Genomic DNA, 121,896 nt, shown 5'->3' on the forward strand with positions numbered 1-121,896 from the left:
TAAATCAGGATTTTTTTCTTTTTTTATATTAGTCATCAAGTTTAAATAAACTTGAATTTTTTTTTCTTTTTGAGAAATAAACTCCCAAATTTATTCTGCAATACAACTCGTCTTTAAAAACATTTTGCTTTGACAGTCAGAAATTAACTAGAATTGTAAATAATTTGGGGAAAAAAAAATATTTATATGGAATTTAAACAGTATAGCACCTTTTGAAACAACTCAGATTAAAGTTGTTTTACAAATAATTGTAAAGTTAAAAAAATGCTAAACTGAAAATGTTAAAAATAATCAGGATTATCCACAAGTTTTATCGTTTTCAAAAACAAAGATTATGAAAATGAGAAACTATCTAGAAAAGAAATTAGGGAAGAGGACCAGAGAAAAAATGATTTAAATTATACCTGAGATGCATAGAATAAGCAGAAAAGGAAACAACACAACAACTACACAACTGTCAAACTGAAAGTGCTGTGGGATTCTTCAGGGTAGTTGACTGAAATGCCCCCAATAATAAAAAATAAAATACAAATAAAAGCCCCAAGGCAATGAGAATGCCCCACATAGGAATATGCCCCAACGAGATGAAATGCCCCAAACCAATGCAATCAAAATGCCCCAAAATAAGGGGAAATGCCCCAAACAAAATTATCGTGAAATTAAAATCTTTAAGGCATCATTTAATGATTTCATTTAATGAAATGCCCCAATGCAATGAAAATGCCCCACACAAGGAAAATGCCCCTACATAAGGAAAATGCCCCAACGAGGTGAAATGCCGACCCAATGAAATGTTCCACACAAGTAAATGTTCAGGGCATCGTAATGCCCCAAATAGTCTAAGTGTGGCATATAAGTTTTCAAGCAAGGAAAATGCCCCGACCCAATGCAATCAAAATACACCAAAGCAATGAAAATGCCCCAACACAAGGGAATTGCCCCAACATGAGGGAAATGCCCCAACGCAATGCAATCAAAATGCCCCAACGCAATTAAAATGCCCCAACCCAATGCAATCAAAATGCCCCAACATAAGGGAATTGCCCCAACATGAGGAAAATGCCCCGACCCAATGCAATCAAAATACACCAAAGCAATGAAAATGCCCCAACATAAGGGAATTGCCCCAACATGAGGGAATTGCCCCAACCCAATGCAATCAAAATGCCCCAACGCAATGAAAATGCCCCAACATAAGGGAATTGCCCCAACATGAGGGAAATGCCCCAACCCAATGCAATCAAAATGCCCCAGCGCAATTAAAATGCCCCAACCCAATGCAATCAAAATGCCCCAACGCAATTAAAATGCCTCAACGAGATGAAATGCCCCAAACAAAATCGTGGCAATACAATTTTCAAGGCAATGAGTATGCCCCACACAAGGAAAAGTTCCAGGCAACAAAATGCCCCACACAAAATTATCGTGGCAATGAAAATGCTCCAACACAATCAAAATACCCCAACGCATGGGAAATGCCCTACACAAGGAAATGTTTAAGGCATTAAAATGCCCCAAACAATAAAGTTATCGTGGCAATAAAATCTTTAAGGCACTGAATGTGCCCCAAATGCAAGGAAATGTTTCTAGACAATGAAATGCCCCAATGCAATGAAAATGCCCCACACAGGGAAATGTTGAAGGCAATGAAATGCCCCCTAATAGTGAAATTATTGTGGCAAATAAGTTTTCAAGCAAGGAAAATGCCCCAACCCAATGCAATCAAAATACAAAGCAATGAAAATGCCCCAACACAAGGGAAATGCCCCAACGCAATTAAAATGCCTCAACGAGATGAAATGCCCGAAACAATAAAATCGTGGCAATACAATTTTCAAGGCAATTAGAATGCCCCACAAAAGTAGTGTTCCAGGCAATAAAATGCCCCTCACAAAATTATCGTTTCAATGAAATGCCCCAACGCAATGAAAATGGCCTACATAAGGAAATGTTCCAGGCATTATAATGCCAATGCAATGAAATGTTCCAGGCAATAAAATTATTGTGGCAATAAAAGGCAAGACGCCCCAACCCAATCCAAATGCCCCAACGCAAGAGAAATGCCTCAGTGAGATGAAATGCCCCTAACAATAAAATTATCGTGACAATACAATTTTCAAAGCAATGAGAATGCCCCACACAAGTGTTCTAGGCAATAAAATGCCACCAACGAAAAGAAACTGCCCACACAATGAAATGTTCAAGGAATTAAAATTCCCCAAATAGTGAAATTATTGTGGCAATAAAGTTTTCAAGCAAGGAAAATGCCCGATGCAATGACAATGTTCCAGGCAATGAAATGCCCCCATGCAATAGAAAAATGCCCCAACACAATCAAAATGCCCCTACATAAAGAAAATGCCCCAACGAGATTAAATGCCCCAAACAATAAAATTATCGTGGCAATATAATTTAAGGCAATGAGAATGCCCCACACAAAATTATCGTGGCAATGAAAATGCCCCAACGCAATGGAGTGTTCCAGACAAAATTATTGTAGCAAAAATTTTTTAAAGGCAATAAAAATGCCCCAACACAAAGAAACAGCCCACACAAGGAAATGTTTAAGGCATTAAAATGCCCCAAACAATAAAATTATCGTGGCAATAAAATCTTTAAGGCAATGAATATTGCCCAATGCACAGAAACGTTTCTAGGCAATGAAATGCCCCAACGTAATAAAAATGCCCCTACATAAGGGAAATGCCCCAACGAGATGAAATGCCCCGACAATCAAATTTTAAAAGGCAATTAAAATGCCCCAATGCAATAAATATGCCCCCACATAGGAAAATGTCTCAGGCAATGAAATGCCCCAACGCGACGAAATGTTCGATACAATAAAATGCCCCAGAAAATCAAAATTTCAATAAAAGAAAAATGCCAACGCTATTAAACGTGGGGGCATTTACAATGTTAGTTATTCCCACAACATTGTGTTTTGAATGAAATGTTCAAGATGGCAGAAAACCTCAAATGAGCAAAGGCATCAATCAACGTCTGAAGACTAAAATCTAAAGATTGTTGGCATGAATCCTGAAGTGAGACACTTTCTATTCCTGAACTGATTCTACTTAATTCAACAGTCGAGCTGTTTTTATTGAAGAACTCCATGAAAGGAGGTCAGAGAGGAAGACCACCTGCTGCATCCATCCTCCCTGTGACCAACACACTAGGCAGAGCGTTCCACTAAACACTAGATCAATCAAGACGCCTTCAAGGAAGCTCAGAAAAAAGAACGTTCGGCACGGCGGCCAGAGAAATGAGGGACTCACCGGTTGGAGATCTTCCTGAGAAGAAAAAGAAATTAAAGTTCTTTAGCTGTTGATTCTAAAGAGGGTTGTTGGAAGAACAGCCTCACTTGAGGCCTTTGGGGGCAAAAACTTGTCCTAAAAACCCCAAAACTCATTTGTCAGTGACAGAGATGAACCTCCAAAGCCTCCATCTTAACCGAACAGTGTTTTCATAGTTACCCCTTTGTTTCTTTGCTTTGTGGGCTTCAGGACCACTTCTCCTTTTCCTGGACAGCCACCATGTTTCCAGCAAGGAATTCTGGGAAAAAGCAAGAAGGAACCTCTAAAGTTCTCCCAACAGGAGAAAACTCCATAAAATGTCACATTTGGTTGAAAAGCAGAATCTTCAAACAAACCTGTAGAATGAGCAACAACTGACCTGAAGCTCCGCCTCCGCCACATCCTGAAGACCTCAACCAATCAAGAACACCTGGCTCCGATTGCCCTTTAACGCCCTCAGCCGCAGGTGTGGAGAGCATGTGACCAGCACGTCCAATCCCTGTGAAGAGCAGATGGTGACGCTTTAATGCAGCAGATTTGATCCAATAAAAAGGAAGGTCCTATATTTTTGAATTGGATTCTGCAAATGTTCAGTAAAAAACAGAAAAGAATGGAAGGTCAGGTTTTGTGAACTGTTTACTGTTTCAACAGTAATAATAATAATAATAATAATAATAACATGTGCATCAAGTCTGAGCTGCTCTGATGTTGAGCTGGAAAGAAATTAGATTTTATACCGAAAATATGGATGTTTGGAGTTTTAATTAATTATTCATTATTCATATTAATATTTTTCAGGTAATCCATGTGGCTGAAATGGAAGGAAAAGTCTTTGAAATTTCTGTTTAAAAAAATCATGAATTTAAATTTTTTAGGCAACAAAATCCCAGAAGTCATTTTCAAGTAAAACAAGAAAGTGTTTTTCAACCAGTGTGCCGTGGGAAATTGCCTTCATTAACTGATCTAAAATCATTTTCCATCTCCAGGATATCAGCTCTGTGTTCATCCAAACAGGCCCTGATAAAACACTGAGTAGTTAGGAATATAAAAGATCATAAAAGACTTTTTTCTTTGTGTTTATTTGATTCTATTAAAGATATTTTGATCAGAATGACGGTACCGCGATTTAGCCACAGCTTCAGCTCCGTTTTTGGAAAAGTCCCGCCCCTTTAACTGTCTCCACCAATCATTCTCGGAGCTTAATCACACGTCATCAGTCTGACCAATCAGAAGTGGTTAAAGTCTTCACTTCCTTGTTCTGATTCTGCTCATAAAGTCGCTCAGTTCCAACAGAAATACCAGCTAAAGCTCGTCTTTAGCTGGTATTAGCTGTAGCTTTCCACAGAATCTGGTGTCAGACCGTGGAACAAGTGAACAAAACAATGAGTCTGTCTGCCATCACTACATCTCCCATGATGCATTGGGTTAAAGTGACAGCGTCTCAGCGCACAATGAGTCTTCCTTGTTAAACGTCTTGAAACCACAGCTAACACACATCAAACAGTTTTGAAATCTTCTAACTTAACTTTTATTACATCTTTTAGAAAAAACAGCTGCAGCTTCCAGCTTTTTCTGCCACAATTATCCCAAAAATGCATGTGAGATTGTGGATCAATACAGACTATGAGTTTCTCCTTTTTTTTTGTTGAATTTTTGGATGCTGGTGTGCTGCGGGATTTCTGTCAGGGTTAAAGTGTGCCGTGGCTCAATAAAGGTTTAAAAGCTGATTTAGAGTCTCCAAACTTCCACAACTACTATCTTGCTTATGGACTACATTATATATTAAATTGGTATAGTAATTACTAAGCAGCCCACACATGGATGGTTGTAGAGCACTGATTATGTGAAGAGATTAAACTATCAGATATTCCATCTATTAGCAGCTCCATTAAATGGTATTTTTTCTTAAAATGTCTTTATAATTAAAGCTACATTAACAACCTGGTGGAGACTCCTCAAAACGAGTAATTCTTCCTTTACACCAAGTAAACTGACTCCCATTTGGAACAATCCTGACATCCTGATAAATAAGAAAATAGTTAACTTCTCAACCTGGCAGGCAGTGTTGGGTAAATTACTTCTAAAAAGTAAATACTTTACTTAGTTACTGGATCAAAGTTGTTAGTAAATTACCTTACTCATTAACTATTTGAAAAAGTAGTTAATGAGTAACCCAGTAACCCAGCCCGCCACCCAGGCCAAGGCCAGCAGGACTGCTGCGAGGCCCCCAGAGCCAGAGAGCAGGGAGGCGCGGAGGGAAAGGGAGCGCCGCCCCAACCCAACCAGGAGAGCAGCCCCCCCCCGCCGCGCCGGGAGAGCCCAACGCAGGGCCCCACCCGAGAAGGGCGCCCACAGCCCCAGACGAGCAGCCCATCACCCCCCAGGAGTTCCGGGCATCCCCCCGCCCCAACCCCAGGTACGAGCCAGGACCCCCCAAGGGAGACCCGCTCCGCACTCCAGGCAGCCACCCACCCGGCCCACGGTTGGTCCAGGGAGGAGCAAGGCAGGGGCCAGCCGCCCCCGCCCAGGAGGGGAATGCCCCGGGGAGAAAGGGGGCCCACCAGGGGTGTTGTAAACTTGGCCCGACCAGGCTCGGCCACAGTTGGAGATTTGGCGGGGCCCAGCACCCAGGGGCAAGGACCAGAACCCACCCCCCAGGGACACGGACACCCCCGGCTCAGGTGTTATGTGAACCCCCCCCGTGCGGAGAGAGCACCGCCGCGCCCAGGAAACCGGCACCCAGGGGACACGGCCGCCGTTGCCAAGGGCCCCGTACCCCCCACCAGGGAAGGGGTAGGGGACAGATGGTCCTAGGTCCCACCTTCCTTGCAAAACGTGTGTGCATGTATGTGTGTTTGAGAGGGTCTGTGTGTGCATGTGTGTGTATGTTGGAATGTATATTTTGAGGGAGGAGGGGTGTGTGTACTAAGGGGGTGCAGTTAAAATTGGCGGGTAGGGCACTGAGGGGACATTTCCTGATTACTCACAGTGATGTCCCCTCACCCTCCCCACCAAGGGGCCCTAAATGTCTAAGGTGCGGATCAGTGAGAATTTTGATACGCTGACGGTTTCCTAAGAAATATATTTTTTATTTTTTTAGTTCTTTATCTTTGCTAGCCCACCCTCATGTCCTTGAAGATCGACCGGTCGATCGCGATCGACGTAATGAGCTGTACTAACTGACTCTGCCTAGTGGTCGGTGTCAAGGAAGCACTTTACATAACTGCGCCATCTTTTCTCCCATGCTACGGAAGTTTTTGCTATTAGCAGTCGAAAGGAAACAAAACACAACGTTAGCAGAAACAAAACACAACGTTGACCAAGACAGCCTGGGATCGACAAAAGGAAACCAAGATATAGAAAGTGAGTGACGCCATGAAAAGTATGTAAACCACAGTATTGAATCGGCGGGAAAACACATTCTCTAGTTCCGGCAAACTCAGAACGGAGAAAGTAGCACAGTTCTGTTAAAAACAAATTTATCTGCATGCGACCAACAGCCAGATAATCATTTCTTCCTTGCTATCGCTATAACTTTAGTTCCTCCGTCACCCCCAACCTCCTTGGTTTTTATTTTTTTTATTGAATGGATGGTCTGACCGTCTGTTCACACAAATTCACGATTGTTTGTTCAGTTTCACCGGACTGTGGGCAGCAGCATTCATAGTTAAAGGAGATCCTTTGTGCATAATTTTATACTGTTGTTGTTAATAAATAATAAAAGCAACAAAATAACCCCAAGCTTTTTTAGTGAGTAGTTTCCCCTATTGTCACATTTTCTTTTACAGCCCAGTTTATTTATTTGTAAAACAAAAGACACACACACAACGGCTTTAATTTGTTTATTGATTTGCAAACTTTCCTTACCTGTCCTGGTGGCCAATGACCTTCTGGAAAACTGCCTTCTATGTAAAATAGGCAGCTCTGGTCACGCAAGATTGTGACAGCGAGCTAAGATAACAGAGCCCATTCTCTAAGAAAAGCCAGAATTCCCATCATTAGGATTTACTTCACAGAATTAATAATTACACACTGATCACATTTTGTAGAAATGTCTCATGTACACATTTTGTCACATTGGTAATGTATAAATTATATAGGAAAAAGCCTTCCTGAACGGTAGAATATCTGCAATTGTCTACAGATTTTGTATTTAAAAAGATTATCTGTCACACACCTAGGTGAGTGAAATTTGTTCTCTGCATTTGACCCCTCCCCTGGGGGAGTGGTGAGCTGCAGACACAGCCGCGCTCAGGAACCATTTGGTGGTTTAACCCCCCCAATCCAACCCCTTAATGCTGAGTGTCAAGCAGGGAGGCGTTGGGTTTTGGAGTTTTTGGGATGACACTCTCCCACAAGGCCACTGACTTATTTAAAAAGATTGAAATAACATTTATGATGTCTAAAAATGAACTTTTTAAATCAGAATGTAAGATGGTGTAGTATCATGTTAACAAGCAAATACCTTTATTTTAGTTATCATTGTAGTTTTTATGTAAGACTTTTTACAAACCAGTAAGTACCAGTAAATGATGTCAGTCAACCTAAATTTTCCTCTTTCATCAGCCCTGACCCAGTTAACAGAATGATGGAACTCCTCGTCATTGAGTTTTTCTGAAACTGTTTAAAGTTCTTCTCTTTTAACTGTAGTTTCCAATGTTGTAAAATCATCATTTAATTAATTGGAGTTTCATCCTCACTGTATTTTTATTTTTACAGATGTCTGACTTCAAACCCCAACTTGTTGGCTGTCAGTCCTTGGGGACAGGATCCAGCAGAGGCCAGAAGGTGAACATGACCACAGCTGTCTGTAAAAGATCAGATTATTTAGACAACATCCACAGAAGGTTCTGATGTTCTGGACACGTCTGTTGCATTGATGAAAGATTCATATTGATGAGAGAGTCTCTTTCAGAGTCTGATTTGCAAACATGCAAACCAAATGAATTAACCAAATCCTGGTTGTGTTTTGTCTCTCCAATATGAACTTCTTTTCATAAAAATGGTTCAGATTGAGCGGTGGAAGAATGTAAAATGTATAGCGATTCAAAAAAAACAAAAAGGTAGATGCTACAGTCAGACTCAAACATAGTTCAACCCAGATCTGACTCAACCCAGTTTGCTTGATTGCACCGTTGTGAGGCAGAGCTCAGTGCTGTTTCACCTCGGAGCCTGCACTGTAATAGAACAGGAAAAATGTAAAAAACAGAGATTTTGACTAAAAAATAATGATTGCAGTGATTAGAATTATACATCTGAAATGCATTTACAGAACAGATTGTTGGACACATATTTATATTATATTTTACTATATTATATTAATAGTACAGTATAGTACATACTATGATATAATATATTACCAATATACATCTTAATGTACATCTTTTGATGACACACAGTGTAAGGAATGAAGCTAAATGCTTCTCTGTCTCAATTTCTCTGTCTGTCAAAGGTTCCTCCTCCCGGTGTCTTCTTCTTTTTCTTCTTCATGGAGAACACAAAGACCATGAAGATTGAGGACCCTATAGAGAACGAAGTGCCAATGGAGCTCGACTGATGTGGGGGCCAGCACAAGATCACGTGTTCAATAAAACACCAATTACTGAAGCTCCAGTACAAGTCTTCTATAAGAAGAAAAAAAACAACTGTATGAGAGCTGAGGCTAAAGTTTTCACTTTCTTCACCTCAAATAAAAATCCTGGAGCACTTTCCTTTCACTGTGGTCTCAGTGTTTGTTTGGTGATGCTCCTTTGGTCCACTGCTTGTCTCTGTTCTCACTCTTGAAAAAAGATTTTTGTCTCATGTGTGTGTTACCTGGCACGATACTGCAGCTCCAGTCTGATCTGTCTTTGGTCTGCTCTGACTGCCTTTATCCAGAGTCCAACATCAGTTTCAGTCTTTGGAGAAGCTCTTCATCCATCCCACCTATGACCAGTCTATCATCTATCTTTTTCTTCTTCTTTTTCTCATCTGAGATGCACCACCTGCCAACACCAAGTCAAATTCCTCGTTCTGTAAAGTGCACTCCACTGAACCTGGCAATAAAGCTTTTTTTGATTCTGATCACAACAGTTTCCTTCTTTACCAGTGCCAAAGTCCCAATCATCTGCCCAAAATGCAGATTTCCGATGTACTCTTACCTTGTCTCAGCTTTGTGGGCGCCTAACTTGGAAGTTACTTTACCTGACAAATTTATCTGTAATTTACCTACAACAATTTGCCTTGGAAAGGTGTGCCTTTTCCTTACGTTAATGAGAGAGAGACACAGCCAAATGATCATTTCGTCCTTGTTAGCCCTATAACTTTCGTCACCCCCAACCTCCTCGGTTTTTTTTATTTTTTATTGAATGCATGGTCTGGCCGTCTGTTTACACAAATTCACGATTGTTTGTACAGTTTCACCGGACTGTGGGGAGCAGCATTCATAGAAAAAGGAGTTCCTTTGTGCATAATTTGATATTGTTGTTGTTAATAAATAATAAAAGCAACAAAATAACCCCAAGCTTTTTTAGTGAGTGTTACAAAGTAGTTTCCCCTATTGTCACCCTTTCTTTTACAGCTCAGGTTAGTTGTAAAACAAAAGACACACAACAGCTTTAATTTGTTTATTGATTTGCAAACTTTCCTTACCTCTCCAGGAAAACTGCCTTCTATGTGAAACAGGCAGCACTGGTATTTTAACATTGTGACTGTGAGCTAAGATAACAGCCCATTCTCTAAGACAAGCCAGAATTCCCATCATTAAGATTTACTTCACAAAATTAATTATTACACACTAATCACAGATTTTTTATAAATAGATTTCAATTTCATGTATGATGTCTAAATCAGAATGATCATGTAAGATGGTGTAGTACCAAGTTTACAAAAACTTAACTTAGTGGTTTGTTTCATTCTCTGATGAACTCCTTTTCCAAAAGCAAACACCTTGATTTTAGTTAGCATTGTTTTTTATGTAATGACTTTTTACAAACCAGTAAGTACCAGTAAATGATGTCAGTCAACCTGAATTTTCCGCCCTCATAAGCCCTGACCCAGTTAACAGAATGATGGAACTCCTCGTCATTGAGTTTTTCTGAAACTGTTGTTTAGGTTTAAAGTTCTTCTCTTTTATCCTAATCCTAAAATCCTAATTTACTGCGACAGACTGGCGACCTGCCCAGGGTGTCCCCCTGCCTTCGCCCATAAGTGGCCGGGATAGGTTCCGGCAGCCCCGTGACCCCGAAAGGGACAAACGGAATAGAATTTGAATGAATGAAAATCATAATTTACTGAATTAATTGGAGTTTCATCCTCAATGTATTTTCATTGTTACAGAGGTCTGACTTCAAACCCCAACTTGTTGGCTGTCAGTCCTTGGGCGCCAATGGAGCTCGACCGATGTGGGGGCCAGCACAAGATCATGTGTTCAATAAAACACCAATTACCGAAGCTTCAGTACAAGTCTTCTATAACCGAATGAGAGCTGAGGCTAAAGTTCTCACTTTCTTCACCTCAAATAAAAATCCTGGAGCACTTTCCTTTCACTGTGGTCTCAGTGTTTGTGTGGTGATGCTCCTTTGGTCCACTGCTCGTCTCTGTTCTCACTCTTGAAAAAATCTTTTTAACTCATGGAAAAAAGCTCTTCATCCGTCCCACCAATGACCAGTCTATCAGAAAAGTTTCCTTCTATACCAGTGCTAAAGTCCCAATCTTCTTTCTCTTTCGGCTTTTCCCATCAGGGGTCGCCACAGCGAATCATCCTTTTCCACCTCACTCTATCATGGACATCTTCTACCCTAACATTAGCCAACTTCATGTCCTCTCTTAAGACATCCATGTATCTCCTCTTTGGCCGTCCTCTTGCCCTCCGGCCAGGCAGCTCCATCTCCAACATCCTTCTACCAATATATCCACTATCCCTCCTCTGAACATGTCCAAACCATCTCAGTCTGGCTTCTCTGACTTTGTCGCTAACACAGGCAACATGAGCCGTCCCTCTGATGTACTCGTTCCTTATCCTGTCTAACCTGGTCACTCCTAAGGAGAACCTCAACATCTTCATCTCCGCTACCTCCATCTCAGCCTCTTGTCTCTGTCTCACTGCTACCGTCTCTAACCCATAGAGCAGAGCTGGTCTCACCACTGTCTTGTACACCTTTCCTTTGAGTCTTGCTGGCACTCTTCTGTCACACAACACTCCTGACACTTTCCTCCAACCGCTCCAACCTGCCTGCACTCGCCTCTTCACCTCTTTTCCACAATCCCCATCACACTGAACTGTTGACCCCAAGTACTTAAACTCCTGCACCTTCTTCACCTCAGTCCCCTGTAACCTAACGCTTCTACCTTGATCCCTCTCGTTCAGACACATGTATTCTGTCTTACTACGACTGACCTTCATACCTCTTCTTTCCAGAGCAAACCTCCACCTCTCTAGCTGTTCCTCCACCTGCTCTCTACTCTCACTGCAAATTACAATGTCATCCGCAAACATCATTGTCCAGGGAGATTCCTGTCTTACCTCGTCTGTCAGCCTGTCCATCAGCATAGCAAACAAAAAAGGACTCAAAGCTGATCCTTGGTGTAGTCCCACCTCCACCTTGAACTCCTCTGTCTGACCTACAGCACATCTCACCACCGTCATACTTCTCTCATACATGTCCTGAACTACTCTGACATACTTCTCTGCCACTCCAGACGACCTCATACAGTACCACAGCTCCTCCCTCGGCACCCTGTCATACGCCTTCTCTAAATCTACGAACACACAATGCAGCTCCTTCTGACCATCTCTGTACTTTTCCATCAACATTCTCAAAGCAAAAATGGCATCAGTGGTGCTCTTACGGGGCATGAAACCATACTGCTGCTCACAGATCCCCACCTTCTTCCTAAGCCTGGCTTCCACTACTCTTTCCCACAGCTTCATTGTGTGGCTCATCAACTTTATTCCTCTATAGTTGCTGCAGTTCTGCGTGTCACCTTTGTTCTTAAAGATCGGAACCAGAACGCTTCTCCTCCATTCCTCAGGCATCTTCTCACTCTCTAGAATCCTATTGAACAAACTCGTTAGAAATTCCACTGCTGTCTCTCCTAGGCACTTCCATACCTCCACAGGTACGTCATCAGGACCAACGGCCTTTCCGCTCTTCATCCTTTTCAGAGCCTTCCTAACCTCATCCTTTCCAATCTCTGCTACTTCCTGCTCCACAACAACCACATCTTCCTCCCTTCTTTCCCTGTCATTTTCCTCGTTCATCAGCTCCTCAAAATACTCCTTCCATCTTTTCTGTACACTCTCTTGGGTTGTTAGCACCTTTCCATCTCTGTCCTTAATCACCCTTATCTGTTGCACGTCCTTCCCATCTCTGTCTCTCTGTCTGGCTAGCCTGTACAAGTCCTTCTCTCCTTCCTTTGTGTCTAACCTGTCATATAGCTCATCGTAAGCTTTCTGTTTGGCCTTTGCCACCTCTCTCTTCACTCTACGCTGCGCTTCCTTGTACTCCTGTCTACCTTCCTCAGTCCTTTCTACATCCCACTTCCTTTTAGCCAACCTCTTCCTCTGGACGCATTCCTGTACTTCCTCATTCCACCACCAAGTCTCTTTACCGTCTTTCCTCTTTCCAGATGACACACCTAGCACCTTCCTACCTGTTTCCCTGATAATCTCTGCTGTAGTTTCCCAGTCCTCTGGAAGCTCATCCTGACCACCCAGGACCTGTCTCAACTTCTGCCTAAATTCCTCACAAGTTTCTTCATTCTGTAGCTTCCACCACTTGGTCTTCTTTTCTGTTTTCCCTCTCTTCTTCTTCCTGACCTCCAGAGTCATTTTACACACCACCATGCGGTGCTGTCTGGCTACACTCTCTCCTACCACCACTTTGCAGTCATTAACCTCTCTCAAATGACCTCGTCTACATAGGATGTAGTCCACCTGAGTACTCCTACCTCCACTTCTGTATGTCACTCTATGTTCCTCTCTCTTCTGGAAGTAAGTGTTGACTACAGCCATTTCCATCCTCTTCGCAAAGTCCACCACCATCTGTCCCTCCAGATTCCTTTCCTTCACACCAAACCTGCCCATCACCTCCTCATCACCTCTGTTGCCCTCACCAACATGCCCATTAAAGTCTGCTCCAATAACAACTCTCTCTCCTCTGGGGAAACTCTCTATGACCTCATCCAACTCACTCCAGAATCTCTCCTTCACTTCTAACTCACAGCCAACCTGTGGCGCATACCCACTGACTACATTCACCATCACCCCTTCAATTTCTAACTTTAGGCTCATCATCCTGTCTGAGACTCTTTTCACCTCTAGAACACTGTTTACAAACTCCCCCTTCAGAATCACTCCTACCCCATTTCTCTTCCTATCAACACCATGATAGAACAGTTTGTATCCTCCTCCAATACTACGTGCCTTGCTGCCCTTCCACCTTGTCTCCTGCACACACAGTACATCTACCTTCCTTCTCTCCATCATGTCTGCCAGCTCTCTGCCTTTCCCTGTCATTGTGCCAACGTTAAGAGTCCCTATTCTCAAACCTATGTTCCTGCCTTTTCCCTTCTCTCTCTGGCCACGGACCCCTCTGCCTCCCCTCTTTCTTCCACCAACAGTAGTCAAATTTCCACCGACACCCTGTAGGTTAACAGCATCGGTGGCGGTCGTTGTTAACCCGGGCCTCGACCGATCCGGTATGTCTAAAGTGTTGTGGATGATTCGCATGGTTACTTTGGCAATTTTTACGCCGGATGCCCTTCCTGACGCAACCCTCTCTATTTATCCGGGCTTGGGACCGGCACAGAAATTACTGGCTTGCAACCCCTGTGGCTAGATTCCCAATCATCTGCCCAAAATGCAGGTTTCAGATGTCCTCTTACCTTGTCTCTACATACTGTAGAAAATGTATGTTTTAATATCTTATTCTTCATTATGTTATAGCTTTATCTTTAGTGTGAAGTGAACTCATTTTGAACTCAACAGGACTTATTCTCCAGTGACCTTCACTTGTGCTTTGTAGTTGCAGCAGCAACTAGGACTTCTTTGTGCAAATCTAGGAGTTTCCAGAGACGCAATAAATATGTCATGGACTGCATTTCTACTATCTGGGTTGAACACCTTATCCTTGGGAAAGTGTTCAGGTTCGTGTTCTCATGTGGAGGATGAAGCTGACCTCTGATCTCGTGCCGGCGATGGAGTATTCGTTTGGCTGGTATGATTTACTTTGGACCAGAGGAGGACTCCTTTTGATCATGGATTGTGTGCGCCGGTGAATGGCCCCCACCCCTGGAAAGGCGGAGCGGATCTGGACTTTGCAACCTTCAGCTATTGGCCGGTGGAAGCAGGCGGGCTATCAGCTGACGAATCAGAGTGTTCCGGGGCGGAGGATCAGCGACCATGATCTTTCCGGAAGGCGGAGATTCAAACACATCTTAAAAAGACTGGTTTTAAAGTTTTCCATTGTTCTTAGGAAAATCTACGAGTAATTCGCATGTAACTTGTGCGTCAGTAGATCTTTACTTGAGAATCCAGATATATCTGCATTAATGTTTTAAACTGTGCTTTAGAACTATAGTCAGGGAAATAAACTCTGTGTATTTTTAAACCGGTTGAATCCTTGTTTGTTTTACCACTCTCGACTATCGAACACGCATGGATGGAAAGAACCCAAAAACGGACGATTCTCTTTCCTTCAATTTGGTGACCTCGAGACGTGAAGTCGGGGGTGAATAGGAAACGCGGACCAGACCGGTTGGACCACATCATAGTGGCTTATTACGAGATTTCTGAGACTTTCGACGTAAGGTCTGGGGATGCTTCCTGCCATGCGGTCGACTTCTTCAGAGGCCTCATTCATAATCATGGTGAGCAGAGCCTTTTGTAAAGTCTGCGTATTGATGATCTCAAATTAAAGGAGAAGTCGATTGTATGAGTGGCACAGTGTACCCTATACGAACGAACGGGCGAGCGCACCCCAGTAAATAAGTGTTGGGTTCACCCTCCCTAGAACAGCGAATTGAACGGTGGCAAAATATACACTTTGGGCGGCAGTAAAAGATTTTGAAAAATTGGACAATTATAATTATGCAGGTTTTTCGTCTGTTCGGCCTGTACAAAATTGAACGTTGGCAAATTGGGAGCTTGTGATATTTGGAAAGCAGCAAATTGACTAGGTTTGTGTCTGTTCAACCTGTTAAGAAATCCCTTACGAAAAACAGAGTTATTATAGGAACTAATTTTGCGCGTCTAGGATTTTCGGAAACACCAAGGAGGCTTCGGCCTCTACAAATTATTTTTTTATACGCGGAGAGAAACCAAAGAAGGATTCAAAATAAACATGAGCGCTGAATTTGACAGAAGATGAGGAAAATTGTGCATTTTGTCAGGACAAAAACGACAACATGACTTGACGACTGACTGATGACAATACAGACGTGATCGCTGATGAACGGACTGAATGTATGAGATTTTGGAGACGTGACTGCTTATGAATGAAATGTATGCATGAGATTTTGGAAAGTATGGGATGAAAAACTGTTTGAAAGTAGCGAATTTTGGCTTTATTTTCCATGTTTCTGTGTGAAATGTTTTCTCTATGGACGTGGCCATCTTGTTTCGAATTAGCCAATAACGGGACGTTTTAGTTTCTTTCGAATGCGTCGACAGCTCTGATTGGCTTTGTTTGTACCATGTGGTCGGCGTGACGGCGTCCATGGAGACCGAAATGTTCAACCTGCGCTAAACTTTCACGTAACAAAGCTTAAGAGTTTGCGAACTAATTTGTGGTAAAATAACAACTGACATTGTAGTTATTGAGCGTGGTCATGACCTCGGTTGTAAGACGTCGATAAAAACAAATTTCAGTGGTCTTAGTTCGACGAAAAAGATTTTTAAGTAGAAAGGAGTCTATGAGCAGCGCTTCCGATGGAAGTTTAAGCCACAACAGCAGCTTGACTGCAGCTGCAGCCTGCAGCAACGGTCTCTGTTCTGCCTCTGTCGAACGTAGCCTAACTTTCTCTGGAATTTGCCTAAAGTTGGGCAAATCTTTCTAAAACACAGTAAGGTAATATCGGTCCAATATATTTTGTGTAAAATGATTTTGCAATTATTTCGGTTTTCTTATTTTGAATAAATGTCTCTACTTTATTTTGTAATTCCTAATTACCATGATTTAGTTAAGTTTTGCTAAAAAGTAATGCTATTGACACTAATTGTAAGTATTTGTTGGTTTAGATCCGGACTCCCTTAAAAAGAATGTTTGCAATGTTTAATTTAGTTTATATGTTTATATGTTTTGATATTTCTCAGATTACTTAGTGTTGGTGTTAAAGGATTTATTGGTGTTTAAAGATAGTTTGCAGCAGATCCCATGTTTTGATGTAATTATAGTTTGAAGACAGTGTAAGTGGATGTTGTACAGAATGGGGAAAGGACAAAGCAGTGAATTAAAGTAGAAATGAACGGCATTGGAAGTGATAGAGGGTCTGTGGACACAGAAAGGTATGGTAAGGTAAGGAAAGGTGCTGGTTCTAGTAGAACAGAAGAAGGGAGAACATGAATGTTAATGCTAGTGATAAACGATTCATTTCAGTGAAATGGTTTATCTTGTTTATCTGTAAGGTGCCTAATTTGTTGTGTTATGTCTTTTGGTGTGGTTTTGAGAAAACGGTTAAAAGTTATTGTCTGCGTATTGATTGTCTGTGTTTTAACGAACCTGTTGTGGTTTAGAGTGTGAATTGTGTTTTTAGTTAAATAAGGAAAAGCTTAAATTGTGGAATTTTGTTGCTTTTAGCACTTCTCAGAATTCTTTTTGTAGGACAGCAAGTCCTTAATGGTAAGTCAAAACAAATTGTCTTTGTTTCTGGATTAAAAGTGAATGATTAGCTGCCAGTATGCATCTAAAACAATGTATTTTTCAAAGATTTTGCTCCACATCCGTCATATAGTTCAGAGAAAAGTTTAAGGTTTTTTTCCTTTGCTGATTTTCATCATTGATTAACCAACTTTAGCATCCATAGAGTTGGTGATGGTGAAAAGAAAGCATGACAGTAACAAATCTGCTTTAACAACATCTGCAGTAACAACATGTTTTTTCCAAGCAGCACATAGCTTTAATGTTGCAGGAAAGGCGCAGAGCCGTCCTGAGACCTCATAAATCTTTACACAGAAAACCCCCTCTGCTTCATTGGGTGAGTGACAAAAAGAGCATTTCTCAGTTCTTTGGCTTCACAGGAAGGAGCCGTGTTAGGGGGGTCTGACCCTCAGGTCAGCTCCGCTAATCAAATGAAGCCATGACTGCATGCATGGAGAATGCATCGGAGCGTCTGCGAGGTGATAAGAGTCGATTTAAAATACATCTGATTCATCACTGCAGAGCACATTTGAAGAAAAAGGACAAAGGGAGGAGTTGAACAACTGAAAAACAGTCATTTACACTGCAGGAACAATCCACTCTGGATAATGAAGGTGTTTAAAAAAAAAAAAGCACATAACATGATGAGTTTAAATACCCTCAGGACCTGTAGCAATGTTCAGGTATCGGAGGCCGGGACGGGAGGACGGGTATCCCCTCCTGGAAGGCGTGGGCCACCCAGGGACCCCCCAGCAGCAGCTGGAAATGGCATCTGTGGCGCTCAGGACATATGGCAACGACTGCCCACAACAAGGTACCCAACAGCAGAATGCACAGACCAGGAGCAGAGGACACGAACAGCACCCACGACCGCTCCAAGCTCCTCCACTGTGGCGAAGACCACAGGTGACAAGTCGGACAATACCACTTGGTGATGTAGGAGCCATGGTCCCTTTCAAGCTCAGAGGTAACTCCATGAATGGACACTGGTGCAATGTGTTCCTCTATAAACTGCCGGTTGCCTCCATCAGCTCTGACAAATGAACATATGACTCCTCAAACCCGGCAAAAGACCATCCAACTGACTTTTGACCAGATGGTGGAACATTCATTTGTGCATTCACCACACACGCCTGTGAATCTGTTGGGACGGAACGTTTTTGTCAAAACAGGAGCCAGCATTCTTTCAGACTGGATGCCATGCCACACCCCACAGCCAACCCCTGCTGCTGACACCTGCTGGATCCAGAGGGCCCTGAAACGCCAGGTGTGTCCATGTATTTCGGGTTTGGATGCCATGAGTCCTGTCCTAGAAGCAATATTTTTCCGCCTCCGATGACCTGAACTGCACATTCTATTATGACAGAGAGGATGATCAACTGTACCAAGAAGCATTTCATCAGGTAGACAGCCATACGTGGTATTTAAACTACACTGACATATATATTGGTCAAGAGGGTGTATAGTTTATTTTTTATTCACACACTCACATTTGCCATGATACCGGAAGTTAGTCACACCTGTATTGCACATAGAATTAGCACTCCCCTGGTCATGAAGTTCGGCAACTCAGACCCATGACTGAGAGGGATGTAAACAAACATCTGTCTAAACTGGGATTTTCAGGTGTTCACTTCTCTCCCTCAATAAATATGTACAGGATAACTTTGTCTTCAAGTACTACCTCCTCAGTTCTGGAGCATTTCTACATCGTCAGTCATCGCAGCAGATAGAAGACAGATCATGAAGATGCAGAGGTGATGTTAAAAACGCTCTCTGATGCTTCATGGTCAAGAGGTTCATTTGATGTTTGTTCATGCTCCACCGCTTCCCCGGTGGAGATTCAGGTAACTGTAGGAACAAATGTTTTTAGATCTCAGTGCAGCTGAGTGAAGGATGCAGATGAAGGAAACTCAGTTTGGTTTGTGGAACTCTGGTGTAATTGAGCATTCATATTTTTCACGGTTTACTCCTTTGAGACCGGTTTTACAAGCAGATAATAAAACTTATCGCATGGCACATGATTTAAGGGCTGTTAGTGAAGTCATCATTACTCCAGTCCTCCCTGTGCCTGATCCACATAGCATGCTGTCAACTTTAACCCCACAATGTGTGTGGTTTGTGCGTGGTTCACTGCTTATTGATTTAGCAAACGCCTTCTTTTGCATTCCATTACATGAGAACAGCAGACACCTCTTCGCATTACAGTATAAAGGTGTCCGCTTGCAGTACACACGCTTGCCACAAGGATTTAAAAATTCTCCTGGCATTTTCAATCACTTTTTGAAGTGTCTAACAGGAATTTGCAACGTTGCAGAAGGGAAGTCACATTTTTAGGTACAACTGTTTCCAGCGCAGGATCTTCGATGCCTATGGAGCATAGAAAGTCTGTTTTGCAGCATAAATGTCCAGAGACAGTAAGAGAAATTATGGTTTTCTTGAGTCTTTGTGGTTATGGAAGACATTTTCTTCTTTGTTTTGTGGAACCTACTGCTCCTTGAGGTCAATGCTAAACGACAAGGGTGACAGACCTCACGGCTGCAAGGCAACGACAATAAGTGGTTTCATTTCTTCACCTTGTGATCTTGCTTTTCACAGGACCATGGACAAGGATGCCTGTTAATCTGAACGGTGCACTGATCTGTCTGTTGTTCTCCTATTTTATGTTCAATTTCTATTTTTAATCAATTTATATTTTTCCTTTCAATTAATCTGGTTTTGTGTTTGTGCCTTATCTCTGTTTGACTCTGCAATGTTTCCACTCCAAGAGAGGGAGATGGACATTAGGGAGTCTTAAGGAAATTGTTTTATTATCATCGTCAAATTGTTTTATTATTATCATTTAAATGTATTTGTTTAGAAGGGATGTTTAAATGGTAACTCAGATTGACCTTTTTCACTTTTTCTACAGCTTTGTGTGTGTGTTCCTCTCGTTCACTCATCCTGGGCACGGATGAGGAAGTTTTACGACACTGTCCTGGGTTGATAAGGCAGTCATACGACTGTCTCTAATGAACTTTTCTTTTTGTCTTGAATTTGTTTCTTCCCCACTTGTGTTCATAATGACAGCACGAGGAGGAGCAGACCTTTCAGAAGAGAAACATTGATGGACTTTTTCAATCACATTTGCTGCTCTCCCCTGCGCAGGCGTAACATGATTCGTAGCTCATTGTGTCTTGTGTTTTGTTTTTCTGATATGGTTTTTGGTTATTGCTTTTTATTTTAGAGTTCCTGACCCTAACGCTAATCAATATTTAGATCCACAGCAGAATCATCTTGGAGGAAAGGTTCCTATGGGTGGACACCCCGAGCTCGTGAGTGGTCCAGAATAATTTCTAATTTTACTGTTTCAGATTCGTTTTTCACTTTCCGTGTTAACACCACTGGTCAGCCTTTCCCTGTTTCTACACAGGGTTACATCACTTTTTGCTCACGATTGCTCATTTGTGCATGGGCAAATGGAAAAGATCCGTGTTGGCAGATTATGTTTTGTCCAGACTTTAATGCTACCACCACCACTCTCTTACGGACAGGATTAGGCTTCAGTCCAGTCAAACAGGTAAAAATCATAGAAGGAACTCCTTCCACAGATAATTGGTTCCAGATTGTGACAGGTATCAGCGGGGAAGCCAACAACTGGTTGCTGATGGTCGAACAAGCAGCAAATGTAATAAAGGAAGACTGTGTTGTGTGTATGGGACCCCGTCCTTTGTTACGTGTGGTTCCCGCAGCAGTTCCAGCAGAATGTGTCGCTGACTTAATGACTAGCACAATTCCTTTTAGCCCGGACTGTCGGAAACTGGATCGCTTTTATCCTCTGGCCCCCAGTGATAAAAGTAAGCCTGTTTTTGACCGACGTGTGGCCCCTCAAAATTTCTCATGTTTCGTGTTACGTAATGGAAATGGTAGTCGATTTATAGGTAATGTTACTGACAATTGGTGTAATGACACACAAGTTCTGACTCATTTCCAGCCACTCTCACGAGCGGATATTTGGATATGGTGTGGCACAAATCAAATATTTGACAGATTACCCCTGAATGCCGCCGGACGGTGTGCATTGGTCACTTTGATCTTACCCGTTTTTATTCAACCCACAGCTTTGACAGGTGTCGCACCCCCGCTGACCCACCAGCCTACCTGGAGACGGTCCAAGCGTGACACGGGCTGGATGGGCCAGAATGATCCGACATACATTGACTCTCTTGGTGTCCCTAGAGGCGTTCCAGATGAGTATAAATTAGTGAATCAGGTGGCTTCTGGGTTTGAGAGTATTCTCTTATGGATTACCCCTAATAAAAACGTTGACAGAATTAACTACATCCATTATAATGTTCAGAAGTTAGGCAATTACACTGTTGCAGGTTTTGAAGCTGTGCATGAACAATTGAAGGCCACCTCCCTCATGGCATTCCAAAACAGAATTGCATTAGATATGTTATTGGCGGAGAAATCTGGTGTTTGTGGTATTTTTGGTGATCAGTGTTGTACTTTTATTCCCAATAATACGCAAGCTGGTGGTAAGTTGACAGTGGCTATTGACGGTATGCGCACATTAAATAAGAAAATGAAGGACCATTCAGGTGTTGACACATCCATGTGGGATGACTGGATGAAAGTGTTTGGTCCCTGGAAAAATTTGATCTCCTCTATTCTTGTTGCAGTTGCCGTCTTTACAGCTATTCTCACTCTGTGTGGTTGTTGCTGCATTCCCTGCATTAGGTCACTTCTGACACGCCTCATAGAGAAGGCGGTGGGCGACAAGGATCGTGAGCATGGGCAATATGCCATGTTGCCTGTCAGTGATCCTTTTCCCCCACCCCAGCTGTCAACTCAGTTTGTGTGATTTTGTTCTGCCTTAACATGTCTCGCTTTCCTCCCCCTTAATTCCAGGTGTTCTTTTGCTTCACAGGAACTGTTATCTTTTTTACTATTTGAATTTGAATTAGACTGAATTAGACTTTGAATTTGTTTTATTTACCTTATTTACTACTTTAGTTTTTGTACTGTGTAACTTTTATTAATGACATTGTGCCAAGGGGTTAGGTCGATCTTGTGAGCATGGGCATCCTTCGGGGTGGTTGTCGCAGGAGCACGGAACCGTCGCGAGACTTTTCCTGTCAGACTACACACTGAATGTTTAACTGATGCTCCAGACAGGTTTCGCTCGCACGTTCATGCATGGACGCCTAACTCCTTTGATATATTTTGTCACAGATTGTGCGGGCTTCAGACCACAGCTGTCAGGTTAGGTTAGGTTTGTAATGTTTTGTTGTTTTGAGTGTTGTAGTGTTAAATCTTTTAGGTGATCACACTTTGTGTGATCAAGAGAGGGAAATGTAGAAAATGTATGTTTTAATATCTTATTCTTCATTATGTTATAGCTTTATCTTTAGTGTGAAGTGAACTCATTTTGAACTCAACAGGACTTATTCTCCAGTGACCTTCACTTGTGCTTTGTAGTTGCAGCAGCAACTAGGACTTCTTTGTGCAAATCTAGGAGTTTCCAGAGACGCAATAAATATGTCATGGACTGCATTTCTACTATCTGGGTTGAACACCTTATCCTTGGGAAAGTGTTCAGGTTCGTGTTCTCATGTGGAGGATGAAGCTGACCTCTGATCTCGTGCCGGCGATGGAGTATTCGTTTGGCTGGTATGATTTACTTTGGACCAGAGGAGGACTCCTTTTGATCATGGATTGTGTGCGCCGGTGAATGGCCCCCACCCCTGGAAAGGCGGAGCGGATCTGGACTTTGCAACCTTCAGCTATTGGCCGGTGGAAGCAGGCGGGCTATCAGCTGACGAATCAGAGTGTTCCGGGGCGGAGGATCAGCGACCATGATCTTTCCGGAAGGCGGAGATTCAAACACATCTTAAAAAGACTGGTTTTAAAGTTTTCCATTGTTCTTAGGAAAATCTACGAGTAATTCGCATGTAACTTGTGCGTCAGTAGATCTTTACTTGAGAATCCAGATATATCTGCATTAATGTTTTAAACTGTGCTTTAGAACTATAGTCAGGGAAATAAACTCTGTGTATTTTTAAACCGGTTGAATCCTTGTTTGTTTTACCACTCTCGACTATCGAACACGCATGGATGGAAAGAACCCAAAAACGGACGATTCTCTTTCCTTCAATACGCTGATGAAACTTTGCTCTGTCATGGACCAAATTATCTTTCGTGATGATGAATTTATCTCGTCGGTTAAGCAGCAAATGACTCATGGTTTCCTGGTCCTCAGTGGGACAGAAATGCATTTTACTGATTCAGCTCAAACTAAATCCAGAAGTGAGATTTTCTGCTCTCTATTCTCCTTTTTATTTAGCTTTGTGGGCGCGTGTTGGGTACGAAAAGTTAATTTACCTGCATTACTCAGCATGCAAGGCTGGTGGTCACGTGTTAGGGGACTGCACGGAGCTAGCGAAGTTGATGGGTTTGCTTTTTTTTTGGGCCTCGACACTTCTTTATTTTTTCCCTTTTTCAGTCTTTTTTATTGGAAATCTCATTAAAAACAGATTTTTTTTTTAAATCTATGCAAACTGATTTTCTGCTGGTATATTGTTAAGCATATAAGGAGACAAACTGCAGTGAAAATATTGTAAAATCGGAGGAAAGTTAGCCATGCACCGTTATTACTATGAAAAAGACTGTTCACCAAAAAGTCTGATAGCACAGCTGTTGTGCCTCTTTTTGCATACTTGAAGATAAGCAATTTATACATATTCACTAAATAATATACAATAAAATAATATAGATTATAATATATATAATATCATATAATATAATATACACTAAAAGTCAAAGAAGATACATATTCATATATTTAGCTACGTACATACTGCATGTAAATGATGCCATTATAAGTACACTTAATCATAAACATATTTATACTATACAGTACAGTACTTACAGGGTATTTAAGTGGTATTTACATGTTACCTCTTAGGTACGTACTTACTTGGTACTTATATGGTATTTGTGTATTTATGTGGTACATTTTGGTTCATACCTATGTGATACCTACTAGATATTTATGCTGTGTACACTGGGCTTTTACCTGGTACCTACTGTGTATTTACGTGTTGTGTTAATTTGTCTTTTGTGGTACCACATGTATGAACAGGGTCAGTACATAAAAAGTACCTTGAATCTACAAGTTAACTCATTATATTTGGGATGGTATTATTTACCATGTGTAACAAGTTGGTAGTGTCAGGTAAGAGGGCTGGTGAGCATGAAGGACCCAAAATGCAGAGACGGGAGGCACACGCTTCCAGGGCAAGGGGTTTATTGACTAACACAAAGCGCTGCAGTGCAGGAAAACAAAACTCAACTTGAAACATGGCAGAAGACAGTCAGGGAAGAGACGGTGTGGACCAGCACAAGCGGAAGGCAGAGACAAGACTTATATAAAGACAGGACAGACAAGACACAGGTGAACATGATCAGGAGAGAATGGGACCAGGAAGTGAAAGTCAAAAGCACGACAAAATAGGAAACAGAACCCAAACATGACAGAAACACAAGGAAGCCGTGGTGCAGCGGAAGGGCGGTAGACCCATGATCGTAAGACTGTAGGTTCGATTCCCGCCCTTGCACGCCCATGAGTCGAAGTGTCCTTGGGCAAGACACTGGACCCCACCTTGCCTCTGGTGGTAGGCAGGCGCCTGTGTTTGGCAGTGGAGTGGCCACCACCAGTGTGTGAATGGGTGAATGGGTCGGTGACTGTAACAGCGCTTTGTCCTTGTAAGTAGAAAGGCGCATTTACCAAAACTGAGGCAAAGAAAGTGGCCGTTCTACACTAACTTACTCCCTGGGCGAGTAACCCCCCCCATACAAAATTTGATCACATCCTTCTGTGTTCCCTACCTTCTATTTAGCCATTTTACAAAAAAATGCAAGAATTTTATAAACTCGCATTGCAAGGGGGTCCAACTCAGTCACACAGGGGGCCGAGGTTTTGGGTTTTGGGCCGAAGAAGATAAACATTTACTGAACACACTAAAGCTAGACTTTAAAACCTTTAATACTGAACTTTTTGAACATAAATATGAATGAAAACCTTAAATAACGTAGAATATTTTGCTCCCCATAAAAATATATATTCTGTCAAAATTATACAAATATGAAGATGCTGCAGAACAAAACAAAGCCTGAAAATATTAATAATAAGAAATTACAAATCATGTCTTTCAGTTTTCTTTGCTCTTTTATCATTTTTTAGAGCTGGACTCCTGGATCTTTTTTAGCAATAATTTCTTGGTGTGTGACGTCCTGTGTGTGTCTTTGTGAAACATATCAGAGGGTTTGGATGGGGAGCCAGTTTAGCTTTAGTTTGGATCTGAAAAAAAACAAACAACTTAATGTGAATATCATTTTTAGGTCTCATAAAACATTGCAAACTAAATCATATAACTCATCAGTGGGATTTTTCCAAAAATATTTGACATTTCCCTAATTTTGGGCAACAGTAGAAATCCTCCAAAAAGCTTCAATCCATTCATAAAAAATGATCTATAGTTTATTTATGATGTCATAAAGTGCAGCTGTTTTCCTGCATTACCTGCTGTCTTTATGTCAAATACTGACACCAACTAAACCACAGAAAAGACACATAATAAAAATATCTACAATAGTTGGTAAATAATGACATCATTAACATGAACTGCTGAGTGATCCAACTGCATCTGATGATCCAGGTGTTGCCCCCCTCCCCCTCCCGTTCCTTCAGACTCGGCGCCGTCTCTATGGCGGGAGGCGCAGCTGCGGCCTAGAGTTTATTGTTAGAGTGAAAAAGATTCCCAATCACCTGTTAGTGTGATTCACCCAGCCACCGGTGAGTTGCGCCCCCCTGTCAATATTTTTAACTTGTTATGTTCCAAAGACTACCTCGAAGAGGTGTGGGCGCAAGTGTCTTGCAGCAGTGGGCGATGGTCACGTGCACGTTGTCTGCTGTGTCGGAGCGGGGAATTGTGGGAAATAATCCCCACTGCCCGCTCTGGTTGATTTTGGGTTGACTCGAACAATTAAGAAAATGAACAAAATGCTTCCGGTCCAGAGGGCTATAACTTACACATAAAAACAGTAGGAACTCTTTTTGGAGTTATCAAAAAAAAAGCTCAAACTACAAAACAACACATGTACTATAAAGTGTTTATCATACTTGAGAGAAGTTGATAACTTAACGGGGAAGTTGTTGTGGGCAAAGCGTTCCCCCTAAACAGCTGAAGTAAAATTAAATGACATAGCATTAACACTTCATGGATCACATGTCTGAACCACAGTGCACTGGAACCTAAGGAACTGCTGACATTTGGGGCCATAAATTTCCATCCAGCTATAAAGCCACTCATATATGTTAGCAATAAGAAAATGAATGACCTCAGACACTCACATTAGACTGTAACAGGCCAAAACAAACGTAGCATTATAACTTAAAATATTTCCTTCATGACGTTCTATAACTGTGAAATTTACTTTCTGTATCATTTACTGATCTAGGTCTGTGCCCACTTCTCCCACAGTCTGCCTGGTACTGGATTTTAAAGTTATGGCTCTCTTGGATTGTTGTTTTTGTTCTCATTACAGACTGCACACTGCAATACTGTCTCTTCATTGTATCGACATGTTTGGCCAATATAAAATGTTTTGACTCTTTCTTTGCTCTTGAGCATTGCCAAATATGATTCCTGAAATTTCCAAACATTTATTGTCTCAACTGTCATGGTACGATGAGCTTTGATCCCTCAAACATCATTCCAGATGTGTATCATCTCCTCCTTGTCTTTGTTAACTGAACTCTCTTTTGGATGTTGCAGCTCAAATGGTAAATGGCGTATACTTATATAGCGCTTTTCTACCTTCAAGGCTACAGTCACACACCCAGTCACACACACATTCACACACTGATGGCGGCTCCGCTGCCAAACACTGGCGCCAACCTCCCACCAGAGGCAAGGTGGGGTTCAGTGTCTTTCCTAAGGACACATCAACTCATGGGCGTGCAAGGCGGGAATCAAACCTGCAATATTACGATCATGGGTCGACCACCCTACCGCTGCACCACGGTCGCCCGAATTGAATCGGAACTCTGGGCCAAGTTGGTACTGGTAGTATATAAAAACACAGATTTCTGAGCTTGGTGGCCTGCGTGTATAAGAACGAATGAGCTAGTGCAGATGCTTTCTTATAGTTTTTCGTTTTTTTATTTTTTCCCAAGAAAACCTTACAACCTGCCTCTTAGATCCAATTCCCACTTCACTTTTTAAAGTATTTTATGGATACTTTGAGTCAGAGCTTTTAAATTTGTTAAACGTCTCTCTTCAGTTGGGTGTCTTCCCCTCTGTGTGTAAGACGGCGGTGGTGAGGCCCCATTATATGGACAATTACAGACCTGTATCCAATTTTTAGGAAAAGTTATTGAAAAACCTGCTTTTACACAATTACATGATTTCCTAAATGAACAAAATAATTTAGAAAAATATCAATCTGGTTTTAGGACGAATCACAGTACTGAGACGGCCCTTTTAAAATTTTTAAGTAATATCAGAGATAATTATGACTTTCTGTTCTGGTGCTGCTGAATTTTAGTGGATCTTTGATGCCGCAGATCACGAGATTTTCTTAGACAGGCTTAGGAGTCGGGTTGGCCTCTCAGGAACGGTTCTTAACTGGTTTCCCTCCTATCTCACAGACCAACACTTTTATGTAAGTATGGATACTCTGTCCTCAAGACTCCTCGAAATAAGTTGTGGGGTTCCCCAAGGGTCAATTCTGGGTCCAATACTTTTTAATTTGTATATGTTTCCTCTTGGGGATGTCATCAGGAGACACGGCGTTGACTTTCACGGCTACACTGATGAGACACAGCTTTCTTCGCCGTGTCTCCTATTGACCTTGAACCTATTAACACTCTTTCAACCAGGATAAAACTGAAGTTTCCATCATTGGTCCTGAAGACAAGAGAGAGATTTTACCCAAACTCTGGAATTTTAAACCTTCTCAGTGTGTGAGAACTTCCACTCTGACCAGAGTTTTATTCCTTACAGGATTTTACCATCTTAGAAACATTGCCAGAGTCTGCCTGTTCCTCTCTCTTGCCAGCATAGAGGTGCTGATGCATGCTTTTACTTTTAGTCTTTAGATTAATGTAATGCCCTGCTCCCTGGTTTACCCGAAAAGTCTCTTTCAAACTTCCCACTATTACAGAACTCAGCGGCACGAGTTCTGACGGCAACCAAAGGGCGCGAACACAGTAGACAGGTTTTAAAACTGCTGCATTGGTTCCCTGTGCGTTTCAGACTTTCTTTAAGCTGAAGTTTTTATGTTTTTTTTTCATTGTTATATTGGGGGAACTGGATGGGTGGAGGGAGGAATCTGGTGAGGGAGGGATGCCAGCTGTATGTGATTGTCCTGTGTTTTCTGTTTTAATTAATTTTCATATTTTATGACTATTTTATTTGTTTTTATGTTAAGCGCCTTGTGTTTTCAACTGGAATGAAAGGTGCTATAAAAAATAAATAAGTCTGAGTTTGAGTTAAGAATCACCCCAGACCAGCAGGTCATCTATAATTTTTAGATCATTTAGATCCTTAGTCATTTGTGCAACCGCTCTCTGGAACTCGTCAGTACCGATGGATGCTGTGAGGTTGCAGTAGAAACCTGTAACGTCCAATGGATGAAATGGTCAGAGCCTCAGGCTTTCCTCATCCAACTTGATCTACCAAAATTGCTGATTAGTATCTGACAGAGAGAAGTATTTGGCATTTGGCTCATGATACACAACCTCTTCAGATGAGAGCGATGGATGATGCCCTCGTTTTATTGCTGTGATCCAGTTGAATGGGTTTTTCTTGGGGGAAAATGTTCCTCCTCACAGCTCCAAACATTTCTGTCATGGAAGCTAAACTGTTGGAAAAAAACATTTTTTGTCTGACCCTAGATGACATCACACAGCCACCAGCTCTGTGACCCGTCTGTCTGAACACTGAGCATGAAGGGGGAGAGATCTGAATGTCTTCTGTCTGGAAATGGTTGCTTGTTGAGCTTCAGTTTCCTAAAAGCTTAGACCTAAAGGGTAAAAATGGACATGAACTTAATCAGTGTTCTTCTGCAGGAAAGCTTTTTATGCTTCAAGAAGTCATGTCTTGCAGAGCAGGAACCACCTTGTTGGAAGCTTCAGCTCCGATTTAGTGAGAACACGTCCAAACACTAGAGGAAAAGCCTCCATGGACATTTGTCTTCGAATATTTCAGAGCTTGGTTTTCCCGTCACTCTTTGAAGCTCCAGCCGCTCCATCGCCAGCCGCCATGTTGGAGGAGGAGTCTGCATCTTTGCGCTGGAAGTCCAGGAAAGTTGATGCTGTACCGTTTCCCTGTAGGCCGGGGGCCGTCGTCAAACAGGTGTCCGAGGTGCGCTCCACACTGAAACATACCAACAAGCACAGCAAAATTTTCATAAATGTCCTCCATCATAAGAAAATGCCACAAGAACATGTTGAAAACACCATCAGAGTCGGTCTTTAACGAAATAAAGGATCGCCCCGCCTCCCCCCTGGAAATGCTGACTGGAAATTAATTATGCAACACTTTTCGCACAGTGGATGTGAAAACTAAAATACAATCCCCTCTTTGCGTTTTCGCTTTAATTATGTCACAGAATGAATTGAAGTAGAAAATGAAAACGCATTGCGGAGGATTGAATTTTAATTTTATTTTTGAGTCAGTTGATGCAGTTACATTGTAAAAAATGAAAAAGCATTTCTGTTCATCCACTTTATTTGCCAAATTAGTTATTTCTAATTGAATTTTGCTACACATTTATTAATAAAGAACTTTTTGAAAATGAAATGTCAAAGATTTCCTTTAACATTTTAAATGAGCTGTGAAGAAGAAGAAGAAGAAGAAAAAGCTGTTTGGCGGATTGATTTTTCATTTTAATTTTGAGTCAACAATTGTAGTATAATTTTGAAAATGAAAAAGCATTTCTAGTATTGACTTTTATTTTTAATTAAGCAACAGAAATGCTTCCACAAGTTTGAGCCGTTTTAAAAATGCCTCTGCCTGCCGCTAGGGGGCAGTAAAAACATCCATTTCCTCACAGCTAACATGGCGGCTGGTAATAATGATTGTGTTGGTTCCGTGTTCCAGAATAATTATTAGAAATATACACTTATATTTGTAGTAGTCTTATAGCTCAGAACGAATAATATAAGAAGATTGTAATTTGTCGGGCCGGTCCATCAGTTCCCTGCCGTTCCCGGCGGTCCGCTGTGTTTGGGTCTCGATCCTGGTCGCCGCCTGGGTTCGGGTTCGTCTCCGGTAAGTGGGCGGTCGGTGTCCGCCACCGGGCAGGAAGTCAAACACAGCGGCTGTGAGGGCTTTTATTGCCGCCGGTAGCCGGTCAGAGCCTCGCTGGTTTGGAGAAAATGTTTTGCTGCACTTTCCTGTCTCTGGAGCTGCTTAGCTTAGCTTTGGCTGCTAGCTTAACAGCTAATAGGAGCAGATAATACTTCAAAGTTTATCTTCTTTTTAAACGATGTTCATAGTTCTTTCACTTTTTAGAAAATATGCCGAAATGATCAGCGACAATAAAAACTGAGAAGTGTTTGTTGTTTGTTTGCTTAGTTATTATTCATATGTGTAAACTGTAAACAGCTAGTAAACTGTCTTATTAATGAACAGAGTTCAGTCCAGAATGAAGCTGCAGGTTCATTCATGCTTTTATTGACAATATAAACACACCCAGCTGACAATTATATCTACATTTGACTCATTTTTATTCCTAGGTTTCATTTCTCCTGCTGTCTTGGGTGAAGATCACCTCATGAGAAAACTGTGACACCATGGAGGCAGCAGAGCCTGGAGATGATGGTTTGTTCAAACCTTCATTCATCTTCTAAACTCATTTGGGGTCACAGGGCTGCTGGAGCCTATCCTATAGGCAAAGGCAGGGGACAGAATTTAGAGTAACCAAAGCATGTTTTTGGACTGAAGCTGGAGAAAATCCGCACTACACGGTTAGAACACGCAAACTCCACACAGAAAGCTCCCCCAGCTGGGACTTGAACTGGGGGCCTTCTTGCTGTGAGGCGCGAGCGCTAACCACTGCACCACTGTGCATCCACTATAATTTATTTGTCAATTATATGATAATCATCAAGACTCATCATGTGGTCAATTTGAATTAACAATTTTCATGTCATGCAAAAAGTGAGGAATGACAAGAAAAATAGAATTTAAGATTCAAATCTTTAACAAAATCTATATTTCTTAAACTGGGATATGAAATCTTTTTTTTAATGTTGTATACTTTCTTCAAACAAAACACGGACGGTGGACGCTTTGGCTCTCAGTTGTTGTTGTTCGTGTCAAATCCGCACCAAATGACCAAAGTCCTGTGTCTGCAGGGCGGTCGGCGCCATCGGAGCTCTGCCTCGACTTACCTCCCAGCTCTAAGGGGCGGCGACGAACCAAGACCCCCAAATACCTGAGCGACTATGAAAGTGGTGACAAGAGCATTTGTAAAATGATCAGACAGGAAGCACAGAGAAAAAGCTGCAAGCTCAGCCAGTCCAACAGTCAGACAAATGATGATGATGATGATGATGATGATGATGATGATGATGATGATGATGATGATGAAGAGGAGGAGGAGGAGAGGAAAACAAACAAACCAACTCGGAAGTCTGGAGCAGAAAAGCCTAAACAAAGAGGAAGACCCAGGAAAACCCCTTTGAAAGAGGAAAACACTGCCGCCAACGGCATAGCGGCAGGAGGGGCGGGCGCAGCCGATGCCCCCGTGCAGCCAGAGAACGGGACGCCAAAGCCCAAGAGGAAGTACGTGAGGAAGCAGCAGAGAACCGCCGATCCGCCTCCTGATGAAGCTGCAGTGGAGCCTCCATCAGAAGCTGGGGAGGAGCCTGAACCAGGAGGCCGCCGCAGGAGGGGAGCGGCCAAAGCGTGAGTTTGAACCCGCCACCTTCTGCTAACATGTTAGAAGATAAAAACACTTTCAGGTTAGCTATGGGTCTTTGTTTGCATCTCAAGAATGTTTATTAACCATTAAAAGAGTTGATTGAAAAGTAAAAAAATTAGGAAGTAAAAACAAAATCTGCATATAAATAATACTGTTATAAATGCTCTGCATAGACAGATCTGCACCTGTTCTGTACGTGACACACTAAAATGATGATCTTCAAGTAGATTCATTGCTTGAAAAGCAGTGGGGGGAAACAATCCTATAGACCCCCCCACTGTGATTGACTTTTTTCCTCCTCCATATAGTTTCATCATCCGGTTTCAAACTTCTGGACTTTGCTGTTGAAGGTTAAACCTTAAGAATGTTCCCCTGAGGGGGGGGGGTCAAATGTGGAGAACGGTCACGCCTAGGTGTGTGTTACCTGTTAGATCGCCGGACGCCACGGTTACGGTTTTCCGTCAGTCAGATGATGTTTTCACGGACCGGTCTGTGCGAGGCTGATTTTTTATTTTAGCCTCCATTCTCCCTTAACTTTTGAGGGTGAACCTTCATCCACTACATTTTATGTAGGAATCATTAAAATGTGATCGACCTGTCAAAGTGGAAACTAAAGGTCCATGTGAGGAGGCGCGGCCCCCCCATTAGTGTTCTGGTTCAGGTCCCCCAGCCGGGACTTGAACCAGGGGTATTCCTGCAGTGAGGCAAGAGCGCTAACCGCTGCACCACCGTCAGAATCGGGTCAGAAAATGCAAAGAAATGTAGGTGGTGTTGTTTTTTCTGCAGCCGGTACCGGCCAACGGCCCGGCCCGGCCCGAGGGTTGGGACGGCTGTGTTAGCAGCAGACGGGACACTGGTCCACAGGAGCTGAAAGGTTAAAGTTTGAAACCATTTCTGTTGGAAATGATGAAGAGGAGCTGTTGTGAACCGTGGAGAGGGTTTTACAGGAGGGAAAAGTCGCTCCTCAGCAGACGTGCAGGTTCGGTTCTTGCTCTTTCTGCTCATGTGGTGGGACACTGCACCACAGTAGCACCTTACATCACTGCCATCGGTGCACACGTGTATGTGAAGTGATGCTGAGCTGTTTAGGTGCTAAAATAAGACGTAGGAACGCTCATCTACCATTAAACGATGACATATTCTGATGTTGAAGATGAAACATTTCTGTACCTTCCTGATGTTGCTGACTGACCGCTTTGGAGGCAAATTCTGACCAACATGGACATCTTGCAGGGCGTTGAAGTATCTGACTCTCCTGGCGAAAGAGGTGCTCTCCCACCCCAGCGACGATTCAGAATCCAAGTCCCATCCTGGGAAGGAAGACTCCAAATCAGAACGGCAAACTCCTAAAGCAGGAAAACGCAGAGGTACAGAGAAAAAACGTCTCCTTATTTCCTTTAGCTTCCTTTAAGTTACAAGCCCCGCCCCTTTATGCATGCTTGATCTCTGCACCAACCTGAGCATGAAAAGCACCTGCCTTTATGTGCTGCCACCTGCTGGCACATCTGAAAACTGCAGGGGCTCGCAGTTAAAAAGGCAAAACAAAACCCAGGAAGAAATGCTGGATATTTGTCCTCACATGACCCTTTATCATGCAGGTTAAGTGTTTTCTTTTTACTTTGTTTTGTCCTCTATTATTTACCATGTGAAGGTCGGAAGAAGAAGCGTGCAGACAGTGATTCTTCAGAAGATGAAGATTTTGTTCCAGATGTTGAAGAGGAGGTGGATCCGATGGAGGAGGAGGAGGAAGAAGAAGAAGACGATGAAGACTTTGAAACAGACTCTGACATGGGGGTTCATGAGAGGAGTCCAGCCGTTCAGCAGAGGAGCAGCGTTAGTCCCTCCCCTTTCCTCTCCCTCTGGGTTTATATTTAGCTGCAGAAGGATTTAGATCCAGTTTGTTTGGGGTTTTTTTGCATGAAGACGTCTGTCCCCACCCCACTGAAAGCATCATCATCATCATCATCATCATCATCCTCACTTAAAGACCAGAAAGCTTTCACCTCAAACGAGGATCTTCTGTCTTGCAGACGAGTGTGAGCGGGAAACAACACAACGGGCTGCCCTTCAGTATGATCAGAGGTATCTGGGACTCTGCTGGGGCCTACAGGAAGTTGTAAGTAGATTCACTTGTTGTTGTTCCAGGGAAGGCTGCAGTTAGAAGGTGCTGGTTCAAATCTGTGTGTAGTTCACATGTTCTGAATCAGTTTTCTGTAGATTCGGGGTCACGCTCGGGTGCAGACACACACACAGCTAACATTACACAGCCTGTTTCTGGACTGTGGAGGAGAAAATCCCCACAGGCAGAAATGAACCAGGACTTTCTCACTGTGAGGCAAGACGGCCGACCGCTACACCACCATGCAGCCCTCACCGGGGCTCCTGGAGTCAGGAAAAGTCCTGGAAAAGTGTTCTCAGAACTCTGTTCATTACTGAGTGTGTAGCTCCTGTAGTGTGTGTGTGTGCGTGTGTTGGTGTGTGTGTGTGTGTGTGTGTGCGTGTGTGTGTGTGTGTGTGCGTGTGTGCGTGTGTGTGTGCGTGTGTGTGTGCGTGTGTGTGTGCGTGCGTGTGTGTGTGCGTGTGTGTGTGCGTGTGTGTGTGTGTGCGTGTGTGTGCGTGTGTTGGTGTGTGTGTGTGTGTGTGTGTGTGTGCGTGTGTGCGTGTGTGCGTGTGTGCGTGTGTGTGCGTGTGTGTGTGTGTGTGTGTGTGCGTGTGTGTGTATGTGTGCGTGTGTGTGCGTGTGTGTGTGTGTGTGCGTGTGTGCGTGTGTGTGTGTGTGTGTGCGTGTGTGCGTGTGTGTGTGCGTGTGTGTGTGTGTGTGTTTGTGTGTGTGTGTGTGTGCGTGTGTGTGTGCGTGTGTGTGTGTGTGTGTGTGTGTGCGTGTGTGTGTGTGTGCGTGTGTTGGTGTGTGTGTGTGTGTGTGTGCGTGTGTGCGTGTGTGTGTGTGTGTGTGCGTGTGTGTGTGTGTGTTTGTGTGGCCCCTGCGAGTCCCAGATAGATAAAACCGTTTCTTTAGCTTTCGACCAAACGTCACATTTGACACTTCAGAGTTGGTTCCTTCTCTGACAGAACGCCGCTCCGTGTGCTTTCAGTCGGGAAGAGAACCACAGCAGCTGGGTGTTCCCTGAGTGGCTCCCCTCCACCCGGGACTGGAACGCCGTTCCACACAGGTAAGCCGTCAAAAGAGTTTGTGACGTCCTGCTGCTGCTGGAAGGAGGAACGAACGAAGCCTTTCTGCTCCAAAGACTCCACTTCTGTGGAAAATAGTTTCTTCATTTATTTAGCCAGAAAAGGTTTGATGTTTTCATTTCAGCTGGTCAGTTTGTCCAACAGATCTTTTTTTATTATTAATTTATTTTGTAAATAATTTATTTTGGTTTTTTTTATTTTTCATTTATTTTTTATTATTTAATTATTTTTATTTTTTATTTATTTTATTATCTGACCAAATTAAACCAGGAATAGTTTGGAGTTTGTCTCATTTACTGGATCTCCTGACCTTCAGGGTCCATTCAGAAACACAAAAGTTGTTTCCGTCTGCGATCTCTCTCTGGTCTCACGTTGCTCCTGCTGTTTTGGTGCAGCGATTCGGGTCGGTATGTTCCTCAGGAGCTGCAGTCAGCGGCCTTCAGCGTGTCCAGAGAAGGTCTCTCCAAGCAAGACTCCCCTCAGCTGAGGCTGGACAGGTGAGACGGGGAACGTCCTCTCCTCTGTCCGTCCCTCCAGGTTTAGGGGAAACGCTCCTCCTGGAATCAGAATTGTTGTAGAATCTCATTTCCTGAAGGTGTCCCTCTTCAGCTGCCATCCTGACCGTTTCCTGTTCTCGCTCCGTCAGGTTCTGCTCGCTGCCAGCTCACACGGAGTGCTGGGACATGGTTCTGTTCACTGGGGGCCCCGTCTGGGCCCTGGAGTGGTGCCCCACGCCCGACGGCGCCCCCTGCAGGCAGTACGTAGCTGTGGCGTCCCACGCGGGGATGGACGACCTGCACCCCGTGACCCGCACCTCCTCTGGACCTGGACTGGTTCAGCTGTGGGACTGTGGAGAGCTGGAGTACAACTGCAGGTGAGGAGGAGGAGGAGCAGGAGGAAGGATGGGGGGGGCTGGCGTCCTCCTTCTGTAGCTCAGGAACGATGGAAGTCTGGAAATAAAATCAGCATTTTTACAGACAAAGATCTCATTTCAGGATTATCCCAACGTTTTGTTTTAACGAATCGTTCCTTTTCCAGGCCGGACTCCCCTCCAGCTCTGGTTTATGGTCTGGCTCAGGATAAAGGCTTCATCTGGGGGTTAAAGTGGTGCCCTTCGGGGGCCTGGGAGCCCCCCTCCTCCAACAGAAAGGTATTGATCTCTCAGCGCCGGCGTCCAAACCTGACCTGCAAAAAACCCAAAGCGTTTGACGAGTCTCCCGCTTCAGGCTTCTGTTCTGCCCCGGCTGGGTCTGCTGGCGGTGGCGTCTTCCAGTGGAGTGGTCAGCATCTACAGCCTCCCCCACCCTGACGCTTTGCTCGCCAGCAACCGTCTGACCTCCAGCGGTGAGACGTTGCACTAACTCTGAGGTTCAAACCCCATCAGGAATGCTTGCAGGCTTATATTGAAGGCTTTTATTCTGGAAAACAACGACCACTGCGTCTGTCAGGAAGGAAATGAGGCGTGATGGTGAAGCGGCGCTGCAGAACCGCTTGTGTCCTACATGCAGTCTGCCACCAGGGGGCAGTGCTGGTTCTGACCTGCAGCAGGTCCAGGTTCTGGCTGCATTTGATTTGATTTTTTTATTGACAAAATTCAAAATTACACCACATTTATTCCATTTGGAACATTCAAATTAAAAAATATAAGGCAGTGTAGGATTTTACAAATAAAAACTAGAACAAAGTGTAAACAGCAGATGAAAACAAGATTATAAAATAGAGTAATAAGTAATCAATTAAACATACATATATAAAACCAAACTATAAGTAGCAATAAAAAACAATTATTAAAATGAAATAAAATAAAAAGAAATAAAGCCATTAATCCAGATAAACTGATAAACAGTTCAAGAGTTTTATAGTTCTCTTATTCAGTATTTTTTAAGGGATTTATAAAAAAAAACCACGACATTCATGAAAAAAATTAACCTAAAATAACAAAATTATTAAAGATAAACTAAATATTCGTTTCTTTGTGAGTACAGCCAAATTAAATGTTGAAGTAAAGAAATGTAGGAATTGACTCATTGCCCCCTCCAGTGGTCGAATGAGGAACTGCAGCATCTGGACCGGACGGTTGGAGTTTGAACACCAAAAAACAGAAAAATGAACTTTCATTCAGTGTAAAACATTAGATATGGGAACATTTTATTGCTTCCTTTCATATATAATATTTAAAAAAATCACATTTTTTAATTGAATTGTTCTGAATCATGGACTTGTGAATGTAAATCTCATAGATTTAAAGATTTTACTTTTAGTTTCTACTCTGAATGTGGGAAATATAATTTAACTTTAAGATTGACAAGCCTGCCAATAAAGGATCACAATCAATTTTTTTAAATGTATCAAAGAATTTTACAAATTATAGGCTTCTAACTCCTTAAATTACAGCCTGATTTTCAAATTTCAGTTTTTATTGCAAAAAACTTCTAAAATAAATGATATTTTATTTATATTTTTGTCTAAATGGTGTTAAATGCATAGTTCTAGTATCAAACCCTTGGAATAAATCATTCGTTTTATTCTTTTGCTTCAAGCTTAACCCGATAACTTGAAAACTGCGTTTAAAGTCAGTCGCATAAGAAGTAATTCCTCATTTTCAGGCATGGATTTCATGTCTGGAGCAGATTTAATGCCTGATCGGCTCAGGAGCTCCAGTCTGCAGATGAATGAATGGGTCCAGGAGCCTGAAGGTTCATGAAGGCATGAAGGCTCCATGTTCATGTGATGGATGATGGAGCCTGTGGTCCAACGTTTCCCATCAGCAGTCGGAGTTTCAGGGGAAACTAGGTTTTTCTTTTCTTTTAATTTTCTGGAGTGAGACCGTGTTCTGTTGCATGGAGGTTCTCCAGACAGGTTTAACCTTCGCATAATGAAGCTGAGCTCCTCCGGTGCTCAGAAGAGTCCTGCATCCCAACCCCGCCTGCACAAACACAGGCGGGGGCAGGCGGAGTCGGGATCTTCTCCTCTGCGGTTCTTTGGACGGTGGAAAACGGGACGTCAAAGGAAAATCTCTTCTCACTTTTTCCCACAAACATGATAAACGTGGCTCCTGGGCGTGTGTGGTTATTTCAGTGTCAGCTGGGGGGGGTTAAAGGTTAAATCGGTGAAATCAGATCCCGCGTCCGCCCTCGGCTGTTTGCCGCAGATAAATCTAAATGTCTTTTGTCCATCCAGTCATCAGAGGGGGCTGGGGGTGGGTGGGGGGATATGTAGAGAAAAAGAGACAATGGTAAGAATGCGAGGCCTGAGCTGTGAATTCCCATAATTCACAGCGGCGCTCTCCATCAGACGCCGAGCTGTAATTGAAATGACAAAGAAGATGAATCACCTGATGGGTGGGAAACGCGCTGGAAGCCATGAATTCCGCCCTCGCCGCCGACGCATCCGTCGCCCCCCCCCACCCCACCCCCACCCCCGGGCCGTGCCAGTCATGTCGGGGCGGGGGCAGCATGCGGAGATGAATGGGCTCCAAACACAAGCAGAGCTCATGGTTTCTCAGTCCTGACTCATCATTTCAGCGGCTGCAGCTGCAAAAGCAGATTTCTCCTTTGAGAAATTTACGAAGACTTGAGCCTAAAAACGGAAAGAAGCTGAAACAAAAACCATTTGTGGAGGGGACGGTGGGCTGCACCGCGGTGCAGCGGTCAGCACTGTCACCTCTCCGTGAGGAGGTTCCTGGTTCAAATCCGTGTGACGTTTGCGTGTTCTCCCGGCTTCCTCTCTACAGTCCAGAAACGTGCGTCATGGGTCGATGGATGACCCTGCGTGAGGAGGGGGGGCAGAAACATTCAGAGTTAAACACTGAAGCATCCATGTCTAGGAGTCCAACGCTGAAGACTCAAACCTTTATGAACGATAGAGGGAAAAACTCCACAGCTGCTGGCAGAGCGGGGCGCTGAGTGCAGCTGAACACGCATGAACACTGACGGAGGATGTTTGTTTCTGCATGTCCACCAAAGGAGCTACCGTACGGCGGGTTTGACGCCGCTCCAGCTGCGTTTTCATGATATTCGTTTGTTTGATGGCGTGCCATCGACCCACACCTCCCTCCTCCAGCAGGATCCACATATTGGGCCCCGCTGCCCCCCGCATCCTCCTTCTGGTACACAATTGTGTGACTGTGTGGCCCTGTGATGGAAGGTGAATCCCATCTTCACCCAACATTAGCGGGGATAGGCTCCAGCAACCCCGTAACCCAAAAAGCTGGATTCCAACTCCTTCATGGCGTCTGTCCCTTATTCACCAGATAGAATTTACCCAAAGACTGCTGAGGATTAGAAGACGGATGTCTTGACCTTTTCCTCCGTTCCCGCTCTTTATCGAAAGCCTTTGGGATTGATCCGTGTTTTTAACGTCTTATTGGGACATTTTTCTGACAATGTAAATTTAAGTTTTTTTCTTTATTCAAATGAGTCGAGAGCAGACGAACAAAAGACGTTCAAAAAGATCGTATTTGTGACGCCCAAACTAAAGTGGGCGGGGCCACAGGCTGGCTGCTCCGCCCCCTTCTGATGCAGACGTCTTTGGGAGGTTTTCAGGGAGGCGCTCCTCTGATCTGGACTTTTTCATGGATCTGTCCATTTCAGAAGGTTTTCTAATCGGGAACAAACGTTTCCTCCTCGTCTTCACCGCTTAGAGACTTGAAATGATTTCTTGATTTGCTCTCATGTGGAGGTGTTTGTCCCTGATGATGAACCTGAGCAGGTGTGGAGTCACTCCTGGAGGAAATGTTCTGACCTGCTGAACCACTTCTAGAAACATGTCAGGCTTTTTACATACGTGTTTGTGCGTTTGATCCCTGATGATTGACGCGTCTTCTGGTTGACTCTGTCCACAGAAAACAACAGGCCTCCAATATTCAAGGTGAGTCATGTCTCTGCTGCAATGACAGTCTTGATTGGCTCAGTACCTGCATGGTGACCCCTCCCTCCTTCGTCGCAGGCGGATGCAGTGGTCACCCTGAAGCTGGGCGCCATCAAAGCTCCTCGCCACGAGAGTGGATTGGTCCTGTCTTTGGATTGGCTGCCTCAGAAGCCGCATGACGTGATGGCTGTTGGCTTTTATGACGGTACATCAGCTGGAGGACGCAGACACAGAGTCATGGTTCCGTCTTTCTGGGTCTCCTAAACCGGTTCTGCCGTCCAGGTGTGGTGGGTCTGTGGGATCTGACCACGAAGGCCGCCTTGCTGCGGGTGCGGGAGGCGGACAGGTCTCTGAGTCTGCTGCCGCATCGCTGCTTCCTGGCTCACGATCACGCCGTCCGGGCTTTGGCCTTCTGCCCCGCCTCCAGGTGAGCCCACCTGCTGTAGGCGAGGACGGCGCCTTTTGGGGACAGACGTTCCTGCCCTCACTCATCGCTGCGCAGGTCTTCCTGCTCCGTTGATCACCTGATGCATGTGCCGCTGTAGAGCAGTGACGGGCCCCCCACCCCCACCACAAAAACGGAGATTTATCCAACCGGGCAAAATAAGAACCTCAGAAACTGCTGCTACACAGTCATAAGTCCCGTTTTCCTCAGATGAGATCCGTCTTTGAGGTCTCATGGAGCTGGCGGTGCGTTCAGGTGTTTCCTCCTGGCTCCTGCAGATCATCACTTGCTCTAGAGGAGCTTTTTCCCTCCTCCCTAACGTGCCTCAGCGTTTTTTAAACCGTTTGTGATCGTCCCTCGTCCTCCAGCCCTCATTTGACCCCCGGAGACGTGGATTGATGTCTCCAGAGTGAACAGGCGTAATGGGGGGGGGGGCTGCACTGATGTGTCCGCCTGTCCGGTAACCGCTCCGTCCTCTGCAGACACCTGCTGGCCACGGCGGGGGAGGATCGCCACCTGAAGATGTGGGACCTGAGGAGGCTCTGCGACCCCCTCATGGTGCAGAAACGCTTCCTGACCAATGAAATGTGTTGGCCGCTGACGTCTCCAGGCCTGCTGATCGCTCAAGATTGTGCTTTTGTGGCGTAAGGACCCCCTCCCACCCCCACCGTTTAATCATCCCCTCCCCTTTCCTCCTGTCGCCTCAGCGTTCCCGTATTTTCCTTTCAGGAAAGGCAACCAAGGACTTCATTTCCTCGGCCTGAGCACGCCGTCCTATTACGCTATTCCGAGGAATACGTCTGTGTGGGTGAGAGACATTCTGATGGGAGGGGCAGCTTCTCCGGGTGGGGAGAGTCTTTGGTAGAGCGTGGATCAGCATCTCCATCTCAGAACGCGACACAATTGGCATTAGCAATGTTTTTTAGATGATAAAAACAAGAACGAACAAGTGACCCGACTTGAGAGTCAAGGGATAAAACCGGGTCTGGAGTGACCCCGAGGTTCCTGACAGACGGCTTGATAGAGGAAGCAAGTGGACCGAACCACTTGACTATCTGGGGGAGGCAACTGTCAGGAGCACAGACTAGAACCTCAGTTTTAGCTTCATTTAGTTGGAGAAATTTAGTTTTTCAGCCTGTCCAAGAGGACGTACTGGTCATCAGGGTCAAAGGTCAGGTCCAGTAACCGTAGCACAGAGGTTTCTGGATTTCAAAGCTCAGACTGTATTAGAAACTTTCTTTTCTGTGAGATCATCTTCTCGTTCTTGGTGTCCCTGCAGTCCATGTCCTACTCCGAGTGGTTAAACTGCGTGGTGTCGGCAGACGTCGTGGGCGAGCTGATCCTCTCCATCCTCCCTCAGCTGGACCACTCTGGCCCCCTCGTCAAACGGAACATCTTAAGACGCTTCGTACGTTTCTGCCCATCTGTCCTCCTCCGGCGGGGGCTACAGCATCGTCTCTAGAGAATCTTTCATTTAGAAATGTTTACCAGTTTCCACCACAGACGCTTTACCTTCTCCCCGTCTTTGCTCCTCTCAGCCCATCTGCTTCACCTCCATGGTTCCTCGGGAAGAGAAGGAGGTGAAGGAGGAAGGAGGAGCAGGTGTTGAGCAGGAGAAGGAGCAGTCGAGGAAGCCGGATGAGGACGAGGAGGTTCAGAGGAAGAAAGGTCTTCATCTGCGGCTGGACACGTACAAGGAGGGAGTGCAGAGATCCAGCCTGCACTACGCAGACAGCAACGTGGTGGGTGGACGAGCTGCAGCCCAACGGTTCTGCCACAGCGCCACAAACAGACAAAACGTCCCCCGCCATGGCGGCATTGGACGTCCTTTAAAAACACTTCAGTTTCTGTCCCTTGGCTGAGGATTTAGTAAATGACTGCTGCAGTGATTTAAGCCTCAGACGCTGAAGAATCCCAGCGTTAGACCTGAAGAAAACTAACAGACTTCATGATGCAGTGAAAGTGAACATTTTCTGCTGTTGATGCTCACACATCAGTTCATATTCAGCGGTGAAACTCCTGCTTCTGGTTAAATCTCTGACCGTCTGGGAGGTTTTTCTGTCTCTTCTGTGGGAATCTGCTCTACGGTTGTTTATTTTGGACAGGAAGCTGCAGCTTTCTCTGTTTTATTATTTATCAGAGGTTAAACTCGCCGAAAAACGTGTCTGTGATTCCAGAAAAACCTGGGGAATTTAGAGAAACGATCGCCATGGAAACGCATGAAAAACACGGAGAGCACAGCCAAGGTCAACATGGACGAGAACACACTGGCCGCGCTGCACAAGGTACACACAGACACACATTTACACACACACCAAAACACACATTTAAACACACGCATTTATACACGCACACCAAAACACACATTTACACACAGACACACATTTACACACACACACACACACATTTACACACAAACAAAAACACCCATTTACACACATGCACATATTTATACACACACAAAAACACACATTCACACACGCACAAACACACGCCCACAGACACACATTTACACACACACAAACACATTTATACACACAGACACACATTTATTTACACACACACCTATTAAGGATACAAACATGCACACAGACGCACACAGGTGGATGCGCTCCTCCTCTTCCTCCCCTGCTTTGTGATGCGCAGCTGTAAAGTCAGGGTGGACTCAATGATGTGTAAAATGTTGGCCTCAGTGTGTGTGTGTGGGTGGGGTGGGGGGGGGGGGGTATTGGATGAGTCTGATTTCCAGAGCTGAAGGAGTCTCTGTGGCCTCTGGGCTGAAATGATCTACGGGACAAAACGCCTCCAAAATTGTGCTGCAGCTTCTTGTCCAGGTGGAGTTATGGGATGAAGATGGAGGGGAAAGGAAACAAACATCCCTGAGATTTATAGTGATGACGAGCAGAATGGATCTTCCTCTCACCAAAAAAGATGGAGCCGTACCGATTTTTAGAGCGGAGCAGCTGAGACGTTCAAAGAGGACGACGCTGCTCGTCAATTCTCTGCTTCATACGGAGCAATAAAAGAAATCCTCCAGAGGACTTGAAACCGCAGAGGCCGACTGATTCATGTGGACTCCCTCGGGGATCAATACCAGAGTCACCAACAGTCTGACCAGACCCTGAACGCACCACCACGATGACACTGCACTTTACAAACTTCTAAAAGGAAAGATGATGACATTAGGCTGCTGGTAATGCTGATGTTTGAAGTTACCGTCACGACTCCCGCGGCCTGCGGGAGGAGTTTATGTAAGTAAAATCCTAAAATCAAAGACTGAGAAGCAAAGGATTTTCAGTTTTTGGGCTCAAATTCACAACAATCAAACCAAGAAAAGCTGAGATTATTGGACACGTTCTGATTGACTGAACCACTGGAGCCTCAGCTACACAACCATGAGAACAAGCGGTTTCACACATCTGAGGCAAGCAGATCAGAGCTGAAGGCCTCGTGTGTCTGACAGATTTTACTGTTTGCACTAGAGGTTTATGGACCTTCAGACAAACGGAGTATATTTGTATAAACCCCCTTTGTATTTGAAGCTAAACTTTATTTATGATGATTATATTTGTATGCACTCCTTGTTGGACCGGATAGAAGAAAAGGAGAGAGAGAGGGAGAGGGATGTTAGAGAGAGGGGATAAGAGGTTAGAAGGGGGGGGGGGGTAGTCGATTGTCCTCAGTAAATCACATGACTTAGTTTCCACATCAACAAATAGTCACAACTGCTGAAGTATATTCATACATTCATGATGGAAGTTTATCTCACAGACTTCTGCACACAGACAGATGCACACTAGGTTCATATAACCAATATTTTTGGAGAGGGGGGAACACCCGTCTAACCTGCCCGCCAGCCCTACCGAGGACCAAATGAGGGAGGCGGCAGAAACCGACTGCCCGTCTGGGAAGGCGGACAGCAGCGACCAGCAGAGGCCCCAGACAGGGCCAGGGGACGGCGAGCCTGAGGGCCGGGCTCTAGCTGCTGCGAGCAACGATGGAAACACCGGGGGCCCCACCCGCTTCCCGGGGGATACAATCCCCCCCCGCTCAGATGTTGTAGACTCCCGCTCTGCGGGGAAAAGAGACGCAAGGTCAGAGAAGCAGGAACCCCCACGAAGCCACCAACACCCCGGCAGCAGACGCCGGCCCATCCCATCCAGTCTGGGGAGACACCGTGACCCTCCGCCTCTGTGTGTGTGTGTGTGTTGAAAGAGCTGCTTTCTGGCTACACATGTTGTGTTTAAGGCGGCTGGACGTTCTGGTGGTTCGGATGAGTGGCACAGATTCAGCTGCTTGTTCCTCAAACAGCAGGACAGTGATGCTCAGGCAGAGCTTTGAAGCTGTTCCTCCGTCTCCCCCAGGTCCGCTTCAGCCCCAACATGAGCAGCCATGTGTGGCTGGTGTCCGGAGGACAGGCGGGTCTGCTGAGGCTGCACTGTTTGAGGTCCCTGATCAGCCCCAACGCCAGGAAGATGATTCAAGAAAGCCGCTCGCACTTCTCTGCTCTGCACTCAACGCAGCATCACACAGAGAGGCCGACACAGGAGCAGCAGCAGCAGGAGCGTCAGCAGAATCCCCGTTGAGACGAGGAAATGCTTTTCCCTCCACCAACATCCTCCTCACTACTTCCAGTTTGTTCATCTGAACAAACATGCAGACTCTTAAAGCGTTGAGCAAACAGGTGTTGCGTTTACTGTCCCCTTGTACCTCACAGTTTCTTCTAATCAGCTCCCAGACCAGACGAGCCGGCTCTGTGGAGCAGCAGATGAAGGAAACCAAAGTTTACCGTGTTTCTGCAGGAAAACCTTCACTTAGTTAAAGGTTAGTTAAGTTTAACCTGTGGGTCAGTTAACCAGCAGGAATGTTTACATGTTAACGCTGTCGCCCGCTGTCTTCCATGTTTTTTGGTTCGATTTTTAGTATTTAGATTAGTAGAAATTTTACTTTTGCCTCAAATGATTTTAACTAAAATCTTTTTGCAGAGAAACCCGTTTTTCTTGAATCTTTGGAGCCGCAAAACGAGTTTCAGTTTTCAAAAAGGGTCCTTTAAATTCCTGTTTTTAAAACCGTTCAGGCACCAACGGGTTGGCCTGAAGCTCAAATCTGCAGAAAAAAACCTGCATTTCCGTGGAAAAGTCCACTGAAACAAAGGGGGAGGAGTCAAGTGTGTGGGGTAGAATCCGTGAAATGCAGCAGAAAGGACGTTTCCTCTGTGAGGAACAGAGTTCTGTTTATCCTGCTGGCCTGTCAGGCAAACATCTTATTAAATTCTACAACTAGGAATTATTTTTAGGATTTAAAATGTAGAAAAAAATAGGACGATACTTTTTAAAAACCTTTTAAGAACATAAAGGTCTTTGCCTACATTTTAATTTGCTCCTTAATCTGATTTGATGCACCTGAACGCATCATAGAAGCTCTTAAACTGATCATAAATCCGAAGAAATCTTTGTTTTTCCATTCAGTCAACGTTTCTGTTCTGAACTCAGGCCAAACTTTGGGGAAAAACTTGAATTTTCTAATTATTTGCTTAAAATCTCAGCTTGTTTTTTTTATTTCTGACATAAAAACACAAATGTAAAAGGACTTTTTCTTGTTTTTATTTTTCTAAATGGAGTTTTTATTGTGTGCAGAAGCCTCAGAATGTCATTTAAATTAATATATTTTTAGATGGAAGCATTCAGACACAAAGAACATTATTTTTGAATATTTGCTTGTAATAAAGGTTTTTGTAACAAAAGCATTTTGGGTTTTTTTTGTAAAAAGCGCTCGGGAACCCGGCTCCAAACGTCTTTTATTTCACCGTACAAAAGCTTCGGCCACATAAAAATGAATTATATCAAACTTTGCACAAGTGGTTTTACGTCTTTCACCAACACTTTGACACGTTCATGAAGAACACTTTTACAAGGAAAATCAAAGTCTTTACACAGAAAAACATCAAGTTATTGACTGGAAAAGCCTTTTTTCTGGCGTATTTGCATCAGGCACACAGTGTAGAATTGTCACAAACAGGAACGGCACAGGAGAAGCATTCTCAGACGTGAAGAGACAAACACCAAACACATTCACTGGATTGAACTGTTCCTTTGGGGTTCTTTTTTAAAAAAAGCAAATGTATATAAATTAACACCATATGGTTTAAAAAATTGGTTCAAATATAGTATTTTAGGGAAGATTTTGAATCATCCTCTGCATGTTTTGACTCGTTCTGATTGGCAGTTGAACATGAAATTACAAGATTTTCTGACGGATGAACGACGAACAACCATGCAAGCGGCTGCATCTGCGAGGATGTGGCCACGCCCACGATGCGCAGCTGTCCTCCTGCGACACCGGCTCCTCAGCATCTCACTGTCGGCTTCTTAAGATGGCTTTCATTAGCTGGTCATCACCTGTGGTCCCGCTAAAATGTGCCTCGATACCTTTAAAAAGTCGGTGCAGTTTTCACTCTTGGTTTTAACTCTACTACCTAACTTCATCTACAAGAAAAAGGCCAACCTCCTCTTGATTCTTGGACTGTTTTTTATCCATTTGTGCTTGTTTCAGAGCAGATGTTGGGTTTCTGTTTGGGTTCAGACGTCCGGACTGCAGCTTCGTGACGGCTGGAGGGAGGTGGAGGGGTGGGAGGAGCTGGGAGGAGCGTCCTGAACGGCTGCAGACTTTCTGCAGAGAAAGTTGGAGCAAAATCTTCCTCTTTTGGGCATTTATGGAAGCTGCGTCTGATTTACCATAAGACGGAGCCGCTTCCGTCTTATGGGATCAAACATGACTCTGCAGAGCGGCAGAAGTGAAGGAGCAGTAAAAAGAAAGGTTTTTTATTTCAAAGAGTTACTTCAGTGTTTTTTTTTCTTGTTTTTGTCCGAATCTTTGATGTTCTGCTGGTTTATCAGGAATTTCTGCTGCAGATTTCCAGAATCAGGTGTTTCCAGCAGGACAGCTGCTAAATGCACCATATCTAAATGTTTTGATTATTTCTATGCTTTTTTTTTAACAATTTTAGACTCTTTGTTTATTGTAAATGCTTTCAAATGAATCAGTTATAATTGATTGTTTTAAATGACCAAATGATGGACTTTTTATTTAAGTATTGTACTTCAAAGTTAGCAGTGAGAAAGTATTTTTGACCCAAATCCACATTTCAAAGGTTTAAATTTGCTTTATTTTCAATGGAATTGGATCCTTTTAGTCCGGATTCTCTGATCCGGTGTCTGATTGGTTCATTGCAGTGTCTGAGAAAAGCTGAGGTGTTTTGGTGGAAGATTTAAAAAGCTGTGGGATGACGATGAGAAACGGAGGAGGCGAGTGAAACTGACTGTCCGGCTGCAGACGTCCATCCGTTCTGGCCCTGAGCGGCGGACGCCCTCCATCCTGTTTCTGTCCTCGCTGCTGCAAACTCACAGCCTGTCGTTCCACAACCATGTTCTCTCATTTTGCTGCTCTGTTCCCACAGTTTTGCATTTTCAGTTTCAGAAACATTTAGAAGCTGCTGTGGTTCCGTCCAAAATCCAGCATTTACTGTTTAGAAAGATTTATCTTTTATTTTCAATAAAACTACCATCAAAGATCCTATTTGTTGTTGTTTTTAATTTATGGTATTCATGGTGCCGCAGAAAAGGATGACTTTTAGGGCCAATTTACAAACCTTTTTTTTTTTAAATTACAAATTTTAAATCGTAAATTTACGAGAAAAAAGTCATAACTGTTAAATTACAAGAGTTTAAGACGTACATTTCTGAGAAACCATCTTGTAAATTTATGTGGGTTTTTTGTCGTACATTTACGTCTATAAATCTTGTAATTTTACTTTTTTGTGTGTTTTGGTGGCCCTAAAACTCAGTCATAGGAAAGTTTTTGCCCACATCCTGATTTTGTTGTCACGTCTGGAGAAGTTTTGTTTCTCTTCTTTGTTTTTAGGTTTCGTGTCGGTTTATGTCAGAAAACTGCATCTTAGTCAAGTTTAACTAAACACTTTTCAGTTTTTCTACGTTTTCTTTTTCATCCAGAACCAAAGTGCTCTTGAGGCTGAGCTTATAAACGGATGGAAGATCCATCAGGAGTTTCTGATAAGATTCAACAGAAGTTTTGTATTCAGGACGTACAGCAAGTCAACGAGTTCATCGGCCCCCATCATGACACTGCCGCCACCATGCGTCTCTTTTAGTGGATCATCCAGATGTTTCTCTGTGTTCCCAGCAGCAGCTTGAACTTTCCGATGAATGCAAACTTTTTACCCAGAATTCTGTTTTTGGCCGCTGGATCCTGACCTCTGACCTCTGACCTGCTTTCCAGCGTCTTCTGCCTGGTTGTGACCTCCTCAGCAGCTTTTTCTCTCATTCTGTGATCCAAAAAGGATTGACTCTGATTATCTTTGCAAACAAAAGTACATTCTCACACCGCTGCACGGCCCTCAGTCTAAATCTTCAGTGAGTTTTCATGGTTGTGGTTTTCTTTTATGAGAAACGTTTGAACTGGAGTGGAGAAGGTCAGCGAGGGTTCCTGCTCGCTCAGGATTTCTGACCTTCGGTGCAACTGAAGGTTTTCTGAAGATCAGGAATCCCGCGGGGAAGCTGAGATGAGCTAGAGAACACCAACATTACGCTTTACACTTTGCCATGGAAAACAGAGGAATTCCTTCATGTGGAAACGGACGGAGTCGGGTTTAGGCTAATGCACCTCCCTCAGGTAATGGAGGAGCTCGGAGTGTGTTCCTCTCCTGCAAACAGCCAAAGCATCAAATGAGGATGAACGCAGGATGAACGCAGCTCACCGCTGGTTCCGTTCTTTTGCTGGTCCTCTGCCAGCAGCTGCAGCTTTTCCGTTATTATCTGAAGGGCAGCATTTTTCTAAAATCTCCCCTTTGAGTCACAGTTTTCCGGTTTCTACACCTCCAATCCCCCCTTTGGTCCCGCTGCTCCTCTCTCCTGAAAGCTGAGCGCAGAAACTGAGTTGTGCTTCAGAGGAAGCCGGTCTTCCTGAAGACGAGTCTAAACCAGAGTAATCTACAGAGATGATTGTAATCTGGTTACTTGATTACATCTAAATGCACGTACTTCTGTCTAAGTAAACACAAAAACTGTTTGTGTGGGAAGAGAAAATGCTGCACCAACAGGTTCTGGAAAAGCTTCAGCCATTCCTCCAAACAGCACCATGAGCACATGGATGATTGGGATGACAGCTTCTCGCCACGGCGTGCAAACACAAGAACACGTGAAAAACCCTTTTCGGCTCCTTCAGAAAGCTGCAGTGAGGAAGGCCGTCAACGCTGGCGCCGAGAGGCCGGTCTGGTCAGGTGGTGTCAGTCGCTGGGGTCCTGGCAGTGGGAGCAGTGGCTCATGTCTTCGCTGTAGAGCTCCACCTGGATGGTGATGCTGTGGAAACCGAACTTGGCGATCAGCAGATCCGTGGCCTCCTGCAGGATGGCCTGAGGGTCCGCCTCTTCCTCTGAGACCAAACAAAGGAGAACATCTTAGCGCTTGAAGTTCAACTGAACGAATGATCCAGAAAACAGTGGGAGTGCAGGTGTTACCTATGGCCAGGTGTACGGAGACGAGCGATTGGCCCAGAGTCAGAGCCCAGAGGTGCAGACAGTGCATAGACTTCACAGCCTTCACAGACAGCAGCACCTCCTTCACCGAACTGAACTCGATGCCCTTTGGAGACCCTGAAGCGGGACAGCAACGGCACGAGGGTCAACGTGTTTGAATATTCCCTATTGCCACAACATAAACAGACAGCACTGCAGTTGGGAACGGTGCCCCCCCCCCCCCCCCTTTGGGGCATTGGCTGGATCACTAGAACCTGAACTACAGGACTCCAGTTGGAGAGCTGCTGGATCCGGGTCACAAATGTCATTTTGCATCTCTGTCTGTTGTAGAAGTTATGTCTGAACATTTATTTGAGTATGTGTTTGTGGATCAGTTTGGTACATTTTTGCCTCTTGCTTTTGGCAGGTGTCGTGTTTTTTGGGGAAGGTCTTGTTGTTCTTTTCACTCCTTGTCTTTGTCTTTTCTACCATATGTTCACTTAAACTATAAAATAAAATATTAAAAAACAAAACCCTGTTAGGATCGGCCCTTCTCTGCTGAAGACAAACATTTTCTCCCTGAACGGGTTTCAGACTAACGTGACCATCTGTGCTTCTGGCGCCACAGAAGTTCAACCAGACGCAGCAGAGGAGCCGTCCTTCAATCGTCCGTCGGCGCCCTCAGGATCTCTGAGAACAGCCCATAGTTTTAGAAAGGCGACTCTTTTCCCTGATGGGAATTATTTGTGAAACGTCTCGTTTTCTTCATAGCTTTCAGTTGAAACTTGACGAACATTTATTTTTGTGGCGCTTTTCCTGCTACAGAGGATCTCAAAGTGCTTCCATAATAAAACAGATATTAGCTAAATAAAAAAATAGTAGTTAAAATTATTTTTTAACTTAATCGCCCATTGAAACCTGCTGTTGTGTTTTTGGGGCTTTATAAATGAAATTGAATAAAATTTTAAACATAGTAAAAATAATAGTGATATTAATAATAATAAATAACTAAAACACATAAAAAACAACACACACACATCCCACAAGTACAATCAAAATAAATTGAATTGTTAATCAAATTTATCAAATCAAAGAAAGCATGTCGACAAGTAACAACTATGTAAAAGCTTCACTAAAAAGATGTTTTTCTTGAAAACCTCCACAGTGGATGAAGGCCTCACATCCTCAGATGAGGCCTCGCTGTGGGTTTTAGTTCTGACCTTCTGACCACCAGCAGACCTGGGGGCTCTGGGAGGGTCACACACTTAAAGTACATCTGATAACAATGAGGGGCCAGTTCCATTTGAACGTTTCTAAACTAATAAAAGAACCTTAAAATGGATCCTAAAGCTGACTGGGAGCCAGTGCAAAGATTTCTAAATCAGAGTCGTGTGCTCCGTCTTTCTGGTTCTGGTTTAAAGGCGTTCAGCCGAGTTTTGAACAAGCTGCATCCTTATGTGGAGCTCAAACGGCGCCTAACCTGCTCACCTAAGGGGAAACATCTCAGCACTCTCACAGGATGATGCAAAGGTTGGGTACCTTCCATGAGGATCCGGAAGACGTCCCTGAGGATGGTGACGGTGGTGCAGAGCACAAAGAGGGAGAACAGGAAGGTGCAGATGGGATCTGCCACTTTGTATTCTGGCTGAGGAGGAGAAAAGACGGGATTGGGTGAGAGTGAAGCAGCGTCAGATGCTGTTTTCTGCAGTCTGGAGATAAGAAACCGCTGACGGCTGTAAAACTGAAGCTGCCTCCCCCCACGCTGACAGGAGGAACAAACTCCAACCACCTTTGAAAGACTCACTGACTGATCTTGTTATCAGATTATGACTTTATTTCAGTTTGGATGCATGGACAGAGTCTGACCCGAACGTAGATGATGATGGCGGCCACCATGACGCCAATGCTCTGCAGAAGATCCCCGATCACGTGGATGAAAGCCGCCCGGACGCTGGTGTTGCTATGGCCACCAAGCAGCATGTGGGCGTGGCCGTGATTGACGGGGCTCCGGCCGTCTTCGTCGATCTGGTGGTAGCCGCTCCCGTGGGGGTGGAGTGTGGTGGAGTGATGGAGGATGTAGGCCATGCTGTGGGAGGGGGGGGGGCAGAGGGAGTTAGGTTCTGCCCACCTTTGACCACCAGAGGAGCTACTCACCCAACCAGACCACTACAATGCCAAAACCACGTCAGTCTTGTGGTTCTGATTCCAGAACATCAGCAGAACTCACATGATGTTCACGATGACGGCACAGCCGGAGGTGGCCAGCATCACGTGACCCTCGATCTCGTAGTCGTTCTGGACGATCCTCTCGATGGCTAAATACACCAGAGCCCCGGTGACCACCCAGATGGACATGACGGAGACGAAGGCTCCCAGGATCTCTGCAGAGACGGGCGAGGAGCAGGGTTCTCCTGAGTGCAGCCAACATGGACCCTAACCCGTCGTGGACCTTCATGGTTCCTAAAATAACTCTGCATTTTATGGGAAAAGCACCAAACCTGGCATGGATGTACTTTAGGATCTCCTCTTTCAGAAAAAGATCTTCGCCATGAGAAAATCAAAGATTTTGAAATATATATACATAATATGATATTATTCTGTAGGTACCCCTCAAGTTAACATAATGCCCTAATAGCCCCAATTGTTGCAAAACAGAAATCAAATGTTTAGGTAAAAACAGCAGATTATGTCGTCACCATTTAGGATTTCCTCGTGTCAAATGTGCTTTTCTGAACAAAGAGATGCTAAGGTACATATCTGTGACATATTTGGTGCTTTTACCATAAAATGCATGTTTTGTCTGAAATATCAGCCTAACCGGCTCCACAATCAGGCTTAGATTTCCTCAGATTAAACTGGGATTCATTTATGGAGCCACAGATGATCCGTTTTATAAAGAGATTCAACAAAAGGCAGATGTTTTATGATTTATCATTAGCAGGAAAAATGCTAAAGATGAAATAAATGCAATTTTATTTTAATTTTAGGCATTTAAGGAAAGTGATTTATTAAAGGAAAAAGGAAAGGAAAGTTAGGCTTAAAGCAAAGTGAGGTTGAGGGGGCCCCGTGTTTGTTTTTTGCCCCTGGGCCCCAAGAATCTGTAAATTCACTTCTGCATGAAGAAGAAAAGTCATGTTAGCATTTAGTTTTTTCTGGATTTGAATTTTTAAACCGATTCCAGCTGCAAATAAATGAGGAAATGTTTGGCATCTGTTTAGCAGAAGAAGCTGGACGGCAGCTGGGTCACATGATCCTCACGCTGTAAAACACACTTGGGTTCATGGACCCACCAACGCTACAGGTTGTCCCTACTGGACATCCTGCTGACGCATCCATGCACAGCGGAAGCTCGTGTCCTGACCTGATCTGTGCCAACCAAAGTTCATGGTTTTGGTGGGCGGTCTGGACGAGATCCACAGGGAGAAGAGGCTCACCATCATGCTGCCAAAGTCTGTCAGGAGGTGAGCGGCGTCGGTCATGATAGCCAAACTGTGAGCCAGGTATCCTCCTGCAGACAGCAGACAAAACTCTTCAAAAAGCATCATGGACCCATTCTGCTCACCTGTCAGGTTCCTCTGAGAACATCAGGGAAACGTTTCATTATTCAACAAAATCAACAACTAAAGCAAGAAACACCAACAAACTTTGACTAAGATAAGGTGAATAACTACAACTTTACAGTTTCATTTAAAAAAAACTGTAAACCACCTTTAAAAGGTTCATTGTTTTTATTTTTCAGATTTGATTCCAACCAATTTTAAACATTTTCTTTGTATTTTGATTTCTAAAGAACCAAATTTAGAACCAAAGGGCATCAAAGAAAATGAGTCTATTAGAGACAAAAATAGATCAGCAGTTCTGGATGAAAAAAACTGGAAAAGAAATGTATTTTTGAAGACAAATTAAGAAATCCTATTTATCTTCTCTCTGCAAACTCTCATATTTATAACTGTTCATCGTTATTCTTGAACTTTCACCTATGACCTCTCCGATCATAAAGATGAGGCAGACTCCTGAGGCGATGAAGAGCTTCCTCTTGGCCAGCACCTTGTCCCCGCTCTGCTCGCCGTGCGGGGGTTTGGATCTGTGGCAGTGGGCGCTGACGCGCTGCTTCAGCTCCATGGCGCCGGACATGCTCCCGTTTGGGAGCGGCAGGTCCGCGTACTGCTCTTTGGTTTCGGGGAATGAGCTGCAGAGAGAGAAAGGAGCTCCATCAAGGACACAGATGTTCACTGTTTAGTCAGGTTGATTTGGAAAATCTTTGGCTGTAGAACCTGAGATGTTCTGCAAATGTAGGACTTGAATAGATCCAGACCCCTCTGGGGTTCTGGTGTTAACTGGAATTTTCCAGATCCCGATTTCCCTTTAAGGATTCTAATTTTACAGCAGGGATTTTTTTAATGGACCAGTTGTAACATTGAAATGGAACAAATCAGTGATTTTATGAGTTGAATCTAGTCTGTGAGCTCTACGTGAGAGCACTGCATCCCATGTGAAGAAGCAGCTGATCTGCAGCATCTTTCAGTTTGCTGCACAGTGAACGGAGACACTTTCCTCTGCAAAGTCCAACCCAGTGTCCTAAAATCAATGTTCACCGAGTTGAAAACCTGATGGAATCGACGGATGCTGGCAGTGAGGAAGAGGAAACTGTTGCTTCCTCCAAACGAACCATCCCTTCCAAATGTTTATCCCTGTGATCAGGTCCACTGAGGCAGGGATTTAAAGGTTGGAACATTTAATTCTATAAAATGAATAATGCATCTGCAGAAGCAGTGAATGCTCATCGTTTGTGTACTTTAGGGTCAGAAATGACCCTGCCTTTTGCAGGCAAACGCCGCCGTTTCAGTTCTGGAGTCGCCCTGACCGATGCATGAACAAACGGAAAGCAGGTTAGTGACGCACATGCGAACGTTTACACGTCTGTCGCCACAGCAGCCGTGAGCCTCTTCAGCATCACAGAAAAACTGAACTGAATCCAACAGTTTCTGGGAGAGAAATATAACTATTTAAAAATGTAGAAAAACATTTTTAAAAACGTAACACTTTTTCCTAAATTGTCATTTCAATTAGTCATATTTTTCCCAAATATGTAGACGAGTCGTCAGCCGCTGCTCTTGCTTGTTTCGATGCTGGAAGAACAACCTGTGACCTCTGACCTCTGCATGATGTGACTAATGAGGCGGGAAAAACTCATTTGGTCTCAGTGGGAGCGACTGCACGCACACACCTTTGATCACACGGGAGATGCTTGCATTGCACGATTAGCTGTTATCTCACAGACACATGCACGCACGCACACACGTGCACGTGCGCACACAACCTGGTCTCAGGGGACTTCCTGTCTCCGGCCGAGCAGAAAATGACTTCTGTTCAATTAAAACCCAGAAAGAGAGCTGAGGCCGATCAGCTGAGAGATCAGCTGCTTCATCACCACCAACAAATGTTCACCTTCAGCGTCAACCATCGCTTTCTGACAGATCTAAAATGTTTTCTTTCCCTGCAGCTCCGTTTTTAAAGATCATGTGGGGCGGAGAGAGGAGAAGATGTGGAAACATGGGAGCATCATCAGCAGCAGCTTTACTGCACAATGGAAGAGACACACGTGATAAATGAGTGACAGCTGCCTGTTAAAGATGACGTCAGACCAAAAGGAGAACCCGGTGAAAGAAAAGCCTCATCCTGGGATCAGCTGAGTGACAGCTCCTCACTGATGAGAGGTGAGGGTTCAGCAGTGCAGCTCCTCCGTTTCTGCCTCACAAACTCACGAGGCAGGAGTTTATCAGCATCAGAGTTGTGGGGCTCCTGCCTGCTGCTCTGCAGAAATCACATCCTAGAAAACGACACCAAGTGTTTCGATTTCTGCGAAAAACGACATCATCCTAATGAAAGGACCACTGGAAACGCTTTGGAAGTAGATCAGAGGATGCTCAGAGGGGGACTTTCTGGAGAATTTGATGAAGATGAGGGGTCTGACGGTTCTGTCAGAACGTTTCTGTGTTTTTGTCTGCTGGTCCTGCATGGAGTCCGGTTAAAGAGGTTCCTCTGGGAGTTTGAGATCATGATTTTGTCCTGTGGAGGTTTTTCAGGTTTGGCTTTAATTCTTTGGTTTTCTGGTCACATGAAGGAAGTTTCTGTCCTCTGGTCTCCAGTCCTTCACCAACAGCATCTCATCCCCGGGGGGTCTGAGGATCGCTAGAACACATGGAGGTTTTCTGGTGTGCTTAAAGCTGTCGTTAGGACAGGCAGGTCTTCATTCAAATTAAACAGAACTTCAGAGATCATCATCATCGCTCTTCATCCTCAGCTCCAGCAGAAAGTCTAAGAATTCTGAGCAAAAACAGCAGCAAATGAGTTATGACCGTGAGCCCAACGTAAACTACCTGAGCTCAGGTGTGCAAGCAAAGAAGAGAACAAAGGGGCTCCAACAGATGTGACTGCATTTTATTTACAGCCTAAAAAACAACATAAAGCGCAGAAAAGGGTTTCAGAGGAGGGGATTTGGTAAAAGAGGAGCGTCTTCTGTGCAGCCATCGGGGTTTATGCGGAGTCTGTGAGGGTTTTCTCTCTGATGTTTCAGTGTTTGGATCACCTCTAAAGGGTTTGTGTTTTTGCAGGCGTCACCTTTTCAAATAATACTGCATTCAGGAAGTTCTTCTATCGAGTTTTCTGATTGGACAGAGCTGTAAGGGAAACATATTCTGGTTCTGTTCAGCTGTTTCCTGTTAGAGCAGAATATGATGTTCTGTAGCTCCCTGCCTGCATGGTTTCATTTTTTTATTTATTAATTTGCCTTTTTTTCTCCAGGTGACTTTAAAAAGAATGTGTTATTTGGAGCTGGTGAAGGTCCGCCTGCCTCTGTGCTCAGAGAAGTCTCCGTCACTCGAGCAAACCTCTGGAATGAATGCAAACATTTTGTTGTTGCTCCCAGTTTAAACTGTATTTCCTTGTACTGTTTGTCTCCAATAAATGGATTCTTCAAAGTAAATATTTTCCCGCTCTCGCATCATCTGTGATGATAAATCTTTGGATTTTGAACTGCAGGAAGCTGCAGCCGATCCGTTTTTCAGCACTTTCACAAACATGCGGCTTTTATAGATGACAAAAAGAAAATGATAAACGAACACGGATGTTCTGCATTCACAGACTTGAATTTACAAAGTTATTGATCTTTTTGGATAAATCCTGTTTAAGTGCTTCAGGGATGACAGGAATGTTTGGAGGTTTTGGTTTAAAAGGTTCTGGCTCCTCAACACCATCCAGAACAGAATTACTCGTCCATCAGGACATTTTGATAGATTATGGGTGAAATTTAGATTTTAAATGATATAAATGTAAAGCAGATCAGTTCACAGCCAAGCATCTGTCCTGAATTCCTGAATATAAAAAAATCACGTTTTACAGGCAAAGAATCAAAATAAAAATTATGTTTCATTCATAATTTTATTGATCATGTTTTAACGGTGATGTTTTTCTTCACAGTGTGAGGGGGGGGGAAGCAGTGTTTTTTTCTCCAAACAGGGACTCACGCACGCGCATGACATCGGCGCAAATGGTGCGTGAAATGGTGCAAATACGAGGCCATGCGCACACTGCGTGTCCGTGCGCGCATGCACTGAGCTCTGCTGAAGCAGTTTGGATCTCATGTTTGTGTCGACTGCGGGAAGATTTCGTTTTTGTAGATTTACTGCTTTAATTTTTCACCTTCGTTGATTTCATTTCTGCAATTAAAGTGTTTAAATCTGAAAAATTGACTGGATGTGAGAAATGATTCATTTTGAAGCGTAAAATTGACGTTTATTAAGAGAAATTGAAACACATTGATTAAAATGAATAAAATTTAAAGTGGTTAAGGCCATGAAAAATTTAAGATTGGATTTATTTGACAGATTTATCTGGATATAAATTATTCACTAAATGTTTGATACATTTTATTAATAATTTTGGTCAAAGATCAGGCCTAAAAAAGAAAACAAATAAGAAAATGTTGGAAAAGGTGCCCCCCCCCCTTTATGTCATCTGTTGGTGACATTTTTTTCATTCTGCGTTTATTTTACTTTCCAAAAAATGCAGGACATTTTAAAGAAATTTATATTTACAAGTCTATAAAATGGTGGCCTGTTTAAGCCGTTAAAATAGCATTTATAAATATATTTGGTATCAAGATAAAACCTTTTATGGAAAACACTTGGATTAAAAAAGTGAGAAAAGTCATTTTTACAGCAAATTTGTAATTAAATTACTCCATCCGTTCCCGCCCTGACGCGCGTGTTCCGGTGTCACCTGCACCTGTCCCGTGTTTGTCCCGGTTCATCCAAATGTCGGTCATGTCAGCCCCGCGTCTGTGCGTCGGAGCGCGCACGGGTGAGCCCTTTAATGACAGATGATGACTTTTTAGCGCTGCGCCGCGCGCGCGCGCCCCGGGGCCATTTGTCACAGGCTGTCCAGAAACAAGCCACGCGTGGAAATGAATTTGTTCATTCACATAAAACAGCCCGCGAGAGGCTGCTTAACGCGCGCCGCAGTGACAACTGCTCCCACTGCGCCGCGGCGGCGCGCGCAGCCCTGCTGCAACGGTCGGATCAACTTTTTCCCGCAAAGATCTCCAACATCCACACAAAGCCTTCCCACGCGCCACGCTTGTCATTCATTTGCACATGTTCGAAATCAAACTTGGCAGAATTTCCTACCTTTTCAGTTTCAAAGAATACATCTTTGAATTCTTCTCATGGATCAGATGAGATTTCTCCGAATTTCCTTCATTCTTTTCCATTTTTACGCGCAGCTGCTCCGAGTCTGGATAGAAAAAAATGCTGAAGTAATCCCCTTCTGAGAAGGATGCAGGTGAGAGGACAAGTCCGGGTTCTCTGAGAATGCGGGTCAAAGTGGGCCGACCCTCAGAACCAGCAGGTCCCGGGATGGAGGAGGACCTCTGTTTGTCTGCGGAGCTTTAGCGGCTGAATGGGCTCTGCGCGCTCCCACACACTGCAGCTGCTGCTGCCTCACTGTGCAGAAGCTGAGTGGTCATGCAGGACCCCCCCCCCCCCCCCCCCCGGACTTCATCAGGAGGACACCTCCAGGAAAATCAATCTTTACAACGAAACCAGCACGACGCCAAATGTTACTCAGTTTAACTTCAATTGTTTCAATTCTGACTGAAATAAAAGATGACTCAAGAAACGAGAGGGGGAAAAAACACATTGTATTCATGAGTTTGGTGTTTTAAATATAAATGTGGGTTTTATTTGTCTTAATTTGGTTTAATAAAGGAATTGATTTGCTGTTATGTTTTTATTTTATTAAATGACCACTAAATGTTTAAATAAGACCTAAAATAATCCATTTTTATTTGATTTGATCTATATTGCGTGTTTTGACAGCCAATGTAACCGATTAGTATCATTCAAAAATAATATTTTTCTGTAGTTTTCATCAATTATAAATGCATTATTTTACATATAAATATTTGTCAAAATGTAAACACTTCAGTTTTATATTGAAAAATTACAGAAATATATAAATAAATAAGCTGAATTATGAGTTTCGTCTGCAAGAACGGAGGATCACGCATGAAAGGAAAGCGCATAAAAGGCCAGACACGCTGCAGTTTAGCGTCATCAGCGCTGCATTCAATGAAAGTGGGAAAAAGCAAAGCTCTCCGATCTTTCAAGCTTCTGTCAAACGTTTGTCAGCAAAACAATCGCTGTTGGAATTTCACTTTTACTGGGCTGATACAAACAGACTGTCCGGTTAATTCACCAAATGATTGAGGGGTGACTGCAGCTCAACGCTCCTCAGTGGGGTTACCACGCAAGAAACCCAAGGAAAAAACAAGCTAAGTGACCCTCAACCCTCAGAAAAAATATTACCATAATGAAAAGTGTGTGTATAACTATATTCTCTCTTCTTTTTTTTTACTTGTTGGGTATGAATCTAGCTCGCTTTACAATAATTTCAGAAATCAGATTTTCTATGGGGACCTTGAACGCATCAAGCACACGTCCTGACGTCACGACGCTCTCGATGTTTGGTTTGAGCGCGGTGCCATGTCATGTCATGCCATGTTAGCGGAAAGCGGCGACGGAAAGCCGGAGGACGTGCCGGAGGACGGGCGGACGCACGCGGACAGGTCTGTGTCCAGCCCCAGCAGGTAAAACCCTGGAGGGAGGGGGGTATGAGGCGGGAAGGAAGAAAGGGGGCCGCCGCGAGGCTTCCAGCGAGCGTGCTAGCGCGGCTAGCGTTGCTAATGCGGGAACAAAAGCCGCGGAAACAAAGAAAAAAGTGAACGCTGGCGTTTTTGGAGGGATCACGTGACAATGCGACAAGACATGTTTGTTTATGATCACGCAGATTGATTGACGGAATCGCGTAGGGGGAGGGCTGATGTTCATTCACGCAGATGCTGCGGGGTCACCGCACACTTTCTCCTCATCATCATCATGGGATTAATAAATCCAGATGGCCTTAAATCACCAACAATCTGGTTTCTTCAAGCATCAGATTATTCCAGTGATCATCATCATATGATAATCTGTGTCAGACTAGGAGGCATCGTCGGATTATCGCATAGATTTCTGTCCATAATCTAATTATTCCTGCAGATATTCAGGTTCACTTCCTCCTCAGAACCTGTTAAAAATGTAGAAAATCATCACATAGATATAACAGTCATGGTGGAAAACAGAAGATCAGAGTCAGACATGTGAAGTCTCCCCATCATGAAGGTTACCTGAAGACGAGCAGATCAATCTGAGCAGATTACACCTAGATTAGCCTAAAGTCTGATTAGGATTTAGATCGTAAAGAATTCATTAAACACAGTTTCTGATTAGTGAAAATGTGAAAAAGGAGGATTTTATCGCTTTTTATGCTCTGAGTCCACGTTAGATCAGGTCCTGTTGAAAAACTGCTCACACCTGGATTCCTAATCTAATCCAGGTGGGAACAGCCCAGGTCCTGGTTTTCAACAGGACCCGGTCCTGCAGTGGACTGGTCCTTTAGTGCCCTCCCCAATCGGAAGCCGTGAACAGGAAACCGACTTCAGCGCCGTTTTTCTCGACCATCTTTACGGCGTGATCTGGGACTTCGTGGCTGCTCCAGCACGTCTCTAGCTAACCCGCCGTCACGGAACCTGGAAAACCGCAAGTCCGGTGTCTGTCAGCAGACGCGATGTCAGACTGGTGTGAAGCCGTAAACCGGCTTCTTTAGCTCCTCCTGCTCGTTTAAGGAGATGGACTGTCAGCGTGGCGATCAGGAACCGCCGCCGCGTGATGAAGGCCTTACTCATGTGAAGGGCTCCCCTGCTGCGCCCTGGACGACGGTGTGATTTCCTGGGGTGGTCGGCGAGTTCCCCTTCCTCCCCCTCAGCCACACCCACATCAGAGAGCTGCAGAGAAGGTGGTCCAGCGGAGGACCTCTGGAGTTAGATGTTCCTCTCTTCCTTCTCTGCAGAACAGCACCTGCAGTCAGAGGCCTCAGGGTTCTGAGAGCACGGCGTCGGTTCTGTCTGGGCTCCGTTTCTGGCCAAAAGCAGCGGAACCGTCGTCTGTTTTTGGTCAGGAAAGGTGGTCCGGGTGGAGCCTCTGCTGCAGGTGGAGATAAAAGGTCCAGGGGCGGCGGGGCGGCGTCTGTGAGCTAACGGGCATGTCTGACGGCGTTGGGTTCAGACGCGTCTCCAGCCTTCCTCTCCAGACGATCAGAGTGACGGAGCTGCTTCCTCTGTCTCCAGCCGGGACGACGCCCTGGACGCCCTTCTGAGCCACGTCCCCCGCTGCCCTCTGACGCCTTCGCTGTCTCCTCGAAAGCGAACCACGAGCCAGTCCAAGACGGAGCCCCCCCTGCTGAGGACCAACAAGAGGACCATCTACACGGCGGGCCGGCCCCCCTGGTACAACGTCACTGGGACCACCTTCAAAGAGGCCTTTGTGATCGGTGAGGGCAGACGCCGTCTTCCTCTGATGAAGGTGGAAACCCTCACCGTGTGTCTGCAGGCTGTGTGCATGTGGGCGGGGCCTCTTTGCAGGAGAGCGTCTGACTCCTAGCTCATCTGCAAACGGTTCGATTTTTCAGAAAATGTCAGACTTCTAAAGAAACGCTGTGAAGACCATGAAACCAGAACCGGTTCTGATGTTTAATGTCATTTATTGGAGAGATAAAAACGCAGCGGTGAACAGGTGATGCAGATTAAGACACATTATTGTCCTGCTAGCAAAGCCTTGTGGGTAATGAAGTTTTTAAACATTTGAGCAACTCCTACATCCCTTCCCTGTAACAGCTATGATTATTTTTACATTTCAAATAAAAAAAAACACAAATGATGTCAGAAAATGACAGAAACAAATGAATTTGATCAAAGTTCTGTTTCTAACAAAGGGAGCTGGATCGCCGCCATAGTGCTCGCCAACGTTAGCTTGGAAGTGTGAGGGACCGTAAGCTAGCAGGAGAGAGTGTAAACAGAGAGCTCTCAGTGGAGGTGGAGGGTTATTTCTGATGAACTCCTGCTGCTCTGCAGAAATATGTCAGAATTTTTAGATTTTGGCTAAAAAGGTCTAATCATAATTTTAAAAACCCACTGAGAACTCTTTGAAACCAGATCAGAGGATTATGGGAGTGGGCTTTAATGAAGCAGAATCAGCGGGTCAGGTTTGTGTCTTCGGGTCAGTCGTCTGCTTTGGCTGAAGGCGTCTCCGCAGACCAGAGCGCTCCTCCTCAGCAGCAGGCCGCAGTGAAGCGGAGCAAACGGAGTCTCCTTCCCAGGAACGGCTCCTCCGCCTGTGTGCAGGCAGACGGGGACGCTGTCTTTGCTCTGCAGTCTGCTGCTGCCCGCAGGAACCGCCAGCATTTCACACTCGGCCGCCTTTAAAAGACCCAGAGGGTGTGTTTGTGTGTGGAGGCAAAGCTGGGAAAACGGAAAGCTGAGATTTTCAGGGAAAGGTCAGCGATGAAGACCTGAACCAGCACAGAGTCCGGTCTGCTGGTTCAGGTCTTTGCTGTTGAAGTTACAGGTCCGAACAGGAGGTTCTGGACATGAGCAGTGAGTGATGTTCTTCCCCCGTCATCAGATTGGACTCGTTCTAATCAGAGAACGCTCAATGCTGTTCTGGCCCGGTTCCTCTGGTCTGTGGTACCAGGCGGGATCAAACCTCTCTGAAGTGCTGAAGCTGCAGTCTGAGCTTCTGACCGGAAACTTCTCTTCCAGGTTTGTGTGGCGGAAGCGCGTCTGGGAAAACCACCGTGGCCAATAAGATCATCGAGGCTTTGGACGTTCCCTGGGTGGTTCTGCTGTCCATGGACTCCTTCTACAGGGTGAGGAAAACGCAAAGCGGAGCTGTGGTTTGGAGGAACGTTGGACGTTGACGGGATAACGGATCCATCAGAGCTTCAGCTGCAGATGGAGCTCCTCATGGCCTCATCCAGCAGATTCCTGTGAGCTGAAACGTTCCAGCTTCTCTTCTGTCCTGGAGCTTCTGCTGATGCGAAGCTTCAAGGAAAGGAGGCCAAACTTCCTTCTGCTTCTGTGTCTTTGGTGGACCTGTGTTTGTAGTTCAAGCACAGAGTAGGTCTCCATGGTAACCAGATACATTTAGCCTGGAAAATCCTGGAAAATTGCATTGATTTTGTGCAGCAGCTTGATTTGGAGAAAAAAAGTCATCTTTCCTTAAGCTGAGGTCCTCCTGCCCCTCCTCCTCCTCCTCCTCCAGGTGCTGAACAAGGAGGAGCAGGAGCTGGCTGCCAAGAACGAGTACAACTTCGATCATCCCGACGCCTTCGACTTCGAGCTTCTCATCTCCGTTCTGCGGAAGCTGAAGAAAGGGAAGAGCGTCAAAGTGCCGGTGTACGACTTCACTTCCCACTGCAGACGCAAAGAATGGGTAAGAGCTCAGAAGCCCCGCCCCCTGCTTTGATGTTTGGATCCCAGCTGTGATCCAGAAGGAACCGTGTTCTGCATATCATCAAGTTGTCTTCCAACTGTTGAACTGGAAGAATGTTTCTGGGTTTTCAAAAACGGGTCTTTCTCTAGAGTTTCTGGTGCAGCAGAAACTGCAATGTTTTTATTTTCTGCCACAGAAATGTCACTGTTTTTGTGCTTTTAGTGTTGCAGAAACTGCCCTTTTTGATTCAGAGTATTTTGTGTACCAGAGATGATTTCTGTGCCTTCTCACATTTCAAACATCCTAACAGAGTAAAAGCTGCTCAGCACATCCTTCATCTCCAGCTGTGTGTGGGAACAACCAGTCTTTTAGTTGAGATCTCCTGACGGCTCCTCGCTGTTCTTTCACAATGTCATTTCACGGCTGAGAGGATCAGCAGCTCCTGGGAATCCAGGCTGTAAAATCATTTCATGGACCTTCATCCACTTTCATGAAGCCCCCAGTGTGGGACGTTTGCTCCTCCAGGAGGGGCTGTGCCGTTCTGGTCCCGTCTTTCACAATAAACCTTAATCGTATTCCTAAAAAGCTTCAGCCTGTGCCGGCAGTTTGATCCTCAGGAGATGCAGCTCCACATCTGACACAGCTGGACTGTCGCTGTCTGTGTCTCCATGGCAACAGATGATGGTTTATGGAGCTGCAAAGGTGACTTTTCAGGAGTAAAAATTGCTGCTTTGGCCTTTAGTTGTGAGTAGAAACTCCACATTTCTGAATCTACTCAAACTCTCAGTCAGGAATTGATTTATTTGTCCTTTTCTTTCAAATTTGCAGTCCAAGGTTGAAAAAGTTTCCAGGTATTTGAACCGAACAAAGCTGGAATTTCTGTTTAAAAAATACTCATGGAAACAGTTTGAGGGATGCAGAAAATCCCTGAAAGAATAGAAACCTCCTGATGTGAGCGGATGCTGTTTCTCTGGAGGACGTGCGTCTGCTGCTGGTGGAGTAACGTCTGCTGGATGTTTCCACAGAAAACCGTCTACGGCGCCAACGTGGTCATCTTTGAGGGCATCCTGGCCTTTGCCAACAAGGAGCTGTTGAAGGTACGACCACAGCAGGAGGCCGACGGAAAGCCGCCATTCGGACGTTTGCCTTTAGATTGAAGAGCAGCGTGATCCTGTCGTGTCATAAAAGTAAATGCTCAGATGATGAACGCCGTGACTCTGTCTTTCAGCTTCTGGACATGAAGGTGTTTGTGGACACGGACTCGGACATCCGCCTCATACGGAGGCTGAAGAGGGACATTTCCCAGCGTGGACGGGACGTCAGCGGCATCATCAAACAGTACAATAAATTCGTAAAGCCGGCGTTTGAGCAGTACATCGAGCCCACGGTGCAGGTGGCGGACATCGTGGTTCCCAGAGGTCAGTAGAGGTGGAAGCAGGAAGTGACCTGGACCGGACGTCGGTGACGCCTGTGCCGCTTTGTGGTTGTGCAGGTGGAGAGAACTTTGTGGCTCTGGACCTGATCGTCCAGCACGTCCACAGCCAGCTGGAGAAGGTGAGGGGTCGCTGCGTTTCTGCCGACGGAGACGGGGCTAACTTCCTGTCACGTGCAGCGAACGGCGGGCGGATGGCTTCCTGCAGACGGTTTCTGCACAGAGCGCTAGACGTTAGCGGAGCCGGGCTGCAGATCTGCCTGCAGGGGCTTCATGTTCTGCTTTCTACGTTTACCCAACATCCCACGTTTGAGCTTCACGTGGAGGAAAGGCTGATCTGGGGTTAAGCTTCCTGCATGAAGGTCTCTGTGTCCTCCATGTTTTACCGCCCCCCCCCATGACCCAAAAGCCACGTGGCTCGCCCACGCCTGCCGGTCTGCAGCAGAACGCCGTTTGTCCTGGAACTTCAGGTTTTTATCTGCGTTTGTAAATGAAACGGATTCGACCCAAACGGTCCGTCTGAAAGACGCAGAAGGTCCAGACGGGATCCTTGTCTGCTTCTGTTGACCTTTGGTCCTGACGGAGGAGGGGGGGTCACAAAACCGCATCCTGGTCTAACCGATCAGATCAATGCAGATGATTGGAAAGTAAGAGAGACGTTGAAATCCTGTGTGTTCAGTAAAAAACCTTTAGAACTTTTCACCTCTGGAGAACTTCCGTGTGGGGGGGGGGGGGGGGGGCAGACGGCGTTTATGGCGTTGACTGAAACAAATTCAGGAAACGAGGAACTCGTTCAGACTCAAACATTTGATTTTTGATCTTTTGTTTTTCTTGTGTGTGTGTGCGTCCGTGCACGTGTGCTCATCTCCTCGTGTGCACGACTCCTGCTTGCCGGGCTGAATGCTGTGTTCCCATTCCAGCGTGAGATCACAGTGAGGTACGACTGCCGGCCCTTTTTAACCTTCATTTGCTGCTTTTTCATTCTCTCCTAAACAAAGAAAATAACACGGATGTTTATTTATGTCATGCTTTTTCATTCCCACAACTTATTTCTTTCAAATAAATGTTTCCGTGAGTCAATGACGCTGAACCAAAGACAAATGTTCGGTTAGAAATGATTATCTTTCCCCTTCGGTGGGTTTATTCGTTTATTTATGAACGTCGGGGTTTAGATCATAATAAATCTGTGAAATGAATCAGTTTTCTTCATTTCTGGAATAAGAACATTTATTTTAAAGGTTTTCACACATGAAATGTAATTTTAGGTTCATAAAATCCAGAGATTGATCCACTTTTCACGTAAACTGTTGGCATTAACAGCTTCACTAAGGCTAATGTCAAAATACTAATTATGTGAATGAAATGTAATTAACTATAAAAAAAATAAGATATTTGATTAAATTAGACTGGAAGTTTTAAACCTGTTTTATTGAGAACAAATTTGTGTTGACGTCCTAGTGGTGACTTCTGGAACTGCATGCTTTTTTTCCTCCATGATATTCAGTCCGGAAGTTCACCCGTCTCCTTTTGTCGCCTCGCAGGAAATTTGATCCACGAATAATTCCTAAAACCGCGAGAAAAGGCAAGATTTCTCATGGTTTTGTCTTCATTTTAAGTGACCTTTAGTGTCTTGAGAGTAAAACTCTGAGCGGGCTCTGGGCTGGCGGTTAAAGGGTTAAAAGCTGAAGGTTAGCGTCTGAGGAGGACGTCCGGGTTTCTCTGGAACCAGAAACGTTCCTTTTCTGAATCCAATATTTAAATATTTGGATTTTTCTTTCTTTCTTTGAATCCAAAATAAAAAAATAAAGCTAAATGAAAGATGTTGACAAAAATGTTGGATTTTATCTGAAAACACAAAAACCAATGGATAGAACGGGAAGCTGTCCTCAGAGCGGCGTCTCCTCCAGCGTGTGGGCCTCCTCCTTCAGGAAGGAGGTGCTGATGTGGTCTTGTTCTGTGTGTGATTCTCCTTCTCCTGTTTCAAACTGCTCCCATGAACGTCTCCTTCAGAGGAAGCTGCGCTGGGACATGTGAGCCTCCGTTCATCTCTGTTCTAGTGCAGTCCGTTCTGGCATGGCATGTTCATTGAGGCAACACAACCCCCACCCACCCCGCTTTGCTCATGAGCACTCATTCAGTGACTCCTCCAGCTGTGCTCCTCCTCTGAGACGGAGACATTTCCTCTGCCTGCTTGCATTTCTTTGGAGGCTGCACAGCCGTAAAGCCCCAATGACTGCTCTCCCGCCTCCGTCCCGGACAGTTTCTGCTGATGCGGCGCTGTCTGAACGTGTTGTGGTGCAGTTTGGTGAACGACGACACGTTTAGTTTTGTAAATCTTGAGCTAAATGTGTCCCGGCGGTCTGTTGAGCAGACAATAAGTATTGAGTCACTGAACTGTGTTCAGTTTTTGCCTAAACACCCCCAGACCTTCTGAAACATCTGAATGGTGTCGTAACAATGTGGCCTCACTTTGAGTTAGTCTAACATCTGAATGCTTTTATTTTGAAAGTTCTAAATAAGGTGAGCTTCCCTACTAAGCGACATCGTCTGAACGTGTTTTTATTTATTTTTTTAACCGCAGATCAGCTCTGGCTTCAGCTCACCAGGGCCAGCCGTTACCCAGAACCCTCAGCGTGTTGGAGGCCAGCCCCCAGGTCCGCGGCATGCACACCATCATCAGGTCAGGACCATCATCATCAGACAGCTTTGTGAGGATGCTGGAGACGATGGGATCTTCTGCTCCGTAGGAACAAAGAGACCAACCGGGACGAGTTCATCTTCTACTCCAAGAGGTTAATGCGGCTCCTGATCGAACACGCACTCTCCTTCCTGCCTCTGGAGGTGAGCTTCTGCTCCAAACCGCTCACACTTCATGGAAAACAGGGAAGCTTCACCCATTCCTCTCCATCCTCCTCCAGCCCGTATCCGTGGAGACGCCTCAGGGCGGAGTCTATGAGGGGAAGAGGCTGAGCGGGAAGAGGGTACGTTTCAGCTTTTTCTGACCTTCGGCCGCTGCAGAGGTCAGAGCGACGCGGTCCAAAGGCCGATCTAGATTGTAGAAGTGTGACTCCAGAACGTTCTCCGGTTTAGATAACGGGCGTTTCCATCCTGAGGGCAGGGGAGACCATGGAGCAGGCCCTCATGGCCGTCTGCAAGGACATCCGCCTGGGGAAGATCCTCATCCAGACCAACCACGACACGGGAGAGCCGGAGGTGTGTGCGCTTCAAAGACCGTCCGTCCTCCAAGCGCTCCTCAGCTCAACGTCTCTTCCTCCTCTTCCTCCAGCTGCACTACCTGCGTCTGCCCAAAGACATCAGCGAGGACTACGTCATCCTTGTGGACAGCACCGTCTCCACCGGAGCGGCCGCTCTCATGGCCGTGAGAGTCCTGCTGGTGGGTTCACGGTCCGCGCGTTCCACTCGTGCCCGCTCGTCTGCAGCCATGCCTCTCCTTTCAGGACCACGACGTGCCGGAGGACAAAATCTTCCTGCTGTCGCTGCTGATGGCGGAGATGGGCGTTCACTCGGTGGCCTACGCCTTCCCGAAGGTCCGCATCATCACCACCGCCGTGGACAAGGAGGTCAACGACCAGTTTCACATCATCCCCGGCATCGGTGAGCAGCTCGGGGTCCGCCCAGAACCTCCTCACTCAAACAAAAGCCGGAGCTCTGAATTCCTACGGTCATGAACATCTCACTGGGACAGAAATCCCGAATTTAAGTCCAGAAGAGTTTCCGATGGATGTCAGGAAGGTCACGGTGTTGTGGTTTGGACCGAAAACGGGTCTTGGTGGTTAAAAAAGTCTGAGGCTGGACTGCAGGTAAGCTGATCACCTGGGGGGCTCCTCCCTCCTGTGGGTGAAGGTGTGTCAGGCGGGTTGGGGGGTCTGGGCAGCTTCAGCTTTCAGTAGGTCTTCCATGAAGACGGACGTCAACTCAGAGGATTGAACTTTGACCTTAAACGCCTTTGTTGTTTCTTGTTTTTTTCTCCTTTAGGGAATTTTGGGGATCGTTTCTTCGGCACCGATGCGCCGTCAGACTGGTGTGAAAGCGATGACGGCTTGAGCTTCTGAGGAGGAGGAGGAGGAGGAGGAGGAGGAGGAGGAGGTGTTACCAAAACCTTAAAGAATATCACGAATGCTTCCTGCACAGCTTTGCTCTGCTCCTGACCTCTGACCCTCAGAGACCTGGAAGGGCGGGGCTGTCCGCTGACCTGCTCTGCTGGAGGCCCCGCCTCCTCACATCTTCATCCCAGAAGATGAAAAGTTCCACTCTCAAATGTTCTTTTGGCTGCAAGAAGAGGCGTATTGTCAGGTTTGGGCAGAAATGTGGTAGAAAATTGAATACATTTCAAAATAAATGATTGATCCCTAAAGAGGAACAAAAGGGGATTTGATTTTTGCACAGAAATGTTGCACAAACAGAAAACGTATCGTTTGAGGCGAGTTACAACTGTTTTTGGTCAAACCCAGAAATCCATTAATATAGTTGTTTTTTTGGGGGTGTTTAAAAAAAAAGGTGCAGTTTTTTGTTCTGTAAACTCATTTTCTCAGGACACTTCCACTAAAAGGGACACAAAACTTGAAAGAAAGAAGAAACCAACTGAAAACTCAACATTTCCTACACATTTTTATTGTTTTCTTTCTGCAAACGGTTCCCTGTGCCGTTACCTGTTGTTGTTTTCAGGTGGTGTTAAACTCTGTGAGGCTTCGTAGCATGAGTTTTTACGCCAAGCCTTCCGATCGAGGACACCTTTAAGTGACGCCCCATTTACTATTTCATGTCTGAACCATTTGAAAACTGAAACATATGGCTGCTGTTGAACTGTATTTAATTGTTCTAATTTATTGTTGTTGAAACGTCTTCCTGTTGAACAGACTCCTCAAAAAATGACTTGAATATTAAAACATTCATTCTTGTTTCCATAATCTGTATTTGATGTTTTTGTTTCTACATGATTAAATCAATTTATAATTTGCTTCAAGCAAAAGTTACGAAAACGGTCTCCACCTGTGTTTTTTTTACTGTGAAAACTTGTTGCAGTTACTAAACTTTTTTTTAGTCCTTGTATTTTAATAAATAACTCAGAATAGGCTCCGATTAAATAGTCATCTGTAATTTCTGTTTGTATATCTGCTCATTTAGATGTAAATGTTATTAATTTCAACAACCAAAAGCTGGATGTTTTATGTTGGTTGCATACCGGCTTCATCCGCTAGAGGGCGACAGAGATCTCAGTTCATATAATTTTCTGGCGGAACTGACGTAAGAGCACAGTTGGTGATATCTTCGTGGACACTACGAAATGTCTAACTCAAAATAAAAACCGAGCTGTTTTTGCAATTTAAAGATACTTTAGTCCTGTTCAATCCTGTATCTCAAACAATAATATTTAAATTACTCGATCGTCGCATTGCACAGATAGACCGCGTTTAAAATATTAGATTTTGATAAGAGTAGTTGGAATTAACGTGACGCTGTGAACGCATCTCCAGCTCCTTTCTAGTTGGAGCCGGACTTCAAATCAGGTTCGCTGGTTTCTCCTTTATAAATCTATTTTTTCTGCCTTTGACGCGGTTCCGAGTAAAACTATGAGTTTAAAGCCGTCCGTCCCCCCCTGGTTCGAGGATTTCTTTAGTCTGAAACAAACGACGACAAACACGAGTCTCTGTAAATTAGATTATAACTCACGAGTGTAACTTGTTGGGGGGGAAACGTTACCGTTTGGCTGAAACTGATAAAAGGAACGGAGTAACCGGCGCGTGCGCGTGAACCGTGTGTGTGCTCCTGCAGGGGGCGCGATGGCCGGCCTGTGGAAATCCTACCAGACTATGATGTCAAAGTATCCCTGGACGGTGCAGATCATGACCGCAGGTAGGAACGAATCTTTGCTGTATGACGTCACTGCGGCCTTCAATGTATGGAACAGTGTATGTGTCACGTGTCATGTTACGCGGCTTTTTTGTTTGTTTTTAAATGAAACGTTAACTACCCAGCCTCAGGCTTTACACCATAGCTGTAACCCAGAGTGAAGCGTCACTGGTTCTGGACAGCAAGACATGAGATCAAAGGAATATAAGACGGATCAAAGTACTGTCACGTGACCCCTGGACTCGCTGAGTGAAACATTTTTCAAAATAAAAGCTGTTTTAACGTTTCTGGAGCTTTTACTCTGAAAATTTCGACCTAAAAAAAGTTAAAAATGCAAACGTGGATGAACAGTATCGAGAACAATATTACTAAAATGATTAGTTATGCTTTATAATGGAGCAAAAAGTAATCTATTACTGCAATACTGAAACACTGGAAACAGTTTGATTGACATTTGCTGAAAGAAGCTCCTCTCCATCATGGCATGACACAGACACGGTTTTTAATTATCTTGATTGACAAAAATATTAAAGATTCTTCTTATGTTAGAACACAAATAAAATATAAATATGGGCAGAACAGGGATTAGGACATTATTTTAAAACCTTCAATAAATTATTTAGACAAAGGTTTGAGTTTAACATAAAGACCAAGACTCAGTAAGATTTATTCTTAAGCTTCCTAAATCTTTTTTAAGAATAAAAGTGACTTATTGTGCAAACATCAAAGGTGTTCTCCTGCCCCCTCCTCTTTGCTCTCTGATCGTTTGACGACCTTTGAACTTTGAGCGGACATCTCCACCAGCAAACAAACGCCTGAAAGTTCAAATGGTGTCCGAAAGAGACGACGTCCCGGTTCTGATCGGTGCAGTAATGGAAATGGTCGGTCAGGAGGTGGAGGAGTCATGGTTTGGGCTTGCTTGGATCTGAGAGCTTGGATCATCATCATAGTCAGATGTCTAACAGGAACCAGCTGATAAATATAAAAATAAAAGCCCAAGTTTCTGTGCTGGAAGTGCAGTTCTGCCAAATCGCGAGTTTTAGAGTAAAACTTTATTAAGCCCATGACTCAAACGTAACGTTTTTTTGAAGCCTTGTTCCGTTTGAACAGAGCCGCCCTGCGGTTCTGGACCTGCACCCATCCTGCAGAGGAATATCCACTGGGATCCAGGATCTTCTCCTTCCTTCATGATCCAGAGGTCAAAGGTGACGGTGGGAGATCCAGATCTGTGTCTTTCCGCTCGACTTCTCGTCTACATCAGACCGATGCGGCTGCTACATTTCTCCTTCATCCTCTGTCGTCCCTGACCTGTGCAGAGCAACATAAGCTTCTCCCCCCACCTTACCAGGACCATGACCTCTGACCTGGAGGAGCTGGTTCTCATTCCAGCCGCTTCAGTGGAGCAGCTTCCTGACGTCCTTATTTGGGGATTTTGTTCATTTTTGTCCCGTTAAAATCAAAATCTGCTCAAACATAAGAGGAAAAACTAAAAGCACTGTTATCATTTATGCTGCACCAGTTTCTTCCTCTGCATTCAGAGTTTCAGGGACGTTTGGTTCAACCTTCTGTCCTGCAGAAGCTCCTGCAGGCTGGCGGAGCGGGTTCTCCTGCTGCTCCTTTTCTGCGTCACAGTGAGCGCTCTTTCGCCCGCAGGATCTCTGGTGGGCGTCGGGGACGTCATCTCGCAGCAGCTGATCGAGAGGAGAGGATTACGCCGCCACAGCGTGCGGCGGACGGCTCGGATGATGAGCATCGGATTCTTCTTTGTGGTAACTCTTCCGTCATGGCCCTCCTCCTCCTCCTCCTCTGAACTCCTGAGGATGAATGATGTGGTCTCCGGCCTGGAGGCCAACCGGATCTCAGATGATCGGGAACCGAGTCTGTTCTGTGGTTCTGGTGCAGAAGATGCTCCAGGATGTCTTTGTGCTCACAGCTTCATGCAGATGTTCACCTCTGTCAGGCGTCCTCCTCTAGAGGTTCGTTTCAGGTGTTGGAGGTTAGAAACCTGACCCCGCCCCCTCTGCTCCATCAGGGCCCGGTGATCGGCAGCTGGTATAAAGTTCTGGACCGGATTGTGGTTGGAGGAGGAAAAAGTGCCGCCATGAAGAAAATGCTGGTGGATCAGGTGAGAAGCTCCTGGGAGACGCTGTTTTTGGGGGCGTGTCTTCTCTCCTCTGGGAAGCTGGGTTTTCTCCTCCTCTCAGCTGTTTTCTCCTCCTTCCAGCTGTTTTCTCCGCTCAGCTGTTTTCTCGTCTTCACAGCTGTTTTCTCCTCCTTCCAGCTGTGTTTTCTCCTCCTCTCAGCTGTTTTCTCCTCCTCTCAGATGTTTTCTCCTCCTCTCAGCTGTTTTCTCCTCCTCTCAGCTGTTTTCTCCTCACAGCTGTTTTCTCCTCCTTCCAGCTGTTTTCTCCTCCTTCCAGCTGTTTTCTCCTCCTTCCAGCTGTTTTCTCCTCCTCACAGCTGTTTTCTCCTCCTCACAGCTGTTTTCTCCTCCTTCCAGCTGTTTTCTCCTCTCAGCTGTTTTCTCCTCCTCACAGCTGTTTTCTCCTCCTCTCAGCTGTTTTCTCCTCCTTCCAGCTGTTTTCTCCTCCTCACAGCTGTTTTCTCCTCCTCTCAGCTGTTTTCTCCTCCTCACAGCTGTTTTCTCCTCCTTCCAGCTGTTTTCTCCTCCTCTCAGCTGTTTTCTCCTCACAGCTGTTTTCTCCTCCTCACAGCTGTTTTCTCCTCCTTCCAGCTGTTTTCTCCTCCTTCCAGCTGTTTTCTCCTCCTCTCAGCTGTGTTTTCTCCTCCTCTCAGCTGTTTTCTCCTCCTCTCAGCTGTTTTCTCCTCCTTCCAGCTGTTTTCTCCGCTCAGCTGTTTTCTCGTCTTCACAGCTGTTTTCTCCTCCTTCCAGCTGTTTTCTCCTCCTCTCAGCTGTTTTCTCCTCACAGCTGTTTTCTCCTCCTCTCAGCTGTGTTTTCTCCTCCTCTCAGCTGTTTTCTCCTCCTCTCAGCTGTTTTCTCCTCCTTCCAGCTGTTTTCTCCGCTCAGCTGTTTTCTCGTCTTCACAGCTGTTTTCTCCTCCTTCCAGCTGTTTTCTCCTCCTCTCAGCTGTTTTCTCCTCACAGCTGTTTTCTCCTCCTCTCAGCTGTTTTCTCCTCCTTCCAGCTGTTTTCTCCGCTCAGCTGTTTTCTCGTCTTCACAGCTGTTTTCTCCTCCTCTCAGATGTTTTCTCCTCCTTCCAGATGTTTTCTCCTCCTCTCAGCTGTTTTCTCCTCACAGCTGTTTTCTCCTCCTCACAGCTGTTTTCTCCTCCTCACAGCTGTTTTCTCCTCCTCTCAGCTGTTTTCTCCTCCTCTCAGCTGTTTTCTCCTCACAGCTGTTTTCTCCTCCTCACAGCTGTTTTCTCCTCCTCACAGCTGTTTTCTCCTCCTTCCAGCTGTTTTCTCCTCCTTCCAGCTGTTTTCTCCTCCTTCCAGCTGTTTTCTCCTCCTCCCAGCTGTTTTCTCCTCCTCTCAGCTGTTTTCTCCTCCTCTCAGCTGTTTTCTCCTCACAGCTGTTTTCTCCTCCTCACAGCTGTTTTCTCCTCCTCACAGCTGTTTTCTCCTCCTTCCAGCTGTTTTCTCCTCCTTCCAGCTGTTTTCTCCTCCTCCCAGCTGTTTTCTCCTCCTCTCAGCTGTTTTCTCCTCCTCTCAGCTGTTTTCTCCTCACAGCTGTTTTCTCCTCCTCACAGCTGTTTTCTCCTCCTCACAGCTGTTTTCTCCTCCTTCCAGCTGTTTTCTCCTCCTCACAGCTGTTTTCTCCTCCTCTCAGCTGTTTTCTCCTCCTTCCAGCTGTTTTCTCCTCCTTCCAGCTGTTTTCTCCTCCTCCCAGCTGTTTTCTCCTCCTCTCAGCTGTTTTCTCCTCCTCTCAGCTGTTTTCTCCTCACAGCTGTTTTCTCCTCCTCACAGCTGTTTTCTCCTCCTCACAGCTGTTTTCTCCTCCTTCCAGCTGTTTTCTCCTCCTTCCAGCTGTTTTCTCCTCCTCCCAGCTGTTTTCTCCTCCTCTCAGCTGTTTTCTCCTCCTCTCAGCTGTTTTCTCCTCACAGCTGTTTTCTCCTCCTCACAGCTGTTTTCTCCTCCTCACAGCTGTTTTCTCCTCCTTCCAGCTGTTTTCTCCTCCTCACAGCTGTTTTCTCCTCCTCTCAGCTGTTTTCTCCTCCTCACAGCTGTTTTCTCCTCCTCTCAGCTGTTTTCTCCTCCTTCCAGCTGTTTTCTCCTCCTTCCAGCTGTTTTCTCCTCCTTCCAGCTGTTTTCTCCTCCTCACAGCTGTTTTCTCCTCCTCTCAGCTGTGTTTTCTCGTCCTCTCAGCTGTGTTTTCTCCTCCTTCCAGCTGTGCTTCGCTCCGTGCTTCCTGGGAGCGTTCCTTTCCATCTGCGGAGCTCTGAACGGCCTGTCGGTGGAGGAGAACGTCGCCAAACTGAAGGGGGTGAGTCCTCCTCCTTTTCCTACTGCGTTTCTTTTTTTTTCTTTCTAAAAATGAAGCTGAGCCTCCTGAAGCTCCGGAGAAGCATCTTTCAGGTGAAACGTTGAAGTGAAGAAAACCTAGCCTTCTTGTTGTTTTTCTGTGTGAGACCAAAAACCCAAACAAACACCTCCAGAACCTTCAGGAGGTTCTGAGGCTCAACCTCCTCAGAGTGGAGGAGGAACACTTGAGCTCTGGATCTTCATCACCTCCCTTCTCCTCCCCATCATCAGGAGGAGAAGGTCAGGAAGTCTGACCTGAAACGCTCGCCCGCCGTTATTCTTAGAAACTATTTCCTGTGCTGGGGGGGGGGGGGGGGGGGCAGAGTGTGAGTCATGCTCCTCGTCTGCGTTTGTTTACCCGCTTAGGACGGGTTATGCGCCGCTAAATGTCACAGAGTAAACAACAAACAGCGTCTGACTGAACCCCCCCCCACACACACACACACACACACACACACATCGTCCTGTCTGCTTTTTTGGGGGGGGGGGGGGGGGGGGGTCTTTAGTTTGACTTGAACCGATTTCCTGCAACAAAAGTTGAGTTTTTGTTTTTCTTGCATACAGAAATGATCAGGAAACACTCAGATAGGCTCCAATGAAGGGAGGAGGTGACGCTCCTGTCAGACCTGCGTTCAAAAGCTACAGATTCAGGGAACGTTCTGGAGATTTTCCTGCTCCTCCTGTTGGTTTCACCTCGGGGGGGGGGGGACGTCAGAGTGTTTCTCAACACGCAGACGTCCTCAGGTGACCTTCAGGACGCTGACGAGGACTTTACTTTGATGGAGGGGTGGCTCCTCCCCTTTTTCAAATTAAAAGCAGGTGAAAAAGGTGCTTGAGGGGCTGAACTCTCTGAGAGAACCCAGTCTGGTTCTGATCCGGTGTTTGATGGACGAAGGCGTTTCTGCTGCGGTTGCTGGTCTGCAGCGGTCAGATGTTCATCCACCGACGTGAAGAGAGCAGGAGGTGGTTCCATCCTCAGAAGCTCTCTCTGTTCTGACGCCTCCTCTTCTCTCCTTGACAGGATTACACGGATGCTCTCATCTGCAATTACTATGTGAGTTCTTCGCTCCTCAGCTTCTATGTCCTGTATGTTGAGGGACTCATGACCTCCTTCCGTGTCTTTTTAGCTTTGGCCTCCGGTCCAAATCGCCAACTTCTACTTCGTTCCTCTGAACCACAGGTGAGCCGTCTGAAGTTCTGGGTTTTCCCTCAAACAGATGAGGTCACAGCCACAGAGACGGGATCGAACCAAAATGTTTTCACAGACAGAGGAAACATCCAATCCTGTCAAAATAAAAGCCTGTTTCCAGCTTACCGGTAGCTAATCAAAAGAGAATGTGGTCAGAGAAAGCTCTGCCGGGCCTGTGGCAGAGCGGTCCACACTCTGAGAGCAGCAGAAGCTCAGAGACCCGGCATGAAGCCTACAGAGTGAAAAGGATTTCTAAAAGGAGCAGAGAAACTGCAGCTGCTTCTTCAAGCTCCTTTAGAGAAGCGTTTCAATCATCCAGATCAGGAATTGAGTCGTGACCAGAGAGCTGCTCTTGGAGACGTTCCTCGGCTGGAATCGGCTTCTGTTAGCTGGGTGACATTTCAGAGGGAACCCGCGGGACGGGACGTCTGATCAGTCTGCTGCTTTGTGCTGACGCCCTAACCACTTCTATGATGTCATTCCCTCTTCCCTCCCGCTGCAGGCTGGCCGTGGTGCAGCTGGTCGCCGTCGTCTGGAACTCCTACCTGACCTGGAAGGCCAACAAAATGTGAAGAAGATCCCGAGTTTGTCCTGCGGCTGCTGCTGGCGAGGAGTCACACTCATTTGTTCTGTCGCTGCGTTTGTGAGAAAGCTCCGCCTCCAGCCGCCACTGAATCACCCGTAAAGGTCAGCGGGGAGCCGGTCCAATCCCAGTGACAAATTCACACTGGAAAGTCAGAGCAGCAGAAAGCTCTGTGAAGAAGCAGCTCAATAATGAAGCACACCTCCTCCTCCTCCTCACCTCCTCCTGGACGTTCTCTGAACATTTCATCCCTCAGGAGAGACGTCTGGGATTGAATGATTTTCATATTTACCCTCACTTCCTGATCTGAGTTTGATGTTGGATTGTCTTCTGCTCTTCACCTACTTTGTCTAAAACCATCATGTTGTTCATCTATGGAAGTAAGAAAATGTTCTGTCATGTGGATTTTGGAAGAATTGTTTTCAAATTTTTCTCAGCAGAAACACAAACTTTCATATTTTTGCTGCTAAATCTTAAGAAATGATCACAAAAAGACTTGTTTTTTCAAAATAAAAGCCTCCTTTTCTCCTTAAACTCCTGAAGTTTCACTGAGTTGACCTTCGTCTGACCTCAGATCAGGACGCTGGACAGCTCCTCCTTCAATATTAGAATTTGCTTTTTTTTCTTGAAAAATAATTGAATTTACCGTCAAAATTCACGTCATGACGTCATTGAAACCACTCGGCCGGGTGGGGCCCCTCTCTTGGGCTACCGGGACACCCCAATCTTCTCCATCGTTGCTCACAGCAGCTAGAGCCCGGTCCTCGGGCTCACCGTCCCCTGGTCCTGTCTGGGGCCTCCGCTGGTCGCCTGCGTCCGCCTTCCCACTCGGGCGGTCGGGTTCTGCCGCTTCCCCCCTCCTCGGTGGGGATGGCAAGCACGTTGCACGGGTGTGCAGTGAGGGCTGACCATGGCCTGTGCCGGCCTGCCTCTGGGGTTGGGGGCGGGTGGGGGGCCTCTTGTCTGCGTAGGGGGCATTGGGTTCAGGCCCGGTGCGCCTTGGGGTGGGGCGGGTCCCTGCCGGGGCTCCGGCTCTGCGTGTTCTCTGTTCCTCCTACTCCTCGGCGGGGGGCTGCTGGGTCCTGACCTCCGTCTCCGTTTCTGTGGTGGGGGTCCGGTACACGGGAGGGTGTTGCTCCTGGGTCTTTGTCTGACGGGGGGCCTCTTGGAGGCCTGGATCGGCCGGGTTGCTGCGCTGTCTGCCCCCAGCTCTGGGGTGTGGGGGGCCGGGCCCCCTGCCTCTGTTGGAGCGTTCAGTGTGATCAATGTTCACTCTAAGAGGCACACATTCACTGAACCCACCTGCTTATTCACCTTTGCACAAATACGGGCACGGGTATTGTCCCCCCCCCCTTCATGAATATCGGTAATAGGAATATTGTGTTTATAGAAATCCTGGGAGGTAAATCTTTAATCATTGATGTATGATTATACTTCTAACCTGTAGTTGTGTGCAGACTATTTTGTTTATTTTTGTTTGTTTTGTTGCTGTGTGAACTAAATTATTTAATTTAATTAACTTACGACACTTTTATGTTTTTACTTTGTGATACCCCCCCCCCACTCTAACCCCCATCTCTGACATCCCACTCTGTTTCTTTCTCTCCTCTTTTGTTTCTTTTTTCCCTCCATTCTAACAAGGAATGCACACAAATATCATTTTCATAAATAAAGCTTAGCCTCAAATACAAAAGGGGTTTATACAAATATACTCTCAGTCTGTCTGAAGATCCATAAACCCGACTTGTATCAATAAAATCTGTCAAATACAAGAGGCACTCAGCTCTGATCTGCTTCCTCAGCTGTTGGACAAGTTAATACAAAAACAATGAAGAAGCACTGCGGTGAAGTTAGTTTTACGTTGGATATTCGACAGACATTCAGCGCGGATCTCCACTGAGGACTCTTAGGGACCGTCAACAAATTCACCAGTGCATGAGCTGGAGAAGATTGTAACTTGCAAAAATGAATAAATTATCATTAAAAAATGTTCATTTTCTATCTTCTGTCTTTATAAATTTTTTTCTTATTTTTGCAGTTTGTGTCTTAATAATTTAGTTCCTTTGCAAATATTACATTACTTTTTGTATTAAAATTACAGCTGTTCACATAAAATGTAATTGTTTCTTCAATAGCTCCCAAAACGCCTCACCCTCTACAAAACAAAGAGGTGTGTCTGATGTTGGGATGTCAGTACAAACATACGGCATAGGTTATATATCTTTGGGTGAGGCGTTTTGGGAGCTATTGAAGAAACAATTACATTTTATGTGAACAGCTGTAATTTTAATACAAAAAGTAATGTAATATTTGCAAAGGAACTAAATTATTAAGACACAAACTGCAAAAATAAGAAAAAAATTTATAAAGACAGAAGATAGAAAATGAACATTTTTTAATGATAATTTATTCATTTTTGCAAGTTACAATCTTCTCCAGCTCATGCACTGGTGAATTTGTTGACGGTCCCTAAGAGTCCTCAGTGGAGATCCGCGCTGAATGTCTGTCGAATATCCAACGTAAAACTAACTTCACCGCAGTTGAAGAAGCAGCTTTCAACATCCGTTTCATTTCTGGATCTTCAAACTCCAAACGTCTCCAGGTTTCTGATCTTCTTCTGGACTCGAACCCCCGGACCGTCTGACATTCACCTCCTCCCGGCTGCACCTCCCTGGACGCCCCGCCCCGTGTCTCCGCAGTTGTCCCGGTTCCAAACCGGACTTCGGTAGTCGCTCTGACGTCACAGACGTCGGTATAAAACCCGCTCTCACCCGCCGCTGTCACAACTTTTCAGGTTCGGAGCCCGCGCGTGCTGCCCCGCCCCCTCCCTCAGCGACGCGCAGCTGCAGTCTGTCCAGGTGAGGTTCCTCCTTCAGACTCACCTGCCTGTACTTCAATGTAACGGAGTCTGAAGGAGAAAATGAAGGAGAGGCGGGAAACCGGTGGAGCTGTTGTCTGTGGCTAACGAAATCTTTCCTTTCAGAACATGAAGCCGCTCCTGCTCCTCCTGCTCCTCTCCTCCGTCCTCCTCTCCTCTCATCCCCGCCCCGCCGCGGGCAGACCGCTCCGCTTCCCCGCCTGGCTGGAGGAGGCGCTTCTGGGAGCAGCTCCGAACGGCAGCGCGTTGGATGAAGCGGAGGACGCGGTGCAGAAGTTCCTCCTGCAGAGGAACCCGTACCTCCTCCACCTGCTCCCTCCAGCGGAGGACAGTGGGGAGGACGCACGGAGGACTGCTACGCGTCTCCTGAAACGCAGCGAAGAGCCGCCGCTGTCCATAGACCTGACCTTCCACCTGCTGAGGAATATGATCCAGGTGGCCAAGATGGAGAGGCTGCGTGCGCGCGCGCAGCTCAACCGCAAACTGCTGGACGAGGTAGGGAGGTGAACCTCCGTCCAGAAGATCCTCCTTAAAGGAGCTCGGCCGCAGCAGCAGAAGGTCCTCCAGACCCTTGGTACTGTTTCTGTTCGTGCGCCAACGTCTCCAAATCATTTTACGCACATGGTGCCATTTTACGCATCACAACAACCCCCAGAAAAATGTCAGTTTTGTGTTAAATAAGCACTAAAACGAGGGAAATTGTGAATTCGGAGACGATGGACACCCCCTCCTTACCCCACCACCACACACACACACACACACACACACACACACAAACACACACACACTCTGGACCTCACCACTGAAAGACTTGTGTATACATGTAACTGTGGTGGACCTGGATTTGTGTAATGTGTAAATGTTGCTGGAGAAGTTCTGATGAAGTTTAGCTCATAAACCACAGTGGAATCCGAACCCTCAGACTTCTTCTGTCCAACTCTCAGATTCACAGATGCATTGTGGGAGAAAGTTAGAAAATCCATCTGCAGGGGAACAAACGTTTCAGTTTCTGACCAAACAATGGAGGCATCAGGCAAATCCTACAGTTTTAACTCTACATCTGATGAATTCAAACAGAAAAACTGTCTTTGATTTTTCATAAATTTGAACTGAAGTTCTGTATTTTTAGAAGAATAAAGGATTTTCTGTTCTGGGCAGGTGCACGTTCACCTGTGCTGCACTGATTGTAGCGTGTCGACGCACAAAAACCCACTCTGACTGTAAACCTTCATGTCTCACACAGTGGAAGCAAAAGATCAAAGAAAGCTTTTGTCATTTTTACTGTGTAATAAAATGTACACTGCTGTGCTGATCTCTATCATTGTGCTGAATGTGTTTCTCTGGATTATTTAACTTCAAACCTGATTTTTATTCTCAGCAAAGAAAATAAACTTCCAGAAAGTTCCTGCATTTGTTCTTCCTGCTACAGAGAACATTTGGACTCCGATCCCCATTTTAAGACCCAATTCTTCTCATCCATGATCAGGTCAGAAAATCTGTTCTGACGGAAGAAGTTGAGAAAAAGGTTTTAAAACCTAAACTGTGAAGATGCTGATACTTCCAGGACGGTTTTAAAAAGTTCGTGTGGACAGTCAAAGACGTAGTTTTCCTTTGTTGTTCCTGTTAAACTTCTTTTTTCCTGCAGGTAAGACACAGCAGACCAAAGGTGTTCATGTTGAAGCAGCACAGAAAGACTTATGGTGCTAAAATGAAACAGTCATGAAGCTTCGACATTCCCAGAGTTTGTTGACTGGATAGAAGTCGGAACAGAGCCACAGCGTTCACCATGAGCCTGATTTGGGTCTGGAAGCTGCTCAGAGGCGCTGAAGTGACGCGAGCGGCAGCTGCTGATGAGGAAAAGAAACGGAGAAGAAGCTGAAGAGCCCTCAGGCTCCTGAGATGCTGTGAGTCAGTCCTGTGGGCGTGATGCTGAGTCTTCTCAGCGCCGTCTGTTCCTGTTTGTTCCTCGCTGTGCTTCGGTCTCTGTCCATCCAAACAGAAACAGCGTCGATGACTTTAGTCTGACGGTTTGTCGGATTTACAGCGACAAACGTCACAAACAAGAATGGAAGAACTTATGGTTACAAAGAGAAAAAACCCACAATATTCAGCAAAAAACCAACATGACGGCAGAATAAACTAAATTCCATGATTTCTGTTGAACTTCATCGGCTCTGGTTAAGATCAGAGATGCTTCAGAACAAATAAAAAGAGGACATTTCCGGATGGATCTGCGTTCTGCCGTCAGAAACATGTTCATAAATGTTCCAGAGATGCTCGGTTTCCTCCTGACTAAGACATTTATGAAAGTCTCTAAATGTTTCCAGACTTAAGTCATTTGAACCTCTTTAAGCTGCTATTGTATGCTGCCCCCCACCCCCTCCCCACAAGAATAGGTGGGGGGGGGGGCATCTGGAAGAAACATCAAAACTCAGAAATCTGCAATCAAACAGAATAAAAAACATGATTTTTCAGAAGTGATTCAAACAAAAATCCCTGCAGGTTTTTAATTTGCACAACATCTCAAATGAGGAGCAGATCTCCTCCTTCCTCCCACTGAGCGGCTAAATCCACTCATTTCCTCTCCGGTGTTTTGATCAGGACGAAGCAGACGGATTTATTTCAAAGATTGGGCTTTGTCTTTGTTTCTGATCCTCTTTCTGAATTCTTCTGAATGAGGCTGCAGGGCTTTACAACTCTCACTTTTCCTCCTGCACCCAATGGCAGCACGATTTAGATCAGGACTAAGAACAGGTCCTTTTCCTCCTGTAGCTCTTTCTCTGTGGTTCTCCCTCCCCTCCTTTGATCAGGAACTTTGTGCACGCTCACCACACATCCCATAATTCTGTCAAAGGCAGCAGTTTTTCCTGAAACTTCATTCCCCAGGAAGATTCTTGGTTCAGGTTCTTCATGAAGACTTGTACCTTCACAGCTTCTGTGCTTCACTCTGTCCATCAGCAGAGAGATGATGGACAGCAGAGGCTCCGCCCCTTTACGGCATTTAAAACCACCGGAAAAAAACACCTCAACAAAAACTCACTAAATGTTTCCTGCAGGTTTGAACCTGAGGAATACCGACTTCTGCTGCTGCTGTGCCGGTTTTCAGGGATTCAAACCTTTTCTCTCACCCGTTTAAGAGTCTCTCAGTGGGGAACGTTTGGAAAGAGTTTTCCAACATTCTGCATGTTTGCTGTGGAAAGGATGTGAATCCTGGTTTGGCAGCTCGTCACGCCGCCGTTCTGGTTTCCGTCCAAAGCGGCTGAACTTTCGCTGTGGGCTGCAGGATCACAGCTCCACTCATCTCCATTTCAGATGAGAGTGAATCACACGCAGACCAACCGGGGGACGGAGAAACCGCCACCAGAAGGCCAACCACGCCAACCGCACAGCCAAACGCAGCCCGCCGTGTGACCTTTGGAGGGAGCGGCGGGCGCCCACTCCTGGCTTCCACTGAAAGGATTTCTCTGTGTTTGGTCTGAAGATCTTCTCTTCTGTTCTGCAAAAACACCAGAAGGTGAGAACGGAGGAGCAGATAAACATCACTCCAGAATCCAGAGACTGAAGCTCCGCCTCTGCTTGACCTATGACCTCTAACCCTAACAGGGAAGAAGAAACTCTGGTTCATCATCAGGATGAAGGTGACTAAAGGAAATGAGATCAGTTTCAGTGAAAACAAACAAAAGTTGGTGCTGCTTTCACTGTCACTCAGAAATTAAAAAGACTCAATGTGTGGTCAGGTGGTTTTTTGTGTTGCTGCCTTCAGGAATCATATGTTTGGTGGGAAATCCCAGTTCCTTCTGTTTTCTGCACAGAAATGTGATGAAGGTGAAGAAACGATGGAATTGAAATGGAAAGACAACTTAATTTAGTTATTTTAATTCAGTAATAAAAGCTTCATCTCATGCATTTCTCTACTCCACCAGAAGCAGATTTTTGCACAAAGGTGTCTTTGATTTTTACAAGTTTGATACTGAATGGATCGTGTGAGAAATGAAGTTATCTGAGAGAGAACTGGTGTGATGCCAGAGTTGGCCTATAGAGCAGAGCAAAAGGCACTGGGATGGTTTGGACATGTTGAAAGAATGGATGGGGAGCGATTGTTGAAAAGGGTATATGAATCTGATGTGAGTGGAGTGAGAATGAGAGGAAGACCACGAATGGGATGGACAGAAGGTGTAAAAAGAACACTGAATGCAAGAGGGATGACTGTGGTGCAGGGGAGAGAGGCTGCTCAGGACAGGGAGGGGTGGAGAGAGTTTGTGTATGGATGAATGGATGGGTGTGGTAGAGGTCTGGTCTTGGGATGAAGCGGCAAGGGGAAACCAGCTTTGGCTGAGGCCCTGCTGTGGAGGTGCCCACACTGGAATGTGCAGCTGACCCTGGTGCAGTGTGGTGTGGCTTAGACCAGGCCTTAGACCAGTCACACACACACACACGCACGCACGCACACACACACCCACACACACACACACACTGAATGAGGAGGGTTTGGGGAAGAGAAGGAGGGAGGGAAGAATGAGTGCCCTGTCAAGGCTACCACACTTTGGTGGGACACAGGCTGAATACATAGATAGATAGATATAGAAGATGGATGGATGGAAAACAGCGAATATGTTGAAACGCAAAAAAATATAACAAACTCATTGTGCAGCTTCCACTGCGTGTGTTTATATTAAATATTGAAACATCAAAGTTTTTACGTCTGCGCTGTTCAGTTTTTTAGTTATTCACTAAATACCGACGACAGCCACTAGAGGGCAGCAGTGAAAATGTCTTGTTTTTTTAATAGGAACTGACGTCACTGCTCATGATGCCTTTATGGAAAGTAGAACATATTTAATTTTTTGCCCTGACCAATAACAAACGTACGACGAAGTACTAAAGCCAGTTTACAAACAAAACAAAAAATGTAATTACGACTGTAAAGCATTAAATTAACGAGAAAAAGTCATAACTGTTAAATAGAGCATAAAGTCGTATGTTTATGACTTTAAAGAGTCATAGAATTACAGTCCGACTAGAATTTATATATCTACATGTTTAAATGTACGACTAATAGTTGTACATTTGTGAGATTTAAAGTAGTAAATTTATGACTTTAAATCTAATAATATTACTGCTTTGGTGGCCCCAATAGTCCGTTGTAACTGTATAATTTTTACTTTAAAATATTTAGATTTCCAGCTGCTAATGTGAATTATAACCATCTACTCTACACTTTATAATTTTTATTTATTTATTTGCTTTTACTTTCATTCAGAACGTTTCTTGGTCAATACTTAAGCTAAATACAATATCGGGTCCGTTTATCCAGTTTATACGCAGTAGTCTATAAAACAAATGTTAAAAATTTAATTTTACTAAGTGACCATTTTTACTGAGCTCCCTTTAATTTGAAAATCGTTCCCGGAAGTGCAACGCGTGAATGCGTCATCTGTTCGGGTTTGAACCGCGAGCCGACTTCCACGCTGCTCGCGGCGCGTGGAACACTGCTTACGCCCCCCGACCGACACGTTGAACAAAGAAATCAATTTAAACTCCTTTTTTCCACCCTTTTGACTTCCGGTGACATCCCAGAACCCCTTGATCCGCCTCCGGGAGCCGTTTTAGGGGCGACTTTTCCCACATTTTAGGCTTTTGCGTCTCACGTGGAGCCCGAGCTGCAACGCCACCACCGCCACCTTCCTTCCCGGGACTCCTGCTAGCATCATTAGCCGAAGAAAAGATGGCAAAGACGGCGACCTTGATTTTGGAGGACGGGACGGCGTTTAGTGGTCGCCTTTTTGGCGCGAACGTGTCGGTGTCTGGAGAAGTTGGTGAGTTTTGGTGAACTTTCAGACTTCAGAGGTCCATGATGATGTCGCAGCCCGCACGCGCGTTTTCTTCTGTCTTCAGTCCTCGCAGTCGGGCGCGAGGCTGGCTGACATCATGAATGCATTTTCGTGTTGACTAAAGAAAGATGAACGTCATGAATGAGACAGGAACGTTTTTTTCTGACGGTACCAGCACCAGTGTGTCATCAACACAGACCTTAATGATGATCATGATGATGATGATGATGATGGACTCCTTCTGCAGACGGAGGTCTCTTCAGCTCCTTCCTCTGTCTGTCGTGTTACATTCACGTGATGTCAGGAAATGTCGTGTGGATGTTTGGTGCCTGCATGTGTCTGTAACGTCTCCGTGTTCTGGTGTGCAGTCTTCCAGACCGGCATGGTGGGCTATCCAGAAGCCCTCACCGACCCGTCCTACCGCTGCCAGCTGCTCACGCTGACCTACCCCCTGGTTGGCAACTACGGCGTTCCCAAGGACGAAGCAGGAGAGTTCGGACTCAGCCGGGTGAGCGTTCGCTCCAGTTCATGAGGGGGGTCTAGTTTTGAGGCGGGGCGTGACGTCATGCGTCCACATGTGGCGTTTCTTCCTTCCTGTCCCGCTCAGTGGTTCGAGTCGAGGAAGATCCAGGCAGCCGCTCTGGTCATTGGCGAACTGTCGGAGAACCCCAGTCACTGGAGCTCCGTCAAGTCTCTGGACGAGTGGCTCAAAGAGCACGGCGTTCCTGGACTCCAAGGTCAGGTGACCGTCTTCTGATTGGAGCGGAGCGGCTGCAGGGCTTGACGTTTGGGTCTTCAGGGGTTTCCTTGGCTCTGCAGGGGTGGACACTCGCCGGCTGACCAAGAAGATCAGAGAGAAGGGCACCATGCTGGGGAAGCTGGTTGTGGACGGCACACCTGAAGACGGCGTTCCTCTTGACAACCCGGACCAGAGGAACCTGGTCCAGGAGGTGTCTATGAAGGTGGGCCAATAGACATGAAATACAGTTTGACTCAGCTTTTGCTTTCTAGTGTGCAAAGTTCTGCACAAATGTCTCTTTTAAACTAATCAACTGTTTAAACGTCAACAATAAAGCCGTGATACGATGACCGGTCTGGAAACCAGAACCCCGGGTTCAAACAGATGACATGACAGCTCTTTAAAGCCTGTCTGGTTCTTCTTCAGACGGGCTTTTCTCCAGTTTTCTGTTTCCTTCCCGGTTTTTCCTCCAGGAGCCAAAGGTTTTCAACCCTGACGGGAGTTTACGGATCACCGCGGTGGACTGCGGCATCAAGTACAACCAGATCCGCTGTTTGGCTCGCAGAGGAGCCCGCGTCACCGTCGTTCCCTGGGACCACCCGCTGGACGTGGACGGTCAGTGACTCCGCCCCTTTAACCAGACTCCGCCTTAGGAAGACGGCGGGCGTTTCTACCTCAGAGTGGTGGTTGCAGCTGCAACACTACAACCAAAATGTTCCTGGTTTCTGTCTCCTAAACAAACACGGTTTAGTCTGGGTGTTCCTGAGGAGCGTCACACCATCTCTCCTCGGTTCTGCTCCTCAGATTTTGACGGCTTGTTCATCAGTAACGGACCCGGAGACCCGCGGTTCTGCCAGGCCACCATCAGCAACATCAGGAAGGTGGTCTGTGTGGATCGGCCAAAGCCGGTGTTTGGAATCTGCCTCGGCCATCAGCTGCTGTCTCTGGTCATCGGAGCGAGGACCTACAAGATGAAGTGAGTGTGCCTCCTCCTCCTCCTCCTCCTCCTCCTCCTCCTCCTCCTCCTCCTCCTCCTCCTCCTCCTCCTCCTCCTCCTCCTCCTCCTCTTCCTCCTCCTAAACTGTGAGCTGAGGAACTGAAAAACCGGATCCTCAGAGATCCGCTTCAGGAGAAACCTCTAAAACTCTCAGGTTAAAGTTGATTTGTGACATTTGTTCTCCGCATCTGACCCCTCCCCTGGGGGAGCGGTGGGCCACACTCGGGATCCATTTAGTGGTTCAACCCCCCCAATCACACCCCCTTAATGCTGAGTGTCAAGCAGGGAGTCATTGGGTCCCATTTTTAGTGTCTGTTATGCCCCGTCCCGGATTCGAACTCACGACCTTCCAGTCACAGGGCGGACACTCTACCACCAAGGTGGGGGGTGGACCAGGTTGACCCCCTTTAGGAATGCAGAGAAAATCCTCTTCCTGCTGAGCTCAGCAGTTCTCCGTCTGTGGTTGAGCTGTTATGGGAAGAGCTGAACAAACAGACTGAGGCGGCCTGCTCCTCGCTCCTCCTCCTCGCTCCTCGTCCTCGCCGCTCCTGCTCCTGTGGAAGACGGCAGCTTTATCAGCGACATGGGGGGGCGGGAGGGCAGAATGTGATCTGCCCCCCCTGAAAAACCTTCAGGTGGTTTACCATCTGGAGTCAGGCTGACACTTCAAATGTGCATTTCTGACTGTTTCTCTATTCAAATGAATCTGGAGCAGACGGAGAAAATGGCGTTGGACAAAGATCGTAGTTGTGACTTGGGGAAAATCTGCTGGGCGGGGCCACAAGCTCCCTGCTCCGCCCCATTCCGACAGCGACAAACGGATCCACCAACGTCTCTGTCTTCCTCGTCTGAGCTGGAATCTGGATCTAAACTCCGATATGGTGTGAGGGCCTCTAAGCTAGCAGGAGAGGGTGTAAACAGAGAACTCTCAGCCCCCGCCCACCTTTTTTTAGAGACGAATATCTAATGAACTCCTGCAGAAACTACGTCTGAGGAAACGACTTTTTTACATACCTGACATGTTTTGACGGGGGTCTTCAAAGACGACTTCTGTCTGGTGACAGAAGAAGCTAAAATATCGTGGAAACCCCTAAAAAATGTTTTTTTCTGCTGAATTTGGTCCGCAGGTACGGGAACCGAGGTCACAACCAGCCCTGCGTCCACACCGGGACGGGACGCTGCTTCATCACCAGTCAGAACCACGGGTTCGCCGTCGACCCCGACACCTTACCGAAGGACTGGGACGTGCTGTTCACCAACGCCAACGACCACACCAACGAGGGCATCGTGCACCGGACCAAACCCATCTTCAGGTGAGATTGTGGGGCTCAGAGACGCCGGACTGTCGCCACGCGTGACCTCTGACCCGCTCCCTCCCTCCCTCCCTCCTCCAGCGTCCAGTTCCACCCCGAGCACTCGGCCGGACCCACAGACCTGGTCAGCTTGTTTGACGTGTTCCTCCAAACTGTGAAAGACCACAAAGACGGGAACACCCAGAAATCCGGTGAGCATTTTGGATCTTTTGGCTCTAAAATCCCAGAACCTTTTTAAACGAGACATGAAAGAGAATCCACCGTCTCTGAACTTGAGGTTGACTTAAATTCAAGCTGAAGAACTTCTAGGAAGTAAACGTTCAAATATTCTTGGTTCTTCTACAAATCACATCAATTATTACAAGGATGGCATAAACAGTCCTGAACGTTTTCAGCACTTGAACGCTCCAGATATAATAAATGTAGTTTAGATGTTTAATATGAATCCATCTTTTAGACCCCCTTGTTGTTTGGGTCCCCAGTGAAGCAGCGTCTGATGGACCACCTCACCTACCCTGGTTCCCTGAAGCCCGAGGATGTGATCAGACCCAAGAAAGTTCTCATCCTGGGTTCTGGAGGTCTGTCCATCGGTCAGGCGGGCGAGTTCGACTACTCTGGATCCCAGGTTTGCGTTTGGAGAAGAAAGTTCTCTGAGAAACTGGGAAGTATTGGGGTTTTTTTTGCTGTTAAACTGCTTTTTCCTTGTAGGCCATTAAAGCCCTGAAGGAGGAGAACATCCAGACGGTGCTGATCAACCCCAACATCGCCACGGTGCAGACCTCCAAGGGTCTGGCCGATAAAGTCTACTTCCTTCCGATCACGGCGGAGTACGTGACTCAGGTCTGCCCGCTGCGCTTTTATTTTGAAGGGTTGGGATCTGCGGGTTCTTGGGGGCGATGCTGAAGCGGCTCCTTCTGTCCCACCAGGTGATCAAGAACGAGCGCCCTGATGGCGTCCTGCTCACCTTCGGGGGTCAGACTGCCTTGAACTGTGGCGTGGATCTGACCAAACTGGGCGTGTTGGAGAAATACAATGTCCGGGTTCTGGGGACCCCTGTGGCCTCCATCGAGATGACGGAGGACCGGAAGGTCTTTGTGGAGAAGATGGAGGAGATCAACGAGCACGTGGCTCCCAGCGAAGCCGCTCTGTCCGTGGAGCAGGTGATGACGGCGAACGGACTTTCCCTTTTTGGGTGTTTCCCGTCTTCATCCTGGTTTCCGTCGTAGGCCGTGGCGGCTGCCGAGCGTTTGGGTTACCCCGTCCTGGTCCGTTCTGCGTTCGCTCTCGGAGGTCTGGGTTCAGGTTTCGCCAACACCCGAGAGGAGCTGACCTCCCTGGTGACGTCGGCCTTCGCCCACACCTCCCAGGTCCTGGTGGACAAGTCCCTGAAAGGCTGGAAGGAGATCGAGTACGAGGTGGTCCGGGACGCCTACGACAACTGTGTGACCGTGAGTGCGAGGGCCGGGCCGCAGAACCGCTCTGCTTCCGGGGTTCCTCTGAGCGCTGTGGTTCTGCGTAGGTGTGCAACATGGAGAACATCGACCCGCTGGGCATCCACACCGGGGAGTCCATCGTGGTCGCTCCCAGCCAGACGCTCAACGACCACGAGTACAACATGCTGAGGAACACGGCCATCAAAGTGATCCGGCACCTCGGCATCGTGGGAGAGTGTAACATCCAGTACGCTCTGAACCCCGAATCGGACCAGGTACTGTGGTTTCACCTCCTTTATGTTCCAGAGATCCGATCTGCGTTAATCGGACCCCCAGAGGGATTATGGAACCTAAAAAGTAGAAACATCCTTGTTTGTGGACGGCCCTCTGGCAGCTGTCTCCCCGTTTCATTCTCACTAAACAGAATAAAAAATACATTTTTTTCCCTTTGAAATGTCTTTGAGGTCGTTTGAATTGAGACAAAACCAAAGGTGACGGCTTAAATGTTTATTTAAAAATGTTATTGAGCCCGGAAGTCTGAGTCGGTGAACGTCTCGCTAACTTTACCCAACTGTGTTTGTGCGTCTCCGGCTCAAATGTCGGGATCCGTTCATGATGTGCGTCCTAATAATGAGAGTAACATAAACACCCGATCGGGCCCCATTTCTGGTCATGTGACCGGACCAGGACAGCCCTGATGTGACCTGTGCTCCTGTCCTGCAGTACTACATCATCGAGGTGAACGCCCGTCTGTCCCGTAGCTCCGCCTTGGCCAGTAAAGCCACCGGTTACCCTCTGGCCTACGTGGCGGCTAAACTGGGTCTGGGGATCCCGCTGCCGCAGCTCAAGTACCGTCACATGTTTCATCCATGAGTAGCTTTTCCCCCAAAGGGCAGGGTTGCTTATTTGGAATTCATCTTGTGCAGGAACTCTGTCACCAACTCAACGACGGCCAACTTTGAGCCCAGTCTGGATTACTGCGTGGTGAAGGTTCCTCGCTGGGATCTCAGCAAGTTCCTCCGGGTTTCCACCAAGATAGGGAGCTCCATGAAGAGCGTCGGTGAGAAGGAGAGCCGAGAGGAAGCGGGTGCTGTGAGGCGTCCGCCGCTCTGAACCGGGGCTCTGCTTGTGTCCACCAGGGGAGGTGATGGCCATCGGCCGCTGCTTTGAGGAGGCCTTCCAGAAAGCTCTGAGGATGGTGGATGAGAACTGCGTGGGCTTTGATCACACCATCAAGCCTGTTTCTGACAACGTCAGTATCTCCTGGCGGACCCTACCTTCTTCTTAAAACGCACCGATGGTTTGGTTCTAACGTTTGTCGTATCTGTTTAGTTTTTTGTTGTTGAATAAAACCTTTAGTTTTTTTCCTGAAACGGTTGTTGGGCTTGGTTCTCCTGGTTTGGTTCTGGTCCGGCCGGGTGGTTTTCAGTTGAGTCTCGTCTGCTCTGTTCTCCAGGAGCTGCAGACGCCCACAGACAAACGCATCTTCGTGCTGGCGGCGGCGCTCAAAGCCGGCTACACGGTGGACCAGCTGTACCAGCTCACCAAGATCGACCGCTGGTTCCTGCATAAGATGAAGAACATCTCCGACCACGAGCGACTTCTGGAGACCTACAACCAGGTAGAGCTCTTGATTTTCTTTTTTGTTTATTGACAGAATTCCAAATAAAACAGCATTTTTTCCATTTGGAACATTCATAAACATAAGGCAGTGTAGGATTTTACAAATAGAAATCTGGAACAAAGTCTAAACGGCAGATAAATAAATAATATAATAAATTAGAGGAATAAAACATAGACATATAAAACCAAACTGAATGAAGCAATAGACAAACATTATTAAAATAAAATAAAGAGGAACAAAGACATTAATCCAGATAAACAGTTTCATAGTTTTCTTATTATGGACTTTTTGAAGGGATTTATAGTAAAGATCGTTTTTGAACTACCAAAATTTGCCAACTCTTTCATCAAACGACATTTATGAATAAAAAATGTGGCTACAGCTCTTGTTGTTGTGGCTCCGCTGCAGAAGGAGCTGATTTTCTCAGCGAGACGTTTTTGTGACCTTATCTGTCCAGGATGAGAGCACCATGCCTCCTGCGGTGATGCTGAAGGCCAAGCAGCTGGGCTTCTCCGACAAGCAGATAGCGCAGGCCGTGCAGAGGTGGGAAAGCCGCTCCATGGGGTTCAAACCGCTCCTGTCTCGTGACGCCCGCCGCTAATCAGAAACGCGTTTGCTCGTCTCGCAGCACCGAGCTGGCGGTCAGAAAGATGCGCCGGGACTGGTCCATACTGCCCGTGGTCAAGCAGATCGACACGGTGGCGGCAGAGTGGCCCGCCTACACCAACTACCTGTACCTGACCTACCACGGTACGGAAAACGACCTGAGCTTTCAGGAGCCGCACGTCATGGTGATCGGCTCGGGCGTTTACCGCATCGGCAGCAGCGTGGAGTTCGACTGGTGTGCGGTCGGATGCATCACAAAGCTCAGGAAGGTGAGGGTGTCCGACGGTTCAAACCCTCCCAAAACACAAAAACATGTCCCAGCTACAGGAAGACGCCAGCGGTTCAAACGACAACTGAGGTCATAAATCCAGACTAAAAGGACTTTTTCAGCTAGATTTTAGGACCAGATCTGGAAAATGTTGCACAAAAAATAGAGGTGGGATGATGTTTTCTTTTATGTTGAGGATTCTTTTTTCTGGTTTTAGCAATAGTAACATTAATTAATGGTGTATCCTGGTTGATTTAATAACCATGAGTCGTGTTTCTGTGCAGATGGGTTTTAAGACCATCATGGTCAACTACAACCCAGAGACGGTCAGCACGGACTACGACATGTGTGACCGCCTCTACTTCGACGAGATCTCTTTTGAGGTGAGCCTTTCAAAAGCGGACGCGCCTTTTCCAAAACAAGAAAAGATCCCGTCTGCCGTCCCGGAGAGCAGCGACCGAACCGTCACAGAGGCGGCGGTTGGAAGTGTTTCTTCTGCTGACCCTGTCCCGGTCTTAGGTGGTGATGGACATCTATGAGAGGGAGAACCCAGAAGGGGTCATCTTGTCCATGGGGGGCCAGCTGCCCAACAACATTGCCATGGCTCTTCATCGGCAGCAGTGTCGGATCTTGGGAACGTCGCCGGAGTGCATCGACGGCGCCGAGAACAGGTTCAAGTTCTCCAGGATGCTGGACACCATCGGCATCAGCCAGCCTCAGTGGAAGGAGCTGTCTGACACAGAGGTACCGTCACATCCTGTTGGTACGATCCGTCCATTAGTTTGTGAAGATGTTTCACTCTGAGCCTTCACTCGGGGAAAATGCTGTTTTCTCGTCCTGGAGTCGGCAGTAAAGTTCTGCGAGATGGTCGGGTACCCCTGCCTGGTTCGGCCCTCCTACGTTCTTAGCGGAGCTGCCATGAACGTGGCGTACAGCGACCGCGACCTGGAGAAATACCTGAGCAGCGCTGTGGCCGTGTCCAAAGAACACCCCGTCGTCATTTCCAAATTCATCCAGGAGGCCAAGGTGAGGAGGCGCTCCTTCCCGTTCCCGCCAGCAAAGCTGAGATCCAGAAGTTCCATGTGGTCCCGCCGTTTGTTTTACAGGAGATTGACGTAGATGCGATAGCCTGTGACGGCGTAGTGATGGCCATAGCCATTTCTGAGCATGTGGAGAACGCCGGCGTGCACTCGGGTGACGCCACCCTGGTGACGCCAGCACAGGACCTCAATCAGAAGACCATCGAGAGGATCATGGTGATCGTGCATGCCATCGGGCTGGAGCTGCAGGTCACCGGACCCTTCAACCTGCAGCTCATCGCCAAGGTACCGCCTGAGGGTGGAACCAGGAACCAGTTTCTGCTGGTTGAATCTCTGTACGCTTGGGTCACGGGGGGCTTCATGTTGTGGTTTCTGAACGTGATTGTCCTCCCAGGATGACCAGCTGAAGGTGATCGAATGTAACGTCAGAGTTTCTCGCTCCTTCCCATTCGTATCCAAGACACTGGGGGTAGACCTGGTTGCCCTGGCAACCCAAACCATCATGGGGGAGGAGGTGGAGCCAGTGGGCCTAATGAAAGGGAAAGGGATCGTGGGAGTAAAGGTAGGAGGTAGAACTGTAACTGTCATTCGTTAAGTCCAGGCTGTGACAGTCCTCCTGTCCTCCAGGTTCCCCAGTTCTCCTTCTCTCGGCTGGCCGGGGCAGACGTTGTGCTCGGCGTGGAGATGACCAGCACCGGAGAGGTGGCGTGTTTTGGGGAGAACAGGTACGAAGCTTACCTCAAGGCCATGCTCTCGACCGGCTTCAAAATCCCCAAGAAGAACATCCTGCTGTCCATCGGCAGCTATAAGGTACAGCCGGACCCCTTACTCCGGGTTTGGTCTTCATCAGTTCATGGATCTAACATAAGAAGATGTTGGAGTTTCGTATTTCCATCTCTGTGAGCGGACTGATCTGAATTTTTGTACTGCAGAACAAGAACGAGCTCCTGTCCACGGTGCAGACTCTGGAGGCGCTGGGATACGACCTGTACGCCAGCCTGGGAACGGCAGACTTCTACACCGAACACGGAGTCAAGGTCGTTCTCACAGGAACTTCTTTAGAGGAGTCCAACCTTCAAACCAGAACCTGGAACTGGCCCGAGGACGGTTATGATACCAGAGATTGATCTGCTTCCACCCCTCAGATAACCGCAGTGGACTGGCCGTTTGAGGAGGACGAGGTTGACGAGTGTCCCACCAAAGAGAAGCAGCGCAGCATCATGAACTACCTGGAGGAGAACCACTTCGACCTGGTCATCAACCTGTCGATGAGGAACAGTGGAGGCCGACGGCTCTCCTCCTTCGTCACCAAAGGCTACAGGACCAGACGCATGGCGGTGGACTTCTCTGTGCCCCTCATCATCGACATCAAATGCACCAAGCTCTTCGTCCAGGTACGCCGCCATGGTTGAAGTCCTGAACGGACGGAGAAACGTCCTGCGGGCTGTAACCGCCATGGGTTTCCCCGCAGGCTCTGCGTCAGATCGGACGCGCTCCTCCGGTGAAAACGCACATCGACAGCATGGCGTCGCAGACGCTGGTCCGTCTGCCGGGTGAGTCCAGTACGACGCGGTTTCAGCGGCGGTTTGGATCTGTACGTCCATCAAGCAAAGGGAAGAATTCAAAACCCACACATCAGTTATTTTCTGATGCAGAGCTCTTCTCTGATGTACCAGAAGGACAAAGATCCAGTTTAGAGTTAGAAAACCTTTTGGGACTATAATTCTGACATATATGACCTAGTTTGTTCACAGAGTGTATTGCCGTAGTAGCTGAGTTCAAATGTAAGATTTATTTAACATTCTTGAAGTTTTCCTCAGACCGATGTGCTGATATTTCTCTTTTAACGCAGATGTTGGGTTTCAAAGAGCTCGTCTGTCACTTTTTTTTTTCTGCCTCAGGTTTGATCGACGTCCACGTTCACCTCCGGGAGCCGGGCGCCACCCACAAGGAGGACTTTTCCTCGGGCACGGCGGCTGCTCTGGCAGGAGGCGTGACTCTCGTGTGCGCCATGCCCAACACCAACCCCGCCATCATCGACGCTGCCACGCTGGCCACGGCGCAGAAGGTGCGTTCAGGTTTCCTCCGTCAGTGCGACAGCAGACAGACAGACAGACCCTAACAGTCAGACTGAGTCAAATGCCGTCTGTTTGGATGTCAGCTGGCCAGAGCGGGCTGCCGCTGTGACTACGCCCTGTATGTGGGCGGCGCTTCAGACAACGCCACCCTCCTGCCGTCCATCGCCAGCCAGACCGCCGGCCTGAAGCTGTACCTGAATGACACCTACTCCACCCTGAAGATGGACAACGTCTCTCTGTGGATGGAGGTTGGTCCAGACTCTGTTTTTATGAAAGAGCCTCAACCTTCTGCTCGGTTTTGTTTTTATTGTGACATTTTATTTCCTGAGGTTTCTGCCCTTTTCTTGTTGGTGAATGAAAGATGTTTCTGTTTGAGGTTTTTATTCAGATTTATACCACATTCAAAGATTCCCATTCACTTAAAATGTTAGAGAAATCCATAAACGGACAAAATAGGTTTGGAAAGGTGGAAAAACTAACGTTTGAGGTTTTTATTCATCTATTTTCCAAAAAAACCAAACGCCCTTTTAGGGTCACTGGTTGCTGGAGCCTATCCCAGCCACATCCGAGGTTTTATTTTCATCAGAACAGCTGCAGGAGCTGAATTTTCCTCGATGTTCTTTCCCTCCTCTGTAAGCGGACCTCGTCTCGGTCCGTTTGAAGAGAACCCGGACGAAAACGTTCTTTTTCTTGTCTTAAAGCACTTTGAGAATTGGCCCAAGCAGATGCCCATCGCGGCTCACGCCGAGAAGCAGACGGTCGCCGCCATCCTGATGGTGGCCCAGCTCTACCAGCGGCCGGTCCACATCTGCCACGTGGCCAGGAAGGAGGAGGTGAGAAGACGGCAGTTTCTGCCTGAAATATCAGGATCACGTCTTTCATCTGCTCTGAATTATTGAACGTTTGATCTCTGTGGGGCTCAGATTCTGCTGATCCGAGCGGCCAAGCAGAGGGGGCTCCAGGTCACGTGTGAGGTGGCGCCGCACCACCTCTTCCTGTGTGAGGAGAACGTGCCTGAGGTGGGAGAGGGGCGAGCACAGGTGCGCCCCATGCTGGGGACGCGTGAGGACATGGAGTCTCTGTGGGAGAACCTTGACATCATCGACTGCTTCGCCACGGACCACGGTCAGTCATCGCACGCTTTCTCGGAAGCCGCAGAGCTTCTGGACCGGGCTCAGCCTCCGTGGTTCTTCTGATCCTTCAGCTCCTCACTCTGTGGAGGAGAAGAGCGGCGACCGCCCCCCACCTGGCTACCCCGGCCTGGAAACCATGCTGCCGCTGCTGCTGACCGCCGTCGGCGACGGGCGGCTGACTCTGGACGACATCGTCCGCCGTCTCTACGACAATCCACGGAAAATCTTCAACCTGCCCGTCCAGGAGAACACCTATGTGGAGGTACGGTGACGCCGGAGGATCTGGGTTTCTCGTCGCCGTCGGTCCAAAACGCTCCGTTCTGTTTGTTCCAGGTGGACCTGGAGCAGGAGTGGGTCATTCCTCAGGCCATGCAGTTCACCAAGTCCAAGTGGACACCTTTCCAGGGGCTGAAGGTGAAGGGGAAGGTCCTGCGCGTGGTCCTGCGGGGGGAGGTGGCTTACATTGACGGACAGGTGAGCACGTGCAGCCGTTGCTGCTGAGCTCGTTGTGTTGATGGATCAGTGCACGTTTGCACGCCGTTGGCTTTGGTGCTTTCCTTCTGCAGGTTTTGGTTCCTCCCGGTTATGGTGAGGATGTGAAGACCTGGCCCTCAGCCGCCGTCCATCCGTCTGAGCCGCTGAAAGAATCGCCGCTGGAGCTGAAGGTGACGCCCGTGACGGTACCGCTGGCCATAACGCTCTGGGACCGCTGGTTTCATGCTCTGTGGGTCTGTCCTCCTCCACCAGACTCCAGAGCGCCCGCGCCACACCCCCCCACGTGAGGCCACGGTCCGAACCCGAGCGCTGAGTCCACGCCGCACTCCGGCAGAACCCCGCTTCCTGCTGCAGCCCCGAATCCACCGCGCCTCTGATCCCGGCCTGGCACCAGGTGCTGCAGCTCCCAGCCTCCTGTGGTGGAGAGGAATCTCCTGATGCTCTTCCCAAAACGAGCTCAACATTCTGACTTTCATGGTTTTTATAGAAATGGTTGCGGCGCCGCCCGCTGGTGCTGCAGACGGTTACGGCCATCCTCCTCCTTTGTCCCGGCTGCTCTCCCCCCAGTCTGTGCCGGGACCCGCAGCTCAGGTGTCCCACCTCCAGATGTCTCCGCTGCTCCACCCTCTGGTGGGCCAGCACATCCTTTCAGTCCGGCAGTTCAGCAAAGAGCAGGTACGCTTACCTGCTGCAGGGACGCCTTTGGATGGGGAGCTGTTCTGATGCGATGCTTCTCCTTTCAGATTTCACATTTGTTTAATGTGGCTCATACTTTGCGTTTGATGGTCCAGAAAGAGAAAAGTCTGGAAATCTTGAAGGTATGGTGACATTTCTGTAGTTATTCCTGGTCTTAAACACGTTCACGGTCAGAGTCCCCGTCTCCTTCCCAGGGAAAGGTCATGGCCTCCATGTTCTATGAGGTCAGCACTCGCACCAGCAGCTCCTTTGCAGCAGCCATGCAGCGGTTGGGCGGCTCCGTCGTCCATTTCAGCGAGTCCACTTCCTCCACCCAGAAGGGAGAGTCCCTGGCCGACTCGGTCCAGACCATGAGCTGCTACGCCGATGTGCTGGTGCTCCGTCACCCAACGCCAGGAGCCGTGGAGGTGTGACTGAGCAGCTACGTTCTCCCTGTAGACCAGAACTTATTTATCAAAGCAGCTTTTATCCCTGTTTTTTTAGTTTGCATAAGAGAGTAGGTGATGTTTAAACTGACCTCTTCTCCTTGGTGCAGAATGCATCACGCCACTGCCGTAAGCCTGTGATTAACGCTGGCGACGGCGTGGGTGAACATCCCACCCAGGCCCTGCTGGACGTCTTCACCATCAGAGAGGAGCTGGGAACAGTCAACGGCATGACGGTGAGGAGACCTGAGGTTACTCCTGCTCGGCCTGACGCCTCCTTGCTGGATTAACGCCTGTATCTCCTGTTAGATCACCATGGTGGGGGATCTGAAACACGGACGCACGGTTCACTCCCTTGCCAAGCTGCTGACCCAGTACCGCATCACTCTGCGCTATGTGGCCCCGAAAAACCTCCACATGCCTGCAGAGATCATCAACTACGTTGCCTCAAAGGGCATCAAGCAGGTAGGCTTTAAAGTTCAAGTTCAGCACTGAAACGTTCAGAGGGAGTCAGCCTGAATACCGCTGCTCCTCCTCCCATTAATGCAGGAGGAGTTCGACAGCATAGAGGAGGCGCTGCCCGAGACGGACGTCCTCTACATGACGAGGATCCAGAAGGAGAGATTTGGTTCTGAGGAGGAGTACAAGGCCGTAAGCTTCCATTCAGCTGCTCTTGATACGGCCAAAGGTGTCGTCACGCAGCAGCAGATTAACCCTGAACGGTTTCTCTGACAGTGTTTTGGTCAGTTCATCCTCACCCCCCACATCATGACGGTCGCCAAGAAGAAGATGGTGGTCATGCATCCTCTGCCCAGAGTCAACGAGATCAGGTAGAACTCAAACTGTCAATGTTAATGATCTGTTTCTGTCACCTGGAAGGGGCTTTAAATCTCTCCTTTACTCCTTCAGTGCGGAGGTGGACACGGACCCGCGGGCGGCATACTTCCGTCAGGCTGAGAACGGCATGTACATCCGGATGGCCCTGCTGGCCACCGTTCTGGGCAGATGAACCTGGAAGTTCTGTCTTTAAACATCTGAATTTTCCATCTTTAGCTTGTGACTCTTTAGGTCCTAAAACTTTTTAAAATGCTGCTGTAACACTATACTGTCCTGTCTTTACTTGCAATAATGTTGTCAGATCATCATCACTCAGCCTTTTGTAGAAAACTAAAGACTAATGCTTTTCAGTCCAAGTATTGAAAGCAGAGCAGAGAGTTGAAGCTGCTACGCCCGATGGATGCTGCATGTGGTGCTCCTCCACAATCATGGGGACCAAAAGGGAGACGCTGTTATTTTTACCTTAAGCATGTTCTTTTACCTCATGTCCTGAGCCATATTTTCTGTTTTTGTCAGTCCTTCTACTCATCATTGACTGAAGCAGTATTTTGGAGGTTTTGCTGTTTTTTCATTTCTTTAGTTTTCTGGATTCATAGTCATAAAAGATGTCAGAACTTTTATTGTTTGATACTATGGAGAAATAAAGACAATCCATATTAGTTTATTGTTGTCTGGTGCTAAAAATTTTATTTTTGTATTTATTTAAATTGAGATTTCAAGGAATAATTTAAAACTGAAAACTACAGAAACCTGTAAAAGAATTTAAAATCCTGTTCTAGATATGTGTGAGCTGTTGAGCTTCCACACAATAAAAATCAGCCATTCTTTATTATTTTTGTTAAGATCCACATTACTATTGCTTTTTTAATTTATGAAAAATGAAATTTAATTTTGTTAAAGGTGGTAAACACAAAGCTTTGAACTGAAAATAATTAAACCCCAACGATGCGGGGCTTTAAACAAGCATGAAATGCGCTTTTACGGTGCATTCAAGTGTGTCCTCAAACCCCAGCTTCATTTGGGTTACAATGCTGCTTTCAAGGATTGGAGGTATTCCAGAAAGCAGGAAGTGGATAACCTCAGCTTTTGGTTCCAGAAATGGAGGTATGTTTCAGGGTATGTCAAGTTGCCATAGCAACTCATGCTCTCTGAACATAACCTGGTTTGGAGCAGGTTCAGTTGAAGGTTAGTTTGTTTTCAGAGAGGTGAAGCAGCATGGCGTTTCCATTTGAAGATGATTTAGTGGATGAAGAAGCTCAGATAATACTTTTTCCACCATGAGAGGGAGATAAGACCACATATAGATGTTGGAAAGATAAACTTTATACTTTGATCTAACTTAATTATTTGCTTCAGTTAAGATAAATCATTTTTTAGATAAGTCAGCTTAAAAATAACAGTTATTAGACAGTTATTTTACTTTTATTCTAATTAATTCAATTAAGTAGGTGTAACTTTGGTGCTGTTGTTAGATCGGCACCGCAAGGAATTGTGGGATACCATTCCCTTTGCCTGTCTGCACGGATTTGGGTTTAAGTGTGGGTTTTTGACCAAATGTGTTTAGCTGTTTTACTGTGTTTTGTCGAGTTATTTTGTCCTACTATGTTTAATTCTTTTTGCACCATGAGTGAGAGGGAGGGAGAGGATGATGAGGATATTGAGCACCATTACTAATCAATAACGGAATGTTAAATTTAGCAAGATAGAAATTTGCGTTGTGTTACGTTTTGTGAAGCCATTTTGTTTCGATGTGTACTCAATTTCAAGCACAGTAGCTTATTTTCGGTACAGAAAAAATAAATTGACATATTCGTTTGACCATTGTGTTAATTTATGGTTGTGATTGTTACCCTATTGGTATTTCATGTCAATGTTTGTTTGGGTTTCTTACCGTTGCATTTATTTTTTCTTACTTTTCTGGAGACCGTGAATGCAGCATTTCTGCTGCTGTGTTTCCTGGAAGGAGGAGCCTCACACCGAGGAGGGAACGCAGAGCGCTGTCACCGCCGCCCGCTACCGGCTAACGGCAAAACCGGGTTTCCGTGCCATTACTGGAGAGCGAACCGGTCGAACTAAATGCCTCTATGATCCACCTGACCTTACAACAACACTCACAGCGTTCAGTTCAGGTAAGGCGACCCGGTTCTTCAGAACTGCGTACATGAGGTTAGCTAAACCGGATGCTAATTTATGACGGCTGAGGAAAGTGTGGAAACACGACGGAGGGTTTGTTTGATGTGACGAAGGAAGGAGCTGGTGTCGTGGAATGTGTCGCACCCCGCCACTCTCCGGCCCTCGTTGCAGTCCGGATCTCCAGAATCCATCGGTACCAATCGCTGAATGTTAAATCCGCGGCCGTTTCCAGCTGTTGCTCAACGGTAACGGCGGTGTTAACGCGTCCCTCCCAGCCCGTTGATCGTCTTAAAGTCGTTAGTTATCAGATTGACGGTGCTCTCCGCGTGCGCGTTACTTCGGGTAATCTCTATAAACCGGAGATACTTTGTAAAAAGATGGGAAATGACAGAGTTGTTGTCCGGTTCCGGTCCATTTATGAATGGGGAGGTGTAAATAGAAAGTTGCTCTCCTTGCCGAGGGGCGGATTAGCACCGGATTACAGCCCCACAAGGACAAACGGAGCATAATCTCACCGTAGTCCCTCCTTGGATCTGATGGAGCTCCATTCAAGCCGGTAGTGGTCCAGGTCTGTGGGTCTGTGCTTGATTGGGTCAGAACATCCGGCTTCATGGTGGAAACCGGATTTGTTTTCAGGTCCTTCAGTTTTCTTCAGGATTTGCTGCAGGTGGGTCCTCAGGTGACGCTGGTCCACAGTCGACTCACGGATTTCATCTGCAATTTCAACCTTTCCATGAATGCTTTACATTTGGGTCAATATGGTGAAACATGTCAATCAGTCAGTTATTTAAAGATGACCAGGAAGTAATAACAGCTGTATAACTTCTGATGGATGACGGCGTGGAATCCCTCACACCCTGAACACATCTTCAGTTGGACCACATGGAGATAAAAACCCTGCTATGGACTAAATGACGTTCAGTTATGAAAATAGCCAAATGTGGGAGACGGCACCCCTTATGATTAGGTTTTTGGGTTGACCGGCAGAGCAAACTGCAGGATGGAGGATGGGGGGTGGTTCATATGGACGTGTGAGTGATCCAGTCCTGAAAGTCCCACTGATCATTTTCAGATCAGAGATCATTGTCAGATCTATCCAGCGTTAAGTTCTGATCCAGATTCCAGCTCAGAGCAGGAAAACAGACGTTCATGGATCTGTTGGTCTACAGGTGGATGATCAGAAAGGGGCGGAGCTTGGAGGCTTTGGCTTGACGTAGTGACTCATACGTCACACTTGCAGGCCTTTTCAAACGCATTTTCTCAGCTGCTCCTGTTTCACAATGTTGTGAATAAAGAAATACTCAGAAATGCTGTTTTAATCTTATTTTAGTAGAAATGCTACCAGAACCTGTTAAAAACACAATTTTCATTGGAGTGAGTCTTACAGGAAACTGGAATTATTTTGTTTAGAAGCTTTCCTGATTTTTTTTTTAGAAGTTTAGCCTTTTTTAAATTTCAACAATTAAATCAAACTTTAATTATAAGAAACATTAACATTTAGAATGAAAAAACGCACATTATTACAATAAACACCAACCCACCCTTCCCATTCCCCTCCATCAAAACATACGACCTTTGACCCCACACACAAGGAATACTGATCAAAGTAACGACTTGAAGAAACTTCAGGCTCGGCTCTGAAACAGTGTTTGGGAATCTCTTCATACCGGGAGCAGCTCAGCCGTAGGAACATCGCCACAGTGCCCCCCCACACCGGGACAGCAGAGGGGTCCACTTCACAGCCGTGAGGCTGCAGACTTCAACTCCAGCTGCCCCAGAGGGGGCAACAACCACCGACCATCCGGCAAGTCCTGGTAGAAAAGATCTCCAACAGAAACATTGGGGCTAAAATCATGATGGGATGCTAAAAGGAAATACACAAGATAGATATAAAAAGATTAAATGCATCAAATGAAATTAAATACATAAAATAATATATAGATAGATGACTTTACAAAATACTAAAACTACTAGATTAAATAAGCAGATAAGATCAACTAACAGCCAAATTAAAAAGGTGGGTCTTGAGCCTCTTCTTAAAAACCTCAACAATAAATAATAAATATAAAATTATAATATTTGGTCGGAAAACCAAACTGTAATGAAGCACTGATGCAGTTTCTCGCTTATTTTCCGTTTTATTTCCATCTAAGCACGTTTGAGCAGAAGCTCAGGACTTTCCTACAACTGCCTGATGTCCAGAGTCAAAGAAGAGTCAGGAATGATGTGACGGGGATGAGACGGGGATGTGATGATGTGACGGGGATGCGATGTGATGGTGATGTCACTGTGATGTGACGGGGATGAGACGGGGATGAGACGGGGATGCGACGGGGATGTGACGGGGATGTGACGGGGATGAGACGGGGATGAGACGGGGATGTGACGGGGATGCGACGGGGATGAGACGGGGATGAGACGGGGATGTGACGGGGATGAGACGGGGATGTGATGATGTGACGGGGATGTGATGATGTGACGGGGATGTCACTGTGATGTGACGGGGATGCGATGTGATGGTGATGTCACTGTGATGTGACGGGGATGAGACGGGGATGAGACGGGGATGCGACGGGGATGAGACGGGGATGCGACAGGGATGCGACGGGGATGCGATGTGATGGTGATGTGACTGTGATGTGACGGGGATGTCACTGTGATGAGACGGGGATGCGACGGGGATGAGACGGGGATGCGACGGGGATGAGACGGGGATGCGATGTGATGGTGATGTGACTGTGATGTGACGGGGATGTCACTGTGATGTGACGGGGATGAGACGGGGATGTGACGGTGATGCGACGGGGATGCGATGTGATGGTGATGTGACTGTGATGTGACGGGAATGTCACTGTGATGTGACGGGGATGAGACGGGGATGCGACGGGGATGAGACGGGGATGAGACGGGGATGCGATGTCATGGTGATGTGACTGTGATGTGACGGGGATGCGACGGGGATGTGACGGGGATGAGACGGGGATGCGACGGGGATGAGACGGGGATGCGACGGGGATGAGACGGGGATGCGATGTGATGGTGATGTCACTGTGATGTGACGGGGATGAGACGGGGATGCGACGGGGATGTGACGGGGATGCGACGGGGATGTGACGGGGATGCGACGGGGATGCGACGGGGATGCGACGGGGATGAGACGGGGATGCGACGGGGATGCGACGGGGATGCGACGGGGATGTGACGGGGATGCGACGGGGATGCGATGTGATGGTGATGTGACTGTGATGTGACGGGGATGAGACGGGGATGCGACGGGGATGAGACGGGGATGCGACGGGGATGAGACGGGGATGCGATGTGATGGTGATGTGACTGTGATGTGACGTGGATGCGACGGGGATGAGACGGGGATGAGAGGGGGATGCGACGGTGATGCGACGGGGATGCGATGTGATGGTGATGTGACTGTGATGTGACGGGGATGTGACTGTGATGTGACGGGGATGTGACGGGGATGTCACTGTGATGTGACGGGGATGTCACGGGGATGTGACGGGGATGTCACGGGGATGTGACGGGGATGAGACGGGGATGCGACGGGGATGAGACGGGGATGCGACGGGGATGAGACGGGGATGCGACGGGGATGCAACGGGGATGTGACGGGGATGCGACGGGGATGAGACGGGAATGAGACGGGGATGCGACGGGGATGCGATGTGATGATGTGACGGGGATGAGACGGTGATGAGACGGGGATGAGACGGGGATGCGATGTGATGGTGATGTCACTGTGATGTGACGGGGATGAGACGGGGATGCGACGGGGATGTGACGGGGATGCGACGGGGATGAGACGGGGATGCGACGGGGATGAGACGGGGATGCGACGGGGATGAGACGGGGATGCGATGTGATGGTGATGTGACGGGGATGCGACGGGGATGAGACGGGGATGCGATGTGATGGTGATGTGACTGTGATGTGACGGGGATGTGACGGGGATGTCACTGTGATGTGACGGGGATGTCACTGTGATGTGACGGGGATGAGACGGGGATGCGACGGGGATGAGACGGGGATGCGACGGGGATGCGACGGGGATGAGACGGGAATGAGACGGGGATGTGACGGGGATGCGATGTGATGATGTGACGGGGATGAGACGGTGATGAGACGGGGATGCGACGGGGATGAGACGGGGATGTGACGGGGATGCGACGCGGATGAGACGGGGATGCGACGCGGATGTGACGGGGATGCGACGGGGATGCGATGTGATGATGTGACGGGGATGCGACGGGGATGAGACGGGGATGCGACGGGGATGCGACGGGGATGCGACGGGGATGCGACGCGGATGAGACGGGGATGCGACGCGGATGTGACGGGGATGCGACGGGGATGCGATGTGATGATGTGACGGGGATGCGACGGGGATGAGACGGGGATGTGACGGGGATGCGATGTGATGATGTGACGGGGATGAGACGGTGATGAGACGGGGATGCGACGGGGATGAGACGGGGATACGACGGGGATGAGACGGGGATGCGACGGGGATGCGACGCGGATGAGACGGGGATGCGACGCGGATGTGACGGGGATGCGACGGGGATGCGATGTGATGATGTGACGGGGATGCGACGGGGATGAGACGGGGATGCGACGGGGATGCGACGGGGATGCGATGTGATGATGTGACGGGGATGAGACGGTGATGAGACGGGGATGCGACGGGGATGTGACTGTGATGTGATGATGGGACGGGGATGTGAGGGACTCGGCCAGGCTTTGCTCGACTCCAGCAGCATCTGGTCCTCATGATTCAGCGGGATGGCCTGATTAACAATTGGTGTGTTAACAGAACACATGCACAGCACAGGAAGGACCGCTGGTTGCTAGGTTACGCTTAAAGACTGCTTTCATTTTTGTGATGGTTTTAGTTTTATTAGTTAGTTTTTGTCTGAAGTGGGGAGCTGCAGGTGACATTTGAAGAGTCTGTAGTGAAAATATCAGAAGCAGGAAGTCCGGTTTGTTTGGAGAAAAGGTCAGGAAGTCTGGTCAGAGGTTCTGAAATGCTCTCAGCTCACAGAACACCTGTTTTTCCTGGTTAAGGTGGCAGATTTAATATAAATGTTTAAAATGAAACTGTATTTTTTTTAAATAAGCACTGACTCCAGAAAAAAACCTGGTGTTTACAGCCGGTCCAAAAAGGAAGCATGCAGTCGTTTTAAAAGCGTCCACAGCAGAGGATTTCACAAGAGGGCCGCGTGTTTACTGAAGTCATGCGGGGTCCAACCAAATGCTGCTTTTTGATCCAGGAGGGGTTTAAAAATATCACCTTGTCTGTTGCTTTTCAGTACTGCAGCGACAGACGATCAACCTTCAGACTGAAGCTTCTTTGGGGGAACTTCCTTGATGCCTTGATTTAACCTCAAGCCTTTGTCCCCGAAGCAGAAACTCTACCATTAGATTGTGTTCTGACAGACGCACGGACCGGCTGCTGGGTTTCATTTCTCATTGATGAGCTCATATGATTGATTAGTCTGCTCTGGTGTGTTTTCAGATCATTCTGTTAAGCAGCTTGTGCGTCGTGGTACTCATCATTTGTATGATGGTAAAGCTATGAACCAGAAAGGCCCAGTAGTTTACTGACCCACTCGAGTGTCTGTTACATAACTGTCAGCAGCAGCACATGAACACACCTCTCATCCCTGAGGGGTTTTCATCATTTGGTTCGCATCTGATTTGGTTTTACAGCTGTTTGTCAATAGAGGTTTTCTGTTGGCGCTTCATTGTAGAGTCATGAAAACGAACAGCATTAGATTTAAACCTCCATTCTGAATTTCATCTGGCAAATCCCACTGGATCCCACTTAGATGTGAGTCTGAGGTTGAAGAAAAACATTTTTGTTGATTAAAGAAAAGCGACGGACACCTGAAGGCCTGCTTCATTTTTCCAGTTTTTTGGCATCAAGCAGAGTCTGATCAAAACCCGTTTTATCTGGAGAACCGGGTTTCTCTGTGTCCTGATGTTTGGTTTGGAGCCCGTAGAGTCAGGCCTGTCAGGCGGTCTATAGGCAACGATCCAGAGGTTGAGTTTGGGAGCATCAGTGTTGCTGCATCTTCATCTTCCTCGCCTCATCCTCCTCAGTCTTGATCTTTAAAAAGCTTTGAGCTGCTGTGAAAATGGCTCCTCACTATTTTTAGCTTCAAGCACTTCTAAAAATGTATCTGAGAATTGAAACCAAGCTTTTCTCTGTCTGCCTCCTAATCCCTGTTGACTCTTTGAAAAGGGGGGAGGAAGTGGATCAACTGTTTGCTTCTGCATTTAGATGATCTCATTTGGAGTAAAAAGTCACTACATTGTTTTTCTTCCTGTGTGCATCAGTGAAAGGCTTACTAGGATTTATTTAAAGCTTTATAGTCTTTGTCTTTTCCTCCTGTATTTCTACTGCTGATGATGTTAGATTGACAGATCTTTATTTGTATTTGTCACACGTACGATGAAATTAAAAGTGCCTCCTGGTCAGTTCATGCCTTAAAAAACAACTTACTACTAAAATAATAACTAAAACATGAAACTACAGAAAAGGTTCTTCAACATGTGTTAAAACCAGAGAAATAATAATAATAGAAGTAATGAGTATGAAGGAAGCTCCCACACTATCATAATTCATAAGAAGGGCTCCAGGTTTAATGTTTCCGCCGTCTTTAACACGTCTATGGCGGTCTAAGCGTCTGCCTGAAGGCAACTGGTCAAACGGAGGGGAGGCGTCGCTGATGATGCTCTCTGCTCTGTTGATGCAGCAGGAGCTGTGATCCGCACAGTCCCTTAGCACTCGTCCCGGGACACCACCGGGTCCGTCTCACCTCATGCTCATCCAGGACCAGGATGGTGGTGCAGTGGGCCGTGTGGTGGAAGTGGGGTGTCTGTGGCGTAGTGACATCAAAGTGGGCAAAGACGAGGTTCAAGCGTGCTTCCTGCCACACCTGTCGGCTGTCACCGCTGTCCAGGTGGTTTCCAATCTTCCTCCTGCTTTGGTTTCTGATGCCTCTCTTCAGGTTGGTTCGGGCTGCGCTGTGGAGGTCTTTTTACAGACTTGTGGGCGGCGTTTCTCCTCCTCAGAAGCTGTTCGCCCTCCTGTCCCGAGTCCTCTGGGGGCTTCTGGTTGGGGTAGATCTGGATCTGTTTGTCCACCGTGACTGTGTCTATGCAGCTCTTAATGTAGCCCAGCACGCTGTGCGTGAACACCTCCAGGTCCTGGTGTTCAAACACCTCCCAGTCTGTCCTCTAAAGCAGTCCTGCAGCCGCTGGGAGGCGTCATGGTGAAACAGTCTTTGTGAGGGTGGGAGCTGTTTTCCTGAGTGTGAGCTGGCCCTGTAGCTCGTTTTGATGTTGGAATAGACCTCATCCAGGGAGTCGTTTCCTTTGTGGCACACTTCACGTCTGCATGGTTAAAACCCCCCAGCAATGATCTGCACGGCATCAGGATATTTGCTCTGCTGGATGCTAATGCTAGCATGAAGACGTCCGTAAATCAACCATGAGCTAGAACCATGAATCCTGATGCAAACGTTGCCCTCAGCGTTTGGCTGCAGGCTGGTTGTGATCCCTCAGACGCCGCTCGCTCTGCTGTGAGCTGCATTCATGCGGTCCGAGCGGCTGGTGAAGGAGCAGAGCTGCAGTATTTGGATGGCGTGCCAGCAGACGTGTTTCCAAAGGTGTTCATGCCATCTGGACCTGCAGCGTGGCATGCTTACAACAGCCGCTATTCTGGACACATAACTCCCATTTATTGCTTTCCTTCTTCATTTATGTAATCACACTAGAATGGATGTAATTAACGATTATAGAGAACAGTAGATTTCTTCTAGTGTAACAGAAAAACATTCTTTTTCTGTTTTTTTGATTAATGGAGCAGAGAATTGTTTAAAGGCCGTTTTTATCACTGATTTCATTTGTATTCAGTGATTTGATTTGTTTAAAATCTCCCCGTGTTTTTTTTGTATTTTTGATTTCCCCCATCAGTTTCCAGAAACTCTTTAACTCGTTTAATTCAGACTGACGCCATTCTGAAAGAAGCAGCAGCTGATAGTCTCTGAGGCCTTTAGCTGCTGGTTTTCACAAAGCTATGCTAAAAAAATCCTCAAATGAAACGACGGTCCCATAAAGAGAGGATAACCTCAGGGGGGTCCCCCGACCAGCAGCACTGGTGTCCGTTTAAAGGTGGCGTTCTCTGTGGCGTTTGCTGAGATGGTGAGTCCCACACTGATCATGGACCACAGAAGTCGCCTCTGGAGATGAGAGTGAAGTTCACACAGCAGCATGTTCAATTTCACAAACGTTTTTAGACAAATCGCACATTCTTTCCAATGTCAGCTCTTTGTTCACTGACACTAATGTGGCCCAGCAAGACTGTACCTGATGTGACGCATGGAGGGGGCTCGGTCATGGTCTGGGCTGCTCTGCAGGTTCACATAAATCTGCAGACTGTCAGTCATTCAGGAGCTAACCGTGCTGCTGGTTTCTGTCGCCAGAACCTCCAACAAGGCAAAAAACACGGATAAAAGCAGCAAGAATGGATGCCAGCAGAACATTCTGGAGTGTTCTTCCATGACCTAACTGCTGTTGGTTCATCTCTGGAAGAAGATGAAACGTCTGGACGCCTTCCAACCTGGAGATGTTTGTCCTGACCGACTCAAAGGTTGTTCAACATAAAGACAGGGCGCCATGGCGCCATGCCTTCAGCTCGTGCCTGCATCTTTAGTCTTTACAAACAGCCTTTCTGCGGCTGCTATCGCTCAGAGCACCATCTGCTGAAGCCGCTCTCGCATGGAAACACTCGCCGCTTTTCACATCAGGAAGCGCTTAACTAATGAGAGGAGAAACGACGAAGGCAAAGCAGTTTGAAATAGAGCAAAGACAGACTCATACGGGGGGGGGGGGGGGGGTCCTCATTAATGCAGAGATTACCTCAAAGCACAGAAGGTAAAAAAATTAAAAAAAGCACGGGCCGGACGCTGCTTCCTGATCCACAGCACCCGCCGGGCCCAAGTCTAATTTTAGAGAGCTGTTTGGCTGAAGATAACAAGCGTCTGTGTCTCTGTCTGCTGTCCAACACTAACCGGATCTCAACCTTCAGAACCGCACAGGTCCAAATGAAGAAACCTGATGTTTGGGGTTTGTGGGCTGCAGCCGTTCAAAGCTTGTGTTGAAATCCTCTGACCACCGGAGGTGAACATGACAGTGATCCCAACGGTCAGTGAAAATATTGAATGCTCTCTGCATCGGCTTCAGAAGATTCCTGTACACTGACGGTTCTGAGCTAACCGGATCCTGGTTTATGTAATCCCATATCGACCCCCCAATGGCCTCGTGGCCATGTTTACCGTGGGCACCAACCAGTAAATGAACAGCAGTCTGATATCAGCAGGAAACGGGTCATTCTAACCCCGTTGTTTTCTCCAGGCTTGGTCCTGAGTTCTGCTAAAGCCTGCAGTACCATCCATCGGATGTAGCAGATCATCGACCCGTTTTCAACGCAGAACACAAGTTTGTCTCTCCGTTTGTGACTTTGTGATCAGAAATGCTGCAGGCAGAAAATTCTAAGTTTCTCTGCAGAATTTCTAGACGATCCTGTCTGGATACAAACGTAGAAAAGCTTCTCCCCTCGTTGTTGTTGCTCTGTTGGGTTTTGTGGCTGTTGTTGCAGCAGCAGCTGGATGGTAATGTTTAACCCGACCTCCATGCTGGGAGCTCAGGGTGTTCACACCTGTGTTTGTCCTCTGACCAGAACTCGGATGAGGAGGAATCTGAAAAATCAGCAGAATGTAATCTCCTCTGGCCTGTGACCCAGATGGATTATGGGTCGGGCTGAGTCATGGTTGTGAGTCTTTGTCTTCTTCAAACAATGAGGAGGTTGAAGGTCCTTCATGGAGGTTTTTCTGTTCCCTTTGACCCGTTCGCCACTGACTCACTTCCTGTCTGTAGACCTGAGTTTAGTGAGACTTTGCTGATTTCAGCGGAACTTCTGCACCGTTACAGTCTGTCTGAGGATGGAACATCAGGACACCGATCAGCCTCAAACTTCAAGCTAGTTAGGAGCTTTCACACACATGGGTTCCTTAACTTTATCCATCGTTTGGTTGCCAGGTGCTGCAGTTACGGCAATTTGAAGCTTAATCGCCAGAGAAGCCGCTTAAATCTGCAGCTACTGAAGTTTATGTTGAAGAGAACCTCTGTGGTGTCTGTTTGGATCCAAACGTTCAGGTTCTGCATAAGACACAGCAGTTGATTTGTGACATCTGCAACCCCAGGCTCCAGAGCCACATGTGGCTCTTCTGCCTCTCCGTTGTGGCTCTTTGGTCAAAGAAAAAATCATTTGTTTTAAAAAGTAACTGTAAAGTATAAAGTAGGTGAAAATAAACCTAAAACTTTATTCGACTCCTTCACAAGCAGCTGAAGGACGGTATGTACCACTCAGGTTCCTTAACCTCCAACACTCCTCCATTGTTTACCCAAGTCCTGCTACAACATGTTGACAGGCCTGTGAGCGCCACAGTGACACTCTGGAATAGAATCTCTGGACTAATTCAAGGATTTTAAATGTGGTAGGGGTCACTTCATCAGCTCTGGTTTGAATTTAATATGTTAGATTAATGCCTATCTGGCTGAGATGCAACTCAAATGGTAAAATAAACAGTTTTTTATGACTGCTGACATCACACTACCTACTTCTGCTGATTTTCTGAAGTACAGGAAGTATTTTATTTTGAAAGGAAGTCATGTGAACCACTGTTAAAAGTTATAAACTAGTTCTTATTTCAAAAACAGTCTTTGTCTCAGTTTCATTTCTATTCAGTAACAGTGAGATAAATCAAAAGTAGTGTTTTATTCTCCAAAGGGTGGAGTCAGGCTTCCTGGTTGTAGACGGTTGGAGATCGACCCAAATGGCTGAAGGTTGCAGAGCCCCGACCCAAACTGTCCCAACGGTGTTTGTGTTTTGTCTTCAGAGGTGAGACATGGCTGAACAGAACTCCGCTCGCCCCCAAAGGAAGATGTCCACCTCTGGGGAGAGCATCTACAAGGTTCTGGGGCTGGAGAAGGGAGCTTCAGCAGAGGACATCAAGAAGGCCTACAGGTAACCTGCTGAACGCCAAAGGATGGACGCCACGGAGGCTTTGAGTTCTCTTGTCACGTGTTTCAAAGCTGCACCCTCCTTCTTTTGTGGTGGCTCCAAAACCTTCCCTGGCTTGTTCATGCATGCACCTTTGAGTGATTCACTAACCACTCCTTAAGCCCCTCCTCTTTCTGAACACCTGTCTGTCATCAGTCATTTTACCCCCTCATCTCTTACTTGCTGACTTTCCTCCTGGCTCTTTTATCTGTTATCTGCACTGTGGTTGTAAAGTTGTCCAGAAGTGAGAGTAAAGAGATGTTCTGGCAGAACCCTCTGAAAGATCAGCTCCATTAGAACCGATCTGGAACCCTTGGGTTTCTCTCACCCGACACTGATGATCTAGAACTTGTGGATGAAGTTGGTTTATTCTGATTCTGGGCCATTAAAGTCATGAAGTGATCATAAACTGGTTTTTCGGGTCTCTTCCTTGGCAGAAAACTGGCGCTGAGGTACCACCCAGACAAAAACCCGGACAACCCAGAAGCAGCGGAGAAGTTCAAGGAGATCAACAACGCCAACTCCATTTTAAACGACGAGAACAAGAGAAGAGTCTACGACGAGTACGGCTCCATGGGGCTCTACGTGTCCGAGCAGTTCGGAGAAGAGAGTGTCAAATACTACTTCCTCATGTCCAAATGGTGGTTTAAGGTTTGTTCTTCATCAGATCTGAAGCTGTGTGAGCAGGAACACTGCTGCCTGCTGGGGGGAAAAAGAACCTCATGGCTGTCTGATTCATTTTACGAGACTCTAACTCATAAACCATGACCTTGACATGAATTGGGAGCAATCAGGAAATGTTTGGAGAAGACATTTACAGGATTCAGAGTCCATGAAGGTGGAAAATGGAAAAATAATCCAAATACCTTTGAAGAAAATGAGTCAACACACAAGAGAGACCCATTCTGTTCTTCAGGGGGATCCTTTTCCAAAAACAGATTCCTACAGGCAGACGGGACAGAAGTCCTGTTGATGAACCTGCTGAGGTCCTGCCGTTTAGGCAGATGGCGGATTTGAACCAACAGCACCTGCAGCAGGTTCCTCAGAACGATCATGATGAGAGTCAAACCAGCGTTTTGTTCTCGCTCACTGGCCGTCTTACTTTGGCTGTTCTGACTACGAAGCTTCAGGAATTGAACCCTCCGCCTTTTTTGTCAGTGGCTAACGCGCGTTTCTCCCAACAGAGCCTGGTTCTGTGCTGCACCGTCTTCAGCTGCTGCTGCTGCTGCTGCTGCTGCTGTTTCTGCTGCGGGAAGTGCAAACCCGCCGACGACGAGGAGAACTACCAGTACGTGGATCCCGAAGACCTGGAGGCCCAGATCAAGGCAGAGCAGGACGGAGGTGAGGACCGCCAGACGCCTGGTCCGCACCTGTAGCAGATGTTTGAGAGATGTTGGTCATTCCTTCAAATGATGAGTGCTGTTCCTGCTCTAGAGGGTTTTCATTGACAGACATGTTCCTTCACAGCTTCACTCCAGAACATCCGTCTGTGGTTCTAGCTCAAGGTTCTGTTCTTCAGAACTGCAGCACAGTTTCTCCTTTGATCAGACTGGAGGACCTGACGATGGTTTTAAGGCCCGTTCACACCGGGACGAATTTCCCGCGCGATATTCGCCGACGTTTAACGCCTCGTGACTAAACAAAGGGCATCAATGTGAGCGTGCACACGGACGCGAAAAAATGCCACGCGCCAAAGCGTCACTTTTTAAAAAACGCCTCGGGTTTGTTTTTTTGGTTTGACGCGCCGCGTCAAAAACTATTCGACCAATGAGAACGGCGCTTTTGCACACGTGTCTGGAGCTTCTGAAGTTACAGGAAAACACAACTTGGGGGCGCTCAAACACAAAACTGTCTTTCTGAGCACACATACCAGCGAAGAAGATAGACGCCACGTAGCGTCTACACAGCCACGAAGAAATAATGACGGACATTCTAAAATATCCCCGAAAACGCTGATGATACATTTCAGCTCTTGTACCAGTCAATAAAACTCCCCATGTTCTTCTCTTCTCGTAACCATGGGATGTCCCCAAAATCGGCGTCTTTTCCGGCGTCTTTCATCATCAACAGAACAATAATTTCTTCATCGCTGGAACTGGAGCTACTGGTGCTTGAAATATTCATGTTTTCTTTGTATGATTCTGACAAGCGTGTAAATACTTGCTCTCTTCTTCTGAGTGAAAAGCGACTTTAAGAAGCGTAAAGTTGCGCAGCGCCACCTTGTGTACAGGAGTATTTCTGTTTTTTATTTCTGAAATTGTATGTTCACTCGGCTCATCGTCAGCGAAAATCGCCTGGGTGTGAACACAAAAAAGGTGGCGAAAAACGCTGGATGAATAACGGCTGGCGAATATTCGTCCCGGTGTGGACGGGCCTTTAGATGTTACCGTGACACAGGAGACATTTTATAAACGCTGATCAGGTGATTCCAGGCTGGAACTGCCTGACAACCCCAATCCAGAGCACCAGCCCCCCCTTCAGACTGAACAAACGTGGCAGAACGTATGAGAGCCTACAGAAAAAACATGACAGCTCAGCGTTCCAAACCCTAAAATTTTGCTTTCAGACTTTGAACGGCGTTGGCGTGGCGAGCTTGCAAAATTGGCGTTTCTCTGTTGCTCGCAGAATTTTTACTGAAAAATTGTGAAAATGTATTTCGTGAATTCCTGACTCAAGCTAATGAAACAACATGACAGACATCGATGACAGATATTAGGAATGTGGGCGTGGTTCACCAAAAACCTCTGTTGCCAAGGAAACCTAAAGGTTTACTTTTGCTGATGGCTGTCAGCGGGTCAAAAGGGAGTGGGGGCGGGGGGGGTCAAAAAGTGGCGGTGAGGTTTTTTTTTCTTCCTCTTCAAAAAATGGTTTATGCTGCATTATTTTGTAGTGTTTTAGAAATTCTCCAACACATGTTTGTTTTTAGCCTTAAATGGTAACCCCCCCCCCACATATCAGCTGGAGGAATCCTTTTCTGCCTGATGCACCTGTGGCCCCCACTCACACCTCCGGACCCCTCTGCTCGTGTTGCAATCCAACAGGTACTCCTGTAATCATAATCCAGCCTGCATCCAATCTGGGTCCTGAGACCCCAGAGGACCAGGGTAGGCCCATCCCCCTGCCCATGCCTGCACCTGAGCCCCCGCAGCAGGGGGGGAGGAGTCCGGGGGGGACCACGGCGGAGTTAGACTGAGTCGTAAGAGCCTCCGTGTCTGTCCGTCCTCCATCCGTCCTGTTCGTTGGTCTCCTGTCGGGCTCTGTGGCTTCTGCTCGTGCATCCATGACTTCCTGTGTCTCTAACCCGTCAGTCACATGACCGCTCGTGCTGCCGCCAGCACGCCTGTGGCCAGACGGCATCGCTGCAGGCGCCGCTTCATGACCGTCCGCTCAAATGATATGATTTTGCATGTTGGCTTCACTAACATCCAAACGCTTTCCCTCCGTCTGAACCCTCCTGTCTGGGATTAACCATCTCCCTCGTCTCCCCCAGGAGGAAAATGACGCCACCGATCCGCCTCAACAGACATCTGCAGGCAGGTAAGATCTGAGGTTCCGGTCCACCTGAACCCCAGACCCACAATCCTCTGCTCTTCATATTCTGTCAAATCTAAGTAGAACGTTGTGTTTTCTCTCCTCTGTTAGCCCACCAACCCCCCCACCCTCAGAGAAAAACCAGCCCAAAATCACCAGCTCACATCCCCCCTCCCACCTAAAGAACACCTGCAAAGGTGCGCCAAATGACTCCTCCCCTTTCCAAAGGACGCCCCCCCACGACCACACAGCTTCAGCCCCAACACCCCCGCCCCCCTTCCAGCCTTTCCCCGGGGGCTGGACGAAGCCTGACCAGCTGTGCTGTGGGCGTGGCCTAATCTGCTCTGTCATACCGGTCCGACGGGTCTTCCAGCAGGTAGGAGGGGGCAAAGCCACCAAGGATGACATCATCCAAACAAAGACTGGATCTGCCCCCCCCCCCCCCCCATCAGAGGATCTGCAGCTTTCATGGGTCTGAGGTTCCCCGCCCGACGCCAAAGGTTCTGCTTCTCTGAAAAGGGCGGGAAGCTTCTGGGTTCTGATCCAACTGTTTGCAATCGCATGCCCCCCCCCAACCCCGAGCACTTCCACACCAAACCGCCATTTGTCTTTCTGGGGTTGAAAATGAACTCAGTACCTGTTATAATCTGAGGGATTAAGCGGTAATCTATGCCAGATTATTACTGAGGCTGCAGCCCCCATGCCCTGCCCAAAGGCCGCAGCAGCTTCAGGGGAACCGCCTACTGCCAGCAGCATGAGCTGGGTTCTGGTGGTCCGTCTGGGTCAGAGTTCCACTGGCGCCCAAACGTCTGCCGCTTCTGGCCGCCAGAACATTTGAAGATTGCGCTGCAGAGAAGGCGATGGTTAGAACGCCGCTAGAAGGATCAACTTTAGCTAGCAGAACCAGCCTCCCAACAGAACCAAGAGGAAGAACCGCAGACGTTCTGGTCCGTTTAGGCTGGGTGCTGGAAGAAGACCGGGTTGTGGATCATCTGGACGGTGGCTGATCAGGATCAGAACCGCCGATTAGTCTAGAGTTTAATGTTCGTCTTTAGTTTTAACAAGGGGGGGGGCGCAGACGGTCCATCCTGTCTGCGCAGATCCTGATATTTGCTGCTCAGATGATGAACAACACGGTTCTCCATACGGCGCCGCACGGAGCCGCCAACCGAGCGTTTCCTCGACATGGGGTGTGGGGGGGGCCGTAGATCGGACCGTATTTATTTTTATGAATTGTTGATCAAATGCTTCACGTTTATGTCGTTTGTTCTAATCGGTTTATTTTTTTATTTATGTCAGTTAACCTGGGATGGGGGGGCTCGTTTAAATGCTGACTCAGCTCTGCATGTGCACGGCGCTCAGGTTGGGACTGCAATCAAAGATGGAGGGGCGCATGACTGTTTCAGGACCCCCCCCCCCCCCCCCCCCCCTTCACAGTCAGTTGATCGGGGGAGGGGGGTCCTGCTGTGGACGACGTGTAAACGAGAACCAAATAAAGAGGTGATTTTCTACTTGACAGTTTCTGGTCTCTTTTTGTCATCAGAACCTGGTGGTTCTCCTCCTACAGGGTTCTGGTTCTCATCCTACAGGGTTCTGGTGGTTCTCCTCCTACAGGGTTCTGGTTCTCCTCCTACAGGGTTCTGGTTCTCCTCCTACAGGGTTCTGGTGGTTCTCCTCCTACAGGGTTCTGGTGGTTCTCCTCCTACAGAGTTCTGGTTCTGCTCCTACAGGGTTCTGGTGGTTCTCCTCCTACAGAGTTCTGGTTCTGCTCCTACAGGGTTCTGGTGGTTCTCCTCCTACAGGGTTCTGGTTCTCATCCTACAGGGTTCTGGTGGTTCTCCTCCTACAGGGTTCTGGTTCTCATCCTACAGGGTTCTGGTGGTTCTCCTCCTACAGGGTTCTGGTTCTCATCCTACAGGGTTCTGGTGGTTCTCCTCCTACAGGGTTCTGGTTCTCATCCTGCAGGGTTCTGGTGGTTCTCCTCCTACAGGGTTCTGGTTCTCCTCCTACAGGGTTCTGGTGGTTCTCCTCCTACAGGGTTCTGGTGGTTCTCTTCCTATAGGGTTCTGGTGGTTCTCTTCTTATAGGGTTCTGGTTCTCCTCCTACAGGGTTCTGGTTCTCCTCCTACAGGGTTCTGGTTCTCTTCCTACAGGGTTCTGGTGGTTCTCTTCCTATAGGGTTCTGGTGGTTCTCCTCCTACAGGGTTCTGGTTCTCTTCCTACAGGGTTCTGGTGGTTCTCTTCTTATAGGGTTCTGGTTCTCTTCCTACAGGGTTCTGGTTCTCTTCCTACAGGGTTCTGGTGGTTCTCTTCCTATAGGGTTCTGGTGGTTCTCATCCTGCAGAGTTCTGGTGGTTCTCCTCCGGCAGGGTTCTGGTGGTTCTCCTCCTACAGGGTTCTGGTTCTCCTCCTACAGGGTTCTGGTGGTTCTCCTCCTACAGGGTTCTGGTGGTTCTCTTCCTACAGGGTTCTGGTGGTTCTCTTCCTATAGGGTTCTGGTGGTTCTCCTCCTACAGGGTTCTGGTTCTCCTCCTACAGGGTTCTGGTTCTCCTCCTACAGGGTTCTGGTTCTCATCCTACAGGGTTCTGGTGGTTCTCCTCCTACAGGGTTCTGGTTCTCTTCCTACAGGGTTCTGGTGGTTCTCCTCCTACAGGGTTCTGGTTCTCCTCCTACAGGGTTCTGGTTCTCCTCCTACAGGGTTCTGGTTCTCTTCCTATAGGGTTCTGGTGGTTCTCTTCTTATAGGGTTCTGGTTCTCTTCCTACAGGGTTCTGGTTCTCTTCCTACAGGGTTCTGGTGGTTCTCTTCCTATAGGGTTCTGGTGGTTCTCATCCTGCAGAGTTCTGGTGGTTCTCCTCCGGCAGGGTTCTGGTGGTTCTCCTCCTACAGGGTTCTGGTTCTCCTCCTACAGGGTTCTGGTGGTTCTCCTCCTACAGGGTTCTGGTGGTTCTCTTCCTACAGGGTTCTGGTGGTTCTCTTCCTATAGGGTTCTGGTGGTTCTCCTCCTACAGGGTTCTGGTTCTCCTCCTACAGGGTTCTGGTTCTCCTCCTACAGGGTTCTGGTTCTCATCCTACAGGGTTCTGGTGGTTCTCCTCCTACAGGGTTCTGGTTCTCTTCCTACAGGGTTCTGGTGGTTCTCTTCCTATAGGGTTCTGGTGGTTCTCCTCCTACAGGGTTCTGGTTCTCCTCCTACAGGGTTCTCCTCCTACAGGGTTCCTGCAGGGTTCTGGTGGTTCTCCTCCTACAGGGTTCTGGTTCTCATCCTGCAGAGTTCTGGTGGTTCTCCTCCTACAGGGTTCTGGTTCTCCTCCTAGAGGGTTCTGGTTCTCATCCTGCAGAGTTTTGGTGGTTCTCCTCCTGCAGGGTTCTGGTGGTTCTCTTCCTGCAGGGTTCTGGTGGTTCTCTTCCTGCAGGGTTCTGGTGGTTCTCCTCCTACAGGGTTCTGGTTCTCATCCTGCAGAGTTCTGGTGGTTCTCCTCCTGCAGGGTTCTGGTGGTTCTCCTCCTACAGGGTTCTGGTTCTCCTCCTACAGGGTTCTGGTGGTTCTCCTCCTACAGGGTTCTGGTGGTTCTCCTCCGGCAGGGTTCTGGTGGTTCTCCTCTGGGTTCTGGTTCTCCTCCTGCAGAGTTCTGGTGGTTCTCCTCCTACAGGGTTCTGGTTCTCCTCCTACAGGGTTCTGGTGGTTCTCCTCCTACAGGGTTCTGGTGGTTCTCCTCCGGCAGGGTTCTGGTGGTTCTCCTCTGGGTTCTGGTTCTCCTCCTGCAGGGTTCTGGTGGTTCTCCTCCTACAGGGTTCTGGTTCTCCTCCTACAGGGTTCTGGTGGTTCTCCTCCTACAGGGTTCTGGTGGTTCTCCTCCGGCAGGGTTCTGGTGGTTCTCCTCTGGGTTCTGGTTCTCCTCCTGCAGAGTTCTGGTGGTTCTCTTCCTACAGGGTTCTGGTGGTTCTCTTCCTATAGGGTTCTGGTGGTTCTCTTCCTGCAGGGTTCTGGTGGTTCTCTTCCTACAGGGTTCTGGTGGTTCTCCTCCTGCAGGGTTCTGGTGGTTCTCTTCCTGCAGTGTTCTGGTGGTTCTCCTCCTACAGGGTTCTGGTTCTCATCCTGCAGAGTTCTGGTGGTTCTCCTCCTACAGGGTTCTGGTTCTCCTCCTACAGGGTTCTGGTTCTCTTCCTACAGAGTTCTGGTGGTTCTCTTCCTATAGGGTTCTGGTGGTTCTCTTCCTACAGGGTTCTGGTGGTTCTCTTCCTATAGGGTTCTGGTGGTTCTCTTCCTATAGGGTTCTGGTGGTTCTCCTCCTACAGGGTTCTGGTTCTCCTCCTACAGGGTTCTGGTTCTCATCCTGCAGAGTTCTGGTAGTTCTCTTCCTACAGGGTTCTGGTGGTTCTCTTCCTATAGGATTCTGGTGGTCCTCTTCCTGCAGGGTTCTGGTGGTTCTCCTCCTACAGGGTTCTGGTTCTCATCCTGCAGAGTTCTGGTGGTTTTCCTCCGGCAGGGTTCTGGTGGTTCTCTTCCTAGAGGGTTCTGGTTCTCATCCTGCAGAGTTTTGGTGGTTCTCCTCCTGCAGGGTTCTGGTGGTTCTCTTCCTGCAGGGTTCTGGTGGTTCTCCTCCTACAGGGTTCTGGTTCTCATCCCGCAGAGTTCTGGTGGTTCTCCTCCTGCAGGGTTCTGGTGGTTCTCCTCTGGGTTCTGGTTCTCATCCTGCAGGGTTCTGGTGGTTCTCCTCTGGGTTCTGGTTCTCCTCCTGCAGAGTTCTGGTGGTTCTCCTCCGGCAGGGTTCTGGTGGTTCTCCTCTGGGTTCTGGTTCTCCTCCTGCAGAGTTCTGGTGGTTCTCTTCCTACAGGGTTCTGGTTCTCATCCTGCAGAGTTCTGGTGGTTCTCCTCCTACAGGGTTCTGGTTCTCCTCCTACAGGGTTCTGGTTCTCCTCCTACAGGGTTCTGGTTCTCATCCTACAGGGTTCTGGTTCTCATCCTGCAGAGTTCTGGTGGTTCTCTTCCTGCAGAGTTCTGGTGGTTCTCCTCCTGCAGGGTTCTGGTGGTTCTCCTCCTGCAGGGTTCTGGTGGTTCTCCTCCTACAGGGTTCTGGTTCTCCTCCTACAGGGTTCTGGTTCTCATCCTGCAGAGTTCTGGTGGTT

General features: G+C 46.8%; 7 protein-coding genes and 1 long non-coding RNA gene across 17 annotated transcripts; 6 read left to right on the plus strand and 2 right to left on the minus strand.

Moving 5' to 3' along the window:
* Positions 1-30,204: 30,204 nt before the first annotated feature.
* On the plus strand, positions 30,205-46,356 carry gtf3c2 (general transcription factor IIIC, polypeptide 2, beta). The gene is made up of 20 exons (XM_023953056.2): positions 30,205-30,453; positions 30,921-31,005; positions 31,542-32,094; positions 33,344-33,477; positions 33,762-33,943; positions 34,141-34,226; positions 35,203-35,280; positions 35,695-35,796; positions 35,946-36,173; positions 36,338-36,449; positions 36,526-36,643; positions 40,143-40,168; positions 40,247-40,373; positions 40,451-40,595; positions 41,096-41,257; positions 41,343-41,421; positions 41,893-42,021; positions 42,152-42,355; positions 42,791-42,898; positions 44,978-46,356. The coding sequence occupies exons 2-20, from the start codon at positions 30,978-30,980 to the stop codon at positions 45,197-45,199; spliced, it is 2,823 nt and encodes a 940-aa protein (XP_023808824.1). The 5' UTR covers positions 30,205-30,453; positions 30,921-30,977; the 3' UTR covers positions 45,200-46,356.
* A 37-nt stretch (positions 46,357-46,393) lies between these two features.
* slc30a2 (solute carrier family 30 member 2) lies at positions 46,394-59,161 on the minus strand. The gene is made up of 8 exons (XM_004083361.5): positions 58,830-59,161; positions 54,120-54,331; positions 53,504-53,650; positions 52,370-52,523; positions 52,009-52,228; positions 51,682-51,787; positions 50,146-50,280; positions 46,394-50,060 (listed from the first exon to the last, which is right to left on the minus strand). The coding sequence occupies exons 1-8, from the start codon at positions 58,910-58,912 to the stop codon at positions 49,915-49,917; spliced, it is 1,203 nt and encodes a 400-aa protein (XP_004083409.2). The 5' UTR covers positions 58,913-59,161; the 3' UTR covers positions 46,394-49,914.
* Positions 59,162-60,109: 948 nt separating this feature from the next.
* On the plus strand, positions 60,110-70,442 carry si:ch211-243j20.2 (uridine-cytidine kinase-like 1). 5 transcript variants are annotated; one of them, XM_020714583.3, is made up of 15 exons: positions 60,110-60,268; positions 61,868-62,070; positions 63,338-63,444; positions 63,840-64,010; positions 65,036-65,107; positions 65,239-65,428; positions 65,503-65,564; positions 67,453-67,472; positions 68,024-68,122; positions 68,190-68,283; positions 68,361-68,423; positions 68,533-68,655; positions 68,729-68,836; positions 68,901-69,057; positions 69,439-70,442. In XM_020714583.3, the coding sequence occupies exons 1-15, from the start codon at positions 60,186-60,188 to the stop codon at positions 69,513-69,515; spliced, it is 1,629 nt and encodes a 542-aa protein (XP_020570242.1). In that variant the 5' UTR covers positions 60,110-60,185; the 3' UTR covers positions 69,516-70,442. The 5 variants fall into 5 exon arrangements, 4 of the variants coding, with proteins under 4 accessions (XP_020570242.1, XP_078798573.1, XP_004083408.1 ...); XM_078942447.1 differs by lacking the exon at positions 67,453-67,472 and adding an exon at positions 66,363-66,379 and having other exon boundaries at positions 60,111-60,268; XR_013653958.1 differs by having other exon boundaries at positions 60,130-60,289; positions 68,561-68,655.
* On the minus strand, positions 69,373-71,303 carry LOC144990029 (uncharacterized). The gene is made up of 3 exons (XR_013653960.1): positions 71,164-71,303; positions 69,613-69,732; positions 69,373-69,511 (listed from the first exon to the last, which is right to left on the minus strand). It is a non-coding gene; the product is annotated as an uncharacterized LOC144990029 (long non-coding RNA).
* On the plus strand, positions 70,911-78,102 carry mpv17 (mitochondrial inner membrane protein MPV17). 2 transcript variants are annotated; one of them, XM_011491369.4, is made up of 8 exons: positions 70,911-70,970; positions 71,236-71,316; positions 72,967-73,082; positions 73,346-73,438; positions 75,663-75,758; positions 76,818-76,850; positions 76,924-76,976; positions 77,488-78,102. In XM_011491369.4, the coding sequence occupies exons 2-8, from the start codon at positions 71,244-71,246 to the stop codon at positions 77,555-77,557; spliced, it is 534 nt and encodes a 177-aa protein (XP_011489671.1). In that variant the 5' UTR covers positions 70,911-70,970; positions 71,236-71,243; the 3' UTR covers positions 77,558-78,102. The 2 variants fall into 2 exon arrangements, with proteins under 2 accessions (XP_011489671.1, XP_078798576.1); XM_078942450.1 differs by lacking the exons at positions 76,818-76,850; positions 76,924-76,976.
* Positions 78,103-80,384: 2,282 nt separating this feature from the next.
* On the plus strand, positions 80,385-81,850 carry uts1 (urotensin 1). Its single transcript, NM_001308982.1, is given in 2 exon segments — positions 80,385-80,426; positions 80,552-81,850. A coding segment is annotated over 1 exon segment (399 nt). The 5' UTR covers positions 80,385-80,426; positions 80,552-80,554; the 3' UTR covers positions 80,954-81,850.
* Positions 81,851-85,872: 4,022 nt separating this feature from the next.
* cad (carbamoyl-phosphate synthetase 2, aspartate transcarbamylase, and dihydroorotase) lies at positions 85,873-100,624 on the plus strand. Its single transcript, XM_011491368.4, has 44 exons — positions 85,873-86,262; positions 86,646-86,785; positions 86,885-87,014; positions 87,097-87,239; positions 87,490-87,631; positions 87,821-87,992; positions 89,141-89,326; positions 89,408-89,517; positions 89,809-89,951; positions 90,035-90,166; positions 90,253-90,486; positions 90,553-90,774; positions 90,846-91,034; positions 91,483-91,607; positions 91,686-91,819; positions 91,899-92,011; positions 92,216-92,380; positions 92,841-92,926; positions 93,012-93,258; positions 93,542-93,640; positions 93,777-94,001; positions 94,101-94,283; positions 94,364-94,582; positions 94,692-94,859; positions 94,925-95,107; positions 95,230-95,334; positions 95,443-95,691; positions 95,769-95,850; positions 96,199-96,365; positions 96,459-96,623; positions 97,077-97,208; positions 97,299-97,500; positions 97,580-97,770; positions 97,842-97,982; positions 98,075-98,173; positions 98,256-98,397; positions 98,491-98,678; positions 98,747-98,821; positions 98,894-99,106; positions 99,235-99,360; positions 99,434-99,589; positions 99,674-99,775; positions 99,860-99,954; positions 100,034-100,624. The coding sequence occupies exons 1-44, from the start codon at positions 86,172-86,174 to the stop codon at positions 100,131-100,133; spliced, it is 6,711 nt and encodes a 2,236-aa protein (XP_011489670.1). The 5' UTR covers positions 85,873-86,171; the 3' UTR covers positions 100,134-100,624.
* Positions 100,625-101,887: 1,263 nt separating this feature from the next.
* Positions 101,888-118,279, plus strand: dnajc5ga (DnaJ (Hsp40) homolog, subfamily C, member 5 gamma a). 5 transcript variants are annotated; one of them, XM_023952998.2, is made up of 7 exons: positions 101,888-102,090; positions 113,074-113,201; positions 113,675-113,888; positions 114,422-114,578; positions 116,279-116,433; positions 116,728-116,774; positions 116,880-118,279. In XM_023952998.2, exons 2-5 carry the CDS (start codon positions 113,083-113,085, stop codon positions 116,428-116,430), a joined length of 642 nt encoding a protein of 213 aa, XP_023808766.1. In that variant the 5' UTR covers positions 101,888-102,090; positions 113,074-113,082; the 3' UTR covers positions 116,431-116,433; positions 116,728-116,774; positions 116,880-118,279. The 5 variants fall into 5 exon arrangements, with proteins under 5 accessions (XP_023808766.1, XP_078798579.1, XP_078798577.1 ...); XM_078942451.1 differs by having other exon boundaries at positions 101,891-102,090; positions 116,853-118,279; XM_078942452.1 differs by having other exon boundaries at positions 101,935-102,090; positions 112,965-113,201.
* The last annotated feature ends 3,617 nt before the right edge of the window (positions 118,280-121,896 follow it).

This window comes from Oryzias latipes, chromosome 24 (genome assembly GCF_053564925.1).
Source record: "Oryzias latipes strain Hd-rR chromosome 24, Olatipes_Hd-rR_3.1".
Classification (NCBI taxonomy): domain Eukaryota; kingdom Metazoa; phylum Chordata; class Actinopteri; order Beloniformes; family Adrianichthyidae; genus Oryzias; species Oryzias latipes.

Bases quoted from the DNA above. Each gene is read 5' to 3' on its own strand.
- dnajc5ga (XM_023952998.2), top strand. From the start codon at position 113,083: ATGGCTGAACAGAACTCCGCTCGCCCCCAAAGGAAGATGTCCACCTCT. The intron at 113,202-113,674 runs GTAACCTGCTGA...CTTCCTTGGCAG, and splicing joins GACATCAAGAAGGCCTACAG to AAAACTGGCGCTGAGGTACC. The intron at 113,889-114,421 runs GTTTGTTCTTCA...TTCTCCCAACAG, and splicing joins TGTCCAAATGGTGGTTTAAG to AGCCTGGTTCTGTGCTGCAC.
- mpv17 (XM_078942450.1), top strand. From the start codon at position 71,244: ATGGCCGGCCTGTGGAAATCCTACCAGACTATGATGTCAAAGTATCCC. The intron at 71,317-72,966 runs GTAGGAACGAAT...TTTCGCCCGCAG, and splicing joins GGTGCAGATCATGACCGCAG to GATCTCTGGTGGGCGTCGGG. The intron at 75,759-77,487 runs GTGAGTCCTCCT...CTCCCGCTGCAG, and splicing joins ACGTCGCCAAACTGAAGGGG to GCTGGCCGTGGTGCAGCTGG.
- slc30a2 (XM_004083361.5), bottom strand. From the start codon at position 58,912: ATGGAAAAGAATGAAGGAAATTCGGAGAAATCTCATCTGATCCATGAG. The intron at 54,332-58,829 runs GTAGGAAATTCT...CTCTCTCTGCAG, and splicing joins TATTCTTTGAAACTGAAAAG to CTCATTCCCCGAAACCAAAG. The intron at 53,651-54,119 runs GTGAAAGTTCAA...TGCTGTCTGCAG, and splicing joins TATGATCGGAGAGGTCATAG to GAGGATACCTGGCTCACAGT.
- si:ch211-243j20.2 (XM_020714582.3), top strand. From the start codon at position 60,186: ATGTCATGTCATGCCATGTTAGCGGAAAGCGGCGACGGAAAGCCGGAG. The intron at 64,011-65,035 runs GTAAGAGCTCAG...ATGTTTCCACAG, and splicing joins ACTGCAGACGCAAAGAATGG to AAAACCGTCTACGGCGCCAA. The intron at 65,565-67,452 runs GTGAGGGGTCGC...CGTCTCCTTCAG, and splicing joins TCCACAGCCAGCTGGAGAAG to AGGAAGCTGCGCTGGGACAT.
- cad (XM_011491368.4), top strand. From the start codon at position 86,172: ATGGCAAAGACGGCGACCTTGATTTTGGAGGACGGGACGGCGTTTAGT. The intron at 94,583-94,691 runs GTACCGCCTGAG...TTGTCCTCCCAG, and splicing joins ACCTGCAGCTCATCGCCAAG to GATGACCAGCTGAAGGTGAT. The intron at 99,776-99,859 runs GTAAGCTTCCAT...TTTCTCTGACAG, and splicing joins CTGAGGAGGAGTACAAGGCC to TGTTTTGGTCAGTTCATCCT.
- gtf3c2 (XM_023953056.2), top strand. From the start codon at position 30,978: ATGGAGGCAGCAGAGCCTGGAGATGATG. The intron at 36,644-40,142 runs GTGAGACGTTGC...CTCTGTCCACAG, and splicing joins CAACCGTCTGACCTCCAGCG to AAAACAACAGGCCTCCAATA. The intron at 40,169-40,246 runs GTGAGTCATGTC...CCTTCGTCGCAG, and splicing joins ACAGGCCTCCAATATTCAAG to GCGGATGCAGTGGTCACCCT.